Source organism: Acanthochromis polyacanthus, chromosome 15, assembly GCF_021347895.1.
Source record: "Acanthochromis polyacanthus isolate Apoly-LR-REF ecotype Palm Island chromosome 15, KAUST_Apoly_ChrSc, whole genome shotgun sequence".
NCBI classification, from domain to species: domain Eukaryota; kingdom Metazoa; phylum Chordata; class Actinopteri; family Pomacentridae; genus Acanthochromis; species Acanthochromis polyacanthus.
Genome location: NC_067127.1, coordinates 17992498 through 18136676, shown reverse-complemented (window position 1 = coordinate 18136676; position 144179 = coordinate 17992498). Strand labels below are relative to the sequence as shown.

At 41.6% G+C, this 144179-nt stretch overlaps 2 protein-coding genes across 5 annotated transcripts in view; both read left to right on the top strand.

The window, feature by feature from the left end:
• LOC127537566 (gastrula zinc finger protein XlCGF26.1-like) overlaps nucleotides 1–17235 on the top strand; it is a 19440-nt gene extending 2205 nt beyond the window's left edge. The window contains exons 1-4 of one of the 4 annotated variants that reach the window (XM_051960163.1): nucleotides 1–31; nucleotides 446–547; nucleotides 10798–12501; nucleotides 12778–17235. The exon at nucleotides 1–31 is cut by the window's left edge and continues 154 nt beyond it. In XM_051960163.1, coding sequence (XP_051816123.1) covers nucleotides 530–547; nucleotides 10798–12501; nucleotides 12778–13026 — 1971 coding nt within the window. In that variant the 5' untranslated portion in view covers nucleotides 1–31; nucleotides 446–529 and the 3' untranslated portion in view covers nucleotides 13027–17235. Of the gene's footprint in view, nucleotides 115–445; nucleotides 548–10797; nucleotides 12502–12777 lie in introns of all 4 variants that reach the window. The other 3 variants (XM_051960164.1, XM_051960165.1, XM_051960161.1) reach the window with 3 other exon arrangements.
• A 12681-nt stretch (nucleotides 17236–29916) lies between these two features.
• wdr11 (WD repeat domain 11) lies at nucleotides 29917–100565 on the top strand. Its single transcript, XM_022204433.2, has 29 exons — nucleotides 29917–30128; nucleotides 31750–31861; nucleotides 33351–33504; nucleotides 33748–33921; nucleotides 34558–34759; nucleotides 42668–42833; nucleotides 45058–45160; nucleotides 45880–46078; nucleotides 47095–47195; nucleotides 50018–50194; nucleotides 61223–61307; nucleotides 67602–67708; nucleotides 70381–70456; nucleotides 73582–73690; nucleotides 74968–75089; nucleotides 76584–76731; nucleotides 79947–80053; nucleotides 80654–80768; nucleotides 83442–83613; nucleotides 83719–83827; nucleotides 86089–86151; nucleotides 86508–86573; nucleotides 87614–87803; nucleotides 92045–92140; nucleotides 93440–93605; nucleotides 93981–94078; nucleotides 94599–94744; nucleotides 95356–95435; nucleotides 98419–100565. Exons 1-29 carry the CDS (start codon nucleotides 30043–30045, stop codon nucleotides 98619–98621), a joined length of 3732 nt encoding a protein of 1243 aa, XP_022060125.2. The 5' UTR covers nucleotides 29917–30042; the 3' UTR covers nucleotides 98622–100565.
• The last annotated feature ends 43614 nt before the right edge of the window (nucleotides 100566–144179 follow it).

Below are 144179 nucleotides of genomic sequence, written 5' to 3'. Positions count from 1 at the left end.
TCCTTTTTCAAGTGGGGAAACTGCACAAACTGTGATAAATATCATTAATGCGAATCACCTGTCATTGAAAGTGGGAGGACACTTGACACTATGGGAGAGTGCAAAGAACAGAGAGTGAGAGCTGCCTTTAAACAGAACACTGAGCAGTAAAATACATTCACTAACTTACAGCATGAACAGTTTTCTACCAGCATTCCTGTCTTGAATCAACTGCAGTAGCATCTTTATGTTCTCTTTATTCTCTTTTTCCATGTCTGTTTTCTGTCTATGTTCCTTATTTTTAACAGTTTAAGTTCATTTGTATCAGTTTTAGTTGAAACTGAAAAGAGCTAAAAGTGAACTATTGAGTTGAAATGTGTCCTCTGTGTTGGCTGATGAACATATGGGACACTCTGACACTTGTGTATAGAGTGGTATCCTAATGAAGATGTGTTTGATGTGACAGGTGATTGGCAGGAGGAGGAGAGTCTGACGGAGGAGCAGAGGAATGTTGGCAGCCATTTAGTCTGAGCTCAACAACGGAGGAAACATGGATTCTTCACAAAAAGTGAGAAACATACCACTAACATTATTATCATGAATTTGTTCTTTCAAATGTGTAAAGTTGCTCCAGTTGGTTAGATGGGCCGACCAAAGCCAGGTGACGTTGGCTGGAGAGATGTAGCTCTGCAGAAGCAGCTGTACTGAGGATATAATGGTGGACTGCTTGGAAGCTGCTTGTTTTTTGTTTGAGGCTGAACTAGCTGCTGATCATACTTTCTGAAAATGTCTTACATGGTGATGAAGATAAGTAACCGAAGAAAAGTCTTGTTTTTCAAGCAAGTTGTTGAGGAAGGTAAAGAGCAGCATTTTCTTTGGTAGAGAATAATACTTTTGAGCATTGTGAGTTTACCAGCCTTTTCCTTCTCATGAAATTCAGACAGTTGAACCCAGAAGTTTACTTGCACTGTATAAACGACACATAACCCTTTTTTTAATTTACACGATCTGACATTAAATCTGGCAATGCTTCTCCTGTTTTATGTCGGTTAAGATGACCAAAATTATCTTTAAATGCCAGAATAATGAAAGAGATTTTTTTAATAGAATTTTTATTACTTTCTTCACAATCTTGGACTTGACTATGGACTTTAGCCATACTATGTTCCAAGGGTCACATCATAACAATACTTGTATACATTCCACCCAAGGTAACTGACTTGGTTCCATGTGATGTTTTGCATGATACTGTTGCTAGGATACAGACTCAACATCCTGAGGCGCTTGTAATAATATTAGGAGATTTCAATCATGTCAGCCTCTCCTCTCATCTGACTGGATTTACACAGTTTAACTGCCCTACCAGAGAGAATAAAACCCGAGACCTGCTGTATGCCAATGTCAAAGAAGGTTACAGAGCTACTGCCTTACCACCACTGGGCAGGTCAGATCATAACTTGGTTTATCTGCAGACCTGTTACAAACCTTGTGTGCTGAGACAGTCTGCAACTAAAGTCCAAATCAGAAGATGGACTCCTCAAACTAGTGAAGCTCTAAGGGACTGCTTTGAATCAACAGACTGGAATGTGCTTCTGGAAACAGATGAGGACAGTATGAACATTGACAGACAGGTTGATTGTTTTACTGAATACATCAGCTTCTCTATAGACGCAGTCATACCTGCAAAGGCTGCCTGCTCTATGGATAACATCCTGTATTGTATCGGTACCAAAAATCAAATGTCCGGCTGAACTAAATGACTACAGACCTATTGCTCTGACCTCACACATCATGAAAACTCTGGCGCAGCTGGTTTTACGTCTACTGAGGCTTGAGGTCAAAGACAAACTCGATTCCTTGCAGTTTGCATACAAAAAACACATTGGAGTGGATGATGCCATCCTCTTCATGCTTCACCGTGCCCTGTCTCATCTGGAGGAACCTGGAGTTTATGTGAGAATCATGTTCTTTGGTTTTTCAACTCCATCCAACCCACCATCCTCAAAGACAAGCTCACAGAGATGGGAGTGGATCCTTCCTGTCTTTCATGGATCACAGATTACCTGACAGGAAGGCCAGTTTGTCAGGCTGGGGAACTGTGTTTCTGGGATGTTAATGAGTAGTACTGGGGCTCCACAAGGAACAGTCCTGGCTCCATTCCTGTTCACACTGTATACATCTGACTTCAAATACAGCACTGAGTCCTGCCACATTCAGAAATACTCTGATGACACTGCTATCGTGGCATGTATCAGAAATGGACATGAAGCTGAATACAGAGATCTGATAAGTGCCTTCAGTGACTGGAGTCACAAAAACTGCCTGCTATTCAACGCCTCAAAGACAAAGGAAATGATCATAAATTTCCGCAGATCCAAAACCCCTCTTCATCCATTGAACACTTGTGGTGTTGACATGGAGGTGGTGACATCATATAAATATTTAGGTGTCCACCTTGACAATAAATTAGACTGGTCTAAAAATGCAGACTTCATCTACAAAAAGGGCCAGAGCCGACTTTTTTGCCTGAGAAGATTTCGATCAATAGACATCTGCAGTAAGATGCTGCAGATGTTTTATCAGTCTGTGGTAGCAAGTGTCCTGTTTTATGCTGCAGTCTGCTGGGGAGGCAGTATAAAGAACAAGGATGCAAGGCATCTGAACAAACTGATTAAAAAAGCTGCTCTGTAGTTGGAATCGGATTGAACACATTGGAGGATGAGGTGGAGAGACGGACACTTAGAAAGATGGAGGCCATTCTAACAAACATGGATCATCCACTTCACATTTGCCTCAGTGAACAACAAAACATTGGTGGACGGCTCCTATCCCTGTGCTGCAGGACAAAAAGATTCAGGAAATGTTTCTTGCCATCAGCAATCGGACTGTTTAATTCAAAAGCAAAAGATAAGACCAAACAATTGAATTTCCCTTCGGGGATTAATATAGCAGTCCCTCCAGGAATTTGCGATGTTGTGATCACGCGAAATCAACCAATCTCTGCGAATTTTGCGTGGCCTTGCAATTTTGTCCAATCACCGCAACTTTCCCGCAATTTTGGCCCGCCTCCCGTGAGTTCCACCAATCATAGCAGTCCCCAGCGCAAACCTAATGCACGTACGTCACCGAATTCACTTCCTTGTTTATGGTTTGAAAATGCAGACATGTGCAGTACTAATGTCTCTCATTTACCAACAAAAATTACTGCTGAAGACATTGATAAACAACTAATTCACTGATGTTTTTCACCAAAGTGAAGCTAAACGGTTTTACAACCGTGCAATATTGTGGTGGAATACAAAAAAGAAAAAAAATCATCGATTAATACACTTTAAAAAAACACGAAACATATTAGAACGGCTGAAATGAGCGGAAAACAGACCACATTAATCACCATGATGGAAACCGTTGCATCCAGATCCATTAGAGCACTGAAAGAATGAGGTAAATTAGTTTAATTATTCCACCAAAGAACTCGGCAGTGTTATGTGACAATCGGCGTGTGTGAATCCTTCCTCTGTTACCAACATCACTCAAAAACAGACTCAGGGATTTGAATGAAATTTTCAGGGTCGGTCAGAAATGACACAAGGACCAAATGATTAGACTTCAGCAGTGATGCGGCTTAAAGTTTGGATCCACGTATTTGTTAAGGATTCATAGCGGCACTGCGTCTGATAGCGGCACGGTAACCATGGCAACAGGTGAACGCTACCTCAGCGGCCCGCTGACGATCACATGATTGTGATCCTACAACAAATCTACCACTGTGGATGTATCGGAAATGACACAAGGAACAACTGATTAAATTGTGGGGGTGTTTCTGAGTCCCATCAATTCCAGTTGCCAGCTACATATTTAGGTCACGCGATTCGGTATGTATACATGCAGAACACACACCTGTCTTGGTGCAGGACTGCGCTCTCTGTGCTGTTCTTTTTAGTTGACGTGACCAGCCGTGAGCGTGTGCTTGTGAACACATGTGTGCCAGGATGTGAAATTAACTTTTTAAGCCACAGACAGATATGTCCAAATATGATTCATTCAATAGTAAATTAGCATTTTGTGCCGCAAATCTACCAACCACATCATGTTAAACCAGTATCTGGCTGCTGCTAATTTCCCACTGTGGTGTGCCAGCTTTTGTGGAAATGGGTTGGAACGTTTTTTAATTAATTTCGGAATAAATATTGTCAATTACAGCGTTGAAACATGTTCTACAATCTGGAAAAAATGCAGCTTTTTAGTAGTTGTCACTGTCTCCCGCAATTTCATCACAACAAATAAGCTTAAAACATTGCAACTTTTATCGCAATTTTTTTTAGAAAAGCTGCCGCGAATTCAGGCATTTTCGGCCGCAACAATCATGAAAAACGCCCGCGAAATCTTGGAGGGACTGAATAACGTAATTCTATTCTATAATCAGAAGTTTGCATACACTAAGATTGCTATGCCTTCAAGATAATGATGTCCTGACTTTGAAAGCTTTTGATAGATTAAGATGTATTTTCAGGCACACCTCAAACCCACTGCTTCCTTGTGTGATGACATTAGAAAACCTAAAGAAATCAGCCAAGACATCAGGAAGACATTTGTGGGCCTCCGCAGGTGTGGTTCATCCTTGAGTGTAGGCATGTAACGATATGAAAATTTGATATCACGATAATTGTGATCAAAATTATCACGGTTATCGATATTATCACGGTATTGTGAAATATGTTCAAAATGTTTAAAAAGTACTCATAGGCACACTTAAATCAATGAACAACGTTTTTATTTTAGCAAAAAAACAATCAAAATAAGAACTTCAACCTTAAATAGCATATTAATAAGCTACAAAAATTAAAGAGGGGACCTTAAAAGAGCCAGGAGGTAGTCCGTTTGCTTGAAAGCAACATTTGGAATAAAGTACAACAAAAGAAGTAAGGTGCCACTGCCTCATAAACATTAACATTTAACATAAACATTTGTTGTGCAAAGTGTATGAATCTTCACATTCAGTGCTCGGAAAGTCTTACAAATATTATACAATAACACTAGTAGTAAAAAAACAGTAAAGTGGATGCAAGAACAATATAACCACATGTAAACAAATGTGTAGTGCAGATGGTGGTTAAAATAACATAAAATATGTAAACAAATCAAATGAGCCACACTGATTGTCTGTAGTCCTCACCATAAGGTGTTGCTTGCTGCTGACTTTGATCACTAGTTGAGATTGAAACGTAAAAATGTCAGCATATTTACTTTGTCTGGCTTGAGAAGTGATCTTTGAGGGGAGACGATGTGCCCGCTGGCACTGAATACCCTCTCGGATGGCACGCTGGTTGCTGGGATGCACAAAAGCTTCCTGGAAACCCTGGCAAGATGAGGCAGCTCTGATGCATGCCCCCTCCACCACACAAGTGGATCCTCCTCTGCTGAAATGGATGGCAGAGACAAGTAGTGCTTTATTTCTTCCTTCACTCTCTCTGCAGTGGTCATAAACTGACCCTCCTCCCTTCTCTGGTTCCTTGCTGAGGAAATCTTTCTCAACAATCCAGCCAGGCCTTTCTCCTCTGATGCTGGAGGGGTTAGTGTTGTGGAGGTGCTGCTGATGCTTTGTGGTTCTTCCCTGATCTCTACAGGTGCTAGTTTCAAGGCTTCCTCGTGTACACAGCTCTCAACAGTTGCAGCCTCAGGCTCATCTAAAAAGGTGCTTTTGAAGCGGGGGTCAATGAAACACGCCATGTCCATCACTGTCTTTGCCTTCTCTGTGTATCTGTTGTTAAGATCTTCTCTCATCACTCGTTTCATTTCTTTGGTCAAAACTGAATCCCCACCTTTTTCGACCAGAACATCACGGGTGATGTGGTCCAGAAGAGGTTTCAAGGCTGACAGCGTCACATGTGTCTCTGAGGCAAGTGCGTCAGTCAGTTTGCTCAGGGGCTCAAGCAGCTGGCAGAGTTGCTCCATGACACTAATGTCTGCATCCTTGGGCATTAAATGATACGTTCCTTTTTCAGCAGCCAATGTGGCACAGACTGGCTGCTGTTCGCTGACGAAACGCTCAACCATCTTGTGTGTAGATCCCCATCTTGTCACCACATCATGGATGAGAGCCTTCTGTGGAACGTTGAGAGTGTTTTGCTTTTCTTTCAGTGCTCTCTTTCTCTTCCAGCTCCGTGAAAAGGCTTGGACGAGATGACGGCAGGCTCTGACTGCTGTGTCCACCCTCTGGATTTTCAGAGCCTTTGAGATGGCCAGGTTTAAGTTGTGCCCAAAGCACCCAAGCCACAGATCTGTGAACTCTTCAAAAGCCTTCACCATGTTGGTTGCATTGTCTGTTGTAATGCAGCAGAGGTCTTGCTTCTTGATCCCCCACTCCTCCAGCATGTTCTCGAAAAACTCTGTGATGTTTTGAGACGTGTGATCCTCTGGAAAGAACTGGGTTTCCAGGCAGTGTGATGACAGCTTCCAGTCTGGGCTGAGGTAGTGTATGGTGAAGCTTATGTAGGGTTGCCCTGCCCCACTTTCACTGGTCCAGATGTCTGTGGTTGCAGCGTAGTATGTTCCCTGAGTTACACTTTTTGCAACCTCAGCTTTGAGATCGTTATACATCTTTGGGATTTCAGTCTTGGAAAAATGATTCCGTGAAGGAACTTTATAGTGAGGCACAGCAACCTTCATCACGTTCAAAAATCCAGGCCTCTCAACAGTTTGAAATGGCATCATGTCTTTCGCAATAAAATACGAGATAGCTGCTGTGAGGTCTTTGGCATGTTTTGAAGTCGGTGCATAAGCAGCCTTCCTTTCAAACGCCTGAGTTATTGTTTGTGCCACTGTGACCGAAGAAGTACAAGCTGTTGGAGGATTTGTCCTGGTTCTGTCCATTACTCGCCCTCTCTGTAAATAAGAGGAAAACAAAATTATAATGGTTATTATTAAATAATTATTATTATTCATCATCACACACACACACGCCCCCCTCTCCCACACCCACCCACACACCATGTAACGCTGTCTTCTGAACATTAACCGGCCGTTGATTCTATGTCGGACTTTCTGTCGGCAACAACGGTGCATTTAGCTTTAGCCACGGAGCTAGTATTGTGCCGGAGCAGAAACGAGACGATTCTATGTCGGACTTTGTCGGCAACAACGGTGCATTTAGCTTTAGCCACGGAGCTAGTATTGTGCCGGAGTAGAAACGAGACGATCACGCTCCGTTTTCACGGTTCCCTAAGCCCCACATGCATTCATTTAAGTTATCTTACCTTTAACTCGCTGCACAGTTGCGGGTGGTGGTCCCGTAGATGAGCCATCATGTTGGACGTGTTTCCACCCTTTGCCGATGCTTTTTTGTGGCATTTTCGGCAGACTGGGCTGTTTTCTTCCACCAGTCTCCCTTGCGTGTCTTTATAAAAACCGAAGTACGCCCAGACTTCAGACTTGGTCCGTTTCGACGGTGGAAAAATCTCTCCACTGCCGGTATTGCTGCCCTCCGCCATATTTATGAGTTGTTTACTGTTCAGTGCGCATGCGCACGGGGCGCATGTGTCCGATTGGCTGCATGCTGCTGCACTTCTCACAACAGTAGTACGCCTATTCCTGAGATTTTCCGGATTGTGGCAATCAAACACGGTTTAACGGTAATTAAAATTTGAAACGGAATTACTAACCGTCAGACATTTTACCGCGGTTTATCATTTTAACCGGTAATCGTTACATCCCTACTTGAGTGCAATTTCCAGATTGCTGTGGTTTGAGGTTTATCTGTCCAAATAACTACATGCCCAGATCAACACCATGGGAATGTCAAGCCATCTTACTGCTCAAGATGGAGATTGGTTAAGGTTAGAATTGTTTTGGAGGGAAATGTGCTCATCAACCCCAGAACAAAAGCAAACGACCTTGTGAAGATGCTGGCTGAGGATGGCCTGAGTACACCATCCCAACTGTGAAGCATGGGGGTGGCAGCACCATGTTGTGGGAGTGTTTTTGCTGCAGGAGGGACTGGTGCACTTCACAAAATAGATGGCATCAAGAGAATCGAACATTATGTGGAATTATTGAAGCAACATCAGCCAGCAAATGAAAGCTTGGGCTCAAGTGGGTCTTCCAAATGACAAGGACAGCGCTGGTGCAAATCTGACACTGTCCTGGAGAAACTGTGCACTACTGACTTAGAACTGCTTTCTGCTTCACTGTGCCCTTCATATCTGCCTCAGAAATTTCCCCAAATATTTGTGAAACTTGTCTATATCCGTCCAAAGGCCAGTGAAATAAATACCTGTGGGCAAAAAGGTGCTTCTGCTCTGGGTTCCTCTGACCACAACTGCATCCTCCTTATCCCTGTCTACCACTGTACCGAAGCAAGGCAAAGTGCAGAACATCAGAGTGAGAGTTTGTCACACTCTGCAGGGATGTCTGGAGGTTACTGACTGGGATGTGTTTAAGGAGTCCTCAGCTGATATTGATGAACCAACTGATGTTGTGAGCAGCTGGGTCACAGACTGTGAAACCAGTGTTATTCCTGATAAAACTGTTAAACTATATCCAAACACTAAGCCATGGCTTTCTAAGAAGCTTAAAGACCTACTGTACATAAAGAAAACAGTCTTCAGAGAAGGAAATACACTAAATCTGTATAACTGACAGAAGGAAATAAAGTAGGAGATCAGGACCCACAAAAGACAATACAAAGACAAACTTGAGTCTCAGCTCCAAATGAACAACCTCAGTTCAGTCTGGGACGGCATGAATCTGATCACTGGAACTAATTAATGTGTCAATGAGAGAGTTCAGCTCAGCGGTTATAATTCTGATTTAGAGCTGGCTCAAAGTCTAAACAGTTTTTATGTCAGGTTTGACTCCCATGATTTTAGGGCTAAACATGCTGAGACTAAAAACTGTCTCATGTCAGCGTCTCCACAGAATCCCTTTCTTTTATCCGGGTTGGAAATAAATCTATGTTAAAAATGTAATCTGGTGTCTCAAACAGTGCAGACCAAAGAAAAGTCCTCTACCTGATTACATCGGTGGCCGTTTATTGAAAACTTTTACGACGTCTGACTAAATGACCAAGATTGCTGCCGATGTCCCTGTCTCTTATGTTTTGTTTCATTTTTCTTTAAATGGCTTTTATTTTGCTTTTAATTGTTTTACTGTGGTTTTTTTACGTTTGTAAAACATTTCCTTTAATCGTTGCTGTTCCTTTAACTGTTTTCAGGGATGACAATTGTCTGTGGATCCGCGGATTTCCGCCGATTTAATGTCAAATTTGAACATTTCTGTGAATCCTCTAAATCTGTTGAGAAAATTTTAGGGGGGTTAGGTACTTTATTGTCGCTGATGTTAACGTTGTTAACATCTCGCGGGAGTGAGGCGTGAGTTTCGTTAAACGAAACTTGCGCCTCACTACGAAACTCACGCCTCACTCCTGTGAGATTTTCCCTGAAGCTATCGTTCGATTGTAAACGGCCCAGCAGTTGGACAGCTTCAAGCTTGGACCAATCAAATTGCTCGTAGCATTCTTTGTCACAAATTCATGGTGGCGTGTTCGACTCGGATGTTTGGAGATTTGGTATCGTGCTCAGCGGAATGATGAGATTTTATCGAAGGATCAGGAGTTATCAGTCACAGAAATTGACAAAAGTGTCAAAAATAAGTTCCGATGGGAATGGCTGGAGAGAAAAGTCACTGTGAAGGTGAAAATTGGCTCAAAGATCGACGAGGTAACGGAAACACTTGGACAATTTCTGAAGAAACCAGACGTGGCCAGAAAAGCTTTTTGTGTGTATTGTAACGATTTGATTAACTACGGATCGCGTGGATGCGTAGCACTGTCAGACAGTTACACCAGCAGCATGAACAGCTACTTCAAGTGCCAAGGCAAAAGATACATTGAAAGAGAAGGAAATGGCTGCCAGAAAAGCCCACCAGCAGGAGTTGAAAAGGAAGGCTGTCCAGAGACTTAGACAGCTTGCTGCAAAGAGAAGAAAATTGACAAAATAGGAGTGTTGCAGTGAACTGACTTGTATATATTGTACATAGTAGAATAGAACTCTCATAGATTTGTGAAATATTTTGGACTGAAGATAGTGAGAAAAGATTGAAGAACATGTAAGTTAACTTTTCATTAAATTTGCTGACTGAAACAAGTCTAGTGTTATGTTTTTGACCATTTTTATCAGTCTAAATGACTTCTATAAATCTCTCAGCTTCAGCCCCCCCGCCCCGCCCCCTCCACCCCGCCCCGTCAATTTTCAGCTGAAATACGAATTTCCTGTTGACATCCCTGTGTTTTACTGTTTTGTTGCTTTTGTTGTTTGATGGTGAACGGTTGTGTAACTGCTGCACAACAAATTTCCCAGGTCGTTCGGGCCAAATCCAGAATTCAGTGGCAGAATTACAGATCTTTTCTGGACTGGTATCAACATCTGATCCCCGAGGAGAAATTTCAAATTGTACATTTCTCCAGTAATGTAACTTAACGGAAAGTCTGGGGATCAAGAGATCCTGGTGGTACAATCCCATCAGTCACGAGCTCTGCTTTGTTTTTCACGCTGATCGACAGATTTTACTACCCAATATTCTTAAACTACCGTGTAGAAAGCTGAAAACTATCGGCCTGTGAAAATAGTTTTGTTGACATTGTGAGTGTGCTGTTGACACATTTCTAGGTTTCTAATGACAAAGCTGCTAGCATGTCTGCAGATTCTTGATTTTGTTTCAGCCTCATGTCCAACTACATGGAATTGAGACTTTTAGGTTCAATTTTTTTCATGATTGCTCTTCCATCACTGCCTCTGTTTTTATCTTTGTCTTTTGCTACAGAAATGTAAACACAGCAATGGAGTGAGATGTGGGACCTCTGAGGAGGATAAGGATGGTTCAGCAACAACGGCAAAAAGAGATGAATCACTGAGTTGTGAGCAATGTGACAAGACTTTTATTACAGCAACAAAGCTAAGAATTCACAAACATATTCACACTGTGGACAAACCATTCAGCTGTGATCAGTGTGGAAAGGCTTTTACTCAGAAGAGTGACTTAAAAAGACATCAACTCATTCACAGTGGAGTTAAACCATTCAGCTGTGATCAGTGTGGAAAGGCTTTTACTCGGAAGAGTCAGTTAAAAAGCCATCAACTCGTGCACACTGGAGTTAAACCATTCAGCTGTGATCAGTGTGGAAAGGCTTTTACTCACAAGAGTCAGTTAAAAAGCCATCAACTCATTCACAGTGGAGTTAAACCATTCAACTGTGATCAGTGTGGAAAGGCTTTTACTCGGAAGAGTCAGTTAAAAAGACATCAACTCATTCACAGTGGAGTGAAATTGTTCAGTTGTAATCAGTGTGGTAAGGCTTTTACTCGGAAGACTCATTTAAAAAGCCATCAACTCATTCACAGTGGAGTTAAACCATTCACCTGTGATCAGTGTGGAAAGGCTTTTACTAAGAAGAGTGACTTAAAAAGACATCAACTCATTCACAGTGGAGTTAAACCATTCACCTGTGATCAGTGTGGAAAGGCTTTTACTCACAATAGTCACTTAAAAAGCCATCAACTCATTCACAGTGCAGTGAAACCATTCAGCTGTGCTCAGTGTGGAAAGGCTTTTACTCAGAAGAGTCAGTTAAAAAGCCATCAACTCATTCACAGTGGAGTGAAATTGTTTGGCTGTGATCAGTGTGGAAAGGCTTTTACTCTCAAGAGTACATTAAGAAGTCATCAACTCATGCACAGTGGAGTTATACCATTCAGCTGTGATCAGTGTGGAAAGGCTTTTACTCACAAGAGTCAGTTAAAAAGCCATCAACTAATGCACAGTGGAGTTAAACCATTCAGCTGTGATCAGTGTGGAAAGGCTTTTACTCACAAGAGTCAGTTAAAAAGCCATCAACTCATTCACAGTGGAGTTAAACCATTCAGCTGTGCTCAGTGTGGAAAGGCTTTTACTCAGAAGAGTATGTTAAAAAGACATCAACTCATTCACAGTGGAGTGAAATTGTTCAGCTGTAATCAGTGTGGTAAGGCTTTTACTCGGAAGACTCATTTAAAAAGCCATCAACTCATTTACAGTGGAGTGAAACCATTCAACTGTGATCAGTGTGTGAAAACCTTTACTCAGCATGAACAGTTGTTGATCCATCAATGCCCCCATTCTGGTAGAAAGCGGTACCACTGTGACTCCTGTGAAAAAACTTTCAAGCACCAAAAGAGCTTAAAATGTCACCAACGCATCCACACTGGACATGATGTGTACCGATGTGATCACTGTGGTGAACCATTTGTATTGTACTCACAGTTAAAAGCTCATGAAGTGACCCACACTGGGGTTAAACCATACCTTTGTGATCAGTGTGGGAAACGCTACAGCTACATTGCAAACCTCAAAGTTCACCAACGTGTCCACACTGGGGAGAGACCATACAGATGTGATGAGTGTAAGAAGACTTTTACAACTTTGTATTCCCTGAAACAACACCAGCAGATCCGCACCAGAAAGAAAGCATTCAATCAGTGTCACAGTGAGGTATGTAAAGACTGGTCTCAGTCACAGTGTACACACAATTGTGTATTGGATAATTTTGGATATTGCTGCAAAATTGTTTCAAAACAGTTTTGAACAACTGTGGTCGGTTGAATTCTGTTAACACATTATCAGCTATCGTTCAGTCTAACCTGTATTGGTTTTGTCACAGAAATCTGGTCCAGGTTAATCTGGGGATGTAGGTTAGATTAGGAATTCTGATGTAATCAGACAACTGAATGTTAAATTCCAACAGTGACGTTCTCTTTGTTTTCCAAGCAGAATGGAACAGATGGACAAAACTCTCAGACTTGTCAGCACTCTGCCAATGGTGAACAGTGCTGCTTTGACCAGTCTGGACCAACGTCCAACCAACAAGGAACCCTACAACGACACCAGCGTATGCACACTGGACACAGACTGAACCCCTGCCAAGAAGATTTGTCCATGCAGGGTTCAGTAAAAGTTCATGAAGTCCTCCACAAACTTAAAGTCCTTGAGATCCGGCTTCACAGAATTCAGGTCTAATTTCTTGTTTAGTGTCTTCGTTGCTTCGTTGCAAAATCCATTAAGAGGAAAGCTGTCGTTAACAGATGTGACTGGTAAATTAATCAAACCGTTCAAAGTGGTTACTCAGTTAAATGAATTATCAGTGGCAGAGGGATAGACGTCTGGATGGAGGCAGTGAGCAGCAGGGCGAATTTCCTCAATTACCACCTTAATGGTTCCTCAGATCCCTCTGGGCTGCAGGAACCCGTTAGATGCAGAGCTGGTTCAGTGATTCTCTGATGATTAAGCAAAATTAATTGAGGAGATTACTGGCCTTAGGGTTCCTGTCTGTCAGTCTGTAAATATAAAAACATGAAGTGTTCTATGAAAAGTCCAATCTTTGAAAGCTGACATGTAGTTCAGAATCATTTCTTTGTAAATTAGCTGCATCCAGTCATTACCATGACATTGGCAGTGATTCTCTGATGATTAATCATAATTAATTCAGGAGATTACTGGCCTGAGGATTTCTATCTATCTATCTATCTATCTATCTATCTATCTATCTATCTATCTATCTATCTATCTATCTATCTATCTATCTATCTATCTATCTATCTATCTATCTATCTATCTATCCTTTCTCAGCTACAGCATCTGCACCTCTGCTTCTGTGTGAAGTAGTCATTACAGGAGAGAAAGTGGAGAAAATCTGACAGATTTTGTCAAGTGGTCCAGAAAAATCTGACTACCCCTACAACTTCTCTCCTGTAATGATAGTAATAAGTAATACATAGTTGATACTTCACACAGCAGTAGCAGAGGTGCAGATGTTGTAGCTGAGAAAGTTTGGAGGTTGCCACTTCTTGCATTCCAAGAATAGTAGGGGAGTCAGATTTTGTCAAGTGGCCCAGAAAAATCTGACTCCAGATTTTATTTCATATCATACAATCTGCACTTTTAACTCAACCTGCATATTTCTGTTAAAGTCCTAGTTTTGAAATGGTCTCTCTGTTCTTAATCTGCCATACTGTGATCATTTAGCCCCTTATTTTATTATTCTGTTCTTACAGACTGTAATTTACGAGTTTTTTTTTTAAACTTGTTGTGATTTGGTGTTTTAGCTGTTGTAGCAAATAATTTCCCAGGTGTGGGATAAATAAAGAATTTCAATTCTATTATATTGTTAACTGTCCCTATAAAAATAACAACAATAAGAAATTACTACGATACTAAAACTAGAACTATACTTATATTAAAGACTTTATACATAAATACCAGACATATTTTGATGCCATATCTTGCATTCTTAGGGGAGTCTGATTTTAAGTAAGGAGATATAAAGTTTTCTCAGTGAACAATTATTTTAATGACACGTGTAGAACACTGATGGAATGTGAACAATATTTGGCGACTACACCCTGTCCTGTCCTGATGTCCTCATAGGAGTGAAGCTGAGAGTAGCGTAGGATCTCCCCAATGCCATTTAGGGTGCGCACATACGGATGAGAAGAGGAGGAGAAACATGTCACCTAATCATATTTAACAGGAAAACATGTCTGCAGGTCAGCACTTAGTCACATTTAACCCAAAAACAACAGCAAAAGCAGTAAACGTACAACAGAAAAACCTGTCAAGTGGCCACAGAGTGAAAAGTAAGTCACACGCGTTCACGCGAAGGGGGAGTCAGATTTTTCCGGGGAGTGTGAAAATTGCACAACACCTGGGTTAGTCTGTATCCTTTTTTCTGATTGGCTGAGACGAGACACGTGACAGTGTGCATCTATTAATGATCGGAAGCATTCAGGTCGTTCTGGTTATACTCGGTAGCGCTCTTCAGTAAAGGAGACGCAGTTTGTTATTTTCTTTGATTATCGCTCGGCAAATTACAAAAAAGTTGCAAGTTAACCCTTTTTTCACATTTATTAGGCAAAATTAGCTTCGCCACCGTGGCTAAACATGCTAAAAATGGCTTTGCCATCCTGAGGAAGGCTTTGCCTATGGCGAAGTGGAGAATGGCTAGCGCAAGCACAGAGACACCCTGAAAATTTGACACAATCTTAAATATTATGAAATATTTGTTGAAAAGTCTTTTTCGTGTGTTTCTAAGGGTGTGGCTGCATCAGAAAGACACAAATACAAATGATATTTTTTTGGTTTGTTGTTTACAAGAAATATTTTATGGAACCAGTCAATTTTCAGTTTTAATGTCTTTTATTAGGATGTGTTTAGTTTTATGATTGTACTAAAATAAATGACTCTTGAAGACCTCAAAGTGATTCTTAATGCAGTATTTCACAAATGTATGGGATGTCCAATCCACTGCTGTATTTAACAGCAATCTGATCTGCTGACGTTAGCAAGACAAACAAGTGAAGGTTTCAGGCTTTTATCTAGAATTGTTCTTGAGATATTCATCTTCAAACAGCCTCAAATTTCAATGTGAGAAAATCAAAATGAGTGAAACTGGGTCTGCAGTCCACTGAAAAACCTCTAAGAAAGTGTCTGACATACTGAACTAATATTTCATAGATAGCATTGTAAATCTCCACAGTTTATGATTTAAAAAAAAAAGTTTTTTTGGGAGATGGTCAATGATTTGAAACTGAGTTTGTCCCCTAGAGGACAAATGGCACAATCACAGAATGAGGGTATGTTTTGAAAAAATATCATTCAAAATTTGTCCAGAGAAGTGACTATAATTTGAATTTTAATACACTTAACCAAGTGCTATAGGTGGGGAAAAAAACATGTTTATGCAGCATGATGTTGCTTTGTGATGTTGCAACTGACATGCTGATTTCAAAATGGAAGCATTTTAATTTCTAATGCTCTCATAGAAGATGACTGGTCAAGTAAAATTGACTCCTGTGACTCTGATGTCATGCAGAGTCTTTATGCTATGAAGTGGAAAGGGTGAAAGAAGACAGACTGGACATTTCTGAGTGAAACTGAACATGGCATGTACTGATTCATAAAAACAAGTGTATTATCTTTAATCAAGCCTTACATAGTATTTACTAGCTGAAGTACTTCGGTTTTGAACACAAGAATTACTTGTCAAGACGACGTTGACTGGAGCTCTGCTACAGAAAGGCAGTTCATTTTCTGCTGGGGTTCATAACATACAAGATTTCTCAAATCTACAGAGATATTTTTGATTTGAAATTAGGGTTACCTTAAATTAATAATATATATTTTTTGATACTTTCTCTAAAAAACTCTAAAAAAGCTTCAGGTGTAGCTGCTGGAAAAGAGCCTGCAAGTCACATGGTGGGACATGTGAACATAGTTCAATAAGAAAATCAAGCCTGTTACAGTGTTGCTCTAGTCCCCTCTGTTAAATGGCATCAAAACAATGGTCAACGTGAACAAATCATGAGTGTTGACATTGCACTCACAACAGTACCTCTCAACTGTTCTAATTTTGATCTATTTAGGAGAACAATGTAATGAGTGCACCGAGAGATCCAATACAGGGAGCTTTCCTTTTTCAAAGATCATTAGAAGGACAGAACCAGGGACGGACTGGCCATTGGGCAATGTGAGCAAATGCCACTGTGGCTGCCTGGTCATGCGGCTGCCACCAGGCAGCATCACAAACAAATAAATAAATGAAAATATAAAGCGGGGCGGAGCAGCCGCATCAATAGACGGCCGCAAATGATTAGGCTAAATAAATAAATAAAGCGGACCGGCTGCGTCAATAGGCGGCCACAAATCAATAAATGAATAAATAAAAATAATAAAAAAATTAAGTGGAGCTGAAGGCGCCCACAAAAAAGAGGGAAAAAAGCAAACAAAAAAACAGCCTGTTAACTGTAACAAATAATAGGCCTACTCAACTAAACAATGATAATGACGTTTTTTATTTGTATGGTTGTTTGAATATGTTAGAATATTAACATGACTTATCTTCTATAATTTCTGTTTTTTGGACAATACAAATATAAAGTGTTTTATTTTTGAAGTAGAAAAAAAATGAAAACATGTTAAAAAGAAGGGGTATTCAGACCATCTGTATTTTTTATTTTTCTGAAGATTTATTCTTGATTTTTATTCTTTGATATCTTAAAATCGAGAGGTTAATATTTCTAGAATTGCAACAGGTTGGGAGCTGAAGCCTTGTGGTGACACTATATATTGCTCCATGATAAAAAATGATTAGCTCATTCTTACAGCTATTTAAAAAAATACTGAAAACATTGTATTCGATTAAAATGTAATTAAAAAAAATGTTAAATGTCATCAGGGTTTTCAGAATCGCTCTTTGTCTGGTCCCTCACCTAGAGCCAATTTACCAGTGGCTATTGCCCCGGAGAACATAGCTCCCAGGATCACAGGGACACTCAAACCCCTCCACCGCGATAAGGTGGCGATTCTTTAGAGGGGAACACAGAACACACGGGACGCAGGACATGACGCAGGACAGGACACAAGACAGGACACAAGACATGACACAAGACATGACACAAGACAGGAGAGGAAAGGAAAGGAAAGGAGGAATAGAAAGAATAAAAAGAATAAAAAGAAAGAGTAGTAGGGAAAGGAAAGGTTGTTCAAAGCCAACACCACAGCTTCATCAAAAGATGGATATTGTACATTCATGGCTGCCTCCAGCAGCTTTTCTGCAGAGCCAAACATATTTTGAAGGTCCTTGAACATGGCCTTCGACATTTTGTCCATCTTCTGGGTCATTTGAATTATTTGTTTCGGTGGTGGTGTTGACACTAAAAAAATTTACACAAATTAAAGGGTGATTTTGGAGAATGCCGACGCCAGTGTGCTCATTGCATCAGGAACCTTAGGACTTGATAGCTGGACATTTGTGGTCAGCTGGTGGCCAGTCTGGGGGCCACTACGACTACCTTGGTTGCTGCTGACTCTGTTGTCTCTTGGCTGGAGCAAATTTCCACTGGAACTTCAATGGCTCTGTGGGCGTCTCTGGTGTACATTGTTGAACTTGCCCCTGCGGTTCTGCTGTGGTCTGAACCGTTGCTGGTTGTCCCTTTTTACTTGGCCTTTGCAGTGACAGAATTTGCCACTGTGCTGTCTCTGTGCAAAGCCTGCACGAGAAGCGTTTCTGTAAAAGGGTCTGCGATGATAATCAGCTTGGTACGCTGGTCTGTTGTACCAAGTGGGCCTTGGATTGGTCAGCCTTTGGTAGCTGGGATACCTCTGCCAAGCCCATGCACGACCAGTGTTCCACTGCCTGCGTGCAACTCGATTCCTAGTGTTGCGGCTGGCATGGGTTGTTGTCTTGCAACGCTCACCCCTTGAGGCCCACATCGTTGCACAGCTGCAGGAGGGCGCTGCCTTCTTTGAAACTGGGCGCGCTGTTCATGTCTGTGATTTGCCTTCCTATCAGAGGAATTTCTGTTGGGTGCCGAGTCAGAGTTTCTACCATGGCTGAGATGTGACAGTTGGTCAGCCATTCTTCTGTTAAACGGAACGGCGCGGTATGGTTTTTTACTTTTAGTCGAACCATTGTCGATGGCTCTTCTGTTGGTTCCGCTCATGTCTTGGTCTCCGGAGGTGCAGCTACCTGGGTTGCTGCTCCGAGTTGTTCCAATGGCAGGTTTTGCCTTGGAAACATCGTCTTCCTCATCCGGTGAGCCTGTGATTTTTCGGAGGCTGGCAAGCAGTTCATGTCTGCGATATTTACGCAGTGCCTGCAAATCCATGGAGGCGATGGCTCTTCTCTTGCTTCCTCTCATGTCTGGGTGTCTGGAGGTGCAGCTACCTGGGTTGCTGCTCCGAGTTGTTCCAATGGCAGGTTTTGCCTTGGAAACATTGTCTTTCTCGTCCAGTGAGCCTGTGATTTTTCGGCGGCTGGCAAGCAGTTCATGTCTGCGATATTTACGCAGTGCCTGCAAATCCATGGAGGCGATGGCTCTTCTCTTGCTTCCTCTCATGTCTGGGTGTCTGGAGGTGCAGCTACCTGGGTTGCTGCTCCGAGTTGTTCCAATGGCAGGTTTTGCCTTGGAAACATTGTCTTTCTCGTCCAGTGAGCCTGTGATTTTTCGGCGGCTGGCAAGCAATTCATATCTGCGATGTTTACGCAGTGCCTGCAAATCCATGGAGGCGATGGCTCTTCTCTTGCTTCCTCTCATGTCTGGGTGTCTGGAGGTGCAGCTACCTGGGTTGCTGCTCCGAGTTGTTCCAATGGCAGGTTTTGCCTTGGAAACATTGTCTTTCTCGTCCAGTGAGCCTGTGATTTTTCGGCGGCTGGCAAGCAATTCATATCTGCGATGTTTACGCAGTGCCAACAAATCCATGGATGCAATAGCTCTCCTGTGTGACCCATGTGCCGTAGGTTTAACACCCTCATCAATCACTGACTCTGAGATTCTGCGGTAGCGAGCCAACAGCTGGTATCTCTGTTGCGTGCGCAGGACCCACAAATCAGAAGAATTCCTCTTTGGTTCCTTGGCTGTGGTGGCATCTCTTGGTGCCTTGGAAATAGAAAGATTTCCAAGGCACAGGTTGTTGTAGCGGTGCATTTTGTGTAGTGCACACAAACTCCGGTTCTTCTCTGCTAAAGTCCGGTGAGTGTTAAAAATCGCAGCTAATCACGAGAAATCGTGGGTTGAACTGACTCTGTTACTGAGTTATTGAGTTACACTTGTGGACTTTCTGTCACTTGTGGACTTTCTGTCAGTTGTGATGACATCACAGAGATCAAAGACATTCAAAAAATGCACATTCAATGTGCATTTTTTGATGATGATGAACACACACACACACACACACACACACACAGAGTTGATCTGACAGCAGAGGAAAACATAACCACATTCTCAATGTATTTTAAATGTTAATTATAAAATTGTTTCATTACTTGATGACTTTAACCTGTCTTTAGTGTGTTAATGTGTTTTTTGTGTGTTTTAAAGTGCTTATGGTGTGTGCTAATGTGTTTATAGTGTGTGTTAATGTGTTTTAATGTGTTTATTATTATATTTCATCATTTGTTTGAAGGAGAACGGATGAACAGCGGCCATCTTTGCTTTCTTCTTGTGCTTCTCTTGTTGCATCGGCTGTTGTTCTAGAAGAAGCTCTGCAGCTCCTCAGTTTACAGGAGAATCAGCTATATTTTTGCACAATTTTATTTTTATTTCATATGGAGAATGCTCACATTTATGTGTTAAAAACAACAGTGGCTTCAACGTCTAACTAATAGAAATCCTAAGATTAAATGAACATTTAGTTGTTAGGATCAGAACTTTTCAATTCAATTCAGTTTTATTTACATCTCATAGCTTCACAAAGACAGAAAGGACAAAAAGTGAGAAAATATCACAAGTGGAGCGATAAAAGTACGGAAAAAGAAAGTAAAAGAAATAAAAGCCTGCGACGGACCGGAAAACGCCGAAATACGCCTCTCCCGCGCCCGCTCCGGATGGAGGTCGCGCGAGGGCCCGAGCGCCGCCCGGCCCGAGCCCCTCCCACGATTTCCGTGTGCGGGAATTGTCTAGTTTCTGTTTTTTGGACAATACAAATATAAAGTGTTTTATTTTTGAAGTAGAAAAAAAATGAAAACATGTTAAAAAGAAGGGGTATTCAGACCATCTGTATTTTTTATTTTTCTGAAGATTTATTCTTGATTTTTATTCTTTGATATCTTAAAATCGAGAGGTTAATATTTCTAGAATTGCAACAGGTTGGGAGCTGAAGCCTTGTGGTGACACTATATATTGCTCCATGATAAAAAATGATTAGCTCATTCTTACAGCTATTTAAAAAAATACTGAAAACATTGTATTCGATTAAAATGTAATTAAAAAAAATGTTAAATGTCATCAGGGTTTTCAGAATCGCTCTTTGTCTGGTCCCTCACCTAGAGCCAATTTACCAGTGGCTATTGCCCCGGAGAACATAGCTCCCAGGATCACAGGGACACTCAAACCCCTCCACCGCGATAAGGTGGCGATTCTTTAGAGGGGAACACAGAACACACAGGACGCAGGACATGACGCAGGACAGGACACAAGACAGGACACAAGAGAGAACACAAGACAGGACACAAGACATGACACAAGACAGGAGAGGAAAGGAAAGGAAAGGAGGAATAAAAAGAATAAAAAGAAAGAGTAGTAGGGAAAGGAAAGGTTGTTCAAAGCCAACACCACAGCTTCATCAAAAGATGGATATTGTACATTCATGGCTGCCTCCAGCAGCTTTTCTGCAGAGCCAAACATATTTTGAAGGTCCTTGAACATGGCCTTCGACATTTTGTCCATCTTCTGGGTCATTTGAATTATTTGTTTCGGTGGTGGTGTTGACACTAAAAAAATTTACACAAATTAAAGGGTGATTTTGGAGAATGCCGACGCCAGTGTGCTCATTGCATCAGGAACCTTAGGACTTGATAGCTGGACATTTGTGGTCAGCTGGTGGCCAGTCTGGGGGCCACTACGACTACCTTGGTTGCTGCTGACTCTGTTGTCTCTTGGCTGGAGCAAATTTCCACTGGAACTTCAATGGTTCTGTGGGCGTCTCTGGTGTACATTGTTGAACTTGCCCCTGCGGTTCTGCTGTGGTCTGAACCGTTGCTGGTTGTCCCTTTTTACTTGGCCTTTGCAGTGACAGAATTTGCCACTGTGCTGTCTCTGTGCAAAGCCTGCACGAGAAGCGTTTCTGTAAAAGGGTCTGCGATGATAATCAGCTTGGTACGCTGGTCTGTTGTACCAAGTGGGCCTTGGATTGGTCAGCCTTTGGTAGCTGGGATACCTCTGCCAAGCCCATGCACGACCAGTGTTCCACTGCCTGCGTGCAACTCGATTCCTAGTGTTGCGGCTGGCATGGGGTTGTTGTCTTGCAACGCTCACCCCTTGAGGCCCACATCGTTGCACAGCTGCAGGAGGGCGCTGCCTTCTTTGAAACTGGGCGCGCTGTTCATGTCTGTGATTTGCCTTCCTATCAGAGGAATTTCTGTTGGGTGCCGAGTCAGAGTTTCTACCATGGCTGAGATGTGACAGTTGGTCAGCCATTCTTCTGTTAAACGGAACGGCGCGGTATGGTTTTTTACTTTTAGTCGAACCATTGTCGATGGCTCTTCTGTTGGTTCCGCTCATGTCTTGGTCTCCGGAGGTGCAGCTACCTGGGTTGCTGCTCCGAGTTGTTCCAATGGCAGGTTTTGCCTTGGAAACATCGTCTTCCTCATCCGGTGAGCCTGTGATTTTCGGAGGCTGGCAAGCAGTTCATGTCTGCGATATTTACGCAGTGCCTGCAAATCCATGGAGGCGATGGCTCTTCTCTTGCTTCCTCTCATGTCTGGGTGTCTGGAGGTGCAGCTACCTGGGTTGCTGCTCCGAGTTGTTCCAATGGCAGGTTTTGCCTTGGAAACATCGTCTTCCTCATCCGGTGAGCCTGTGATTTTTCGGAGGCTGGCAAGCAGTTCATGTCTGCGATATTTACGCAGTGCCTGCAAATCCATGGAGGCGATGGCTCTTCTCTTGCTTCCTCTCATGTCTGGGTGTCTGGAGGTGCAGCTACCTGGGTTGCTGCTCCGAGTTGTTCCAATGGCAGGTTTTGCCTTGGAAACATTGTCTTTCTCGTCCAGTGAGCCTGTGATTTTTCGGCGGCTGGCAAGCAGTTCATGTCTGCGATATTTACGCAGTGCCTGCAAATCCATGGAGGCGATGGCTCTTCTCTTGCTTCCTCTCATGTCTGGGTGTCTGGAGGTGCAGCTACCTGGGTTGCTGCTCCGAGTTGTTCCAATGGCAGGTTTTGCCTTGGAAACATTGTCTTTCTCGTCCAGTGAGCCTGTGATTTTTCGGCGGCTGGCAAGCAATTCATATCTGCGATGTTTACGCAGTGCCTGCAAATCCATGGAGGCGATGGCTCTTCTGTTGGTTCCGCTCATGTCTGGTCTCCGGAGGTGCAGCTACCTGGGTTGCTGCTCCGAGTTGTTCCAATGGCAGGTTTTGCCTTGGAAACATCGTCTTCCTCATCCGGTGAGCCTGTGATTTTTCGGAGGCTGGCAAGCAGTTCATGTCTGCGATATTTACGCGGTGCCTGCAAATCCATGGAGGCGATGGCTCTTCTCTTGCTTCCTCTCATGTCTGGGTGTCTGGAGGTGCAGCTACCTGGGTTGCTGCTCCGAGTTGTTCCAATGGCAGGTTTTGCCTTGGAAACATTGTCTTTCTCGTCCAGTGAGCCTGTGATTTTTCGGCGGCTGGCAAGCAGTTCATGTCTGCGATATTTACGCAGTGCCTGCAAATCCATGGAGGCGATGGCTCTTCTCTTGCTTCCTCTCATGTCTGGGTGTCTGGAGGTCCAGCTACCTGGGTTGCTGCTCCGAGTTGTTCCAATGGCAGGTTTTGCCTTGGAAACATTGTCTTTCTCGTCCAGTGAGCCTGTGATTTTTCGGAGGCTGGCAAGCAGTTCATGTCTGCGATGTTTACGCAGTGCCTGCAAATCCATGGAGGCGATGGCTCTTCTCTTGCTTCCTCTCATGTCTGGGTGTCTGGAGGTGCAGCTACCTCGGGTTTCTGCTCCGAGTTGTTCCAATGGCAGGTTTTGCCTTGGAAACATTGTCTTTCTCGTCCAGTGAGCCTGTGATTTTTCGGCGGCTGGCAAGCAATTCATATCTGCGATGTTTACGCAGTGCCAACAAATCCATGGATGCAATAGCTCTCCTGTGTGACCCATGTGCCGTAGGTTTAACACCCTCATCAATCACTGACTCTGAGATTCTGCGGTAGCGAGCCAACAGCTGGTATCTCTGTTGCGTGCGCAGGACCCACAAATCAGAAGAATTCCTCTTTGGTTCCTTGGCTGTGGTGGCATCTCTTGGTGCCTTGGAAATAGAAAGATTTCCAAGGCACAGGTTGTTGTAGCGGTGCATTTTGTGTAGTGCACACAAAGTCCGGTTCTTCTCTGCTAAAGTCCGGTGAGTGTTAAAAATCGCAGCTAATCACGAGAAATCGTGGGTTGAACTGACTCTGTTACTGAGTTATTGAGTTACACTTGTGGACTTTCTGTCACTTGTGGACTTTCTGTCAGTTGTGATGACATCACAGAGATCAAAGACATTCAAAAAATGCACAATCAATGTGCATTTTTGAATGTGCACATTGAATGTGTATCAATGCACATTCAATGTGCATTTTTTGATAATGATGAACACACACACACACACACACAGAGTTGATCTGACAGCAGAGGAAAACATAACCACATTCTCAATGTATTTTAAATGTTAATTATAAAATTGTTTCATTACTTGATGACTTTAACCTGTCTTTAGTGTGTTAATGTGTTTTTTGTGTGTTTTAATGTGCTTATGGTGTGTGCTAATGTGTTTATAGTGTGTGTTAATGTGTTTTAATGTGTTTATTATTATATTTCATCATTTGTTTGAAGGAGAACGGATGAACAGCGGCCATCTTTGCTTTCTTCTTGTGCTTCTCTTGTTGCATCGGCTGTTGTTCTAGAAGAAGCTCTGCAGCTCCTCAGTTTACAGGAGAATCAGCTATATTTTTGCACAATTTTATTTTTATTTCATATGGAGAATGCTCACATTTATGTGTTAAAAACAACAGTGGCTTCAACGTCTAACTAATAGAAATCCTAAGATTAAATGAACATTTAGTTGTTAGGATCAGAACTTTTCAATTCAATTCAGTTTTATTTACATCTCATAGCTTCACAAAGACAGAAAGGACAAAAAGTGAGAAAATATCACAAGTGGAGCGATAAAAGTACGGAAAAAGAAAGTAAAAGTAAAAGAAAGTAAAAGAAAAGAGAAAGTAAAATAAAAAGAAAGTAAAACCCAAGGGAGCTTTGAATCCTTTGGCACGAGGATTGCGTCCATTCATTATGTCAAACAGCCTGTCAATCATCTATAAAGAAATATCGGCATCTAAATCACTATCATTACAGAGTTTCATTAGGTATCAGATAGTTGAAATCAACACTCATCTATTCAAAATATACAGAGAACAGAGTACTTATTTCTAAACTGTATGTACAATGAGTTAATATGCAAGTATTAGTATTTGCTTGACTTCCTTATTTCCATAGGTCTGCTTTGTACTACAGTAAATTTCAGAGCTTTACCACTCAAACATCTGTGAAGGTATGTGTAAGGTTATGTACAACCTTTTGTGTTTATGATGAACATGCAATATCATTGTCATGATTCCTCCCTCTCCTACTCGGCAATCAGCCTAATCACCAGCGGCTGTGACAGAGCGCGGCTGCTCTCCATCAGTAATCAGGGCAGCATAAAAGCCTGACTCACTTCACCACTCACCGCTGGATTATTGCACTCTGTACGCTGCACACTGGACTCTACAAACCGCATGTCGCCACATACACTTCGCTGTTTGGACTCTGTTTCATGCTTCTCACCATATGCTCGCCACTACCTGGACTCCACTTCACTCAGTTAAATTACCTTGCCGGCTCCGCTTTCTCCCCTCCGTCTGCGCCTGGACAATCTGCTCCTCAGCCATCGTTGCGCCCCTCATCTCCGGCTCCCTCTGCTCCGTTCCCCCTGTTTTCCGGATTCTCCAGTCAGTTCCCTTCCTTGGTTAGTTTAGATTTGTGTTTAGTTTTTACCTCGGCCTTCGGGTCCGCCCTTACTTCAATTCAGTTAGTTCTCCATTCTGTTATTTCCCCTTGCTTCCCAGATTAAGAGTTTTCTGTTATACATACATATATATATATATATATATATTGCTTTATTAAATCATCATTAATTCACCCGTCTGTCTGATTGCCTGCTGCATGGCTTCACAACCGCCTAGATCATAACAATCATGGTTTATGACAACATTTGGATGTTGAATTTAGAATCAGTCAGAATTGTCAACAAATTGTTCCTGATGCTCAAATCAAATTTTATTTTTTTGTTTTTTTAAAACATGTACTTGGTTCTATAATCATTAATAGTATTACCTCAATGAATTCTGCCGTTGCCTCACAGTCTTTAAACTGAGAGTACCCAAGATCCCTCATTGTGCGGAGAGCCACTGACACAGAGCGACTCAGTGTCTGCGCAGCCAGGGACACCCTCATCTTGTGTTTCTCAAAGTAGACATGTTTGTCTGTAATTTTATTGGCAGCGTGCAGTCCATCCTTTTTTTGCGCATCATTGAGATGATTAACCCTCAAGCGACCAAGCTATTTTAGCGACTAAAATGACCGACTGGCGTCATTTATGACCCCACTATATTTGGCACAGGAATATGTCTACTTTATTGCCTCTTTTTGTGCTTTCTTACCTATTCCACGCCACTGCATTTTAAGATGGATATTCTAAAATAACCTTCTTTTATTATTCATGGATTTTAATCATTTTTGACTCAGAGCTAAAGTAAAACCATATGAACAATATGATGCATTGTAAGAACGCAATAACATTTATTTAGACACGCTTTGTCTGCCGCCACTTCTTTTAAAACTTTATTCCTTTTGTTTCCTCAATAGTAAATCAAAAGTACATAAAAACAAAATCTACACAAACATCTTGTCTGTATGTGTGCAATGTAACATGCAGAGAGGTATTTAGATTAGGGGCGGCTACGGCTCAGGTGGCAGAGCCCTTCGTCCAATGCAAGACACTTTACCCACCTTACCTCCAGTGCTGCCACTTACACTGGTGTATGAATGTGTATGCTGTGTAATGTTGGTGGTGGTCAGAGGGGTTGTAGGAATGGATTGGCAGCCAGCCAGTCTGGCCCAGGGCAGCTGTGGCTAAAAATGTAGGTCTACCAGCTATAGTGCACTGCAAAACACTGAAATATAGCCATTAGAGGTAAAAATAAATAAATAAAACTAAGGCCTACAATAGTGAAAAACCTATACACGAAACCATAGATTAATTTAAGTGACAGTTTCACGAATCCTTGTGAGACCGGGTTGTATATGAATATTTTAGGTAGATGAAAAGCGGACCGACGTGGCGGATGTGGTAAAAAAATCATTTCGAAGCCTTGTCTGGATTAAAAAAAGAAAAGTGGAAGATCAAATAAATAATAAAAACTGAGGTTTCACATCAGTATTTCACTTGTGCTGTTTTATTTGTATGGTTGTTTGAATATGTTAGAATATTAACATGACTTATCTTCTATAATTTCTGTTTTTGGACAATACAAATATAAAGTGTTTTATTTTTGAAGTAGAAAAAAAATGAAAACATGTTAAAAAGAAGGTGTATTCAGACCATCTGTATTTTTTATTTTTCTGAAGATTTATTCTTGATTTTTATTCTTTGATATCTTAAAATCGAGAGGTTAATATTTCTAGAATTGCAACAGGTTGGGAGCTGAAGCCTTGTGGTGACACTATATATTGCTCCATGATAAAAAATTATTAGCTCATTCTTACAGCTATTTAAAAAAATACTGAAAACATTGTATTCGATTAAAATGTAATTTAAAAAAAATGTTAAATGTCATCAGGGTTTTCAGAATCGCTCTTTGTCTGGTCCCTCACCTAGAGCCAATTTACCAGTGGCTATTGCCCCGGAGAACATAGCTCCCAGGATCACAGGGACACTCAAACCCCTCCACCGCGATAAGGTGGCGATTCTTTAGAGGGGAACACAGAACACACAGGACGCAGGACATGACGCAGGACAGGACACAAGACAGGACACAAGAGAGAACACAAGACAGGACACAAGACATGACACAAGACAGGACACAAGACATGACACAAGACAGGAGAGGAAAGGAAAGGAAAGGAGGAATAGAAAGAATAAAAAGAATAAAAAGAAAGAGTAGTAGGGAAAGGAAAGGTTGTTCAAAGCCAACACCACAGCTTCATCAAAAGATGGATATTGTACATTCATGGCTGCCTCCAGCAGCTTTTCTGCAGAGCCAAACATATTTTGAAGGCCCTTGAACATGGCCTTCGACATTTTGTCCATCTTCTGGGTCATTTGAATTATTTGTTTCGGTGGTGGTGTTGACACTAAAAAAATTTACACAAATTAAAGGGTGATTTTGGAGAATGCCGACGCCAGTGTGCTCATTGCATCAGGAACCTTAGGACTTGATAGCTGGACATTTGTGGTCAGCTGGTGGCCAGTCTGGGGGCCACTACGACTACCTTGGTTGCTGCTGACTCTGTTGTCTCTTGGCTGGAGCAAATTTCCACTGGAACTTCAATGGTTCTGTGGGCGTCTCTGGTGTACATTGTTGAACTTGCCCCTGCGGTTCTGCTGTGGTCTGAACCGTTGCTGGTTGTCCCTTTTGACTTGGCCTTTGCAGTGACAGAATTTGCCACTGTGCTGTCTCTGTGCAAAGCCTGCACGAGAAGCGTTTCTGTAAAAGGGTCTGTGATGATAATCAGCTTGGTACGCTGGTCTGTTGTACCAAGTGGGCCTTGGATTGGTCAGCCTTTGGTAGCTGGGATACCTCTGCCAAGCCCATGCACGACCAGTGTTCCACTGCCTGCGTGCAACTCGATTCCGAGTGTTGCGGCTGGCATGGGGTTGTTGTCTTGCAACGCTCACCCCTTGAGGCCCACATCGTTGCACAGCTGCAGGAGGGCGCTGCCTTCTTTGAAACTGGGCGCGCTGTTCATGTCTGTGATTTGCCTTCCTATCAGAGGAATTTCTGTTGGGTGCCGAGTCAGAGTTTCTACCATGGCTGAGATGTGACAGTTGGTCAGCCATTCTTCTGTTGAACGGAACGGCGCGGTATGGTTTTTTACTTTTAGTCGAACCATTGTCGATGGCTCTTCTGTTGGTTCCGCTCATGTCTTGGTCTCCGGAGGTGCAGCTACCTGGGTTGCTGCTCCGAGTTGTTCCAATGGCAGGTTTTGCCTTGGAAACATTGTCTTCCTCATCCGGTGAGCCTGTGATTTTTCGGAGGCTGGCAAGCAGTTCATGTCTGCGATATTTACGCAGTGCCTGCAAATCCATGGAGGCGATGGCTCTTCTCTTGCTTCCTCTCATGTCTGGGTGTCTGGAGGTGCAGCTACCTGGGTTGCTGCTCCGAGTTGTTCCAATGGCAGGTTTTGCCTTGGAAACATCGTCTTTCTCGTCCAGTGAGCCTGTGATTTTTCGGCGGCTGGCAAGCAATTCATATCTGCGATGTTTACGCAGTGCCAACAAATCCATGGATGCAATAGCTCTCCTGTGTGACCCATGTGCCGTAGGTTTAACACCCTCATCAATCACTGACTCTGAGATTCTGCGGTAGCGAGCCAACAGCTGGTATCTCTGTTGCGTGCGCAGGACCCACAAATCAGAAGAATTCCTCTTTGGTTCCTTGGCTGTGGTGGCATCTCTTGGTGCCTTGGAAATAGAAAGATTTCCAAGGCACAGGTTGTTGTAGCGGTGCATTTTGTGTAGTGCACACAAAGTCCGGTTCTTCTCTGCTAAAGTCCGGTGAGTGTTAAAAATCGCAGCTAATCACGAGAAATCGTGGGTTGAACTGACTCTGTTACTGAGTTATTGAGTTACACTTGTGGACTTTCTGTCACTTGTGGACTTTCTGTCAGTTGTGATGACATCACAGAGATCAAAGACATTCAAAAAATGCACAATCAATGTGCATTTTTTGAATGTGCACATTCAATGTGCATGTGCATCAATGCACATTCAATGTGCATGTTCTGATGATGATGAACACACACACACACACACACACACACACACACACACACACACACACACACACACACACACACACACACACACACACACACACACACACACACTGTATATCTTCTTTAAGTCAAAACCGAGCACCAAATGATTACAGTCAGTGAAGCAAACACCCACAAAAATAAAACAGATAAATATATGACAAAAGATCTAAAAATTTAGTTTTCATTCTGGCTGTAATTTTAGAATACAATATTTATTATATTCGCAATATACATATATATGTACTTGTTTTGTCTTTTACATTTTGAGATTCCAGTTGGGGAACCGGTTCGCGCTGGGATTTGTTCCTACACGGCGCTGCACTTAGAAACACCACTTCACTTCCTGTTAATATCACAACAGAGCCGATACCCAGAAGCTAATTCGTTTTAGCAGCTTTTGGTCCATAAATGTTGATGTAGCATAAATACTGTCCTACAATAATGATTCCTTACACTGTCAACATCAAACTCGCGGCTCGGACGCTGACTGGCACTCTCAATTTGCAGAATAAAACCGCTGTCGATTGGTGAGTACTGCTCCGCTGCTGCTAGCATTGGTTGGTAGCAGGTTAATTCAGTCAAGATGCGCGACTGACAGATGATATAAACGAGCTTTCGATTGTCTGTCATATGTGTTTCATTCTATTATTTAGTGTTTTTACCGTTTAGAAGTACGCCAGTACTAACTTCTGCAGATAATGTAGGTTTTCTGAACAAAGTCTGATAAATGCAGGGCATCCTGTGTCATGTGATGGGACGTTTTCCTGGGCCTGATGAATTCCTTCAGCCTTCATATTAATCCAGCTGTGACTGTGGTGTTATTTAATTTCTGCATGGTATGCGATCAAACTCGCTTTGAGTGGACAGAAATGCTGTCATCTGAGACGAAGACTGCACAGTAATGACATTTTATTTCACATACATCAAGCTGATATCGATTCATTTGCTGGATATTATAATATTCTACACAAAAACCTCTCATTTATATTTGATGAAATCGAACTTGTAGTGTGAATCTTCTTGATATCATTTAAATCAAGTTTGTTTATAATTTTTGTAGAAAATAGTATGCTTCTCACTTGCAACTTTTCTTTATTTGAATTCTTCCTCTATTTTATTCTACAGTTACACACTTTTTCAGCTGAGTTGTTGCATCTGAACTCATTGATTTGAAGTTGGGGGGCTTAGAAACTCTGTAGCTTTTATTGAAGTTTGACGTGGAATAGAGTCATGATTTTTTTTGTGCAGCCTCGATGCGCTTCAGCCACACATGCATGCAAATATTGTGAACACACTAAAGATAAGTAAGATACAGAATCTGAGTGGAACACGGGGAATTGTAATTCAGACTGTTTTGATTTTTTCCTGCAATAGGAGAGGGTTGAATGATTTAGGGAAAATATCTAATTGCAAATTTTCTGACAGATCGTGCAAGTTGATTTCCAGTGTAATTTCTAAAATCAAGTTCAGTTCAAGATTCATTGTGTAACAGATTTAAAACGTGATGCAGCATCACCACATGAGATACTATCAAAAGCGTGACTGACACACTGGAGGATGGCAGGAAACACGAACACCTTATGCCTCAGACACACTGAACAGCATTAATTGCAGTCATGATTACATAATTTGCTAATTGCCTTGTTCCAAATTGCTATTTTAATTTAAAATTGCTCAGCCCTACGCACACGTTTCTTTTTGTGAGTTGTATCAGACTCTTACATCAGGAATCATTGAAAGTTTGTAGTCACATAAAACAGCTTTAGCTTCTATTGGAGTTTTAAAGTCTGATGCAGAATTGAGTTTTGATTTTTCTGCTGTCTGGATGTCGCCCAGGAAAATATAGATTCAGATGCTGTGCGCACACTGAAAAATGATAATCTAAATATAGATGTGGAATGTGGGGAATTATAATGCAGACACAGTTTTCAAGTAATGCTGTATTTATTGGAGAGAGCTTACAAGCCAGTTGAAACTGTAGCATTTAAATTCATATTTTGAATTGTATGGAATCTTTTGCAAACTATTTCCTTCACTCTGTCCTGGCTGGCAATGACTTTCAGTTTCCTCACACTTGCCTTCTCATTCATTTTTCTCTTTAACTGTTACTCTCCTCCTCTCTTTCTGTCTGGCGTTCCTGCCCTGCAGGGGGTGGCAGGGCCTCATAGCTCAGGGATGTCACTCCAGTATTCTCATAATCGATCCAAAGACAGCCCAGACCATCCAAGTGCTGGAAAGACACAAAGCAAATGTGGTCAAGGTGAGTTTCAGATGTAAACACTGTTTGTCTGTTCGATTATTTATTTCCTTAGTATGACTGTAACTAGTGACCGTTTTCATTTTCAATTTTCCATTGCAATTTCCCAGAGCTCAAAAGTGAAGTGCAGCAGTGTAAGACTGAAAGATATTTTTTTTTGACCACAACACAAACAGAAAAAGAGAAGCAGGCAATCTTCCACGATGAAAGGCTGTTTTTTCTGTTTGAAAATTGAATAGAACAAGTGTTCAAGTACAAAAACGGGTGTTGTTTCAATCAGTTCAGTGAGAGTTGAAGTTCTGCCTCACAGAATGCAAAATTGCAGTACAAGATATCTCATGACAGATATGAGAATACAAGGCTTAGATATTTGTTAGTAAGTTAAGCTGTTTTATGAGAAAAAAATGAAAAACTAGCATGGTCACATCAATAACTCATAGCACCGTAAAGAATATTTTAAGTTGCAGATTTACAATTGACACAATTGTAAATTGACTGATATAAAAAGAATACACTGGATGAAGACATTCTTATTTGAAACACTTGTTAACTCATTTACCCCCTATTTTTCTCATTCATAAAATATGTTTACTGAATACCTGATTCTTGGAAGCATAAACATAAAAATGCATTTTGCATGCATGTATTTAAAACATGGTTTGTAGGCTTTAAATGTCTGCAGTTCAAATATACTTACCTGCTTTTGCCCTTTTCAGGTGAAATCCATATTCCTGTTCACGAAGTAATATTCACGTCTTCCAGTAATAATGTTAGCATTGTGTGACCTTGAGCGAAGTTGTTTTTGCCTCTCTCTGGCAGACAGATTCAGCTCTGTTTCACTGTGTAAACCAACACAAGCCACGTTGATAAATGTTACTTCTGCCCTGACGGAGAGTCCTATTGTGTGCGTGTCGGTCTGTGTTTGTGTATTTGTGTGTGTGTGTGTGTGTGTTTGGTTTGTAGAAGGGCAAATAATGGGCAATAAATTCTACAGTGATTATCAGTGCCTCAGCTCAATCCGAGGCTTTCATTCCTCACTCCCAAGCACGCTTTAATCTTGTAAAGCACCGTAACCACAGCAGCGGGCCATTCCTCACCACCCAGCCTGACACAGGAAAGCTTGCTGAATAAAAAAAATCAAATAAAACAGAAGTAGCTGCAGTAAAGAGCATGCCTATTCAGGAGCAAACACATCAGTGTAATCAATTATTCAAACACCAGCTTGTATATAGTGTCATTTGTCTTTTTAGGTATAGAACGCACAGTGGCTGCATTTCAAGGATGTGTGTTTCATAGAGTGTGTATTTGATTTATTTTTTTTGTACAGTTTTCTCTGTCTCCTTTAAACCACCTTATTATCTTCCGTGTCAGAAAAGTGTTGTTACTACCAGCTTCTGTTGTTGACTTTCTGACAAACTTTCTGTTGAGAGACACAAAAGTCTTGTCACGTTTCCAGTCTGCAAGTCACTCAGTTAGTGTTTTGTGTTGGTAGGTGAAATGGTCCAGGGAAAATTACTACCACAATTTAAGCTCGCCCTACTGTCTGCGGCTGGCCTCGGGAGATGCCTCGGGGAAGATCATAGTGTGGGATGTGGTCAGCGGCACGGCCCACTGTGAGATCCAGGAGCACTCCAAGCCCATCCAGGGTAAGAAATCTTCGAGAAGCCAATCATGTGGACTTGGACTGATTCGTTGTCAGCTAAGTACAGGAATGGGACTTCACCCTGGAAGCCCTGCCACGAAGAAACATTGAGCTGTTGCTGTGCTGGTGGCCATTTGTTTTCATTAAGATGCTGTTACTGCCACTCTTGCTGCTGCACATTGTGCCTCCACTCTCTTCATTCCCACTTTCTCTTCTTTGTCTTGCTGTCTCTCTCTCTATCTGTCAGACTTGGAGTGGTTGTGGAATCAAGATGCATCTCGTGACCTCCTCTTGGCCGTCCACCCTCCCAACTACATCGTTCTGTGGAATGGAGACACAGGCACCAAGCTGTGGAAGAAGAGCTATGCTGAGAACATCCTCTCTTTTTCCTTTGACCCCTTTGACCCCTCCAACATGGCGCGTAAGTGAACAAAATATGGCCTAAGAATGGGATTCAGCTTTAGTTTAGCCCCTAGCCATGTTTTATAGAATAAACTTCCTCAATTTTGTAAAAACGTTTTAATGATTGCTTAAGGTAGTTTTTGGCTTTTCTGAAAAAGAGTCCATGTGAATGAGATGGAAGAGATGGAAACACCTGTTCTAAGTTCTGATGGAGTGAACATTTAACTCGCATGACAGACGGCACTATGCATGCTAGTTTATTCACTCCGAAACAGTCAATGAAAATAAACCTAATTGGCATTTTCTGTTTTCCAATTTACTTTTGTGTGACATTTAACAGCTACTGTTTTTACTTTTCCTTTCACATATACAGATCATGTCTCCATACTGTAGCTCCTAAATTTACTGTTCATCAGCCTTGTTCTACTTGTATTGGAGACTCGGTGACACCTCTAGAGAGAAGCTTGGTATTCTATTATAGAGCCATTGAACTGTTAGTAACTTTCTCTTTTCCGTACTTCACTTTTTCAGAAAAAAACTGAAGGTTAACCAGAACAGATATATTCTCAAGTGACACATGCAGAGTTGCAAGCAGTTTGTCAAACCGTGACAAAGCATCTGCGTCCTCAAATACATTGTTTTTGTTTCTCGGCAGTGCTGACCAGTGAAGGAATAGTCTTTATCACAGACTTCTCCCACTCCAAACCACCAGGCAGTGCTGGCAAAAAGGTCTACATTGCCAGCCCTCATGCAAGCCCAGCACACACTAAACCTGCACCTGCTGCTGCTCCAGCCCCGACCGGTGCCAAGAAGGCCCTTAACAAGGTCAAAGTGCTCATCACCAATGAAAAACCCACGTAAGAGCCACTTCATTCAATTTTCCTTCCACAGTGGTGTTTTTGAATGTTTTGGTTGTTTTTGCATGGCGCAAATTGAAATTACACACACAGGGTCTGCTCATTGTGATGATAAGATCTTTCCTCTGCCAAATGTCCTGTTTTGTGTGTTTTCTCCTTTTGCGTCACTGTCGGTAAACCTGACCAATCAAGCTCTGATCTTGGCAGAATTGTGTCTTTTTATAATCCTTTTACTGACAAACAGAATTCTTCTCTTAGTAAATAGATCTTTCTTTGTCTTTTGCATTAATGAATGTGTTTATTTCATTTCAACACTGACATCTGACAAGTGGCCACCAATTTGTGTGCCCCCACATCACTCTTAGAAATCTCCCACAGCCTGGTCTGCATTTCAGATGGGGTCCCTTTCAGTTGCAGTACAGCAGCTTATCCAAGTACGCTGCTGAAGGTCAAATCCCAGACGTTTTACTTTATGTCATTTTTTTTAGGTTCAGATTTTGTGTATGTGCCTGTAGTGACTGTGTAATTGTCAGCATGCATTAATTATACTTTGTCCTCTGTTGCTGGATGACATATTCAGGCCTTACCTGTCAACCTTCTCGATTTTCCAGGATTCTCCGCTATTTTACCCTTCTCTCCTGCTGCCCTGCCACGTAAATAGTCTCCCATAACGCTCCTGTATTTTTAACTTCTAAAATAAATGCGATGTTTACTTCAGTCCCCTCTGGTGAAGCAGGTGGCAGCATGCTGGGCAGCAATATACACTCAGTGCTCTAGTTGTGTGAAGCTCAAAAATTATGCAAAGGCCCCAGATTCTCCTTATGTCAAAGCAGGATTCATTGTTTACAACTTTGAAAAGAGGATAAAGTGGAGCTGCCCTGCTGGTCACAGAAACAGGAAATAACACTATGACGATGGATTGTGGTAACAGGAGTCAAGTAAACTTCTGTTCACTCCATTCTAAATTTCATTTCAGCAGATAATAAGATTGAGTAGATGTGCTATCTTGTAGAGCATCTCTCTGGTGTGTCTGTTTTGCTAACTGAGCTCTGCAGTGCATCTTTTGGGTCTTTCTGTGCCTTTGCTTGCAGCCAGTTCCAGGGCTATGTTCTGTGACTGTGTCTCTGACAAAAGACTTTTTTTTGCTTGATAAACTACAAATTGCAAAATATTGCCATGCTGCACAAGAACATGCTTTCAATTGTGCATCTATGCAATTAAATTCATGTTCCCAATTGCAACTGCTGTGAAGACCAGTGTAGACAGTGCATGGGTGTGATGGCACTCCTCATAGTTACAAAACAAGAAAATCATTGCTCATCTCTCATCAAGGTTTAGTTACATAATGCAAGAAGGAACATAATGATCTGACAACAAAATTCTAGTTGCTCTTAGACTGAACAAGCTGTCTGAAAGGAGAGAGGATTGTGAGCACTGGCAAGTCTCATGTGACTGTGTGGAAATGGCAAATGCTTTTCATAGCTGACAGGTCAGGTAGGAGGGCCACTTAGCAGAACTTTGCTTAGGGCCTAAGGGACTTCAGTCACTGGAACGAGTTACCATGATCCTTGTCCTGATATTTTTATGACTGCCCAGTCATGATTTTAGAATTCACTGTGCTTACCTTTGTCGAAACCCATGAGGTGTGTGGACTGTGGTGGAGGGAGAGGGTGGTTCCTTAGATAAGAAGAAAAATGCTCATACGGTGCAGTACTCCACCAAGGATGCTCAATCGTTGTATCATTTTCGACGGCTGCAATCAAAACTGATCAAAGCATGTATCCAGGGGCTGTAAGGGACATTTTTTAGCTGCAAGATGGTAGAAATGGCTTTGTTTGATGTTTACACTTCATATTTGTGACAGAAATGACAACACTATAGAATATGTCCGGTTGATATGGATGTACCCACAAACAAAATGACGATGCGCTGAGCACAGGCGCGTGTTATGCATGTTTACGCTATGTACGGATACCGTATTGCCTGACCTAAATAAGTAGCAGGCTGCGGGAATTGATCGGAGTTGGAGACACCTCCACAATTTAATCAATTGTTCCTTATATAATTTCTGATGGATAAGTCCGTTGTAGTAGAATCGCGATCATGTGATCGTCAGCAGGCAGCTGATAGTCAGAGTTACAGTGATGGTGTGCTGCTATCTCACAATGATACAGAAATCTTTAACAAATCCATGGATCCAGACTTTAAGCCGCATCACTGCTAAAATCTAATCACTTGGTCCTTGTGTCATTTCTGACCTTACTTGAAAATTTCATCCAAATCCATTAATCTGTTTTTGAGTGATGTTGCTAACAGACTGACTGACTGACTTCGATTGTCACGTAACTCCTCCTTTTCTTGGTGGAGTGAAAATGTGTAATTCAGAGGAAAGGATACACTCTTAGAACACAATAATACTACTTATCACACCTGTAGCAAGCTATGATTACAAATGGAGTTCAGCTCTTGTTTTCATTTTGATTTGAATGAGAGACCTTCTGTGTTTGTTCTGCTCAGTGTAGCGTCTGGTGTACAGCTGGCTTTTTCCATCAAAGTTTGTTACTGTCATATCACTTAAAAGGGGGAAGGGAGGCATATTTGTTTTTATGTTTCCTGACATCTCCAGACTGTGAAACTCCTCTAAATTATGCCAACCGGGGGAGTTTTGCAGAGTTTCCTCGACTTTACTTCAAACTACAGACTGTACTTGTTTTCGGAAGTCCGCCTCCACAATGCTAAGTGTCTGTCCTAACCATCAGCAGCAGCCCCACAAGCAGCTTCGGAACGAATAGAAAGCGGTGCATTTTAGTACAATATTCCCCTTTAAAGCATTGGGGGCTATGCAGCCCATCTTGATTCTGTTGTCTTTGGTCAGAGACTATCAATTTTAAAAATAAATACACCTTTCTGTTACATGGTTGGCCTCATTTTGTGACATAACTTTTTTCCCCCAGTGGTTACTTTTAGCTTAGATCTGAGGCTAATCAAGTTAGGGGTCTAGAACATGAAAGAACAACATTCTGAGCACTTGACAGATTTGCTGCATCGATTTTTAACACTGAAGCAGTAGTGACTAATTTGTAAAATTGTTTAAGACATTAATTCACAAAAAGTTTCAGAAGATCAGGAAGCAAAGACTTGTTTGGTGTGCTGGCAGTTTCCTGCCTGAGTGGTTGTGACTGTCAAACCAGCTTATTTATAGCAGCAGCATCCCAGTCTCCCTGTCCACCCACCCAACCAGCTCTAATAACAAACACTCCATTAATCTTACTTGTCTTTATTCTCACTCTTGCCTTTCTCATCCTGTCTGTTTCAGTCTTTGTGTCTTCTATTGCTATGTGACACTTTCCTCACCTTTAACACCACGTGTAATTGCTCCTGAAAATGCTGTGCTCCTTCAGTGTGCTGCTTTTGGGTGTTTATCATGTTCATTGTTACAGTATGTCTCCTCCCTGGCACCGCCGGCCATTAGTTGATAGATGGGGGATTTAAATAAGAATCTATTCTCCCAGACTGTTATCAGAAACTCGCTGAATACAGTACTATATCATGCTCATTCGTGTCTCATCAGGTAGACATTAATCTAGTGGTTAGCCAGCATAGATTCAGCCTCTTTATCACAGTGACAGAAAATGACTTTCCCTTCACACTCAACCATGCTTGTTCACACACAAGCACGCGCACATGCACGCACGCACGCACGCACACACACGCACGCACGCACACACACACACACACACACACACACACACACACACGCAAGCAAGCAAACATATCAACAGCCTTTCTTAAAAAACTGTCAGAATTATTTATGAATTTAATATCACAAAAATCTGGAAGATCAATAAATAATTTACTAAGACATTGCAAGAAGTTGCAGTTGGTAAAATCTGAGTCCTGGTGGATTTCATGACACTTGTGGTTACCATGGTAACACTAAGTTTAATATGATAGGTCCCAGAATTCTGGTAGCAGTGAACACTTTCTGAACTATTAATTTAGTGAAATCAAATAAACTAATGCTGTTTTTTATTTTTATTTTTTTATTTTTCAGAATCTTTATACATTTTTCACTAAATATATAAACAATAACATGACAACTCACATGACCCCACCCTCCCTGCACACCCAAAAAGTAAACTAATGGAAAAATAGAATTTCAAAAACATCATACACAAATAAATAAAACACTGTTTTCATAAAGGAGTCAGTCAGAACGTTTCCATCATGCCATTTTCTAATTCTCACATTAGAAATGTCTAATTTCTTCACGCAGACGTTGGTTACCCTGATGATGAGTCGAACAGCCTCTTTCAAGTAGCTCTTCATCTGACTGCTCACTCCTGGTGCTCCTCAGTCAAATGATGAAAAATCCATAACATTGTCTGTTTTGTTTTGTTCTCACATCCAAGAAAATATTACTAAGAACAGCTAAAAATGCATTGCTCTGTCTGAATATGTGCAGATCCTAAATTTGGGATTCGATTTCAAGAGTAGTGCAAGTATAACTTTAAAAAGAAATCAAAAAAGTATCTAAATGTTGAATAAAGAAAATAAAACAGTCCTATTCCTTAAAAAACAGGTGTGACATTAAGAGGAGAGAACTTGTCTTCACGTCTCAAAATGTTTCAAGATGTTTCATAAATATGTTCATGAAACATAAATTCTGCCATCTGAAGTTCAAGAGTGACATGACCACCTAAAGCGGCCAAACTTGACCACATTTTACGTTGTAGAAATGTGTTTCTGACTTGGTGTTTTGTAGAAGTATTACACACGTGGACAAAATTGTTGGTACCCCTCAGTTAAAGAAGGAAAAACCCACAATTCTCACTGAAATCACTTGAAACTCACAAAAGTAACAATAAATAAAAATTTATTGAAAATTAAATAATCAAAAACAGCCATTACTTTTGAATTGTTGATTAACATAATTATTTAAAAAAACAAACTAATGAAACAGGCCTGGACAAAAATGATGGTACCTCTATAAAAGATTGAAAACTATTTGACCAGAGTGACATGATTAACTCAGGTGTGTCATTTAATTGACATCACAGGTGTTTCCAAACTGAGAAGAATTGTCCCAGGACATCTGAAAAAAAATATAGACAAACATCTTAAAGGTAAAGGCTATAAGACCATCTCTAAACAGCTTGAAGTTCCTGTGACAACAGTGGCTCATATTATTCAGAAGTTCAAGACCCACGGGACAGTAGCCAACCTCCCTGGACGTGGCCGCAAGAGGAAAATTGATGACAAATTGAAGAGACGGATCGTTGGAATTGTATCCAAAGAGCCCAGAGCAACCTCCAAAGAAATTAAAGGTGAACTCCAAGGCCAAGGTACATCAGTGTCAGATCGCACCATTCGTCGTTGTTTGAGCCAAAGTGGACTTCATGGGAGACGACCAAGGAGGACACCACTGCTGAAAAAACTCATAAAAAAGCCAGACTGGAATTTGCAAAAATGCATGTTGACAAGCCACAAAGCTTCTGGGAGAATGTCCTTTGGACAGATGAGACCAAACTGGAGCTTTTTGGTAAGGCACATCAACTCTATGTTCATAGACTCAAAAACCAAGCATACGAAGAAAAGAACACTGTCCCTACGGTGAAACATGGAGGAGGCTCAGTAATGTTTTGGGGCTGCTTTGCTGCATCTGGCACAGGGTGTCTTGAAAGTGTGCAAGGTACGATGAAATCTGAAGACTATCAAGGCATTCTGGAGAGAAATGTGCTGCCTAGTGTCAGAAAGCTTGGTCTCAGTCGCAGGTCATGGGTCTTCCAACAGGACAACGATCCAAAACACACAGCCAAAAACACCCAAGAATGGCTGAGAGAAAAGCGTTGGACTATTCTAAAGTGGCCTTCTATGAGCCCAGATCTGAATCCCATTGAACATATGTGGAAGGAGCTGAAACATGCCATTTGGAGAAGACACCCATCAAACCTGAGACAACTGGAGCTGTTTGCTCATGAGGAGTGGGCCAAAATACCTGTTGACAGCTGCAGAACGCTCATTGACAAATACAGAAATCGTTTAATTGCAGTGATTGCCTCAAAAGGTTGTGCAACAAAATATTAAGTTATGGGTACCATCATTTTTGTCCAGCCCTATTTCATTAGTTTGTTTTTTAAAATAATTATGTTAATCAACAATTCAAAAGTGATGGCTGATTTTGATTATTTAATTTTCAATAAATTTTTATTTATTGTTACTTTTGTGAGTTTCAAGTGATTTCAGTGAGAATTGTGGGTTTTTCCTTCTTTAACTGAGGGATACCAACAATTTTGTCCACGTGTGTAAGTTTTGTTTCGTCCCCACTGACTTCTCCAGGTGCTGCTGGAGCTGCTGCTGGGACTGGCAGTGCAATTGTACATATATTTGGTTCACGCTTACAAACCCAGGCTGAATTTATGCATACACCGCTTTCTGCCAGTATCAAATTGTGTGAATTTATTCTGTATTGTCTAGATATCAGGGGCCCAAGCTGCATAATGTATGAACACTGCATCCTACCTGAATGTCCTTTGGGTTGTTTACCGTTTATTTCACATAATTACACAATAGACGCTGGAGAGCTCTTCAAAACTTCAGTTCTCTGATGTATCCTCCTGAACTATCATTCACACTGTGCAGAACTTCCTCTGTTCTGTATGCAGTTGTATGCATGTGGCAGTGTATGACTGTGTGATCCACTGTCTGCTGTAGCATTCATGTCTTATTCACTGCAAAAAGAGAAAGATGTGAGGAGTGTGTCATGTTTTGCTAATTGGACAGCTGGATATTTTGAGGTTACAGGAGTTGTCTTTTCTTTTTCTGTTTTTTTTTTTCTATTGAGATGTGTTGCTTTCTTTTTTCAAGATACGAAAATCGTGTTTCATTGTTTCTTTTCTGATGCTTTGTCTTTTGGTGGCTCATATTTTTTAGCCCCTACCTGTTCCTCGCCAGACTTCGGTCGACTGGTTCCAGTGTGATTTAGCTCTGTAACTCCTAGAGGTTCCCCCACTGATTCTGTTTTATCTGTAATGCTTTACCCAGATAATAATGATCACTACTGTGTTACAAAGTTCGTTTCCCAGAGTGTGACCCAGAAGAATGAAGCTATAGGAATGAGTTATGTCCATAGACCAGTTCATAGATTCTGTGAAAATCAGCCTTCTCCTTCTCCTTGATGAATAACTAAGTAGTCGTGACTGCTTTGTTGTTCTATGAGAGATCAAACCTGCCTGCTGCAATGGAAAGTAGTGTTTGTCACCAATTTAAACATGCCAGAACAAAGTGGCAGCAAATAACAGAATAGTGGTGCTTTTTAAATCTCCCAAAATACGTAATCTAAAGAAAATTCCCTCTAATGCTTGCAGTACCTGCTTAATTCATCAGCCTTCCATCATTAAACAGAATTCACTTTTATCTTTTCCTTCATTTGCCTGTGATGCACAAAGACCACAACAGCAATAACTAATTCATTCAGCCTTCTGTATGGGAAGCCATGAATAAATATCAAGTTGATCTTAGAAATGAGACAGTTTTTATTAACTTGTTTTAGAACTTTAAATTGCCGCATCACTTTGGTGTACATAGTATTTGCATATTTCATATGCATGTGTTGTTGTTACAGCGCTGTCTCATTTTATCTTTGGTTATTTGTCTGCAGAATAGGGCTGACTGGCAGTGCATCCTGTTGTGAAGACCTTCATTTCTCATCATTACAAATTACGTTTTGCCTCTTTAAACATGTTGTGTGTGTGTGCAGTTAGTTTTATCACTGCAAGTATGAAAAACTAATTCAGTCGCCAACTTTCTTAAATTTTAGTTTCTTGCTTATCATTTTCCTACTATATGCAGGATTTCCCCAGCTAAGAAGTTAATGGGACAGTGAAATTACCTCTGTTTTATTACCAGCGCGGAGGCGGTGACGTTGAATGACTGTCTGCAGCTGTCCTACCTGCCATCCAAGAGGAACCACATGCTGCTGCTTTATCCCAGAGAGATTTTAATCCTGGACTTGGAGCTCAGCCAGACAGTGGGTGTGGTGGCCATCGAGCGCTCCGGTGTTCCCTTCATTCAGGTAAAGCTCTGTACACATCTGCAGCAAATTCAGTGTAATGAGGGGCAATGGTAGAATATATGTTTGTAGGACTTGCATACCTAAAAACAGTTAACCTAATTTTTGGTTGGAATAAGGTTTTAATGAGCCAATTCTATACATTTTTCATGATCAAAATTCTGTCACGTCAGCCCTTACTCTGGTGGGTTAGAATGTACCGGTGAGATAATTTGCAAAATGCCTGACATCTTTGTTTGTCTCAGGGAGGTAATGAAATAATGACTGTGCTGTTTTGCTCTCACATGCTTCCAGCATCACCATCTGTATCTCCTCTCAGATATACCCAGTGCACAGTTTCTACTCTTATTGCATTACTTTGAAGGGCCTTAGCAAAATCTGTCTTCTTTTTATGGATGATTCCTCCGACAAGCCAATTCCCCCTGCCGTGAATGATAAAGTTCTCTACTTTTCTTCCTCCCTCTCACCGCTCACCTCGTCAAGGTGTGACGGCTGCACAGCAGGGCCGTGTAGTCCTTAGCTACAGCACAGAAATCCCACCAAGAATTACATGTCGCCTGATTTCTGATCCTTCTCTATAGTCACAGTCAGAGACAAGGTTGACCTTTAGGTGCCAATTCCCTTCTTTTTGAGTCTGGATTTCTAATTGGAAATTGATGAATGCTGTGGGGGTTTTACACAGAGGATTTGTCACAGCTGCAAAGCCAGTAATGGAACAGAAACTCTGTTAATGTCACTCTACGCTCTGCTTTCACTCCCTAACTCTCTGTATCTCTCTGGGAGGGAGTGATCATTGTGGTGGCTTGCTATTACACCGAGTTGGTTTTCACTGTTGTGGTTTTTTTGTTTTTGAGCCATTATATGCCTTTTGAAAAGCTGTCCTTAATTTCATGCTTGAATGTGCACATAAAGACAGGTTTACTGTTCCTCATTTTAACGCTGCTCTCAGTTGACATGTTCTGTATGTGTGAAATTGTGTTCTGTTCTATATATCGTCGTACTTTCATAAATCATACTTTCTTTAGGTTTTCAGTCATGTTTTGATTACATATATCCACAGTTTAACAGCATATAGGTGGAGAACAGGTCTTTGTCGTCGAGGAGTAGGTACTAAAGTGACAGAAGCAGAGGTGTATTACTCAGCCGCCCAGGCTCTGTCCGGCCGCCGCCTCCCTTCTCTGAGTGTTATAAAGTGCTTGTCACACAGGCAATTTGCATGACTGATGACACAGCTCTGCAAAGGCCCATGCTGGTGTGTAGAGGCTCCACTGTCAGGTTTAAACAATGTGCAATTGCCAGTTTATCAGGTACATGAAGCCTCCAGTAACTATAATGTACATCTAATACAAATACAAAACATCACTGTAAAGCTGAAATGCCCACTTTCATAAAGGTTTTGATCTGCCCCGATGGCTAAAGACTGCAGATTGCATGGTTACTATGTGATATATTTTTACCATAGTGTAAGGTGTTTGTAATATATTGCGCACTGAAACAAGTTGGGTTAGATCATTTAAATTGTATGTTAAATAGAATGATGTCAGCTCGGGATCCAAGCACAAGAACTATTGAGGATATTCGTCTTCCTTTTTAAATCATACGCAATATTGGTTGCTAAGCTGTGAAACTGCTGTTGGCAGACTTTACAGTTGACTTTTTGGCCATCCATTTTAACACATTGCAGCCACATCAATGACTTCTTTCACGTGATGTCAGATAAGTTAGAGCCGAGTCCAAGTAAACATTCAGTAAATGTTAAAAAAGTAAGACCTAACAGTCTCCATTAGATTGGGTGAGTTTAAAATGTAGGGGTGTTCACAAGTTGCCTGTTCCCCCTGCTGGCAAAAAACAGTGGATTAATCTTGGAAGAATATCAGCTGTCTTTCTCCTACTGAAAGTTACATATTTGGTTGGATGAGAGTATGTCTATCAATCAATCGACTAGTTACTATGGTTACGTTGGCCCTTGTTAAACATAATAAACTGAGGTTAATGCTTTAACCTGATTTAGATTAGCTTTGCCTACATCTGTGTTTGTACCTTAAGAAAAACTACACATGCACTTGTTTAGGATTCTGTTGGAGATTTTCATTCTGTGAAACAAATAGATTGACATAGTTAGTGTTTAGAACAAACACAAGACAACCTGTTTAACCCTAAATCTCAATAAAACTCTTACCGCGCTTAATTATGAGCCCACTTTGTCTCTGTTGTCGTCTGTTTTTAGGTGATTCCCTGCGCTCAGCGGGATGCCCTCTACTGTCTCCATGAGAATGGTTGTATCACTCTCCGAGTGTGTCGCTCCACTGCCGCTCCAGAAGAAGCAGCAGGTATGAAACCTCTTCACGGGGGTGTACCTGCTCATATACAGCACATGCTGGTAGTACTGTACTCACTCACAAACCCCTATCACTCCTGTGCCATCCCCTAGTCATCATCTATTCAACCAAAACTGCTCTGCACTCAGAGCCTGTGGCCTTTTTCTATGCTCCAGTGGGCATTTAGCCTCTTACAGTCTCATTTATCTTTGACTTAGTGTTATAGGCCAATGGGAGGCCATTGTCTGGCTGAAAATCTCTCCCTCCCTCGCTTTACTGGCGTGCTATCTCTTCCACACACCCACCTCCCTCTATTCATTTTTCTTTTTTCCTGACGTTTCTTTTTGTGTCCTCCACCTTCTCATTTACTTGCCGAATTCCTGTCTTCTTTTCTTATCTCCTTAAATCCTTACTGCTGTCTCTCTTCTTTGCTCCTCTTCCTTTCTTACACAAAAACTGTCTTCTGGGTTCTCAATCGCTCAATTTCTCCTACTGTTATCTACTTCCCTTCCTCTTTCTCTCTGTATTCCCTTTATAATTAACATCCACTCAATGCCGTCTTTTACATTTTCTCTTTTCTTCTTTCTTCAGTCCCCTTCCATTGACATGTTCACCAATTTGTTCTGACTCCCCTTCTCATGTCCACTCTCCTGTTCTGTCACTGTGCATTTCTGTCACTTTTGTCTCCTGCTTCTAATTTTTCTTTCTCCATTCCTCCATCTGTCCCTCAGACCCAGAACAGAGTGTTCAGGAGCTTGTGTATGACCTGCGTTCTCAGTGTGACGCAATCCGAGTCACCAAGACAGTCCGACCGTATCGCATGGTTATATGTCCCGTCAACGAAAACAACGCTGCTCTCATGGTCAGCGATGGCAGAGTCATGCTGTGGGAGCTCAAAGCCTACACCGGGAGGGCTGCTGCCAATCCTAAGTACACACACACACACACACACACACACACACACACACACACACACACACACACACACACACACACACACACACACACACACACATAAATCCAAATACTTCTGCAAAGTTATATTACACTTCTGCAGGTGGTGTCTGATATGGCAGGGAAATGTAATGGTTAAAAGTTTGACTACATGGGCAGGTAACTTAAACTTACTTTAAACTGTATAATCCTCTGACCTAAATTTGGTCTTCTTCGTGATTGGCGCAGGTGGGAGGTACAGGGAGTTTGGCTATCATTGATGAGCCCTGCTGTCCTTTGATGGAGCACTCCCATGCTGTTGTCAAGAAGACAGTTTTGTATTTCTCTCTTAAGTCGACTTCCTGTGTGAGACAGTGATTTCTGTGTGTGAACACACCAGTTACATCCAGGCAAGCCGGAGAAATCTAAACCATGAAACAAAAGAGAAATGGCACATTTATGCTTTTTGCTTTTTGAATTTTCTCATCATGGTCTTGTTTGAATTTGTTTCTTTGAAGCTTCAGGCTGGTGGGCGTTCTATTCCAAGGACTAATCAACTGTGGAAGTTTTCTGTCACACTGCTCCAAATTGATTGTCTGATTTTTGCTAAAAAAGGGTTTTTCCGTTTGGATTGATTTACTGACATGGATTACAATTCGCTCAGTGAAACAGCTAAGCTCAGATCGGTTGAGACACTTCACTCTGCTGCACTTGTTCGATTACAGGTCTAGTCCTGATTGTATCGAGCCAATCACAGGTTGCAGTAGCCAGGAAAATCTTTATTCCTAAGAATCATCTCTGTTTTTTATTGAACAGCATCAAATCAATACAAGATACCCATACATGCACTATTGTTTAAAATACTGCTGTGGGTCAGGAGTTTATTAAAAAGCAGGTCACATTTTCAAGCAATATTCACTTTTCACTCCTCATTCACTTGGTTTCAAATCAGATATGTCTCATGCTTGCAATAAGATTTTTGAGTGAAATTTCTCTCTCTCTTTCTGTGTCAGTTCGGGCCTGTCGCCTCTGTACTCTCCCGTGTCGTTTTGTGGAGCTCCGCTGGGCCCAAACCAGAAAAGGATTCAGGATCTCTCTCTCAACAGCATGATTGGTACGATCACCAGCACAGTGACACAGCTTGGTGTTTCATACACATTACCACAGTGACACAGCTTGGTGTTTCATACGCGTCACGGCGCTGACACAGCTTGACGTTTCAAAGGCAAAATGTCACATGTATCACTCCTTGTTGCAGCACAAGCTTTCTCAGTCTCTCCATAGAAGGATGACTTACATCTTTTATTGTACTTCTGTGAGTTGTGTGGGCCTCAGGGCACCCCGTCAGTTTGTGCTTTAAAGTGTGACTGCTGGCTCTCCTCTGCGCGCTACACAGGCTGCCGTTATTCCCCAGCCTCAGCAGCTCTGCGCAAAGAACCCCTTGGATGCTTGGCCCTTCCTCTCGTTCACGTTTTCTTACTTTTCCATCTTATGTTTTGGCTTATGATGTGCCACCCCCCCACCCCCCTCCTCCACCCACTCTCTGTCTCTCTCTCTTCTCTGTTGATTTAGAAGAGAACTACCTATCAAAAGATGAGCGTGGTATAAATAGTAATGAGGGGATTTTTTTCTTACGTCTTTTTATTATTGTAATTTTTTTTTTTATATCCTGCAACAGGCAGACTTGCAGTGGACCTTGGGGAGGTGAAGCCATAGTGGTTAAGCTGGTATATAAGAGGAGGATTTTGCTTTTTCTCCCCTCACATGCACACACACACACACACATAATGATTGGAGCCAGCAACTGCCTGGAGCAGTAGCTATGTCTGACAGGTGCCGACTAAAGCTCTGGTTAGGAGGGAATGTGACTAAAATGCTGCTCAAAAGGGTAGCTTGTTGTTCAACTCGAATGCAGATTTACTGATGCAAGAAGGACATAGGACTGCAACTGGCAAACTAGTCAGTGCGATTGGCAAGAGTTGCCACCGAGAAAACCATATATGCCTTCACTGCATGTTGTCATTGCTCCACACAGCTGTCTGTTTCATGTATGAATTGGTTTATTTGGAATTAGATCATTTCATTTTGTTAGAGCTGCAGCGACACTCCTTTCGATACATCTTAAATTTTCTATGTAAACGAGGACATTTTGAGGCATCAAATGAGAACAGGGTTTTTTCAACCAACACCAGTTACAGCTTCAAGGTTTGTTGCATCTTCTGAGAACGTCCTGTAGCTCTGCAGCAAATGCACACAAGGAGATGATTTCCATTTAAAATGTATACTAGGGTGTTTCAAAGTATTAAAGGAATTGGGCTGAAAATGCTGTTAAATTTCATGAATGACTGGTATTTGGAATTCACTGAAATCAAAAAGGTAGATTTAACTGGATGAAGAATACAGATACTGTGTAAAACAAGGTTATGCGACTTAATTGCCTCAATCAACGACTAAATACTTGATATCATTAAAAAAGCCCAGCTTGCTAACTAAGGCCACAGCTTAATGAACAAAGTTGGTTCTTTTCTGCTGCCTGCCTCCAGCTAAAATCAGATTTTACGAGCTTTTCCACTTCAGCCAAAGAACAACTTTGGATTAGATCGGTGAGGCTAAATTGAGTGCTAATGAGCTTTAGAACAAGTAGTAGGTGTCTAGAATTCTAAGAAAAAGGGGGAAGTAGAGATAACTGTTAACTTCTCTTAATGCTAAAATAAAAAAGATTAGGTTTGTTTTAGTATTTTTTAACTTTTGCCTTTCTGAAAGTACTGAGGACACGGTGCCACGGGACTAACTTAAGGGTGAGCTACACCTGCACAAAATTAGGGCAGCATCTCAGTCTCATGCTGTTTGTTTCTTGATGTATCTTTCTTTGTTGCACACGTCTGTACAGGCGCTTGCATCAGTGCAGTCATCTAAGTCTTGTTCACATCTTCTTCCCCAATTATTTACAGAGTGAAACTGTCCTTCCACGGCTATTCACAGTAGTAAAGAGCACTGTTCAAAAAATTACATCCATCCATCCATTCTCTATACACCGCTTTATCCTCACTAGGGGCGCGGGAGGTGCTGGAGTCTATCCCAGCTGACTCGGGCGAATGCAGGGGACACCCTGGACAGGTCGCCAGTCTGTCACAGGGCTACATATACAGACAAACAGTCACACTCACATTCACACCTACGGGCAATTTGGAGTCATCAATTAACCTCAGCATGTTTTTGGACTGTGGGAGGAAGCCGGAGTGCGCAGAGAAAACCCACGCATGCACAGGGAGAACATGCAAACTCCACGCAGAAAGATCCCAGGCCCACCCCGGGATTTGAACCAGGGATCTTCCTGCTGCAAGGCGAAAGTACTAACCACTATATCACTGTGCAGCCCTCAAAAAATTACAATGAACCGTTAATGTAAAATCATAATGCTGGCGATAATATTTTTATTCCATCTTATTCAGCTGCCAGGCATATTATCTCAGTTAAATCAGCTCGACTGATTTTAATGTATGCTTATTTCCTCGTGAGGACCTCATTTGCTAGGAATGCATCTCGATACTAATAGATCTGTAGTTATGATTCGTAACCAGCTTCACTTTGTTTTTGTTGGTCTGCTGGATAAACGGAACAGACTGGATAGTTTAGGAAAGAGAGAGGAACTTAGCTGGATCATTTCAGGTGGGGGTTACAAGATATGCTGCAGCGCTGTACAGTTAAAAAGAATAATGTCTTTTATGAACATTGAAGCACATCAACACATTGTAATAGAACCCCAAAATACAAATAAACCGGTAAATGCACATAATATGGGCTCTTTAAAAAATGGGAAGAAAGAGCAGCACTGTAAGTCATGTTTACAATTCTTTCAATAATAAAATATCAATATAAAGGTAAGTTTTGGTAACGTCCACCTTAATCCTTTCTGTGCTGTGCTTTTCCCTCCAGGTCAGACCTTGATAGCTGGTGAGACTCCTCCTCCATCATCCAATCAGCAGGAGGTGCAGTTGAAGTTCCTGCTGACTGGCCTGCTGTCTGGTCTGCCGCTGCCACCATTTGCCCTCCGCATGTGTCCACCGCTTACCACCAAAAACATCAACCATTACCAGCCCCTCCTGGCTGTAGGTAGGTGGTAGTGCACTGCTGACACACCTGTGAATGCAGATTTTACCACAGAACTCCCAAGGCAGGATCATGATCTGTTTTTTGGATCATAATTTTGCTACTGTTTCATGTTAAAACCAAAGATGTGAGTGCTGCAGATCCTGGAATAAAACAATGATAAATGACCGCTTCGTCACTCCACAAAGTTAATTTAGCATTAGTAAATGCTTAATGGATGATATGTGCAGGTAACTGACATTATGGGGACAAAACGTGTAAAATGTTGAAGGGATTGTACATACAGACTGTATTGTCAAATTAGATGAAAGGTCGAGCCAGCCCCTCATCTTGTGTACTTCAGGGACTTTAAAAAGTCATAAATGTGTCCACACTGGAACAAAGATCCACCTCTGTGACCAGTGTGGGAAGAGTTTCATGTTATTCTGTGACCTGGAAAGCTCATCGGCATATCTACAGTGGAAAAAAACCTTGTTTCTTTGACCAGTGTGGGAAGAGCTTCTGTTCCCCCGTGTAAAGACTGCACTAACAGTCGGTTTAAAGTGCGTGTTTGAACCGTATGAAACAAGAGGCTGTTATAAATGTGCATGTTTTGTATAAAATGTCATAGCAGGTCAGTAATGTTCATATGCGTTCAAAATGAGTAGTAAAATATTTTTAATCCGTTTTTCAGCTGCAAACAGACACACAAAGACTTGCATGTATACACTCTCCCACAAAACTCAATAGAATGAGACACAATCTAATTCTACATGTTAATGAACACGGTAAAGCTTACTAATTGAGTATTTTAAAAAGACAGTATAGCTGGATAAGTATAGATCAGCAATGATTAGCAGTTGTAATATTCACCATGTTCTTAATCTTAATTTAGCACATAGGCATGCTAATCTAAGCTAATTAGCACAAAACACAAAGTTCATCAGAAGTTGGTGAAAAAAAATGAAAAATGACCTGACAGTGGCACAAGATGAAAAAATACATGGCCATCATTGGTATACATGTAGTCCATTTACCAGTTCTGGAGATACATTAGTCTGGACTTAAGTAGGCGACCAGGCAACCTGTCATCCCCAGGTATATATGCTAGTTAGCTCAAAAATCCGGTGACTTCCAGCTGACAGAGTACTTTTTTATTCCTTTGCTTGAGAACAAACAATTTCCAAATACTGTGCATATTGTCTTTGATCGCTTCTGAATGTGTGGGACTACAGACAAATACAGTACATTTATATAGATACACAGCTTTAAAAATTTGAAAGAGTATGTATATGCAGTATATGGAAATGTTTTAGGCTGTTGACAGTTGCTGCAGACCAAAGATTGCTATTATTCAGCCAGTATAATTTTCTCACTTAACTAAACAGTGATTTAAGGGAAATCATTCGTAAAACTATCTAAATAAATCATGTCATTTTGTTATTATTTATTGTCTCCAACTGGATAGTTAGACTATGAACCTGATGTTGCTCCTGTGCTGTGGCTTTTCATTGATCTGTTCACTTTCTGTTGGTGACGAGGTTTTGTTCACATTACTCAGGTATTGCTACATGTAAAGTCAGCTTCAGGGTGGTTTCTCTCAGCCTAATAGCAGGTTTCATCATTATGTGTTTCACACGTTTTAACACTGCTCATCAGTTTGATAACAGTTGCCATGATTATATCATCTTTTACTTTTAGCACATTGTACCCCAAAATATTTGACTACAGTATTAGCTGTGTAATAGCTCAGAATGTGTAATTTAGAATTTCATTGTTGATATTGAAAAATGAAAACATTCAAAAGTGCCATAATTTGTATTTGTAGCGTTTTTTTCCGAGCACATAGTTATTATTTTTTTTTGCAGTTATTCTAAATAAAGATGAGCGTATGTCATCGAATGTGGCCACCTCTAGAAGAAGCACTGCACCCAGCAACCTTTTTCAGAGTGCTCCCCTTTTTTGTACGTCTCCTCCAAATGTGTCTAGTTGAAAATCTCTGAACTTTTCTGAATGGCGCTGATGCTGGCACAACTTTTCAGGCAGCCAATCATATGCGCAGGACTTGTCATCCTGTTAACAAAGAAGAGAAGCTTGCTCTGGCTGCTCCTTTTATCACAAGTTGTATATGTAATGACAGCCAATGTCATAATGGGTGATGCAGGTCTTGTACAATGGCAGTTTCCATAAGTAAAGATTTTGACCTCTGCTCCTAAGTATAGCACCTAAAAACAAATGTCTATGAAGTCAAGTGCAACATATTAAGTTCAAGAATTATACAAAGTCATACTGCCTTTATCTCGGTTTGTCAACACTGAGGACACAGCCTTGTTGAAATAAACTTTAGCAGATGTATGTGTGTATGCAGACATTAGTGGACATAGTTTAATTCACATGGTGTAACGAACAGACATCTCTGAACCAAATGTCTTGTATTGACAGATTCAGGACGTTTTCACCCTTTTAAGACAAAGGATTGTGGTGTAATCAAATACTTTAGAAACTTTCCAGATTTTCCCCTGTTTTGATTGTAGGGAAAAACACTACTTTGACTCTTTGTTTGTTACCTGTGGGCTTAGACTATAACTTTGAAGAAACCAGACATTTTTTTGTGTTGAATGATGAATGTTACTTGATTTTACACTGTTATAGCAGGTATTGAAGGCAGACATGAAATCAAGCACATTTTTACTTCAAAGAGCAACACAGTTATCATATATTTTGATTAGATCTTCTGATGGCAAGATGGCAGCTATGACGCTGCCACCACCCTGAGGAAATACACCTGGCACTGGAAGGCACAGAACTGGGATCCTCTCCAGGTTCAGAAGACAGCCTTACCAGCATTAATAATATCCAGTGTGCGATCCTCCAAAAATACAGTGGATAAACTTTTGTTTTTAAGACAAATCACAAAAGACTATGGATGTCGTTCAGCCTTCTACAATCAGTTTCTGATCAGGCGGCAGCCCATTAACTTCACTATCTTCAGAACCAACAGCTTAGCCAAACTTTCCCACAAATCAAAAGATGGTGCTCTGTGTCTCATGATTATCAGCATTGGTACAACAGCTTCATGATCCTTCATTGCTACCTCTCTCCTGGCCTGAACTCATCAGTTTGAAATGCAGACCTCCAGAGACAATGTGCTTCAACTGTAGTAGCTGGTGTTTGTGTTCCATCACTGACTAACAGAAATACATTCATTCAGTGTGCTGACACGGTGACTTCATACATTAAGTTCTACAAGGAAATATGTATCCAATACCAAAACCTTGACATTCTGTGACGCTAAAAAATAACCTGGCTTACAAAAGAATTACTCCTCTTATGCTCTGAGAAAAGAGCTGGGCTTACAAAATACATGGAGACAGGGATCAATACAGAGCAGCCAAATCTAAGTTATGTGCTGCAATAACCAAAGCTAAATTCAGCTATGCAACAACTCCACATCAATCTGGAGAACTCTTAAGAACATGACAGATAAAACAAAATACCTCTGTTCTGACCCCCAGATAATAATTGGAGCGCCCCACATACATAAAATTGGTTCATCCATGGTTTGAAAACCATATTCCACTAGCCAGTCCCCCTGCTCCCAATTAAATGGCACTCTCCTGCATCCAGGAGGATGAATTGTGAGCTGTGTTCAAGAAGTTCCACAACATTAAAGCAGCAGAGCTAGACTGGAGAGATCTGACCCTGCTTTGCTGAGTCCATGTCCTGCTCAATTGCCCCCAGTATTTTCCACCATATTTAACACATCTCTGATCCAATGTACAATCCCACAGTGCTTCAAACTCTCTACCATCATTTTGATTCTCCGAAGATTACCTGCCTCAGTGACTTCAGACCACCAGCCAAACATCTGTGGCCATAAAAACATTTGAACGTATCATTCTGTCAGACCTGAAATCCAAGCTACTAAAACTTTTCACAGTACTCTTAGACATGAACTCTGACCCAGCCATAAGCCACTGGATTCAGAGCTTCCTTTGAAACAGGCCACAGAGGGTGAAGATAATTTAGCTACCCTCACACCCTATATCCAGATGACACAACCATTGTAGGCCACATTTCAAGCAGCAATAAAGCCCAGTACCTCATTGATGGGGCCAAAACTGTCTTTTGGTGAGTGACCAATGACTTCCTGTCTACAATCAAAGCCCAAGAACTCATTGCTGACTTCTGAAGTAAACTCAGTACCAAATTGTTTATATACATAAACAGAGACTGCATCACCAACAGAGACTCTTTTACATTCTTGGGAATATGCATAATTTGATGTGGGAAAACTGGCACTGAACACATTATTTGTGAAGCTCAGTAATAAGTTTGCTTCTTTGGCAGCTATCATTACATTCGTTAAAATATGATATCGAAGCACAAACTGTCAAGCACAGTAAAAACAGTGCAGGAAATTGTCAACAAGGCATTCAAAGCATCTAATCTCATCTAAAATGTTCTGTCAAAGGGACCTGCACATGACTAGAGCGCTTCAGAATCTCACTGTCAGCAATTCCAGATATCACTTACCTAATAATTTGAAGTCTGTCTTTAAATGTTGTCTTGTGATTTGCAAAGTGTTCTTATTCTTGCTGTCAGCTTTGTTGAACCCTCTTGAGATGAGAAATTTTCGTCTCTGAGTTAAACAGAACACTATGACTTCTCAAATGAAATGCGCTCGCCAGTATGTCCGAATATACAAATCTTTGCTGTGGGTTTGAGTCAGAAAGTGAGTAAGTAACAGTCCATCAAATCTGACTGTGCTGTCTCAGCAAATCATGCAGAAGGCATAGAGTTAATCTGAAGTATCAACCTCTGTTATTACTCCCACAAGGCAGCTTCTAGGCGAGGGAGAGGGAGAGAGAGCAAAAGTTTGGATTTATTAGTTTTTGATCAGCATAGCAATTTTCTTCAAAAGTTTTTTTTCGACTCACCGCAGTAATGATGCATAAAATTATGAAAATCTCAATGTGAATGGCAAATTAAGAGCAGAATTGTCTGTTGCTGTGTGATGTCTGTGTCTGCGCACACACTCGTAATACTTGCACACCAAATTCCATTTAAGGCCTGGGTGTACCACTCTCCCCAAAGCAGCAAACCTTCAGTTTAGTTGTCAAGCTGAAAAATAGGCTACACTCAGTCCCCTGACATAGCACACATAAATTAAATCATACCTCAAAGATACATTGCCTCCTTCAAACCCACAGACAAGCCACTAAATAATAACACCTTCGAACTACACATCTAACAAACCGTTTTTGCTAGGTCCCTTTGCTTCTCTGAAATATGCATCGCATCCATAATGCTGGTACACAGAGATCTCATAAGTTCACTGCACATTATTACTTAATGAAAGAAATAGCTGTAGAGGACCTAAAGGGACAACCACTGCTGGTCTTCATCTGTTATTAGCATTTGTGTCTCAGGTGTGTAGTTCGGTTTTTGTTTGTTTGGGTTTTTGTTTCTCTGAGAGCTCATGTTTCATTTGCTCAGGCTGCGTGCATCTGGGCCCTTTCCTTTTCAACAAGATCAGTGTTATCTCTGCTGAGATGGTCCCAACCATTTTTCATGTATTGGTCAAGTTTGATACGAGTGCCATTGCTTTCACAATTCAGCATGATGTCACATGTTCCATTGCTCTGATCGCATGTAGGTCTTTTCAGAGACATTTTGATGTGTGCCTCCTAATAACGCCCCTTGGAAATCAAACAGGAACAGAGACCCTTCAGAGTAATTCACATTTGTCACATTTTTCTTGGTAGACCAAACTAGCGTCTCTACCCAAACACAACACCACCAGTGTGTCACAGGGAGAGCCATTTCAAAAACATTTCTCGGCCAGACTCTTTTCTTTTTCTCCTCAATCAATATATGACTGGAGCGGGTGCCGGAGGAACCCATCATGCTGCAGATGGTGTGGGGTTGACTTGGCACAGCTGGTTCCCAGTGGCGCTCTGAATCTAAAACTAGAACAGGGCGATTAAGTTTTCTATGCGCATCATTTGGCAAGTCCCCATAGTCATCTTGCACAGTAAAGTAGTTAAACAGTCTCTAGCTGCATTATCGAAATGTGCTTTTCGTTCCACTTCCTATGTGTTGGCTAGTGAATGGTAAGTTTGAAGGACTGGAGAATTGCATTGGGAATTGAAATAGAAGGAAAAGGTGGAGACAATGTCCAGGTAACTCAAAAATTCAAGTGGGTTTGATTTAAATGGAATCTTGAGAGTAGTATAAGTAACTTTTTACCAACTTGTTTTTTTTAGGTTATGTTCGTACTTGAGTAATGCATAGATGGTTCTCATAAAATCTAATTTGAGATATCATTACAAATTGTATTTGGAGTGTTGAATTCTGGCACGTGGCCTCACTGTCATTCTGCATGAATAATTGTCACTTCTTCAGCAGTGATACCGAGGTTGGTACTGCGACAGGTGTTCAGGCAGGTGTTGGCATATGTCACCTCTCCTGTTCACCAAGAGACCAGAGAATACACCTGATCAGTAAATCCAGAGTGATCCATGGATGAGTGCTTGGCAGATACAGCCCAGTGTCTTGGCCTCTGTTCCACTCTGCATTAGGTTTCTCCCTAATGTGTGTCTTAGTTGAAATGGAGACTGATTGAGCCTCAGCGATGCAGCACCAGTCACAGGAACAGCTAAAGGATACAGAATTTTTACACCTTCTACTTGCAAATAACGCAAGAGACGAGCCTTCTGCTGATGGTGTGAAAGCACTGGGGGTTGAAATTGCCACCTACAGTTTCATTACAGTTAGACAAAAAGAAGGGATTCCCGTGTCTGTTTTCTTTGTTTCCATCTCTCACTTTCCTCTCTGACAGTCTTTCTTGCTTCAGTCCTCTAAGGGAAGGTTACATAAGTTGTTTAGCCATCCAGCTACCCCGAATAACCACTGTCTGGTTTCCTGTTTAAAATGCTGTAATCTGTAGGAGAGCTGACAGCTCCATTACAGATAGGTAGAAGGCCCACAGCCTTCCTTTTCAGCGACATGTACACAAACATTGGCAGACCAACATCCATTCCTAATCATCTGATGGTGGCATGCTTAATTTATTTATCTGTGCTTGCCCGACAGCAATTCTTTACTGCATTGTTTGGGTTAGAAAAGGAAGCAGCGTTGAGAGCCGAGTAAAGTATCAACACAGCCAAACAGGAATTTGCCAGTTCAAAAATGTGGGAAATAAACACCTACATGCTCATAGAAGGCAGCTACTGAGGCATGCTCCTCAAAAAGCAAAACAATTATCAGATTGACAGATTTTCATTCTAAGCTCCAGCAGTCTTTCAGAAGGAAGAGTAGTTAGGTTTGCATTCCACAAAATAGTCTTTTAAAAGCCTCCAGTTTACAGTACACATTATCTTCTGCCATCTCACATTTATTTGTTGAATTGAGTTCAACCGAGGATAGTCCAGATCTGTCTTTAAGTGTATTTTGTGTTGAAACATATTAGGTTTTGGTATTGGTATCAAATTTAATTGTAATGCACCACATGATGCAGCAAAGAGAATCCTATCATCTGGAGTAGGATTTCTGGGACTTTCATTAAACCAGTCATTTAATTAAGGAAATGAGATTAGAAATGTGTTGAAATACAATATTTGGACATTTACGCATGCTTTGTTCATCTGTCTCAGCACTTAAGCACTTCAATTTGAAATACAATAATGGATACTAAGATAAAATGCCAAGTCTGAGCTTTAATTAGAGTAGGTTTATGGCAATATTGACAGAGCTGTGTACGAGATGTAACGCTTTTTACACACAGTTCCCAAAGTTTAGGGATTTAAAAGTAACTGAATAAATAAACGTGCTATTTCATGTATCATATTAATTACTTGGTGACTGCTCGAAGTCTTCAACACACCGATATTTTTCCTGATGATGTTTCCCAGGAGTTCACTGCCTTTTTAATTGCTTGTGGGGTCTGTCTGCCTTAGGTCTGGTCTGCAGCAAGTGGAATGCAGCTGAGTCACATTAACGTCAAGTGGCTCGGCCAGTAAAAGCGTTTCCACTTCTTTACCTTGAAAAACTGTTTAATTGCTTTGGCAGTATGTTTAGGCTCATTGTCCTGCAGAATGATGAAAGACCGCCCTGATGCATTTGACTAAAACTTAGCGGACGGATAGTTTCTTTATAATTCTACATTGAATCTGTTGCTTCTGACAGCATTTAAATTATCGAAAGCTGCCAGGCTGCATTGGTCCGTGCATGGTCCAGCCAAAACAAATGTGCTGTATGTTTGACAGATGAGTTAGTGTGCTATGGCTCGTAAGGTGTTCCTTTTTTCTTCACGCTTTCCCTTTTCCATCATTTTTGTAGAGGTTAACTTTTGTTTCATCATTGCATAGAGCTTTGGCCATTTTATGTGGTTTTGCAAACTGCACACTGAAGTTTGCATAATTGTGTCATCGAGTGCATCTGCTTTTTCATAATATTACCGTTAGTTTTGCCCAACCAGCTGAATTTGATATTTCTCTCCAGTAGATTTGTGTTTTGGCTTCATTGTCATTTTGTTAACCTGTATCATCACCTTTTAATTTCATATTGACGGACAACTCAACTTCAATCAATATGGCAACTTTTAACTCTCAGTCACCTCTGTGTCATGTGTGGGTTGCCTTGTGCATGAGTCTAAAATGACTCGATGTCCAAAAACAAAAAAGAAATGTATCCATCATTTTAGTTTAAATTGACTGTGCTGAAGAACTGAGCCTGATCAGTCTGTTGCAGAGTTTTTACTGGTTTATTCATATCAAGCAAGTACAGATAGTGCCCTAATGGCTGTGCAGCACCTTCAGTAAGTTCTTGAAATTTACCTTTTACTTTACACTGATCAACCACAATGTCAGAGTGTCCTGTGGTATCAGTCCTGTTGGATGTGGACTGGCGCCTTCATGGATCATTGTTTGATAAGACATTTATTTGGATTGCGATCTAGGTTGTTTGGTTTTCAGTCAATACTTTATGGTCTTGGTCGTGTTCCTTGAGCACTTTTGGCGGTGTGGCAGGGTGCACTGTCAGGCTAGGGAAGGCTGCAGCCATTTAGGAGTGATGTTGTCGTGGGGCTTTATGCTTGGTGTGTAGCAAAACTCTGGACTGTACTGGCCAAAGAAATAATACAGTGTGCAATTCCAGGTTGAACAGCAACTTTACAGTTGTGCAAATATGCTTTAGTACCAGATTAACAAACAACATACAAGGTGTGAATTTGTGGCCCTTAGTAATAGGGTTTTGTTACCGTTGGACACAGCTTGACTAGTCTTTATTAAAATAAGCAAAAGTTGGCTGTGGAAAAGACACTTAAGGTCTGCTGCAGCCTGAATATCCCTTCCTGGAGGGACTGGATGTGTAAGCCCAGTTTCATAACACTCTGGATAATTACAGAGTTATGTGTGCTGCTGCACCTGTCAGTGCTCATTGCAAAATATAAAGAAAACTCCCAAACCTTGTTAAACATTTTCCAAACCTCATAAAAATGGACTTTTGATTTGCTTTCACACCTGCTGCAATATTGTGCTCCCGAATTGAGTAATTATTTTAATTGCTGTGTCTTTCAGCTTCCTTGCTTAGGTTATAACCTTAATTGTTTCGTGCTTTTTCCAACTGCTGCTTTTCCCCACTAACGTAGAACTTGCCAGTGGCATTTTCTAAAACCATGAAAAAGCTCTTGTAATCATTTAAATGAAAATTTCCATATAATAAACAGGATGTCACCGTTTTGTGGTTCAAAGCTGAATGTGCAAATAAGGGATTTTATTGCATACTTGTCAAAACATTTGAATTCGATTTCAGTCCAAATAATACCGTTTCACATTCAATGGTCGGCTAATTAAGCAAAAAGCTATAATATCCTAGCCTAGCCGCGCTAGACAACCCACAGCAACAAATTTAATTCTCTGCCAGGGTGGGTCTAGTTTCCCTCCATAAGGCTCGAGGCTGGATTCTCCTAAAACTGGCCGGACCAATCACCATGAAGTGTAGAGTCAGAAGGTGGGCGTAACTAAGTGACGACAGAGGCGCGACGATTCTGACAGAAACAACCGGCGCACAATAAACTGTTATCTTTCGACTCGGCTTTGGCCACAGCCCTTAAAGTTTTGAAGCTAAAATTCAACTTGAAAGATAAACAAAGGACGGCGGCACTGAAGTGTTTCATTGAGAAGAAAGACGTATTTGGACTTATGCCGACGGGATATGGCAAATCCTTAATATACCAGTTGGCTCTGCTGGTTGGGAAGCTAATGAGACTTAGCCACAATCCGCCGGCGCTCTCGGAACTACGTCAGCCTATTCATTGCGCTGATTGGTTGTATACCTACCCAATTGTTTCAGAGTGATTTGAAAGACAACCTTTTAGCCCGCCTCCCTCCCTGTCGAGCGGTCCTAGACCCTTGTGCCTTCAGAACATGGGTCTAGCGCGGCTAGGCTAATAATATCCAGGAGTAGAGGACATAAAACCTTTTTAAAATGTCCAGAAGATGCAAAATCATTCAAAATCAGTGTTTCTCCAGTCAGGTGTCTTTGTATGAATATTTTTGACTCTAAATTTCAACCAGGTCATTGCTTAAAAAACAAACAAACAAAAAACTTCATTTTAAGGAAAACTTTTCATAGTTTGGAACTTTTGCTTCACAAGTAAACATTTGTTACAGTATAAATAACAGCGGAAAAAAACATCACCTTGTCAAATATGTTTCTCAAAGTGTCAAGTGTCAGCTGGAGTATTTAATCAGATGGAGTTTGGGGATGGATGGAGGTGTTGTATCATTTCCAGCAGCAAATGAAACTGCAATGTTCTCAGGCTGTGAGTTGAATGACGCAGGGTTTGATGTGCCTCCTCTATCCGCACCTACTGCCGTGACAAGGAGCACACAAGGGTGTCACACTGACACATCAGTTCTCTGATCTTGCTGGAGGCTAGATGCTGCTAAGATAAGTAACTGTATGGCATGTGACCTCTTGTCTGTCTGTTTACGTCTGTCTCACATTGCTTATGCACTGCTCTCTGTCTGTGTCTCTTCCTTTCAGGCACCAGCAATGGGTCTGTATTGGTCTATAACCTGACCAGCGGTCTTCTCCACAAGGAGCTCAGTGTTCACTCTTGTGAAGTCAGGTAAGATTTTTGTTTCCAGGTAATTAATTGTGTACAACAAGACATGTTTTTTCAGATTGGCAGTTCTGTCCCCTTGAGTGAACAAGTGTATGCGCTTTCTAGATGGAATATCTGTAAAATGACACATTGCATAACCCCCAGCGGCTAGTCATTCAGCTTGAGTTGGATTGATTTTCTGTTAATTGTTTTTCAGGCTCATTAGAGTTTGCGGAGGCAATTGGCAATCATGTAATTAGTGTACCATGTCAGCACTTGTGTGTTAAAGAGAAATAATTCCCTATTTGCATTATGGGGGTGTTTTTTGGAGATCTTTTCCGATCAGAGAGATTCAGTTGTTAATGGTAATTTTCCCTCAAAGAAATGAGACAATAACAAGAGCAAAATTAACAGAATCCAAATAGATGTGGAGGTAGTAGTTAAACATTTTACAAGTATGCATATTGTTGAAGGCACCATACAAACTATGGATACAAACTTGATGCAATATTCTAAAACGATAGTTGGTAATGTTATCAGTCAATGAACATGGATACTATTCCATATCCTAATGTTGCTATTTTTGATTATGGACATATGACAATAACTACAAAAGGGGCGCAGTTAAATGTGCCACTTGGCTATAGAAACGTAGTAAGGATGTACTAATAAACTTCAGCTCATTATTAATATTTGAACTCAGACCACAAGCTGTTAAGTGTGACAGAAGTCTTTGTCATGGTGGCCCATTACTAGCTGAACCCTCACAAAACTCTCTGCTTGTTAACACAGAACTGCTAGTAGCCAAATTGACCTCCTCCTTGTGTCGCTACAATACTAAACAAAAGCAATTTGCAGTCTTTCATCTCATTAAACAATAAGAGGCTCCACCTGGTGACTCATCCAGGTAGTACAGCTCATGTACAGTACATTTGCTGACATGCATGACCTTCATCTTCTTCCGTATCGGTTGTTATATTTTCAACTGATAAATTAATTAATAGCAATTATCAATTACTCAATAACATCCCTGGTTAAAGCAAATTAACTTTACAAAAATACATCAAATAAGCTTTTCTGACAGAAGTCCAAACCTCCAGATGATTCTAGCCTTCCTATTTTATGCCAATAAAATCACAATGACTGCAAATAAAGCTGCCAAGTTATGATGTGGTTACTTGTGATATGCAGAAAGTGACACAAAAATACTGAGTGATCTATCCAGAGTGTATTTGGAAAATGTGCACACTCTCAATAAGCCGATAAAAGTACTGCAGAACTGTCTTTGCAGTGTTTATCCCGACAAGTAAGTGGATATTAAATTTGTCTCCTGCAGTGTGAGTGATGAATGAAGGAGCTGAGATGTACTTGAAAAATGGGACGAGCTTTTCTACCATGCAAATTAGTCCAGCACAGAAGCTGATAAATGGCATTACATTTGATTTTACTCTGTGTGTTTGTGTATGTATTTGCGTTGGACAGAAAAAGATGAAGGATTAGATCAGTAGTGTTAGACATCTACCTGAAGTTGCTGAGGGAACACTTGGAAACCGTAAGTGTCGTGTTACCAGTAATAAGTATGCTGAACGGGTGTGGTGTACGCTGGCTCACTGGAATACCTAAGCAGAACAAAGCCATTATTAATGTTATTAGAAGCACCTGTGTTTTTGCAGCTGAAATCAGAATGTCAGCTGGGAGAAAGGTCGATTAATTGATTAGCTGTATTTTAGCACGGGAATCGAGCAAAAATGTTCAGGCTCCTTGTGTAATGTTCCCTTAACCTCTGAACACTGCACCATTCCCTCAGGTCTGAGTAGCTAATTAATTAGGCTGTCAATCACCCGTCAGAGCGGACGTTCAAAGAAGAGCAGTATTCTATGCTAGGAAGCTTCTTCCTTCTGCTCATAACCAGGCATTTTTATTAGGAAAGTATGCATTTTAAACGTGATTAACAAGAAACTGTTGAATCACTGTGATGTCATTTCTAGAAATCAATGACCAGACTACCAACACAATTAAGTTAAGTTAGGCAGTTTGAGCTCATGTATTTCTGCTTAATGCAAACTGAACAGATCCTTTTCAATAGTCATCGTTCTGTGATGCATGACTACTTCAATGTCAGTGTGACTTAGCTATGCTATTAATTTTTAAGTATTTGTTTCAGTTGTTGTCCTTTGTGTCAGCTGGCAGCAGTGACTGTCATCATGAGTAGAATATCTTTGTTCTCCAGGATCACAAGAAGAAATTTTAGTGATGTTAACACAGGAGTGACTTTGAAATCCAGACTCAACAAAACAGTACATTTTCTACAGTCCTACATAGCCGTATGCATTCTCAGAGAAGACACTGAAATGCTAGTTAGTTTTTCTGGGTTTTGCCTCCTTCAATTTTGGTGTTCAGGTATTTGTGATTAGTTGTTGCCTGGGGACCAGACAGCCTTTATATTGTGTATTACAAATACACATAAAGTCAGTCTGGAACTGCTCCATTGAACCAAATCTAGCCCAGAGGCGGGACTACCGATCACAGCTTGAATTGGAGAGAGCCAATCAGCGTAACACATGTGTGACGCAATCACTTAGCGACCTAACAATTGCCTTTCCGCCATGATGTTTTGTAGTTTTAACAGCTTCCTTCGCCGTACAGGGGTCCTGAGGAAAATCTAAGCTCTCCCTTTCAACAGTGGAGGGCAGCATTACGCATTCTATCGTACAGCCTGCCGGAATTAAAAATACATCCTTTTTAAAAAGAAAAGCTTTAAGAGCTGCTTCTTGTTGAGGTTTTAAGGACAAATTCAGCCCGTGCAAAACAGAGGAAAGCGCACGAGAGAAACCTCGCTCTGTTGCGGTCGCATCGTTAACTCCCGCCTCTGGTGCTCTGATTGGTTCGGTCTGATCTGCTCGGAGCTTGAAAACCTGTCAAAATGTGTCAATGGAGGAGGGCTAGACCGTATTCCCGTATATCCCTTATAACGAGAATACAGTCTAGCTAAGCTAGGCTAGATTAGTTGCATGTCAGTCAGAAATATAGTTGGTCTAACTCAACATGACATATCACGCTACATTTTTATACAACACCACCATTCATTCATGTAAAATTAACATTAAGTAAGTGTTAAGGGTATTTATCCTAATTAGAACAAAATAGGTCCACTTAAGTCAGGGGTGTCCAAACTTTTTTCACTGAGGGCCACATACATAAAAATATGGGAGGAGCTGGACCACTTACTAGAAATTAGGTATATAGCCTTAATTTTAGTGTATTAAAGTTAGAAAAATCAATTAAAAGTGGTCAAATATGTTATATTGTAGAAGCAGAACTGAACGCTTCAGGCGCTCCTTTGTGCCCTTAAACAGCAGCGACAGTACATCACTGCACTGACCCCCCCTGGAATTACTGTACATAACTCCTGTTGATTACTGATTACTGTATTTAACTCTTGTTACCCTTCACACTGTCACTTTAATATCACTGTCACTTTACTTCACTGCACTGCATAGCTCAGTTGTCCTGGATGACACTTTTTTGACATTGTGAATACCTCATACTGTTTGCTGCTATTGGTCAACTTATTGTTTCCCCTTTTTTGTTTTGTTTATTATATGTCACCCTTGGTTTGTCCTAAAACTATGTGTAATTCTTGAACCCAATGCATGCTACTTTTTATTTAAAATTCAGTATTGATTTATTTTAAGATCGGCCACCTGGTCTCTCATTTTGACCATGAAAACTAACGGGGAAAAAATCCTGAGCTGTAGAAAATCAGTCTATCAAATTTTATTTTTTCCGGTGATGAATTGGGGTCTATGGAGCAAAATCTTTTTGGAGCCAACCCTAGCGGACAGCGTGATATTGAAAGTTTTTGACACTTCCGGGTGGGCTTCATTTTTGAAGCCAGATGCTACGTCCATCTTTATATACAGTCTATGGTCGCACAACTGTATTTCTGGACATGCTGACGTTGTTGAAGTCCTGCACATTATTTCGGCAACTTTAACGAGGCAGTGTTTAATGAGGTCTCTATCTGAAAAAGGCTTGCCATGTCTTGCGATGAGTTGGGTGACCTCGTAGCTGGCTATTGTAGCCTTTTCCTGGACTTTTTGAGCACGAAAAAAATACTGATGCTGACCTTGCAGGATAGCTACTATTTGCTTTACTTTCTGCTCTCGCTCAGCACCAGTGTAGGATGCATAGGCCTGATGTTTGGTTTCATAATGACGTCGTACATTATACTCTTTCATAACTGCCACAGTTTCAGTGCAGATCAAACAGACACACTTCCCCTTGAATTCTTTGAAGAAATATTCACTCTCCCACCGTGTCTGAAATTTTCTGCACTCACTTTCTACTTTTTGCTTCTTTGGTTCTGCCATGTTTAGTAACGGGGTAAATTTCTTCTGTGATTGTCCTTTTTGGTGAAGCAACTGCCTTGATCAACAGTAGCTCCCCCTGGTGTTAAAACTAAGAAGTGCAATACACTCAGGCAAAAGTTGAAGTGCCGGCCATATTCTATTCTATTTATAAAATTTCTTGCAGGCCAATTCGCGGGCCGTAGTTCGGACACCCCTGACCTAAGTGAAATTATGATGTCCATGTTTTTGAGACTGTCAAGGTGGAAATGCTCAGCCATTTGAATCACTGCTTATTTTGCTCATTATACGTCTTATAATCAGCATATAGAAAACACAATATGGACATATTAACCAGATAATAAGCCTTTGTTTTCACTAAAAGGGGTCTTGAACTTACCAATATCCTTCAAAACACAAACGTAACTCACCAAAATAGTTGCAAATGTTCCCCAGAACTGTCAACATATTGGTTAGCACAGTTTACGACAGAACTGATTTTAAATTACACAGTTGAAGAAAGGAACAGTCCAGTAACGTTCCTATGTACAATTCTCCAACAGAGGTCCTCAGATGCCTCAATGAAAACTTTTTTCGGAATAACTATAAATTAGAGTCGCGTGTCATGGTGACGTCTTTTCATAGCATCATGGAAGTAATCAGAAACTCATCAGAAAAGTGAACCCAATCCACATCAACATGACAACACAAACACTTTAGGGCACTGTCATGATATCTATAGGGTGCAGTCAGGATGCCACATCACTGTCTGAATGTCCCAAAATGCAACAGTAAAACATCAACAAAGAGCAGGCTGTGCTTCGTTAGGTCGTATTCTCTAATGAGCAGCAAAACTATTTCACCAGGATTAATTAAGCACAAGATTGAATCAATTAATGCTGTTAAGAGATTGATTGGAAGCAAACACCATCCATTCAAGCAGAGCCAAGCTTTCTTTAATGAGAGAAGTTGGTGTCCACAAATGTAGAACTTCAACCAACTTTAATGAGCTATGAAACACAAGCAGAAGTTCCTTAAAATGCCTGTGCCTATGCATGGACTTAAGTGAGGGATTAGGGAATGTTTTTTTCTGCTTGGTTACTGGTGTTTGTGAATTTGCTTTACAGCCGTGAAATTCAGCGTTCATCTCTATATCTGCTTGTCATCTCTCTCTCTCTCAGCTCCTCTTTTAGTACATGCCAGCAGTTACACACTTTAGTTGCTGGATGTTGCACACTTCTTTGGTGTATTTGACCCCCTCATGTATTTAAATGTCCATATCATCACAAACTCCACCAGTCACATTAAAGTAGTGCTGCCAGATTTGGGTTTTCTCTTGAAAACAGCTCCACCAAATGTTTTCTCTTCCCATATAAACGCATGCAGACCGTTGCTGTTTTTTCAAGTGCTGCTGTGATGTACAAAATTATGTTTAAACTTGTGTGTTTTCAGAGGTGGGGAGAGCAGAGGTGCTTTATGGAAATGAGCCCAGCAGCCCTTGCCCCAGAACAGCCATGCCAAAGGAAGCCAGGCTACTTAGCATCTCATTTACATTTAGTGGGGAAATCGACTAATTAATCATGTGGCTATTTACCATCTCATTATCGTGGAGTTTGTGCTCCCTCAGCTGGGCCAGCTTCTCAAAAATATTCATATCTCACACATTCTGGCTTGATATTCTGTGAATTTTTAACATGTTCCTGATGGATTTTATGGAAGTTGTAAGTGTACCATTTACCTTACTGCTTGCTAGGATGAAGTGAAGGAATATTTGGCAGCTATGCTGCATGCATTAGATAGCAATATTATTTATTTAAGTTAAAACCGTGTGTGTGTGTGTGTGTGTGTGTGTGTGTGTGTGTGTGTGTGTGTGTGTGTGTGTGTGTGTGTGTGTGTGTGTGTGTGTGTGTGTGTGTGTGTGTGTGTGTGTGTGTGTGTGTGTGTGTGTGTGTGTGGTTTTATTCCACAGGGGGATTGAATGGGTGAGCCTTACCAGTTTTCTGTCTTTTGCCACTTCTGCTCCCAACAACATGGGCCTGGTGCGAAATGAACTGCAGCATGTCGACCTTCCTACTGGTGAGAGACTCACACAGGCACACATATTATCACCTGTACCTGAGGGTAGCAGCCAGAACTTTTATATTGCTCTTTGTTCTTGAGGCTTCTGTTTTGGGGTCCTGCAGTCTTCACAGCAAAGAAAATAGACACTTCAGTCTCCTTCACCCTCCGACTTTACCCTTTTATCTGTCTTTCTTTGTCTATATAGTTCTCTAAGAGCCTCTTCTTATGTTAGAGTACCACCGAGGGCTGTCTAACCCTGAAAGTGAGATCTATGAGTTTTGTACGTTTCCATAGAATTACTGCACCAGCAGAGACCATTCTGTGTTTCCACCTTCAGGGGGTGGAAATCTATATAGTGCTGCATTTTCTGTGTCAGAGAGAGCTGGTCAGGAAAATAACGGTTAAAGGTTTCAGTAGGGAAGAAAAAAGTACTCTGTTCATATTGTTCATATTAGCATTCCCACAATGAAATGTTCACTATGAACAGTTAATGAGGATTTTTAATATCTTTACTAATCTATTTTAGTCACACATATCTAATGTCCTCGGCAAAAATTTGCACGGGTGTAATAAAAAGATACAGTCACTTTAACGATATGGTCACAAAGCCTTTATCCCCCTTTTAGGACAATGGCAATAGTAAGTCACTTTAAAACTCTCTCTGAATCACCAGCATCATCAAAGTTAACGGTCCACAGCATTAGATTTGGTTACAATGCCACACACGAACCAACACACAGACACTTTATGTTTATTTCTTTGGAGTTCAAGGAACTGAGATCCCAAAACTGTTCTGGACTGCAAATGTTGCTGCTGATTGCTCACTGACCTCATTCACGTCTCTGATGCATCTATATGTATGTCTGCAGTTTGGAACACTGCATTTTGGGAAATATGTTTTGTTTAGTTGTCTTACCATAGAAAAGATCAATCTCAGTTTAGATATAGATATGGTAGCTCTTGGGTGTGTTCAGCCTAGCTGAGCTGCATGATGACAAGGGAAGCAGAGGGGAACAGCTCAGGAAACCCTGTCAAAACAAACAAAAAATAAATACATTTCTCAACAGCTCCCAAAAATGTAGATGTTATATACAGGGTACAACATAAATTAGATATAGAAATACAAAAAAGGAGACAATGTGATTTAATAAGCATCTAATGAGGAGGCTTTTTACAGAGGAAATCATTTGTCAGGTAGCTTCTAACCACTTATTGAACTGTACATTTCTTTCAGTAGCATATTTCATAAATAAGATGCTCAATGGCAGATTTTTGAAAGAGCAGTTATATTATCTAGATTTTAAATTGCTGCTTTACCTGGGCAGTCTCAATCAGATTCACTTCACACACACATTTACAATTTGTTTTTACTTTTTTAACAAAATAAGAATGTTTTTGCAAAAGAAGTCATCAAATGGAACAGCACACAGTATTTTCTTTTCTTGGCTTAAAAATGTTGAACTTCAGCTGTAAGGCCTTGTGGCCTTTACCGCAGTAGTATTTCCTGATAACATTTGAGACTCTAGGCTTCTAGGCTGGAAAATCATCTTCCTTTGCTTGCCTTACTCAATGCAACTGTTCTGGGTGGATTTGTTCTTTCCCCATGAAAGTATTTTTTTCGCACTGCAATAACTGGAGGAGGTTTGTGCTTAGAAGTGTTGGTGAACTGAGTTTGCATGGCCTCACGTACAGTATAAATATTCATTCTGCTTATTGATGATGATTACACATTATTTATACATGCGTGATCGTGACAAGTGTCAGCAGCTCAGCATTTGAAGGTGTCTCTCCAATAATCATCCACCGTTAGTGAAGAGCATGAGGTTCTGACATATTAGCGGGAAAAAGAAATTGTACCCTTTAGTGTTTATAATTGCTGTACAGTATTTGCAGCACCATGGACCATGGTTAGGACCTTGATTTGATTCCAGGCTGTAGGCTGATGATCTGCAGAGCAAGATAACATAATTTTGTTATGTTGTTAATATTGTTTTTTATTGTTTGTTTTTAACTTGTTAAGTACTTTGTGTTACTTTTGTATGAAAAGTGCTATAGAAATAAAACTTTGATTGATTGATTGATAATTGATGCTCTGTAATCAAGACATGTGACCCCTCCTACTGTGTGTTTGAGTGAGGAAACAGAAGAGGAAATGGTGAACAGCGTGTCATTAACCTCTAGCACACCACAGGTCTCCAAAGTTTTCCCTGCACCACATGTTTAGTGATTTTGTTCCACAACTGCTCTCACAACACAACTGTGTAGGTCAGCCTCACTTCTCCAAACCACCACAGGCAGCGCTATCAGTTGTACATTTTAAACAAGCCACCTTCCTTTGTGTCCTTCACAAACACAGATCAGCACTTCTTTAGGCAAAAATACGATACACCTGAAGGGCATGCTTGTTTTGTTTAAAGAGGACCTTGATGCTCTGCATAACGTTGGCTGTCGTGGGGTGTGAACTTGTAAATGAAAATCAGGGATTAGAGCAAGTAGTGAGAATAATGTCGGCAGTTTTTACTGCTCACTCCGACAAAAACCAAGAAGCATTAACAATGAAATGAAATGAGAGGAATCAGTCTGGTGTCTATCAGGTCTAAGGAAAGATACCGTCAACTCTCTTCCATCATCACCTTCTCTCCCTCACACTCTCACTTTCTCTCTCTCTCTCTCTCTCTGTTTTCTAGGCCGATGCTTTGCATTCAGAGGTGAGCGAGGAAATGATGAGCCACCCATTGAGATGATTAAAGTGTCTCATCTCAAGTAAGTTGCCAGCCCTCCCCAGTATCAACAAAACTAAATAGCACCACCACCATGTAATTTTGTCCATGAAATAACATTTGTGGTGCTACGAAATGTGACCTAACTTGAACACTTTATTTTCTTTGTGTGGAAAATGCAATATTTAGATTGCATTTTCCACAATCTCAACTAATCAGTCAGAAAACATCAGGAAGGAAAAAAATGTCAGTGGCCTTCACCTGTAAACTCATTCCTGTTTTGGGGGTTGTCTCATTGTTACCCCTCTAGTGCATCTGTTGTTAATTTTATGAACACCAAAGCAGCTGAAAATGACTAAAAAGCCCCTCAGTTACTTACTTGACCAGATCAGTAGCCCACACGTTTCACTGATTTGATGCAGCACTAATATTAAAAAGTGTTCCTTTAATTTGTTTGAGCAGTGTATATAGCTTATACACCTTGCGTACCTGGAGCCTCCTCAGCAGTGGGTCTCTCAGTCACCTTCCATAAACATCTGATTTTCTTAAAGTGTTTTCATACTCAGATGAAAAGTTATGGAAATTACTGAAAAGAGCTTATAAGGTTAGGTTTGCCATTAATTTTTTCAATGATTGTCCCCAAAAACCTAAATATTTTTCATGCTGTGCAGCGTTTTAGACCTTCTATGTTTTGTTCAAGTGTTTATCATTGCTTTTAACGGGACTTTGGTTTTCAGGTAAACAAAAGAGCATGCATTCACAGTCATGACACATTTTTTGAGAAATGAAATATAAACAAGGTCATCAGATGGTAGCTGTCTTTTGTGTACTCAGTGTGGTTCTCAATGTGTTTGACAGTGAGTTCTGCTTTCTTCTCAAGGGCACCTTGTGTATTCAATACGAATAAGATTAGGTAGATAATGCATTATACCGGAAGGTGACATCTTGGGCTGTTCTGCCTACATTAGGTGAATATGAACTCTTGTGGTTGACCTGTATCGCTAATGGCAACAACTGCTCCCTTTTCAAGTGAAAGAAGTAGGTTGTTCTGTGGGCAGTGAATACAAGAAATAATGTGCAAGCCATGGCCATGAGACTATTATACATATGATGGTATAAAAGCTGCTTCATAAGCAAAGATAAGTGATACTGCTGTGTACTGCTTCTGTAGAATATGGAGTGACCACTTTACCACACTTCACTCTGTCTAGAAAAAGTATTTACCCTTCCTGGAATGTCCCCTTTTATTGCTTTTTCAGACAAAAGTAAGTAAAGCAACAGAAAACCAAAACACAGATGAACAGATAAACAAACCCAGAATAAGAAAATGTATAATGCTCACAGAGGAATCACACGGTAGAAACTGAAGGTGAAATATGAAATCTTTGTAACAGTAAACACTGACACAGAAGATTACAATTTCAGTGCCATATTTAGCGAATTTCATAGCTGAAGATCCTTAAATCTAATAAAACACTGATATCATGAAGTACGAAAATAAGGTCAATAGGGAAAAAATGTGATTGTGTGAAGACAAAATTTAAAATTGAATAAGTAATGTACGTAGAAGATCTTGTCAGCAATTCATGTTTTTAAACTTACCTGCAAAGAATATCTTTTAACTGTCACCTGTTGAAATGTGAGCTAATTCTCAAACCCCTCTTTTGAATTACAAGTAATTTCATAAGATGCGATGGATATGTAGTACTTCTTCAATAACCTACTGCAACGTGATAAAAGGGAAAAGAAGACTATCATCAAGAGTTAAATGAGAAGAAAAGATGGCTCAAAGAATAAACTTTCCTCATTATTCCAGACATCTTCATTTACCATTTGAATACTTGTTCAGTATGGTTTTTCAAAGCCATGTCAATGGTTGTAATCTACATGCTTTGAGATTCTTTTACAAACACTTTTTTGAAAATCAAGACATTCTGGATATTGGATAATTTCCAAAATTGCAAAGATCACCTGATTTGTAAAGTGCTTTAATTTGGCAGTTTTAAATCAATATAAGAAAAGACCAATTTGAATCAATATACTGAAAATATAAATTAGCTTCATTAGTCTCAACTAATCAGTACTTTGCATCTTAGCCCTACTTATTACCAAACCTAGTGTAAAGTGTGGACAGCTATAAACCCTTACATATTACAAAAACATGGAATTCATAAGTGATTAGAAGCATTGTTGCTCATTTTTGTTACTTTTTTAGTTTTGTGTTGGCTAGTGTTAGCTTTTGTTGAAAACTTTAGGTAAATATTAAAGTGTATTTAGACAAACTGTCATTACTCTGTCGCATATGAGGACTCCCCTCCATTTAAGCTACCAGTAAAATAGCTTAGCATAGTGGTTTAAGGTGATCTATTACTACATAACTGTCACTTTGTGCCACAGTGGTTGTTCAACAGACACTGCATACTGCTGCTTTAATCGATAGGTTGTCTAATAAGATCAAGAAATAATGTAGGATATTTCACTCAGGTGCCACACACTACCCACCGTATCATAATCGTGAAGCAGGTGAAAAAAATATCCAATTACTGGGCAGTGCATCACATATCTTTTTATCTGTCTTATCTTTTTTGCTCCAACCAGGCGGCCACAGATCACTATCTTATAATTACCCAGGCCCAAGGGTTGTAGTTCTAAAGAGAAACGGTAACATGCTTTTACACACTGGTGCTCACCGAGGAGCAATGCTGCAGTTTGTTTGCTCTGTTGAGTACTGTGTCACTCCTGTACAGCAGCAGCTGAAGGTTAGATTTTAGCCATTCAGCTGTTGCTTGGTACTTGGTACAGGCACTAGTTACTTGTTTTTGCTTGGTTTGCTGTGTGTAGACCAGCAAACTTAAGGTCGCAAGTGTGAATGTCCGATCGATCGTGCTTGTCCATGCTGCTCATTTATTTCTCACTGTAAACAGCGGTGTACCTAAGGGGAACTACAGTATGGAGAGCTACATGCAAAACAGGGATTGTATCAAAAATCAATCCTTGCTACATTTATATTCTGTTGGAGAGAAATCATTCACTGAACTAACAACTTTCTGTCACACATATATTGCTAAATAGGTGGCAGGCCCTTTTGTGCATTCAGCACCACAATAAATCTTATACTGGTGTAGTGTTTTGAGAGTCAGTATGCATGTTTGTGTTTTCCTTCCTCAGACAGTATCTGGTGGTCGTGTTCAGAGACAAACCATTGGAGCTGTGGGACATCAGGACTGGGACACTTCTCAGAGAGATGGCTAAGAACTTCCCCACTGTTACTGCACTGGTACTAACAAATTTACTCACTAAGTGTGTTCCACTAGCAAGCTGTCATTTCAATGTGCTAGGTTAACACACACACACACACACACACACACACACACACACACACACAAACACATGAACAATGCAACAAATTCTGCAAAACTAAAATGTAACAGGAACGACGTGACTAGTAACAGGTGTTTAGGTATGCTTGTGTAATTGTCCTATACGGCAAAAATCCATTTTTATATTGTTTTGTGTTTTTTATAAGTGGGGTGTTAAGTTAAAGATATTATGATATAAAAAGGTTTATTTCAGCTACACTGTGGGGCTAAATTAGCTAACTTTACTGTTAACTAAGAGCTCTGTGGAAATTATAAAGCTGAGGGTCATTCAGAGATGATAGAAACTTTAACACCGATTTTAAACCAATAAATAAGGACTGGGTGGGTTGATGTTGCCTTACAAGTTTCAGTGCAGCCAATACTCTACAGGTGTTTACATCTGTTAGCGTCGATCATTCTGTCTGTGTGCTCACATATAGTGCATTTTAATACAGCCAACTTCCAAATAAATTCTTCTCATTTCCATATTTTTCTGTTTTTGTAGGCAGACAATGGAATGAACCAATATTCTGAGCTGAGAACTGAAACAGACACTGTCAGGGCATTCATTAATTTCCTGAAGCGGGCCACCATATGGAAGCTTTACATTTATAGCTGGATCGCTAATTATCTTCAGTTTACATTCTAGCTTTAACAAAACACACTGTCAGTGGTGTAGAAAAAGCCATTGTTGACTCTTCTCTTTAATGATAGTCTCTTACACTATTCGACCCCGAGCCCTCCTTGTGTTTGTATGGGCCATTTGAAAGATTAGTCTGGAAAATTTCCCCAAGCTCAGCAAAGAACAGTGGCTTCATTAGGCCAGAGAAATGCTCATAAAAGAAGAGTTATGCTGGACAAACTTTATAGTTGGGCAGTAAAATCCTCCACAGTGTGAATAAAAACGCCAGTAACCTTAATAATGCATGCTGGCCTCCACCAGGCCCATATTGCTGTCTCATTTCCATATTGATTACAACCTCGAGTCAACCACACTACATCTACACTGTTCCAGCACATAGACCAAATGGCTTGGAGGGGGGAAAAGTGTTGCGTGTTATAGTTTCATTCATATGAGCATCTTCCGGACATTTCCTTCTGTCTCTCTGTGGCTGCTTTTTGCACTGAAATTGTTTTCTGTTCGCAAATGTGTTTGTCAGTATAACTGTAATCCTCTGTGTGTGTGTGTAAACAGGAGTGGTCCCCATCTCACAACCTGAAGAGCCTAAAAAAGAAGCAGATGGCAGCGAGGGAGGCCATGGCTCGGCAGACGGTGTCAGATGCAGAGCAGAGCAGCGTTGAATCCTCAGTCATCAGGTGAATGTTACAAAGCTTTGGGGTCTGCAGTCTTTTGTTGGGACAGAAAGTTTCACACTAACTCCTGCAATTGAAGTTTTCACCCTGAAATGTATACATGCTCTTTTTAGTCACACATTCGAAATAAAGAGAAGATAGTGATATTCTGTCATTTTTTTAATACTTTATTTATTTTATTTATTTTTAAGGTGCAATATACCATTCCTTACAAAGTTTGTTGTTGTTTGAACTCAACAGCAGAACTAACACACAGCCGTGTCTTCAACGCTCCTTCAGAAGCCAGATCCCTGAAATTTATGGATGTGCATTGCCGTGGCAACGATGCCACCAACTCTGTTCGCTGACAAAAAGAGAAAGCTTTCAGACTTATAGGCGTGGGAATAACTGACACAAAATACCCATTATAATTATAAAATGTCACCGAATAAACAACATCAGAGCAACCAGAGACAGTATTCAAAACAGTACACTGTAAAAACTTGCAAGACGTAGCGGTTCAGATCGTTGTCTTTGGCCAGAAGAGCCATAGCCCAGAGAGACCATCCTTTTCCTGGTGCAGCTGTAGCCACTGTCCCTGTGATCTGCTGCTGTAGCAGGACAAAGGATGAGAGTCTCGATCTGTGTCTATGAGCAAAGAAACAGAGCTTAGCGGTGCCAAAACCAGCTTCTAGCTCCATGTTCCCCTCCAAGACAGGGAGGAGAGGAGCAGTTGTGGCTGCATAAAACCATCCAATGCCAAAAGTAAGGGAAGCAAAATTTTCTCTATCCAGAAATCAGAGTTGTTAACAAAGATTTCCATACACTTGTAAAGGCCAGTGGCAGTTTTGAGTTGCCAATGCCAACTTTGACTTCATGCCAATGTCATGACTTCATGTTGGGATTCATAGGGCTTACCTGTGCATGTAGTCTGCCTGCATAAACGTCCACTGTTGCTGGCTGGGTAGAATGGTGTTGTGTGGCTTTGTGCAAGCTAGCCAGGAGATATTCGCTGAATTTAAAGGAATTTGTAAGAGATTAGAAAAGATTACTCGCCCTGAAGTCAGTGCAAATCCAAAACAAATCATTTCTCCTTTATTTTTTTTTATTTGCATGATTAATAAATAAATAAATAATAATGTACTTGCTTGCAAAAGTCAACATAAAAATGTACTTTTATGTTAAGTAACTCAATGAAAAATAAACACACATCACTCACTCATGAAGTAGTTTTTACACGGTCTGGCAAAATCTTCCTGCGCAACGTACGACCTATTTTGTCTTCTGCATCACACAGTCTTTCCTTGTACCCCCTAGCAACTGTCAAAATACACCCCAGGAGTACAACTACCCCTGGATGGCAAACACAGAACTAGATGATAGTGGTGATGCCTTGCCACAGACAGCAGAAGAATACCGCGACATCCAGTCAAAATATTTCACATGAGGAAGAGGGGGGGGGGGAAACAACTGACGAGCTTATCTGAGAGAACTGATTGTTTGATTTCCCCCCTACAGTCTCCTGCAGGATGCTGAGAGCAAGTCAGAGACCAGCCAGGCCATCTCAGCCCGGGAGCATTTTGTATTCACTGACACCGACGGCCAAGTCTACCACATCACCGTGGAGGGCAACACAGTCAAAGATGGTGCACGCATTCCCCCTGATGTGAGTCCAGAGACCATGTGTCTTTTTTTTTAATGTCTCTTTTTCATATCACCCTATACTACTTCAAGGTCATTTAAACGTATCCTTGCACAAAGCCATTACTACCTGCTTAGTGTTGCTCCTTTCCCATTCAGCTTTTGTGGTAATCCATTCTGTACACAAAGATCTAAATTGTTTTTTCTCCCTGTTTCTCTCTGCAAACATCAGTGTGTCTCCTATCACTGCTTCTACCTCTTACTTTCTCCTCTGCTGTCTCTGTAAATGTTTGACTCTATTTGTTATCTGCTCTTGTCAAATCTGTTGATCAATACTTTCTCTCGGTCGTGTAACCTGCACTGACTCTTATATTGTACTTCACCTTAATATACCACGTTTGTCACTGTCTGGTCACTATTTTAAGCTAAACAACGCAATCTTTTTATGTTCTAAACAGGCAAAATCTTTCTCGGAGGATTGTGTAATTTTTTTACCACTGCATTGTGTGGACGTTTTACCTTATTTTAGAGTTTTTAAAAAATGATGCTTTTTGGTTGTTAGCCAGACTCTGCACAGCTTCCTCCTCCATATAATAAAAACCATCCCTTCTCCTTTATATTCTGCGTCCTTCAGGGTTTTTTTGCACGACTTGTGTGAGGGATGATATAGATGTTGGCTCCACAACCAAATGTGGTTCATCTAATGTGCTACATTAAGTAGTAAATTGAACGTAATCAAACTAAAGGTTTTACTGATAAATTATACAGCTTTATGTTTATGCCACAGTTTTTTCTAGAGGACAAACAGGCAGCTGAAGGTGTGTATCGTCACACTAAAAATAGTGTCTGCACGTGTTCACCTCGCTGAGGCAGAGCGTAATTCAAGCTCAAGGGAAGAAAATCTGTTGCTGCAATTTACCTGTAAAGCATATAAACAGCAACCGAGTTCTTAATTGGCTACGGCAGCAGCATGAATAGTCTATTAAACAGACCGCTATTACTGAAAACAGGATTTCTTTTTTTTTGGAAGATGCCACATAACAGTAGGATGTTTTGATTAATTTTTAGGTCAACATAACACTTTTTTTTTTCAATAAAAGTGTTTAACTTCCTAAGCAGCATCCATTTCTGTTCTATTGTGTGAGATGTTTTTTGGAAGAAATCGACTTCAGGAACTTTCTTGAAATAATTATCTCATTGAAACGTGTAATTGTTTTGAGCTGAGTCATGCTGTTGTGTAGGTAGCACCTTCTGCTGTTTGTTGAAAATGTCCCACCTTCTGTCAGCAAAAAACACCAAATTTTATCCTGACATTTATCTATTTTTTTTACTTTCTTCATTTCAGCTAAATTCATAATGATCCATGCAGTGTATCTAAGGGAAAATGTGTATAGTAGTATATTCATTTCTCGTGTGCTGCAAAGGATGTTTTGCTCTCTCACTACCTGCATCTCCTCACACCACACACACAGATACTCTCAGTTTACCAGGGGATTTTAAGGCCTTATCTTTGTGACGGCTGCAGATTTATTTCTCAAAGATTTGCATACCCCAAAGGTTTTACAGTCCTTTCAAGATGATAGAAGATCTTCATATCTCTGTCAGGAAACTGATGGAAACTCTCCTAAAAAGTTTTGTCCTATCACACGCTGAAGGTGAGCTGACACTTAATGTCTTCACATCAGCACTCTGTCTTGTGGCGTAGCCTAGCCGTACTTAAACTCACATGCGGCTTTTGTTTACCACTCAGCTGACACAGATATTTCAATTTATTGTCTTGTTTTCATTCACACTCAAACATTAAATGCCAGACTGTGGAATGTTTTATAGCAAAGGGAAAAGGGTGGCTTTTATGCTGTTGGAATTGCACTTTTTTAACTACCTGGTGGTTGGCTGCATTAGCGACGTGACTTGTGAGCCAAATGATATGATTTTTCTTGAGGTCTATCTCCAGTTAAATGGAGGATAATCATAGACGTCAGCCTGCTGGCCTGAAGGATCATTGACTTCAGAAACAGTCGGAGGATACAGCTACAGCTACTCACTAGTGAGGCTAGTGGACAGTAATTTTATTGCTTTGTGTCTAGGAACCGTTTAAAACAATCCAAACATTCATGAAGCATAAAGGTCTCATATTATAGCACGGCTAGGCTAGTTGTTTCCGGTTGTTTCTGTCAGAATCGTCGCCCCTCTGTCGTCACTTAGTTACGCCCGCCTTCTGACTCTACACTTCATGGTGATTCGTCGGCCAGTTTTACGAGCATCCAACCTCGAGGCTTACCGAGGGTACCTAGACCCACCCTTGCAGAGAATTAAATTTGTTGTCATGGGTTGTCTAGCGCAGCTAGGCTACCCCTTAATACCAGTTTAATGTAAATTTTACCCATCCCCCATTTTTTTTATTTTTAAGTTTCATCTCAAAATATTTGCACAAATTGTGAAGTGTACCATGCCAATAGTACCCCTGATTTTTGCCTTGTTCCATATATTTCCATTTTTTCAGAGACACACTTTCTGATCTGTGGATACAGAAAAGAACACTCTGGGGATGTGCAATTACACTATTGTCAAAAACCCCTGAAAATATGGCCCTTTATGGCAAAGAGCCCACACGGACATGATGCTAAACCTCCTTACTGTACAGAATGTCATTATAGATTGTACAGTCATTGTTGTGTTATTTAACATGTTGGAAAAGATTGGGAGAAAAAAAAGATAAAACTTGTGGAATGTGCAGTACAAAGTAGAACTGGTCTTCATTGTGACTCTGCTTTTTCCTGCTGGATGCTTTGTTTGGCTGGCAATGTGTTTTCTCTTGACCCTCTGTCCTCCTGCTTCAAACATGCTCTCAAAACTGTTTTTAAGTGAACTTATTAGAAATTTTGAAATACTTGACGTAAAGCTGAAGTAGGCAGAAATCTGAAAAGATAAAAACATTGGAAAAGTATATCCCTTCTCCCACTAGATGAGCAACGTACAAAAATAGCCAAGTAGAAAGTCTCCTCTCATTGGCAGGATTTTCTACAGCCTGAAAGCAGAGCGAAGAGAAGGTGAAGATGTCTAATTTACTGTCAGACTGTTTGAATTTCAATATGCTGAAAAGTTATGCCAAAATGATGCCAAAAAATACACCTTACCCTACTCCAGCTTTAATTAGGAATCTATGCGCATGTCTTCTTCCTTTTTTTTGTGCAAGACTCTTCATACCTCAGTGAACATCTTTCCTGTTCTACATTGCAGGGCAGTATGGGTAGTATTGCCTGCATTGCCTGGAAAGGTGACACGTTGGTGCTTGGAGATGTGGACGGCAATCTCAACTTCTGGGACCTCAAAGCTCGTTTGTCAAGGTATCAGCTAAACGTGTGAATGTTGCAGGCAAAACATGAATACAATTTAAGTAAACTGAAGGAAACCGTAGAATGTCATACAAAACATTTTAGAATTCTCTGCTTTTCTTCATCTTACGTATCAGTGAATGTAAAATATTGAGCTTTCGGGTTGCTGGTTGAACAAATTGGAGCGTTTTAACTGACACGGATTCCAACATACTGTGACTTTTTTTTTCTTCATTGTGCTTTACTGATGAAATTATTTTTCAATTATCTGTAAAATCTAAAAGAGTAATTAAAGTTTGAGTAAAGTGTCATGCTACATTATTACGCTACATTATTATTATTTAATCCCCAAAGAATCTGCTTGGACTGTTCAGTTTTAGATATTTTCTGTCATTATTTTTCTAATCGAACCAGATGGTTTGTCTATGCTCGTTTGGACAGGACAATCTGATGTGTTACTGTGTAAAAAATATGCTGTATATGTGGATAAAACTGACCTCACCTCAATGTCAGAAGAACAGTGTGTGAGAAAAATCCAGAAAGTCAGCAAGTCCGTCTATTTTTTATGAAGTGCAATCACTACAAATTGACTAATTGTGTCAATGTTTTCAGGGGAATACCGACACATCGTGGCTGGGTGAAGAAGATTCGCTTCGCGCCTGGAAAAGGCAACCAAAAGCTGCTGGTCATGTACACAGATGGAGCAGAGGTCTGGGACACCAAAGAGGTGAGGCTACAGACACAAACCCTTGGCAGTTGTCGTGTCATCGTGACCTCGAAGCGCTGCAGTTAAATCATTGATTGGCTTGTTTGTAACACATTATAAATTCCCAGCATACATCACAGTGCTGCGCTGCATAACTTTAATAAAAGGACAGAAGCTGCAGGAGAGCGTGCAGGTTCACAGCAGTGCTTTTACGGATTTACTGTGGCAGACTTAATGGGTTTCCGTAGCACTGTACTCACTGAGGCACTACAGTAATGTGCTCGGGTATATTTAACTAATGTCCTCTCTCATACTAACGCTGTAGTAATGGCATATCCACTGTAATTGTCCTGTTGTATTAAAGAATCATTATAGTGTGCCTTGTAAGGATCCGTACACAAGCCTTAAAAGCTTTTCCCCGACATATATAAGCTCAGCCATAGCAGGATGGATGATGCAGGAGCCTCAAGGCGGCAAACATCCTCTCCCCCTCTTTAACTTTGTTTACCAAAGTCATCATCATCCAGAAAGTTCTCTGTACACACTCTTTGTTTCAGCTCAACTAAGAATCCTCGGGCTAGTTTGCGCTCCAGTTCATCGTTTGATCTAATGTCACAGACTACACAATTTTTAGTTCTTCTGTATCCATGCCACAGTGTTTGTGCTTCCCCAGGAGCAAGGAATTTTAAAAACTGAATATCCGATTAATGTGGACACAGATGGATGATTTAGTGTATTAAGAAGCACAAGGTGGTCCCAGTGGATCACTTTTGTCTGGATAGAGAAATGTCTTGATGGATTTTCTTTAGATTTCCCACAGAGGTTCACATGGATTGGAGGATTAACTGAATGGTCAAGTGGTCAGTGGACACTGTGACTTTTTGACAATAACTCAACAATTCAGTAAATTTCTAATTATGACAAAATTTCACAGAAATGCTTAATAGGACAAAATGATGAAGTGATGACATTTATACCCAATAGCTCAAAGGTCAACTACACGGTTACATCATAATGTTCTGCAGAAGCACTTCTCTGGCCATTATTCAACACCATCATTCAGACACAAAAGAGGAGATTGTGATCATATTTCACATTTGACCAGAGGCTGACTTGATGGTGCTAATTTTGAGTTCTAATCTTTAGGTGTAGTGATTGTATACTGTTGGTCTTCTTTCCTTCTATGAAGAATCCATGGTTTTAATTTGTAGCTTCTGTGACGCATCAATTACAAAACATACATACATTGTCGACAAAGTTCTCGTTTTTAATCAGTGTGTCCGTTCTGTACCCAAATACCCACGACAATGGCCAAGATGTCAATCGTGATTAAGCTGATGATTAGCTAATGTATTCCATTTATTATTAGATTTTAAAGACAAAACATTGCACTTTCACAGAGTGTTGCTTTTACTTCCATGTTGTGCAAAACTCATGTTAATGTCCAAATCTTAGCATCAAGATGAAACTTAAATTATTCACAATTCAGTGCATCTCCTTGAGTCAAAATATGAATATATCCCCGACACACCTCACTTGCTGAACTTAAGCTTGTCAGTAGACACTACAATTCCCCAAGGTTCGCTAAACACCTACCATGCAGGCTACAGTAGACACTGTGTGGAGAATGCCTTTAGTCTCCACTCGCTTTCTGCAGTGCAGCAACTCAAACAGATGTGGAACCAAAAATTACTTTGAAAAGAGTGAAATAAGGCTTGTTGCTGTCAGATTTACCCAAGCTGAAACAATAAGATTTTATCTACATTTTTTGTTTTAACTGACCATAGTAAACATCAATATCATGACCGTCATGTTCATTTTATTGTGGGAAGTCAAAATTGTGATTCTGAGTGATATTCTAATAATTATGTAAACATACAACTGACATTATGTTTCCTTTTTGGCATCAAATGTTCTTTTTCAGTGTTTCTTTCTTGTTGCTCACTCATTTTGCTGTGCACATGGGAAGGCTGCATGTCAAGAAACTCTGTGTCGTGTGAAGAATCTTGCTTGCACACATTGCAATGCCAATGCTAAAATGATGTATCGTACAGTCCTATTCACTGCATGCATTATGTGAGTCTAGATAAACATGAATCTAAATTGCAACTTGACAGGTTGGCGGAGGCATGCAACCATGAGGCAGTAATTCTAGTTGAGAGGTGGCAAGATGAGGCGTAGTTTTCAGTCAACAATTGTAAAAGTCAGACAACAGATAGATCAAGCTGCTGAGGGAAACAAGGAAGAGCTATAGAGCAGCAAAGAGATGGAGAGAGAGCGACAGAGGGAGGAGCAAAAAGGCTCGGGGAGGAAAAGAAGGCAGGAGAGATTTCCGAAATGCTTCAGCGCTTTGCTGACATCTGGGTTTCACTGACACCCCAAGAGCCAAATAAAAAGCCCCCCTAAAAAAGAAAGAGATTTCAGGGAGTATTTGCTGAAATCACTGTATCTCCTGTGACTCTTTCACTCTGTATACTGTTATACTCAACATAAATTAGTTTTCATTAGCACACTGTGTTGGCCATCCTTTGTTTTTGGTGCAAAACCATCCCATGTTGTGTCTGTCTCCATCAGGATTTTGCAAAATAACTGTGAATTTGTCACCATTTTGCTATACTTGTTGCAGACAGTATAATGTAAAGATTTAGGTAGCAGTTTGAAATTAACGACCTTGGCTCTCTTGCTGTCTTGCAGGTCCAAATGGTCAGCAGCATGCGGATTGGTCGCAATGTTAACTACCGTATCTTAGACATTGACTGGTGCACATCAGACAAGGTTGTGCTAGCATCAGATGATGGCTGTATCCGAGTGTTGGAGATGGCCATGAAGTCAGCCAGCTACCGCATGGATGAACAAGACCTCACCGGTTAGTTTGACATTACGTAATGATGTGCTGTCATGTCACCTGCTATGGTAATACAAGCCATGGTCTAATACTGTCTTCTTTCTCATCTGTGGGTAAAATAAACAGATCCAGTGTGGTGCCCCTACCTGCTGTTGCCCCGAGCTGCTCTCACTCTCAAGGCTTTCCTTCTGTTACAGCCATGGTCAGGAACCTTTACTATGGACATCACTCAAGTGTAAGACTCGCCTTTGAACAAGTCACCATAAATATATCTCCTCTGGCAGCGCTATCTCCAGCTTGATCAGCTGGTTGATATTTTCTCATCTGCCCAAACTCTCATTGGCTGGCTAATTGCCAGTGTTGCTTTCATCGCCACACTTCCCAAGATGATTTTGGCAGTGGGAGTGACAGAAAAGCTTTCAATATTCCCCACATTTGGACATCTTTGAACTTCCAACCTAATGGAGACTACTAGGTGTGACTTATTTAATGCTTACTGAGCATTTACTCTCAGTTGGCTCCAAACTAAGTGACACCAAGTCAAAGAAGTTGGAGGTGTGGCCATACAAGTGCAAATTTTGCAAACAGCAGTCTGCATATCACAGTTCAACAACTTAACATGACATATCATCTAAAAATGTAGGCTGACTTTTCTGTGCTTTATTCCTCAATAATTCCTGTGCTGTGATCACAAGTCCATGTGGTTTCATTTTCTGAAATCATATTAACGTGGCCAGGTGTGATCTGGATGGCTCAGTATTTGCTGTTGTCATTTCAGCATAAATAACAATATTAAACGATTTAATATTCTACAAAAAGTAAGTTTTTATGTGTTTTTGAAAGAAAATTATTTAGGCTAGTGAGGCTACCAGATAGAGTGCACTCAGTGCATTTTGGCCAATTAAGGTAATCTGGTGATAATGTAAAGGTGTTTCCCTCTCTCTCTCACTCTTTCTCTTTCTCAGACTGTTTATTTGGTTGAAAAGTAGGTACAATTTTAGTCGACCAAGATTTTCTTTGATTGACTGTAGCACTCCCCATTGTCACGTCCTGTTGGCTGGGCTAACATGACATGTCCGTTACAATCACACCGTTCCCCTCAGGTGAATTTGAAATGTCAAATTCACCTGGTATTTAGATTTTGAAAAAAAGCGGCCAAAAGCCCCTGGGAGAAATTGCCAAATGCTTGGGAAACATGCTACTCTGCACTATGGGGACTATAGTTAGGACTCAAAGTAATGGCTGTGTTTACAATATGTATGTGCATTAAGGAATTTAAGTTGGTTCAATGAGTACAGCTTATCAGTGCATGTTGAGAACAGATTATTTAAGCGCTTGGAATTCCCTGAACCTGTACCAGGCTGTAAGATCAGTCCGTGAGTTGATCAGTGGATTTGAACACACCCAGTGCTTTATTGTATATCTTGGAACAAAAGCTATACAATAAATGCCACATGCTGGCACCTAACCCTAAAGCAAGGTGTTCGGAGTATGTAAGCTGAGAAGCATATTGATAGTGGCCAGTGGTGTTTAATTATTGATGTCCACACAGCAGGCGTCAGTGATTGAGCAGAGCTGCTTTAGGTTAAACTGCATTTAAAGTTGTGTAATGGACATCGCTGAACCAGGGGATGAAGACAGATGGGCAGCTACAGTCTGACCATCTTCTCACCTCATACAGTATATCACATAAAACCTAATGAATCAGTATAATGACTTTTTTTAGCTGTCTTTTCTAAAAGAAAATCCCCCTTAATCATTAGAATGTGGATATATTTTTAGTCTGATTATGGCTGAGCAGAAATATATATCAGCTGAAGTGGGATATTGGTTATAGAACTTGGCAATGCCATCAATTTTTAATCCAGTTTCACTTTACATGTGAGGCTAACCTTACTTCAGTGGTAAGTGACTGACTAGGATTTGCAGGAAGTTCTAAGGTAGTTTTGCTTAATAGTATACTGTATGCCAGAATAAATCAGAACAATAATGAATGAATTTCTAACCATCAACATACTGTATATGACTAGTTTTAATTTGTTGTTATACCGTCACACCATCTGCCAAACACACAAGCATTCCGTTTATTACCTCATAAAAAAATAAACAATTTGCTAGTATGAGCCACTCACTTCTGTAAGCAAGTCAGCATGGGATCCAGCAGAGGCTGTCCTCAGAGAACGTTTTTGTTGTTTCTCTTTGCCGACAGCTACATCTGTGTTCAACTATAGCCTGATGTAGTTACAAACCCATTTAACTGAGACCTGAGTGTTTCTTTCATTAATCACACACAGCTGCCTTATCAAAAGCCAGGCAGCTATATTAGCAGCGTGCGCAGGGAAGTACCTGACCTCAGCATAAATGTTAGAATAGACTTTGCCTGACACATCGCCTTCCCTGAGCAGGTTCTCAGATTCCCATTTAACATGAGGTCAAGTTTGATTGTAGAAGGGTGTAAAAGGAGCTGTTTGACTCACTTTGATCCCTGTGTTTCAGAGACTACAATGAGAAAGTCGAGATAAAAGGACTGATCCAGGAGCAGCTCAACTCATTGTCGAAGTGAGTTTCGACTCTACAGCTTTCCAGAGTTCTTCTAGTGGCAGTCACAAACAGCAACTCAAAGCAGAATATGTAATCTAACTGCCATCGTGCAACCACCAACAATCAGTTGTCAGCGCATATGTATGTGCATATGTCTCATTATATCTGAGCCAAGTGTCGTTTTTTTGTTTATGTACTCCAGGCTTAGAGGCCCAGGGTCCTCTGTGTTTAGACAGCAGGCCCAAAGAGCAAGTAGTATGAGGGCTGACAGATAAGAAGAATCTCCTGTAACAGCCACACTGGGCCTGCTGTGTTTGAGAAGTGTAATTGGCTCTGGCTGTGTTCTGATTGTCTGCCTCTGATTGGCTCCCCAGTGACATGAAGAGTGTGCTACAGGACCCAGAGCTCAGTCTGCTGCAGCGCTGCCTCCTGGTCTCACGGTGAGTTACAACACTGCATGGAGTTACAGCTGTTTGTTGTTGTACAGATTGCCCTGTGTGCATGAGGGTTTACTGCTAACCCAGGACGATTATTTTGTCAGACAAGCACATATGTCAAAGACTTCTGAAAGCTCAACTGAGTTCTAACCAAAGAATAGTTTATGTGGACAGTAAAATAGAAGGGAAAAAATAATATGACATACAACATAGAGCATAGTAAATGTGTAATATATAATACAATCAAATTCAATAAATAAAGAGCAAAACAAGATTATTAACTTCAGTAAAACATAATTGTACGGCACAGAAGTGATTTGTGGAATATCGGTAGCGAAAATGTAGCTTTTTTGTTAATTACAGTATGTATTGTGATTTAAACAAGATAGTATAATATTATGAGGCAAGTAAAATGACTTTCTTTGTAAAATATTGAGATTATCTGCAAAAATATTGGTTCATGTTGGCTGTAACTGTACTGTGTGATTCTGTAGCGCCACTAAAAAAGCATGACATGAGAACTTGTGTCAGCAACTCTGATCTCATCTCTGCTTCAGTTCTCATTTCCCTCGAGCATCTGACAAATCTAGAACAGCCAGTCTGAGCAGAAATGCAATATCATCCCTCCTGTTTGCATCCTGTTATTAAAGCCATGATTTACCTGGGAAGTCCAATAGACCCTTTTTTTGTACCTTGAATATCTCGGCCGTACACAGAGAGCTATCTCTACATCTGGTTGTCCAAGTTTCCTGCCACTGTTCATGTCACCTGGTAACCTAGCAACAGCTGTGTGCCAGTGTAGATATGTTGAAGGGGGCTGAGGAAAGTAAATGATGGAAGAGAACACAGAAGGAGGAGGGGAGCTCGCTGAAAGAGCGAGGCGTGGGTTGGAAGATATAGGAACTGTGGTCATTAGTAAGCCAGGCTACTAAGAAAACAGAGTGGCGTGTTGATTCAGACTGCATGATACTGACTTAACTACTCCACAGAGCAAATAGGACCCACTCTGAACCCAGCTGATGCATTGTTGTGGTAAATCACAGGCTGTTCGGGGATGAGTCAGATCTCAACTTCTGGACAGTGGCGTCCCACTACCTCCAGTCGTTTGCACAGGCTCGCCAGCTGAGCGTGTCCACCGCAGAGGGTCAGGCACAAAATGACGGAACCCAGCCATCGCCTCAGAACCACCTGGACATCTGCCATGACGTCCTGTGTGAGAGCTCTTACTTTCAGGTCAGTAGAACAAGAAAGGTGTTTGGAGTGTGTTCTATCTTCTGTAAGTATGGAAAGCTCATTGTACACGCACATGTATAGTCCCTGCAGCAGGCATCCAGAAACAATTTGCATCTTCAAATCAGCCCAAAAAAGCAGACACCAGCGGCCTGTCTCTTGTTCTCTACAGCGTCGACATCGCCACGGCCACACAGGACATGCCATTACTGATGGCATTGCGTAGCTCCTGTGTTGTCTCACTAAGCTCTGATTTTCAGTGAGACACCTCGCACGTTTACACCTCTGAGGTCAAATCCATCTTTCACTTCATTCCCGTCTACATTTAATTCCCCCAACATTTCCTGATTGATTCGATCCCACCCTCGGATACTCTCATTTATAAAAAACAATCCCTCTCTTGTTTGTGCCATGTTATTGCTCCGATCGATGCGTTTTGCTGATGACGGAGCCGAACCAGCATCCAAGGCTCGTACAAACAATACTCACAATCTTCTCCGTTCAACTTTAATCATCAAGCTAGTTTGTTCCGAAGTTTTGAGAAAAAGTTTCTTGAGAGGAGGTCCATTGATTGGTCCTCCTGTCCTGCGTTTGCCTACATCACTCTGCTGCCTGACATGACCACCCCACAGCCCACTGAACAAACACGTCCACCTTTGTGTTGCCATTGGTTTTTCGCTTAAAGGTTTGGTTTTTTCCTCATTTTGTAGTGGTGATAATGTGCTAGGCATTGCCTTTGTGTCCAGTCTACATTTCCAGGCTCCGGAAAATACTTGGATAGTTTGAAGAAAGTGTGGGAGGTAATTAAAAAGTTGACCCACTGTGTAGGTGAACACAGGCATACTGAGTTTTTTGTAGGTCTGGTGTTTTCCCCCAAATCCTGCTTCAATAAACCCAAAGAAGCAGTGTAAAGATAAAAAAAAAGAAACATTTTTGATCAAAAATGCTTAGTCACTTAAGAAGAATGTCGAAGACCTTTTAGCTAGCATTAAGATTTCAAGTAGGAAAATGCAAATTGACTGTCTAATTTCAGTAAGTCCAGGTCCAATTAAAAAGTCTCAAATAAGCTTATGATTTTTTTTGAAGTTTTTATCTTTTTAAATGATGCACTGTTCGGTTTTTGTGAAAGTTCCACTGCCTGTTAATGAGGAGCAATGCAGAGATCACAAAGTTAGGACTTTCAAAGAAATACACAGACAGTCTGCAGCAACATTTGGCTCCTGTTGTCATGAAACAGCTTCACTGGCAGCAGCCTCACTGTAATTACTAATATCCAAGACTCCAATACAGAGCACACAGCTCTGAAGTTACTAAACTCATTTGGTATCTCTGCAAGGATTTATGCCCACGGCTGTGACTCGCAAAAGAATTCATCATAATAAAGCGCAAAAAAAGCCTCTGTGGTAGATATAGATACAAAAATGTGCCTCATTTTCTACTATGCTCTTATCTTTCCCCTCATTGTATCATTTCTCCACCCTAGTCTTATTATAAAACTGATGAAGTCTAATTCTTTGAAACATCTATTCCTGTTTTTATGTTTTATGCCGATCCTTTGCTCACTGAAAAAAACAATCTGATCTCCCATCAGGGAACAAGTAATGAAATAATGAAGAAACAGCCAACAATAATGAAAGGCGGTATAGGAGGCACTGGCACCAGAGAAACTTGTGAATATTTTAAAGACTTTATAATTACACTCTCCATCTCTGGACTCTGTATTCCTATAATTGTCTTCCCATCTCTCTCTTTGCTCATCGTTACTCTTTTAATGCCTGTAGTGTATAATCTTTGTACCGACTCATTTCATCTCTGTATCTCTCCCTCACATATACAAATTTTCAGTTCACATCAGTCAGTTCATCATAAGTTATCTCAGGGCACTTTACATACTGGGGAGGAAAAACTTCATTTTAACAGGAAAAACCTCAGACAGAACCAGAGCTAGGGTGGGCGGCCATCTGTTTCCAGTTGGAATGAAGAGAAAGTGAGGATAGAAAAGAAGACAAGTGAGAAAACAAAAACAGTGAACACTGAGCTGGATGGTGAGGCCAGTAAACACCGATCAGAAACATGCAGCTCAGGAACCAGACATACCTGCAGAGAGGTAGGGTAGAAAGAGAGGAGAAAGCACAGTAGTGGAGAGAGGAGACACAAAGGTAATGATGTGCAAGAGTGGCATATAAATGCATGTAGAGTGAACCAGAGGACAGTAGAGAAAGAGGTCCTTAGTGCAGCATGAGAGCCTTCACAGAAACCAAGACCTATAGTAGCATAACTAAGGGATGTTTCAGAGCCACCTGAGCCAGCCCTAATGATAATGTTTATCAAAAAGGAACATTTTACGCCTAATCTTTAAATTAGAGAGAATGTCTTCTTCCCAAACCTAAACTGGGAACTGCTTCTGCATGTATGGAGCGTGACAGCTAAAAGCTCTAATTTTAGAGACTTTAGGAAACACACGTAAGCCTGCAGTCTGAAAGCAAAGTGTGGGATAATATGGTACTCTGAAGTTGTTGAAATTAAATGGAGCTTGGTCATTAAGAGGTTTGTATGTGAGGAGAAAGATTTTATTCAGAATTTTACAGGGAGCCAAAGAAGAAACGCTGATATGGGAGAAAAATTATCTTATTTGCTAGTTCCTCTTCCTTCTCTCGATGCAGCATTTTGAACAAACTCAAGGTTTTTCTTGGATGTATTGAGACATCCTGATAATAGGGGATTGTAATAGTCCAGCCGAGAAGTTACAAGTGCATGGACAAATTGTTCAGCATCCCTTAACAGGATGTCTCTAATTTTGACAATAATGCACAAGTAAAAGAAGGCCATCCTACTGACCTCCCTTATGTGTGAATTAAAGGACATATCCTGGTTAACAATGACTTCAAGGCTACTCACAATATTGCTGGAGGCGAAGGCAATGCCATATAGAGTAACTGTATGGTTAGACAGTGTGTTCAGGGCCATATACAATAACTTAAAGGGGAACTTTGTTTTTTTCAACCTGGGGTCTGTTTTCATATGTCATTTCATACATGTCAGTGATGGAGAAATGAATTTTCGGCATAGCTCCAGTATTTAGTCAGGCAGGCAGCTTAGCAGCTCAGCTAGCGAAAAGTATGGGGCAACTGGCCCCTCCGCGTCAAAGTCCGCCCTAACGTGCTTTTTTTTTTTGTAGCAGGGTGCCTTCTGTATAGCAGTGTAAATTTATGCTATGTTCCCTATATCTATTGCCTAAATGTGGCATGTATAATGTTGAATCACAGTTGACATGAACAAATTGGAATCTATCAGACAAATGTGATTTAAACAGGTATAGTACAGTACCTTCAATCCCAGCGAGATGTTCAAGTCTGTAATAAAATGTGATCAACACAGCACTCACATATAACAGGACAAGAATAGAGGTAAGTGTCTGAGGCAATGAGAGAACTGTTGGTGACTTCTATCAGTAGTGTTTCTGTGCTATGATGTCTCCGAATCTCTACTGAAACTCATCAAACAAAGCATTTCTCTGCAGATGGTCACATAATTGGTTTGCTGCAGCCTTTTCAAGGATGTTAGAAATAAAGGGCAGGTTGGCTATAGGTCTGTAGCTGGCTAAAACACCTGGATCATCTGTAGACCTTTTAAAATACAGGTTTAATTACAGCAATCTTTAAAGGCAGAGGTATGTGGTCTGTTAATAAAAATGGATTAATCAGATCTAATATGGAAGAGTTAAGTGTAGAACATCCTTGAGCAGTCTGGTTGGGGTAGAGTTTAAAAGATATGCTGAATGCTTTGAGAAAGCAAATTTGAAAGATGCCTCAAAGGGATAAATAGGAAAGAGAGGAGAGTCTAAATATAAATCCAGTCATACAGGCGTTTCTCAAGCTGCTGCTGCAATGTTACATCTGTGACAGCTGTGGGAAGGATCTGATGATGTTTTTTTTTTTTTTTTAAAAACATAATTTTATTGAAGTTCAGGCACTCATCACTACAGAATGCTAAACAAACACAAGGCTCAACAAAGCTGTGATTCTTTTTTGCATGGCTACAGTGCTAAAAACAAACATTTGCTTGTTGTTTTCCTTAATGATGAATGCTGTAGGGTTCTGCTGGTATAGTGTGCTTTTTTATGTGTTTGTAGATATATTTCAAGCTAGATAAATAGAGAATTCACTTTTGATCTTTGGAAGCAGCATGTCAAATAAAACAAAAACAGTACTCTAACTTGTTGTTTCATCTGTGCTGCTCAACAGAAGTTCCAGTTGGATCGGGTTCACCTGCAGGAAGTAAAGCGCTCCAGTTATGAACACACCAAGAAGTGTGCTGACCAACTCCTCCTGCTGGGCCAGGTTAGTACTTCACCACCTCGTTGTCTTGCTTTATGCACATTTTAGAGCATCGTATTAGATAAGGTTAATGGATATGACATAACTTAAAAATAACTTCCCCCATTTGTATGCGTACTTGAGGTGGTTTTTGACTTTATTGGGGAAAAAATTTTAAGCTTACACTGGTAGATGAAAACATCTTTTTGGAAACAGTTGTGATGTAGCCAACATTTAACTCAGATGAATTACTGATTGTTTATGTTTCTTTTGTTGTCTTCACGTCCATACAACATGAAACGTGACCAATACCAGCTGACAGAAAATTCATATTTACAAAATTCACAATTGCAATCATTTCTGAAAACTTTTGTCCATGTTCAAAGATAGCTGAAGTTTTGTTTCTTCTTCTTCTTCTCCTGCGTCAGGTTTTTTTCGATGGTCTGGTTTTGCTTGCAGCTGGTTCTGCTCTGTTTAGTACAGTTTTGTGTCATATAGCCTAAACTGCCACTTTCTGACAACAGTGTGTGGCCTAGTGTAATCGTTCCCAAGCAGTTGATAGAAACAAGCCTAATTATCGTCTTTTTCTTTGTAACATTTTAAATTTGCGTGACAGTTGTATGGAAACAGGGCTAGTATGTCTGCAGGGAGGCCACAGATACAAGATACTTACACATTATGTGGGGAGTGACTTTTGATTTTTGCTGAAATGTTTCAGTTGTCAAGTAAATTAAGAGGCTTAAGATTTAGCTGCACGTGTCTTGTGGTTGGCGTAAATTACTGACTTTTGTAGCTTTTAACAGTTGCATCATTTTGACGGTTTAAATAGCACATTTTGCTATCTGCCTCATTCTATTTCTCTTTCTCTCAGCCTTCAGACTCTAAACGATGCCTCCCTCGTACACACAAACGCACACCTTCACTCCCCTCAGCTGTGCATACATGCATATCGTCACAGTAAATAGATCATGTCAGTGCTGAGGACAATGTGTGCTTCTTCTGTTCTCCCGGCATCTCATCCTGTGGGGACTGGCTTCAGCTCTATCTCCTCTCAGTGTCAGCACTCTGGCTCTAATCACAGGCTGCAATCAGCAGGCAGTGTGCTGGTGGTGCAGACAGACAGAGGTCGGCCTGTGCTGCCCCCAGCATGAGCTCGAGCCTTCATCTACACCAGATGAAAAGCATGATAATAGCATAATTTCCCTTTGCAATTTTGTCTTGTTCAGCTTACACACAGCACATACCTGGCAGAGCTGTTAATGCATTGTTTTTCCCTCTGCTACCTCAATCATTACATTCTCATCCCTTTGTTGTTGCTCTCAGACGGACAGGGCAGTGCAGTTATTACTGGAGACGAGCGCAGACAACTCCAGCTACTACTGTGATTCACTCAAGGCCTGCCTGGTGACCACCATCACCTCATCAGGCCCCTCACAGTCTACAATCAAACTTGTGGCCACTAACATGATCGCTAATGGCAAGCTTGCAGGTAGTTCTACTGAATGTCAGAAACCACTTAGCGACCTTATGTTTTAATGAGAACAAGCAGCGTATACTGTGTTACAATATCGCCACATAATTTATTGTATTAATTATCCTTTAAACATAATGCAGTGCAGTATAACCAGACTGGAGTTTCATGGATTTTGCTTGTGTTTCATTTTAGCATCAATATTTTTGATTAAAATTGACTGATGTCTACTGGAATCAAACCAAATATTTCGCATCCTATCAGTGTGGCCGCTCACAGCAGTTTATTAAGAAATCACTGCTGTCATCTGGACAGCTAGCCACCTAGGGTAATGATAGGCCATAATTTCTCCATCTCAGACATTTATAACCTGTCCACTTGTGCGTTTTTCAGAGGGAGTACAGCTGCTATGTTTGATTGACAAGGCAGCGGATGCTTGCCGCTACTTGCAGACCTACGGGGAGTGGAATCGAGCAGCATGGCTGGCAAAGGTAACTCGGCATGAAGGCATCCATCAGAAAGAAACACTAGATGCTGTGTAATGTTTGGGTAGCTTGTGAATAGGGGGACGGTGAGTGTCAAGGTTCTAGAAGATTGTTAAAATGAAAGAGCGTAGATGAATTACACTTGTGACATTCATGCAGTGATTTTTCTGTATTGATTTTGTGATTCTTCCTCTTTCCCAAAATGAAATGCACGTTGAGGGATCGTCGTATTGACTATTGACACAGTTTAGGAATTTCAGCGACCATGCCAGATGGTGCGTGACATGTTTACGTAATGGGAATTCCATAGCACGTTACAGGCATTGCAGAAGCACTGGGAGTGATGCATCGCTGCACAAAACGACAAATTCAACAAATTCAAATAGCGTCCAAATTTAAATCGGGGCCAGTGTTTGATTTCTGTACTCAAAGTCGCAGAACTTTTTGATCGCACCTCGCATAGGTTGATGCAAGTTTCTCATAAAGAAAGCAGCGTCAGGGTCTTGTTTGTTTTCTGTGCCTCTAGGTGCGTCTGAACCCAGCAGAGAGCTCAGATGTGCTGAAGCGTTGGGCAGAACACCTGTGCTCCCCACAGGTCAACCAGAAATCCAAAGCCATCCTGGTGCTGCTTTCCTTGGGCTGCTTTTACAAAGTAGGAGAGATGCTCCACAGGTAAGAACCAGCTGATAGTTGTTGCTGTTGTAACTACTGTGTATATTGCTAATGAATTATGAAAACTACAAACCTGTTCACTTACTTAGCTTTGTATTAGGAATGTTGCGATATATCTTTATTGAGGTTTATATCCAACATATGAACAATATACAGTAAAATTATGGTGGCAGACTGTCGCTCTGCCTGTCTGATCTCATGTCACAAATTATTCTCTAAACTGAAATTCCCTTTTCAAGTTTCATTACATTAGATTTATTTATCCAGTGACTGACTTGAACACTCGAGTCTCCCTGTTTCTTCCTCTCGTTTTCCTCCTAAGTACGTAGAAGGACACATCACAGTGTATGGTGTTGGCTGACCCTGTATCTTTTACCTCAGCATCAATCTGATGTTGGTCCACCGGTCCTCCTCTTTGACAGTTCATGCTCTGAGATGCCTCCGGCAGCAAAAAAGCTCTCACAGGGAATTAGAGAGGCATCAGGACGACAGGGCTGATGTATGCTTTAGGATCATAGACATTGAGGGCAGGGATGGTGCTGGTTACTGACAACGGCTCTCACCTCCTCCTGCCTCTGTCTTTTCTTTTCCTCTTTCTATCTCCCGGGCAGTATGAGGCACTTTGATCGGGCCGCGCTCTTCATCGAAGCCTGTCTGAAGTATGGGGTGATGGAGGCCAACGACTCTTCCAATATCCTTCTTGAGGACCCATTATTGTGCTCTCTGAGGGCCATTTATGACTAGAGTTACATCCGCTGCTCACTCTGTCCATCTCAGTGACAGACTCGCACCTTATAGCGGGGAGCTTTTTCACGGTGAAGGTCAATTTAGATGCTTCACAGAGCACGTCAAGCTACATTTCACATGTTCCCAGTAGCCAATATCACACTGTGGTCACAGAGCTATATCTCACCTTACATAGATGTATAGAACAGAAAGTAGTTACTGGGTAAAATGTCTGTCAGCCTTTCTGTGTTGTCTGCCCCCATTTCATTTTAGTTTTTGCCTCAGCTGTTTATATATTTACCACCTTTTTAAATGAGGGCATTCTGAAGTGTCCCACTGTGTGATTCATCTGAGATTATCCATATCCCCCAACAAGAAGAGAATTTAATGTACATCAGTCCCCCTAAATAGTTCTCTTTCTCAGGCAATTACTTGTAGAAAACGTGCTTTATTCTATCCAGTCATTTTTATCATGCAGTACATTTTGTGTAACTCCATATGTGGCCATAAACAACAAGAACAGCAGAAGAAAAGAAACTCTTAGGTCACCTTAGAATTTTATTTCATCTAGGAATGTGTAATTATTGTGTATACACTGAAACATTCCCTGTGGCTTGTTTAATGGTCAGCCACAAAGTGAGTTATGATTTATGGAGACCAGATCAGAGCAGGCTCTCTCGGAGGGGAGGATTGCTTTAATATCAAGCAATATTTCAGAAAAAAATACCCCGTTCTGAGCCATTGTGAGAATTTATGAACTAATCCTTCCTTTTTATTTGGTCTTTGTTCCACAATTGCATAAATATAGGTGTGTCACAAAAACATTGATAAATCAACATAAAGAGCCCTATTTTACTGGAATTTATCCCAAGCACAAACAGTTATTAGTGTGCGCCACCAATTAAAGTTTGAGTAAAGCAGTAAAATATAAAGCATGTCACAATGCAGACAACGGTTATTAACCTCCCTGACAAATTATAATAATTAAAAGCAATCATCAGTTATATAAATTAGGTTTTAAAATGTTGAAAAAATAAGCAGTAGTCTCTGCTCTGAAATGCTGGCCGCTATTACAACTAGGTGAACTGTACTCACCACGCTAAGTTTGTTTTAACCAAGTCAGACGGGTTAGATGTGAAATCATAAACACGCAGTGTGGACGTAGAATCTTCATGACCTTAAAGCTACCTGCTAAAATACACTAAAACAGGGCAACTAGCTCTCATTGGTGGCCATGTACTGCACTAGATGTTAGCAGGATAGTTGGATGTAGGCTGGAGGAGGAGACAGTTGGGTTTCCCCTCTTCAACAGTAGTGGATTATGTGAGTCTCTGGTGAAGGTTTATTAAACTAGCCAATGTAAAATGGTCATAGTAGTGGCTGGTGTTGGTGGGGAGTCTCAGCGCTCCATTAGTGGGACTGTTCATGAAGCTGATCCACCTCTGCTTTATTCTTAGGAAATTTAAATAAGCTGACGGAACTCTTCTACAAATACTGGCTTCCAGGAAAGATGCCTTTGCATAACTAGCTAGCAAACTGTGGCCTGTATTAAGTGCAGAAACTTGCAATCAAGCAAGAGAACCACTGACACTAATGTGCTTTTGATTTTATAATATTATTGTGTTGGAGACAGGGGTCATACAAAGTAAGCTTCCAGTGCATCATGAAGCCACAGTAGCCTGTCCAAAAAAATTCTCAACACAAATATGATGAACAGTTTAACAATCTAACACCACATTTTTGTACAACATAGTTTGCAGTTCATAAAGTGTAATGTACATCTGCACACCAGACACAGATCTTGGAGGAAGCTGAATACACTCAGACGTCTCTGCTAAAGCCAGTGAAATCAGTACAACAACCCTGCAACATCTTCATGCCGTTTATAATTAGAGGTAAAGTGTAAATGTTACGGTCACAGTGAAGACTGTACTTTGTGTTTTCTGTCGTACATTGCTTTCTGCAGAGAAATGTTCTCGTTTTTAACCCACCCTCATTGATGTAAAAGTTAGTTGCCTCACATTTGCATGAAAAGCTCTGAGTGGAGGACACATAAGGTACAAAAAGGTAACCCTAAAAACAATCTGAGCTGTGCCGCTCTGTTCTCCTCAATGCTAGTAGGAGCTTTGAATGCCAGGAAAATGAAAGAAAATACACAAGCGTGAGAAACTCCATTGTGACTGAATATAAAGTACCACTGCCATATCACCAGCAGGAAAGAAGTGCTAAGAATATCTGAGATCAAAGCGTTTGCATTCGCTGTGTTTAGCCACTTGTTTAAGTTTTTCCTTTAACTAGTCCCCTGTGTGTGGGGAGTTTACTTGTTTCCGATTAGGTTCATTGACTCAACACTTCCTGATGCCAGTATCAGTGTTTAGGTAGTACAAAATTGCCATCTCAACAATGCTGGACGATATGGTTTCTATCTCTATATAAACATATATATAGGAGTGAATATGGATAATGTTAATTATTTGTTTATTAACGCTCCAGAATGTGTTTTAGAACTTACTGTAAAGACACCACTTGCCTACTCTTCATTGCTTCAGCACTGGTTAACACTTTTTAAAATGATTACATATTGAAGGATGTAATCATATCATGTGAAGCAAATTTTAGTCACATTGAAGTGTACCCTGCTACATGTGCTGCAGACATTGCTGAGAACATTATATAAAAATATCTTCTGGCTAAACTATGTGATGACACCATATTTAAATTACCCCAAATAATTTTTTTAAGCCTAGTGTTCCGTTTAGAAAAAAAGACATACATGCTGATTCTCTTATTTGTGTGGTAGGCCGGTACAATAAGCCATTCAGCCTATCAGTCAGGCTCCACTGAAGTTAAATTAACGAATAGTTTTGGGTGGGGACAGATTGCTGTGTTTGCTGTGCTTTTATGTCCCCATTAAAATGTTATGAGTTCTCCTTGACTCACTGTTGCACATAAACTTATCGAGGCTGCGTTTTTGGACTATGCGCGGCTGCTGCGCTCGCTGGGCCTGCGGGAGGGCGCCGCTCTGTGGGCATCGCGGGCCGGCAGCGCTGGGGAGCAGCTGATGGAGGAGCTGTTCCAAGGAGAGGGAGTCACCCCCGAGGCCATTCCTGCCGAAGAGGAGGTGGAAACGGATGAGAAGAGCACCGAGTGACCTCGAAGATGGCAGGTTTTGAAGAGAATGGACGACCCGCTCTCTGGTGTAAATCAAAGGTCAGCCATTCAGCTTCAGTAACTTGACCATTATGAATGAACTGTTGGAATCCAGGAGAATCATGAGGATCATCTCCACAACCAGAGAAGAGAGGAGATTACTCCGTGTGAAGTTGTCAGTGTGTCATTGGAGATTGCCTGTGTTTGTGACTATGAGATTGACATTTCTTAATGTTTGGTAGGACCGGTGTGTGTTTGTGCTCATTTGTATGCATGTAACAGCCCCCAAAAAACACACTTTATTTCCTCATTCCCCCAACAAGTGAAGAAATACACATTGCTGTTACCACCTCAATATCAGTCTTTTTTTTTCCCTTGGGTTGGTTAATGAATTTAAATCATTAGATTTTTTTCCGCACTGTTTTTGTTCAGCCTTATTTCATGTGCCTGCATTCATAATTTCACTGGTGTCGTAGCGCTACAGATTTAATTCGCCTTTTTGTTGCTGAGATGAAATGCGGCAGAATGTTTCATTATGAAAATGCACTGTCATTACAGCAGACCTCTGTGACTACTCCATGACTGAATTCCAAAATTTGTTTTTTTGCACTTATGATTTAACCAAAAGGACTGCAAAAATTGGAATGAGAACCTGTGTGACCATCCGTGTAACTGAGACATAACACTGATTTCGGCTTGGCTTTTCATCCTCAGCAGGTGGTGTTTCATAAGCGATTGACCAAAGCCTGCTACTAGTCAAGCCTCTGTAATTGTTGGATGGCAGTAAAATTATATAGCCAGGCCGCCCTGCACTTATTAGACACTTAATAGTCTATTATCTCACTACACACAGAGGGGAGAAGAGTCTGACCGCTGCCACCTGAGTGATACCATTTAATTAGCTTATGTAGGGAGTCGGGTTCAGTCAAATAGATAGCGGTTGTTCATAAATCCATTCCATTCATCTAAATGGAATTTTTAATTTTCTATTTTTATGAAGACTTGAGAGGATTCCTTGCTGTCTGTATACTTTGATGTTTGTATAAAAAAAAGTTATTCTCTAGTGTGTGTGTGTATTACAAGAATTACATTTTGAAGAGCTGTCAAAATGTGTTGTAACTCATTTTAATCAGACCTCCGACGGATCATTCACACACAAACATTCTGTGCTGCTGCCACTGTTGCTCATCACAATCAAAACCTGACACTGAAATGATTTGCTGCCACCTCTCCTTCGCTCTGCTTTCCCCTCCTTTTTCTGCATCTCATCATCAGAATCCTCTGTATGACAATGAACAAACTTCAGTGATTGTGCGTTTAATTGCCTTGTAGCGTGTGTAGTTGTCCTGAAATGGCACAGTAACTCCATCTATGGGACTTTTTAGTGTGCTGTTGTGTTTCATGCACACATCAGTGCTGTTTCTCTTTCGTGTTAACCACTGGTAGTGTCACTATGGCAACCCAGGCCTATTTTAGGGGACTACATGTTGTTCCTGTGGATCCGTTTCACATATTCCCACCGTCATACTGTAGGATCTCATAGAGACCCAGCATGGAGTCGCACAACCCAGCAGAAGATCAGCTGTAGTTCACCTGATGCTGTGTATCCTCATTTACTCTTGTCAGTATTGTGGAAGCAACATGTCCTAAACTGCCTCTTCATCATTAGGCACTAGATTGATTAACATTTGCTGCTTTTCTTTATACTTACGTGAATTTTACAAAATAATGCTGTGCAGAAATCCTGGCATGCATATGAGAGACATGTCTTTAGCAGTATGTTTTGTAAGAGGATTTAAAAAGTCATTGTAATGGTGTTAAAGTTTAGCTTTTTTCCATTGTTCTTTGTTTACACAGTGATCATAATGCTTTAAGCTATATAAATATTACAAGAGAAGGAAGATTTATGTATATATAGATGGCAATAAAATCAATATTACCTTCATGTTTCCTGCGTCTTGCTTCCTGTCTGGAAATGTGAACACAAGAGGGCGCTCTTATCCCTCACTAGGAGGCAAAGTCACTTAGGCTCTTTGCTGTGTAATCGTGAGCACTTTGTGAAAGATCTGTTATATTGAGTGTTCATTTTCATTATCCTCTTTTAATTTCAATCCAGGTAGATTGAATTTGAATGTTCCTTCATTTATCAAACTGTCCCAAAAAGTGAATTAGGTCCTGCATGAACCACTTCCGCAATTAATTACTTCTTTTGTGCCCAGAAGGAGGGCCAACAGCTGGCTTCAGCTCGCTGCCCAGGTCTGACCGTTTTCCCTCTTTTCTTCGCCTCCGAGTTATTCATTGACGTGTATTCTGTTTCTTCTCTCCCTCCTGCACAATACAAGGAGAAGAAAAACAGTCTGAAACAGAAGGCCACACAAATGACTCGGTTGTGTTCCTTTAATGGCTTAATGAATAACTGCCGGGAGAGCCGATCCAGCCGTTACAGCCAGATCATCAGTATGCTGGGCCTCACTGCAGGTTTTCTATTCTGTCCTGCTGCCTATACACAGGCTACCACCCAGCTAGCCAAAATGGCTCTGATAAACTCACTTCCCTTTTTCACCTTACATGTGCTTTATTCCTCTTTTTAAGGCCTTTTCTTGCACCGAAAACAAACTGGCGGACACGGTGCCAGCTCGTGTTCCTGCTGCACAACACCTCCACTAATTTCCTGGAAGACTTGCCTCCATCTGCTGCTTGGCTTTCACCTCTTTGTGCCCCCTCCTGAAACGAGATTCAAAGCAGTGTCAGAAGCACAAGATTAAGCATGTTGGGATGCAGAGCTGTTAGGAGCATTTACGCTCACTCAACAGATGAAAATCTCAGTTTCATGCACACACAGTGAGAATTAACCCCAAATCAGTCATACACGGTAGCCTCGCTGATCCGCATTCTCAATCATCTGTACAAGTGGCCACTGAATTAGTCCTCTATGTGTGGCAAGCAGAGGCAGAGCCGCCCCTGCACAGTCTGTGTGCTGTAGACAGTGAAGTACAGCAGGTCATTCAGTTCCCATGAGCGTGTTCTCCTCTGCTGCTGACAGATAGCTTTATCCGGGATGGGCAGGTTCAAGCCTGCACACACAACTTACTGAAAGCCCGCTGTCTCTTCCTCTTCATTTTTTTTGAGATGTTTTGCAATTTGGCTTTCCCCCTCCTCGGTGAGGGTTACCACTGAGTTCATCTCTCATTTTCTCTGTAATTATCCCACCTTCCATTGTTTTCTCAACACCCTCCCCAGACGTTTTGGAGAATTCGTTAGGCAGCTCACACTCCAGGTAGTGGAATGATTTGGAGCTGAGCGGCAGCTGCATTTAATGAGGATAATTATTTGTCTGAGGTTTGTTGATTTCTGTTTTAACTTATGTCCTTTTAACCTGTGTTGACAGTACGGTGGAAAACCATTAAATTGACAAGTTTTCCTTTGTGTTGACTTGCATTCTAAATCCTACTGTAATTGTTGCCCACTTTCCTCACCTTTCTCTAAACACTTTCTTCATCCCAGGAAACCTGAGCTGCACATGCAAAGGTCATATCCGTTTCTCTCATTCTCACCCCATTTTCACCCCTCCTCGCCCACATCTGGGGGTATCGCCTGGCTTGGAAGGAACCCACAGGCCTGATCTCATCTGATATCTGCTGCCAGAAGCTCTTCGGATTGGTTAGCCGTGACTTCTCTCCCTCCTTTCAACCTCTGCTGTTGGTTGAGCTCCCTACTCGCCCTGATGTTTGCAGACTCTGGTTGGCTGCTGCACAGACCTGGGGCCCACGCCCGGGGCTCCAGGTGATGTTTATGTTGAAAGTATTTAGTCCCCCAGCTTTATCTGATTCCATTTAGATGAATGTCACAGTGTTCAGCAGACCATGGCCTCACCTCACCACAACACCACACTGCTCCCATTTAAGAGAGGCATGAGTGAGAGAGAGTAAAGTGGGGCTGAGGGGCTGGGCAGGGGCAGTATAGGGGAACAACAGGATCTCTGGAACATTACCATGCGATGACAAACTCTTATCGGGGCCCGGTAATGACTTGCGGACAGGGTAATCTTTTAAAAACGCTCCTGCTATCTCTTAAACAGTTCTTTTGTGGCTTCCACGTGTGCATGTTGCGGTGAGGACTTTTATTTACAAAAAAAGAAAAAACGGAATCAATGAGTGCATTGTGTCAGGAGCGTGGAGCCGCCTCTTCCAATTACTGCAGTGTGGTCTGCAGCTCCTGCACACACTTGTGATTCTGCACAGCTAATCCTCAGAGAATGATAAGGATTTTGTGCGAGTGCACGAGAGAGACAAATGATTTTGAGTCGCTCAGACAGTGGGATGTGCAGGCGTCATTTGATTGACACGCCTATTGCACTGGCACAAATTTCCAGACCAGTAATAGGTGGTTCACCTGGTGATATTAATGCGACATATAATAGGAAATCCGCACTGCTATGTCAACAAGGCAAACAGACACAGTTGAAAGATCTCTTCCCCAACTATTGTTGACAAAGCTTAAACCACATCCAGACGTAGTCCCTCTGCGGCTGCATCTGTGTGTGTTTTCATGTGTAAATAACAAATAGACACACAGAGAGATCCTGTTAAGGGCTGTGAAGTGAATTACTAGCAACTTAACAATAAGGTGGAGAGAGATGAAGAAAGAAGAGGCTTAAAGCAGCCATTAACTAAACAGTAGGGAGGAGAAAAAGTAAAGCCAGGCCGATTATATGGGTCAATCCGTGTCAGATCAGACAGAATTCAGGAAATACGTTGCCGCACCAAATTCATTCATTTGTTATTTAAGACTCAAAACTGAGTTCTGTAAAATATTTTGAGAATTTTATTTGTTTTTAGCCCTGGGAATTTTTTGGATTTTCACAACAACATTTTAATCATCGAATTGAAAACATCAAATGCCATTTTAAGGGTTCGATATCTCTAGAAACATATCTCCTACAGCCATGCAATTTGGTGGGGACTCATACAAAAATGTTTCAAGCAGATTCAAATAACTGAATGTTTCCAGCAGAGACCAAATTTGATTTTATTTGGCCTTCAAAAATGGGGGAAAAAATGCAGAAATTTTCAAACAAGGGTGGTATTTCCTACTGAAAATACAGCCTTTGGTTGACATATCACCAGCTTTGGAGGTCTTTACCATCAGATGTCTGGAAAGTGTGGTAAACCCAGGTTTTTTTTTTTCTTTCTAGGGGTCTATAGATTGTTGTCATTATATGTACCAAGTTGCAAGTTCCTTCCTTGTTGTCTTCATGTTAAAAGTTAACAATATATTACGCTAATTTTGCCCTACAGTATTTTCCTGTATACATACTTGATCACTGAAGGAAGAAGCTCATGGTGCTTCAACACACATCACAATAAATCTCATGTTTATTTTATCTCGTCACAGCATGTGCTATAACATCAAGACAAATGAAATATCAGTGCTGTACTTAAAGCAACGAAAGTAAACAATGCAAAAGATTCATCATTCCTCAGTGGATTTACATTTCATTTATTTGCACAAAGGAACTCCAACAAGGAAAAATGTAGTTGGGATGGATAACAGTAAGGCTATTGGCACCAACAGGTATCATTAGATGGAGGCCACTTGAACAAAAATGGTTATCCAGGTAAAAGGTTTATGTGGGTGAAAAACTAAAACAAATTCCCAAGTCTGATAACATATTACATTTCTCATAATCAGCCAAAAATATTTGACAGTTTTTAGATTCCAAATAAGTAAACTCGACACAATGGCAGAAACAGTGGAGCAACACAACTACTGGAAATGATAGACTGATCCATAGGCAGTCACACTGGACTCAGGGATACCTATAAACCCAAGCTACGCCTTTGGTTGACCCCAAAATGTATGTGAATGTATTTTTTTCTGTGTTCCTATGAAAGGCCATGAGGTAACAGAGATGCCACAGATGCCCCTGCTACAGTGAGGGCCTCCCCGGGCTAATTGTCCACTGTCCTCTGGGAGATTAGAGCAGGGGAAGGCAGGGATGATTATGAAGGAAATGGCCTCTTATAAGCCGCTGTACACTAGGCCAGCCGGGCCCAGGGCTGCAGAGATGGGGGTATTCCCTTTCATCGGCGGACAGTGGGAGCCAGGAGAGGATGTAAAGGATACCTGTACTGCAGCTGCCCCATTTCCTGTGTTGTTGGTTGTGCATCTGTGCATGTATGTGTGTTTATCTGCAGCTGTACATGTGTCTGTGTTTCCATGAGTACGTGCTCAGTACATGAATGTACGGCGCGATCCCAGTTTAACTGGCCTGGCCTCTTTCCTGTGAGTGCACTGGGACTATATTGCTGCGTTTGGGTCTCTGGCGGAGCTGCATGTTTTTGTTTCTAGTCAAGCGGAGTATGCGTTTTCCTCTCTGTGTAGTCTGACCAGACACACTGGGCCTGTGTGTGAGAGAGTAGGACTATGGGGGAGGCTGAAGCGGTGCGTTGTTTTGCTGAGGCCCGTGCAGGCCTTCACTCCTGGGGATAACCACGTGCTGCGCTGCCGAAAGACAACCCGTTTCAGGCTCAGTCTGTCTCTGCTGTTAAGATGAGATAATAACAAATAACAGAATAGTCATATGAAGATACTGTACTTCAAAAAGTTCTCAGCCTCACCCAGAAACAAAGGGTGTAACTGTATCCTATAAAGCCTGACATCACTGTCCACAAAGGAAAAAGTTTGAAGCAATCAAAGAAAAAAAGAGGGGAAAGCTTGGAGCTGCTGTGCTGTTGCCACCAGTCAGCACAGGTGGTGCCGTCTGATTTCTAGGAGTCAGATGGTGCCATGATGGGTGATTGAGGTTCATGGGGCAGCAGTTCAAAGCCACATTTGACTGTCTGTTTCTACCACCTGTGCGGTGTCCTGGAGCAACAGCACAACCATTTCAACATTTGAGTTTCTGTGGACAATGATAAAAGGTTTTATAGCATACAGTTAAGCCCCAAAACAGGAGCTACACTCCTTGTTAGGTCCTGTTAGGCTGAGAAGTTTTCAATGTACCTTTGTATCTACAATATGGTTTGCAAAGCCATGAGGAGAATAAGAGGAATAAGAGAAAGATGACTGAGTGTGGTGTAGACGTACACAGTTCATCCACAATATTAAAACCACTGACAGGTGAAGTGAATAGCATTGATCATCTTGTTGCAGTGGGAAAACTCTGAGTGTGGGCATTAATGTGGATGTCACTTTGACATGTATCACCCACCTAAAAATATTTTTGCCGACCAAGTACAACTCCCCATGACAGCGCCCTCCAATGTCAGGACAGAGTTCCCGACAACACCACAGAACTGCTCAGGGACAACTCAACACCACAAAGAGCTAAATGCAATGACCAAGCCTAAGCTCCTCACATCCATAAAGACCTCAACCCACAGAATCTAAAGTATCAGCCACCAACATCCTTTTGCTACAGGAGTGCCCTTCTGTCAGATCATGTTCAGAGCTACATTGGTGACACGAGGCAGAAATGCACATTATTAAGCAGCTGGTTTGAATGTTGTGGCAGAATTTTTGGCTAAACGTCATAGTGAAGCACTTTGAGCATTAGCATATACGGCACTGCATTTCAGTACAGCATTGATATGTTTACTATGTGTCCACTAGGGGGCAGCAGAGGTTTGCATGTAAAGCGTGTAGTGGTGAGGCTTTGTCCTGCACCTTAACTCTGAAGTCGAGGAATTGAGACTCTCCAGACCAGTTTCCAGATGTGCTGTATGTAGATGAGATATTAGAAAAGCTTGCACTGTAGGTGTAAGTAGTTACAGTGATGAAATGTATTTGCTCTGACTGTTGTGTATTTTGCCAGCAGTGCAGAGGCAACCGTTTCTTCAGCAGCCTCGTCCCATAAAATAAAAATGCAGCATGTGTTTCAGTAAACTGCTGTTTAATCTACCTCATTAATTCAGTCAACTTAGTTCAGCATGAGATGTTGTTTTACCGGGACACTAAATAGACCACAGAAGCTTGGTCTGGATGCCATTGAAGAGAGTCACATTCCACGGCGTCTGCTGCGTGTTTCTTGTTGGCTGCGGTGTGTGTTAGTGGGTCATGGAGTGAGAGAGCGCCAAGCAGAAAAGGTTGCAGGTCCATTTCATAACAGCTCCCCGTGTTTGTGCGTGACGGCGCCATGTTCCCCCTCCTATCACCGAAACAATCTGACAACAGCACTACTGTGTGTTTTCTGATGCTGATCTGGGAATATAAGTTGTTCCGTATAGTTGCTGTCACGAAGCTCTGGGTGTAGGGAAGCTGCTCTCAGGTACAACAAGTTCACTGTGGTGAGGAATATCTGGAGGACACCATTCACTGATACTCCTGTTTGAGGGGACTTTGAGGAATATTTGATGCAGCACAGCTGGGAGAAATGCTGGAAATATGTTACATCAGACTAGACAAAAATGTAAAAGACAGGGAGAAGAAAGGGAGGCAGGAGGGAAGGACTGAAAGGTTAAAGTGATGAGGAGACAGAGTGGGAAGAGAGGCAGGATGACAGAAGAAGTGGCAGGAAGGGTGGATGAGGGAGGGCCACGGTGCTGACAGTGTTTTACAGGAGTTATGTAGATGTAATCCCTTCTGATGGGCAGGTCAAGCTGCCTGCTGAACGCCGAGGCACCGGCCAGCCGTGAGTGCGCACATACAGACACGCATTACACACACAAGTAAGTAGCATGTTGTGTGCTGCTCTGTGTGTCCATTAAGCTCCTTGTTGCAATCTGGCAGGGATCATGAAAAGGGAGGGGAACAAAGGCTAGATTTTCTGTTTCTTTAAGCTATGAGGGCCGGCCCGCAGAGGAAAGAGAGATGGATCTTCTCCAAATGCCACCGTGGGTGCACTAATGCCTGCTTTGTTCGCCATGGTAATTCTATTATGGTAATGTGGGATGAATTCAAGCTTTCTTCCCCCTTCTTACTCCATCCCAGTTCCAAGTCGCCTGTCCTCGCAGCCCCACCAGAAAGCTTCCGGCACAGGAAAACAACAGTTAAATGGCCCAGAGTCCCCTGAGATATCAGATGCAAAATCCTAGTGTAGAGAGGTGGATATCTCATTTTTATCCTCTGTGGCTGATATTTATGTGTCCCAAGCATTTTCAATTCATCATGACAGTCTTGTAAGTTTCCACTCTTTGCGTTGTCAATAGGTCTTTGTTTGCTAATCAGAGGCAAACGAGATAATGGTACAATAATCATGTTCTGCCTCAGTGATGTAAACAATAGGGGGAAAATAGCATGAGAGATTTGTACAGATTTGGAAATCATCCATGTCGCTACTTTGGCCGCTGCAGCGTCCTCTGGGACTTGGTCTGTCGTGAAGTGCCACGCCGGGAGGAGAGTGTGAGTGGCTGTCGGACCAGACCTTTAGGGCATGGTGACTTGGTGCATATCCAGTAATGTTCCCTCCACTGGGACTGGCCTTTCACTCCTCTGGGCAACACTTCATTGCTTTACCCAGCAGCCCCCAGAGAGCCCCTAATCCCTGCAGCCTGGGAACAACTCCAACTTGCAGTCCCTTAAAACGTCTTGGTTTGTGCATTATTAGATGCTATGAGTTACACTTAGGAACATATGGGAGGAAAACATGGCAACTGGCAAACATGGCAGTGATAAATCTGAAATAATGAAACAGGGCTCTAAGTGGAACCAGGAGGGCTCCGCTGACCCACAATCAGGGAAACCTGATCGGCCTGCAGAGCTGCTGGAGGCAGGACGACTAGTAAAGCCCAGCTGTAGCTGTGAGGACCTAACCTTAGTAGAATGTGGAGCTTATTGGAGCCCTGGGAGATCTGCGACGGGTCACATTCCTGGCCGTTTAGAGCAAAGTGGTCAGAGTGTATTTTGGACAAGGTGTTAGTGAAAGTAAAATTCTTCCAGCTATCTCTTTATTTTTATCCTTTGGACTTTCATGAAGAGTTATTGTCCCATCCTGTGTGCAAGTGATGGCAAATAGAGGTAGAGCTAACCAACGGCAGGCTGTTTAGCTTTGAACTCCAGATAAGTTATTACTCCAGACGGGATGAATAAATTACTTTACCAAGACAAATGTCTTGCTGTCCTCGTGCTCTGGATCCTCATTCTCCTGTCTGTTCATTCATTAATACACAGGAAACATACACAAAGAGTGTTTGGGGTTGTTTTTTGCATGTGTGCACAGATGATGTGCGATAACTCAGGACTGTCCCGCTGTAATTTCCTGTATGTGCCACAGCTTTGAGTGTATTCTGAGCCTGGTTTGTATGAGGGGCCTCACTACTGTGCAGCCATGAATGACAGCCTGTGCACAGGAGTGATGGAGCCCTGTGCCCAGACTGAGGCAGAGTTGCTTTTTCACTCTAAAAGCGATATAAATTCCCAGCCGGTAATATAACATGTTTGGGTTGGTTGGTGTGTGCGTGTAGATGTATGCGAGCAGGAAAGACGGCATGTGCGAGGTGTGTGTCAGAGGGAAATGGTGGAGCAGGGCAGAGAATGAATAGCTCTGTCACAGAGAGGCCAGCTAATAAAGCAGGCAGTTGAGGGAGGGGGGCAAAAAGAATGCGTCTCGTCTTTCGCCGTGGGTTGTCATCGAGGGTGAATTAGTTTTATGCCGAGGCGAATGCAACCAATAAAGCTCCGTGCACTGGTCAGAGCCTTCCCACCGCAACCCCTCCTCCTGCCTGCCAGTGGAAATTGCATCGGCCATGGTTTAGGAGACGCATGCGGCTCGAGTTTCACCCCTTTTGAAGTTTTCATCGTCAATAAATTGCTAGATCAAGCAGATTAGTTAAGTGTATTTTGGCTTCTTTTCACAGCTGGGTGACCTTTGTGTGTGTGTTTATGTGTGTGTGTCTGTGAACAAGAAGAGGTGGTCGTTCTTGGACTTCACTTTCACTTCTCCAGACTGTAACACCAGCCTCTGTCTGTTGAGCAATCTGACAAAGAAAAGCACTTAGTACTGTCATACTTTCTCCAGGGTTGCTGGCTATTTGTCTTCTTTTATGCTCCGGGGAAAGTCTTGCACCAGAATCGGAGTGAAAAAGCATTTTTATCTCGAAATGCAATAATCCCAACATTCGTCACAGCTATAGTCTGAGAGATGTAGCTGTCATCAGTTGTATGAATGCGCTTTAAACATACTGGTAAAATCAAATAATGCCATATTGAACAAGCACCATACATCACTATGAAGGAACCTCTCACATGGTCTTCATTTGACTGATATCAGTGCCCAACCCTGTCTCAGCTTAACACTTTGACAGAGAAACGGCCCGTTTTGCATCAGACTGACTGCTCACTTTATTCTAACCAGAGCAACAGCTCAATCCCTCTGGCCCAGCTCTTTTTCCCAGGCCTTTTCCCTGGAGGAGGGGAAGAAAAAGGAGGTGTTTGGGCTGATAACCCCTCTTCATCACACTGACACTGGGAACAGAGCAGCATTAAAGCCGGGCCTCTGGATAGAGCCGCGGCCTGGCGGTCAGGCCCCCTTAGGAGCTGGAGGAATAAAAGAGATGGAGAGCAGGGGCAGCAACAGGCTGCAGGGGGTGGTGGGAGGTGAGGGTTGATGAAGAGTCAGAGTGAATGATGGTGGAGTCATCTGTTTGGTCGTATGTTTGACAGACGCTTTCCCTCTTTCTCTCACAATCATTCACCCTGCCTGTCATGTGATATCAGCTCTGCTGTGGCGCCAACTTGTTATCAAGTCCGTGGAGTCCAATAGGTTTGTGTACATGAGGGTTATCATAAATGTGCATTACTACATACCTACTGTATGACTCCACGGTGCTGCACAGATAAGGCTGGCTATACGCCAACACTTTTAGAATTTATGTGATCAGCCTTTCATTCACTGTTGCTGAAGATACAGCCGTATATAGTGCAAACTCGGGGATGGCTGTCTGCACGTATGCAGGAACGTTGCGCAGCTACTTATATGTTGTATGTGGGGCACCGACAGGGAAGGGGAGGGCTCCTGCTGAGACAAATAAACATCAGTGCAAATTTGTAAACGGGAAGAGAAACACCATCTGTCACCGTCCTGCATCACGCCACCCCATTAGAGGAGAAAGAGAGGACAAGAAAGGAGGAAAAATGGATGGAACTGTGATCTCAAATGGAATCCAGGCAGCCACATGATAGATAACAAATTTCACAATGGGGAACGAGGGAATACCATGATCTGAAGCAGCCGTGAGAGCGCTGGCTGACCATTACAGAGGCAGACTTTGCTGCAAACTCTGCAGCTGCAGGAGCAATAACTGAGAATTATCTTATGCAACAGTGTGTTGGAGGCTTTTACTCTTTAAACTGACAAGCCGAAGCACAGTGCTGCGCCCCACGGTATCAGCTCTACCTGACAATTAATTTTACTGTATGCTTCTGGTAGCTACACTCTCAGAGCCATAGTAACGCAATGTATTGGTAAAATAGTTATAGCAACCCCAAAGCGAGATAAAAGTGACAGGTTGCTTAGAGCTTCTCGCTGCTCTCAGCGCCGTTCATGCCAAGAGAGGTGAGCTCAGTCACTGTGGTGCAACATAATTGTGGGAATGTAGAGTTTACACAAGGGATTGAGCAAGGGTTCTGAACAAGGAGAGGCCTTTGTTGAAATGGGCTGTTCTGATTTCACACTTTGGTGCCAATAAAATCACTTTTTGCAGATGTCTTTCTAGTTGCATGCTTCTAAGCCTTTACTTGACAAGACGGGGGAAAGGATTTTTCATAAATACATATAAACATACCGTGCATATGTTTGCCTGCATACGACACATGTTGGAGATTCATTTCTCATTACAGTTGAAGATGACTCCTCTCAATGCATTTTGTTAACTTCTAACATTTCTTGTGCTGAGAACAACTGGAGATTTGCAGTGTTTTGATCCAGAAAAAATAAAGTTTCTCAGCTCTCGCGAATGCATGTCTAGTCTGAGAGCATGTAAATTCTGACAAATGAACAAAGACACGAGTGTTTTAAGCATTTCAGGATCTATACACCACACAGCTGGTTGGGGTGGTTTGCAGATGTAGCACGCACTGCTTGGCCTCCTCTGTTGTTCATGTGGCGCACGACTGCAAATGTCACGAGAGGAGTGGGGATGGATTATGCTCCTTTTCAAACGAAACAAGTCGACCCTTTTCCCCTTTTCTCAATCGATGTGTGTGTCTTGTTGCGAATGCACGGGCTATTAATCAGACCTAACATAAATAAATAAGTTGTGACGGGGGGGGAAATGCAGCGGTCTCTGTGAGTGCTGGCAGCGGGTTCTGAGGGCCACATAAACAGGAGATAAGACGGGGAACCAGACAAACACGGCAGCTCCAGACGTGACCACTTCTTCTGGGTACAGACCAACCAACATCTCCTGTCTGCACACGGCTCCCGCTTCTGCTGCTGTAATGCATGGTGCCATTTAAAATCCCAACTGTGTCAAGGCAGTGCTGACACACAAAGATTGATGTATTTTCGCACTCGGAGGCTACACCACCGCCACCCCCCAACCTCCCTAAAAAATGTTTTGTTAGAGGTAAACTAGTCAGCATGTGTGTTTTTGAAACCCACACCAGTGAGAAAAGACGGAGCGATGTGTTCCAAGGATTGGATAAATATTTAATATTCCGAAGCCAGACCACACTAAAAGCATGGTGAAAGATCACAATGAAACAGAAAATGCATGGAAAGACTAAATAAAGAAAATATATACATAAATTCATTTTAATAGGGTCATGATTTTTTTTCCCTCCAATTTGTTTCCTTTGTCTGGATTCGTCAGTTGTCAGCTTCAAAGCCTTGGCATCGCAGCCAACCACTTGGAGAACAAAAGACTCTTTGCATGTTGTCATTTCAGAGCTGAGTTTGCTGCCCAGCTCTGGTGTTTGCAGAGATACTGTATTATTATTATTTCATTTGAAGGCCTTCACAGTGTATATTTTCTTTCTGGATTCGATTTTGTGGATTTTGAGCCACTCTTTGGACCCCTGCTTCTGTTTGCTTTCTCCTGGCTCGCTTCAGTTCCTCACGTCATGGATCAGTGATGCTCTTGCATGGGACACACACCCACCTTTCCGCTTTCAAACTCCTCTCTTGATTCTCAAGAGTGTGTTTGTTATCGTTCGCCAGCCTTCCAAACAGGAGGACATGATCCTCTTTGAAAACCTGCGTGTAATTAGTCTGTAAACGAAGATGTGACTTTCTCTGTGTGGAACTTTTCACGGTCGCTCATTCCGTTGCATCTCATCCTTTCTTGCTCTAAAGTCTGGGTTCAGTGTGAACGTTATGGAGATACAGTATCTGAAATTCGAGCAATGTTTCCCACCGCTACCTATATCATTTCCAAATGTGTTGCAACAAACGTGTGTGCATGTATTGCATGGATGTGTTCGTATGTGGAGGTCTTTACTTCTCCCTCATGTCTGTGTATCTGCTGCGGTCTGTCTGTCATAGCTTGGGAATCGGGGGTCAGCACATGCTTTTAATCAGGCAATCTGTGGCTTTGCCAGACAGCCGTACACTGTTCCTCTCCCGCTGCCTCACTCCGTCCCTCCTTTTCCCTCTATGAACAACATTTATCTCACTGGTGCAGTCTAAATGGCTCACTGGCTCCACACTGTGGAAGAGCTGCGGTTTATACAAGACACAGACCCTACTGCAGCTTCATATAATTTATTTCATCAGTTAATTTTCAGGTTAATGTAGCAACAACAGTGTAACAATGCATTGTTGAAGAGCAACAAGAATTTTGATTTGTGCATATTGGTAGTTTCCTCTTGATCTCCCCTCTAAATTTCTCAGATGGTTGTTTTCAGAAAGCATGTTTAAAATCTAAAAGAAGCAAAAACTGTCCAATATCTCACAGAAAAGAAAAGAAAATTGGAAATATTACCAAAAATCCATATTGATTTTGTGTTCCTCGCTTTGTTTTTTCTTTATTCCTGCACAACTGAATGTCTTATGAGCTCTCTGAGGGGGTGCAGTGGTCGATACTGTCATTACACAGCAAGAAGGTTCTGGCATTGTAAGCTAAATGGGTTGGTTAAATGATGATTTTATATTAGCAGTAGGTGTAAATGTGTGTTTGTATGGTTGTCTGTCTCTGCTAGAGTTGCCCAGTGTGTATCCCTCTAACCCCCGCACCCCGCTACGAGTGGATCAGATTGCCTTTTTATCTTGTAGAAACAGAACAGACTGTGAACCTCTAGAATGCACTAAGCTACTACAAAAAGTCATAAAGTAACTACTCCTAGACCAGCTACAGCAAAATAAATGTGTCTTACTATCAATCTAATAATGTCCAGTATGATAAATTGCCAGTAGCCATGATGTGGTGTCTCCTAAAAATGCTGTTGCTATACATCTGAACTGCGTTTTCTGGGATGTCTTAAGGGAAATGCACTTTTTTCTGGATTATATTTGTTTATGACGTACCACAAATGTGTTTCGTATCAACATATCTTTGCCACTTATTGTATTGCTTTCCAGCTGTTGCCCTTTTTCCGCCAACCAACCATATATTCCATGGTGTGAGACTCGTCACCCTGGTAACCCTGAAAGTGAACGAGAAGCTTCAAACATGTTGTAAAATGGTGTATTTAGACCCAAGCCATGATATTTTCCTAAACTTAACCAAACTGTGTGAAACTCAAGTCCGAAAGTAATGATCCCACAAAGGACACGACCCTCAACTTCTTGGTTAAAGTCCTGTGTCGGACTGATGCCACCAGCCACTCCTCCAGCCTCTGAATGCAGACTTTTTGGCTCTTTGAAAGTGGAAACATTTCCTGCTACGTCATCCTGTGACCTTACTGAGAGAGAATATGTTTCACTCTAAACGTACATAACTGAGAATGTCGTTTAGTTTTACAGGCACGTCATTTTGGGGAGACATGGCTGGGACATGAGTAGTTTGAAGCGTTAAGAATAGATGATAGCTGAAGATATTTATGTGCCTTTAAGCCATTTTAATTTGAATAAGATGAGGTTCATTGTTGTTTTTAATAATTTATCTTTAGTACAATGGGGGAAAATAAATAGCATTATGACCACTGACAGGTGAATGAATAACACTGATTATCTCTGCATCAGGGCACCTGTTAGTGGGCTGGATATATTAGGCAGCAAGTGAACATTTTGTCCTCTAAGTTGATGTGTTAGAAGCAGGACAAATGGGCAAGCGTAAGGATTTGAGCGAGTTTGATGAGGGCCAAATTGTGACGGCTTGACAACTGGATCAGAGCATCTCCAAAACTGCAGCTCTTGTGGGGTGTTCCCGGTCTGCAGTGGTCCAAGGAAGTAACAGAGTCATAGGCAGCTAGGCTCATTGATGCATGTAGGGAGGGAAGGCTGGCCCATGCAGTCCGACTCAACAGACCAGCTACTGTTGCTCAAATTGCTGAAGAAGTTTATGCTGGTTCTGCTAGAAAGGTGTCAGAATGCATCACAGTTTGTTGTGTATGAGGCTGCATCGCTGCAGACCAGTCAGAGTGCCCATGCTGACCACTATGCACCAACAATGACTGTGAGCATCAGAACTAGACTACAGAGCAATGAAAGAAGGTGGCCTGGTCTGATGGATCACATTGTCTTTTACATCACGTGGATGGCCAGGTGTGTGTGCGACGCTTACCTGGGGAACACATGGCACCAGGATATACTATGGGAAGAGGCAGTTTGATGCTTTGGGCAATGTTCACCTTGGGTCCTGTCATCCATGTGGATGCTACTTTGACACATACCACCTACCTAAGCACTGTTGCAGACCATATTCATTTTTTTACAGAAGCGGTATTTTCTGATCTCTGTGGGCTCTTTCAGCAGGATAATGCGCTGTGCCACAAAGCAAAAATGGTTCAGGAATGGTTTGAGGAGCACAACAACCAGTTTGAGGTGTTGACTTTCCTCCAAATTCCACAGATCTCAATCTAATCCAGCATCTGTGGGATGTGCTGGACAACAAATCCGATCCATGGAGGCCCCACCTTGCAACTTCCAGATCTGCTGCTATCATCTTGGTGCCAGATACCACAGCACACCTTCAGGGGTCTAGTGGAGTCCATGCCTTGATGAGTCAGAGCTGTTTTGGCAGCAAAAGTGGGATCAAACCGATATTAGGATTGCTAAAGTATGTCATCTTGCAAAAGTATGACGAACCGTGTGAGCTACTAGAGCAGAAAAAATTAATGGAAAGTCACTTCTAGTGCAAGTTTGTGAAACTTGTAAATTATATTCATGGACTTCTATGCAAAAAAGCAAATCATTTGTCGAAAAAATCTTTTATACTGTGTGACACCACCAGTTTCTTTCATCAGTTGGATCTCTCTAAAATTGTCACCCCATTTCCCTGATTAATTTCCCTTTGTTTAATTTCACTTCCTCACCTTTTATTTTTCCCATCTACTGCTGCTGTGTCACTCAGGTGAGAATAAGTGACAGCCGGAGTGACAGGCTCATTAGGGCTTCATTACATGGTTGCTTGGACAGGAGGAGGAGAGAGACCCAGGAGATGAGCTGTAAACCAGAGAGGCTGGCCGGGCAGCCCCAGCAGACCTGCAGCTTCTCCACACAGCTTCACCCATGGCCCCTGGAAGGGAAAGCACACCTGAGCCACACCTGAGTTTCTTCCACAAAGAAGGGCACCGGGTGCACATTTACACAGAAAACGCAGGGCCAGATTCTTCACATTCAGGCCAGGAGCTAACCCTGAGGCACTGCTTCATATGCTCTGCACACAATACGCACTCACTGTCTGCCGAGGGGATTAGAACAAGTTTAGACTTTTCAGCAGGTCTAGAAGAAAACAGAGCAAACAGTGAAATTACTTTTGCAAGTCTGAATAATGAGAATTAAGACGAGACACAAGTCATGACATGAGCTCTTCACATTAGGCTGCTGTACCACGCCTCTGAACCCTGTCAATCGCTAAGACTTGAAAAGCCGGAGCCGATTGTTCGGCAGTCAGGTTTGAGTTTAACGCCTGGCAACAAACGTCACTCAGAGGTTTTGTTTTCTTGAGGAGAATCGAGCTGCAGCGATTAAGGCATTCAGGAGCCATTAAGTAGTTAAAGTAAGTGGTTGAATGGAAACCAGGCTGCTTGTCGTTTCTGAAAGATTTGAGGGCAAGATTGGGTAACAACTCTAAGTGGAGTAAAGACCTTGGTCAAATAATGCCTGCACATAATTCATAATGTTTCAAGTATTAGATTTGTGGATTTTAATTCAGCAGCGTAATTTAAGTAGGCTACAATAAGCTATCATTAAAATATTTTCCACTGGTCTAATGTTTGGTTTACAAGTACAGTTTAAAGGTCTGTAACCAAATAAAGCAGAGCGAGGTACAAAATGGTATAGACCTCCAGTGCAATGCCTTATTAGTTCCTTGAAGCATCATAAATACTTCAGGAACAGCACAAAATAGTGATAGTGAGGGTGTTTTGTGTCAAAATACAGGGAATTTTCCACTTGCAGGTTTCAGCACCTGTCCCGAGCTCCCTGCACTTCCTTAATGGTGATAAATGAGCCAGGTTGAGTCTGTTGGGGTCTTGTTGAAACAGGCTGCACCCAGAACTCTGTGCCAGTGAAATATATCTTAATGAAGGAAATGTGGCTTCACTGGGACTCACAGCTGCCACAGGTATGCAAGAGTGCACTGTTAAATGTAGGATGTGGGAGTGGAGGAGCGTGGAATAGGAAAGCGTGATCAGGACTTTAGATTTGTGTGGTAATGTTAAATAGCAAGTGTGTGTCTCTGTTCTTTTTCTGTTTGATATCCATCTGCACTGACACAGCTGAAAAATAAACTGGAAATATATATATATATATTTTAAAAAAAACATTTGAAATAAAAGTGTTTTCTCTAAATCATGATTATGAACAAGTGAAAGTTTGCAAGTATAATGAGAAAAATGTAGTAAAATAAAAGTACTCAGTGCAGAAAATGTCCTATGTGACTGTTATGCTATTATATAATTCTGTTATTTTCACTCAAGCTTAACTGTAAAAGCAAGATTTTGCTGTTGTAGTTGGTTGAAGTGGAGCTCATTCTGAACTAACGCTGTACTGTAGCTAATGATTATTTTCATTAAGAATTCATTTTCTGATTATACTCTCCATTAACTGCGGGACTGTTTTTTTTTTAAAATGCTATCAGAATTACTAAGAGCAAAATGCTTGTCTGGTCCAACCAACAGTCCAAACCTGATAAAATCAAATGAAAATAAAATAAGCAATACAGGAAATTATTTTAAACAATCAAAAGAAAAAGCAACAAATCTTTATACTTCAGACTGGAATCATGAAATATTCTTACATGAAAAATTACTTCAAGGATTTAATTTCTCTGATGACAGACATGCAAACTGACTAAGCTTAAAGTCACATTATGTAATACTGCAGTTTTTAAATTGGTATTAAACTGATCAATTATTCTGTATATACGATTTTGAACTGTTTTTGATCGTTATGAACAAAATACTCAAGATTCATAAGAGCACTAATCCATCGATCTAACTGATCACATGTTGTGACAATCTAAAACTGGCCTCTTGTGTAGTTTTATGCGTCGGACAATTGTGGTTTGCACTTGCCTTCCCAGGATCTTTCTGCATGGAGTCTGCATGTTCTCCCTGTATGTGTGTGGGTTTTCTCTGAGTACTCCGGCTTCCTCCTACAGCCTAAAAACATGCGTTTTATATTTTTACTCAGCAATATTGTAAATGAGGACCCATATCAATCTATCATGGGTTTAAATAAAGATTGAATGTAACCTTTAGGTTTTTGTGTCGGAATCACATTCTCTCCTGCTGTGGCAGATGGCTGTTACTGCACCAAATGAAGGAATTACTTCAGCTAGATGTTATATAAACGGATCAGTAATCTACTCAGTAAGCAACCATCCCACTGCAGTAGTGTTTTACACATTACTCCTGATTTCTATTCATTTTTTCATTGATGTCGCGCAACTGACTCTAAAGGCCTGCTGTTAAAATATGCAGTGATGCATGATGCATAGAGACAGTTCTTCAGGTTTCCAAATTAGCACTTTTACTGCTGGCAGACTCTTGACAGGTTGTACAGTTGTGAAATGATAACGACAGCACAGTGAAAAATGTGACGAGATACTCTGATCTCATTTCTGCGTTTGTACATCTTCAATTCCTTTCCTCACCTCCTTCCCTCCCAGCTGAGATGTGAGCAAAGAAGTCAGGGCATTAGGAATTTAACAAAATGAGACATCATGTATATATTTAGTCAGATACCACACAATTAATTCAATTCATGTGTCATAATGAGACACGAATGAACAGACGTAGTTATTTTTACATACCCAATTAACGACTAAAAGTTCTGCTCCCAACATTGTTGGTCGTCTATTCGTTTGTTGTCTCTTTCATACATCACTGGTGTCAAAACGTTTTCTGCAAGGCATGGACTCTCACCTACAGCCTCCTCTCTCCTGGAGACACATTTCAGGAATTGAGATATCCTTCATGGTGGCACAGTGAGATCGATTTTCAGTTCACAGACAGGAAAACAGCAGAGAGAGGAGATGAGATGGTGCAAAACAGAGAATTGAGAGGATCCCTGTGTCAACATTGTTTTGGTCATTTTAAAACGTATTTACGAGTCTATCTGGTGTCAGTCACTTGTTAGTTGATCAATGGGCACAAAGAGCAGCTTCACAACAACTCATGCTGAGAAAGAATTTGGAAAGAAAGCAATCACTGAATGGAAATCAAATGGAAATTTTATATAATAGAGGAAAACCGATTGCATTACTACAAGCTTTGGCCACAAGTCTCTTTTAAAAAAAATGGTGGTTTTCATTCCCTGTGTGATTTTTTCTTTAAAGGTTTATTTTGCATTTATGGTTCAAATATCAGGTTTACAGATATTTTTTCTTTATTTTTTTGTGGGGGTTTTTTACATCTACATTTCACTGAGCTCGGTTTGACTGTTCAGGGCTCTTAAGTTCTTCCCTTACTCCTTCTGTCATTCATTCCGACCCAATCATAGAGACATTTCAGAAAAAATGAAGCTGGGGTTTTTAAATTTATACCCAAACAGAAAAACCAATCCCTCCGAAAAATTAAGTGTGACTTGGCTCAGTCTGCAAACCAGAAATAACGGATGAAATATGAACATACAACCCTCCACTCAGAATCTCATCCATTATTCTTGCTCTAACCACTGCTTCTCATCTCATTTTGCCAGTGAATACGTAACCACCCTGTGTTGGTTTTTTTTCTTTCATCCTCCTTCCTCTGGCTGTCTCCCATCCTCATACTCAGATGTGACCTTTGACCCCCGGCGGCTCCACGGCAGACATTCTGGTGTCTGATGCTCACCGCTCCACGGATCGGTTAAGTCACGGTCATTTCCGACAGTCGCTGTGGCCGGGCTGAGCAGAGGAGCTGGATGGTGATGGAGGGTGGATGCGACCATTGTCTTGGCTGAATAGAAACCATTATTGACTTCACTTTTTCCCAACCTCCACTGCTTAGGAGACTAGCAGACGCCTCATGTCTTCCTGCTCTCTCCTCCTCATTACTCTCCTGGTTTTTATTTTTCTTTTTGCATGGGCTGGCTTCGGTCAGCGCTGCCAGATGTCTAGTGGGCAGAAAAAAAGAGGAATGGCATCTGACTGCTCAAATGCACCAGTTGTTTTAATATCATGTTTTCGATTATATTCTTTTGTATATCAGCTTAGTGGTTCATAAATTTCTCACAGTGGCCACTCTTCCAGTGGAACGGTCTGTCGTATTTTCGGTCACTGCTTCCCACGAAGACGGTAAATTAAAGACAGACAGTAAAATAGAAACATATCAGGCAAATCAGGCTGACATTCAAACCCCCGTGGCAGCCGCATCACTGGATATCATAGTTCTGTTTGGTGAAATGATAATTATGATAATTGTTCTGTGAACTGCAGCAGTGTGGGGTTGTAATAGTTGCTCTTCCCGCAACAGGAACTACTGGGATCTCTGCACCGGCTTGCCAAAACCACAGAGCTTACACAGCCCTGAGGATGACAAGACAGGGAGAACGGAGGGAAGGGGTGAATAAAACAAAGAGGGAGGCGCACTATAGGGTCCCATAAAGACTTTCATATGTAACTTGCCCTGCATGTCTTGGCAGCCTCTCAAGGCAATCCAAGAATAATTTCCATGAGTCCTGGGGTAGATCTATGACTCCTCAGATCATAGCATTCTGTTAGTCTTATGTCAATTCAGACTTTTCTTCCCGGTTAAATGTTTCAGTGAGGGGTTCAGCATCAGGCCTGTAATCGACTGAGATTTACGACCCTGTCAATCAAAACTTCAATCCAAAGCTCTCAGTGTTTTAGCATTTTAGTAAAAATTCTCAAACAATGTGACATCCGAAAATACCCTGAAATACAGCCTGAAAACAAGACAGATCAGGAAATATGGGATAATTAGAAGTAAAATATAAGCTGTTTAGACTTTGTTAAAAAAATTGCCTCAGCTTTACTTGAAAATGGCCGTACCCTGACACCTTTAACAGACAATATATATTTGTCTTATCACTGTTGCATTACCCTACCTATTTTTAATGCACAATGGTTCAGTTTTAGGGCTGCACAGTGCAGTAGTGGTTAGCACTTTCACCTTGCAGCAAGAAGATCCCCGGTTTGAATCCCGGGCTGGGCCTGGGATCTTTCTGCATGGAGTTTGCATGTTCTCCCTGTGCATGCGTGGGTTTTCTCCAGGTACTCCGGCTTCCTCCCACAGTCCAAAAATATGCTGAGGTTAATTGGTTACTCTAAATTGCCCGTAGGTGTGAATGTGAGTGTGATTGTTTGTCTGTATATGTAGCCCTGCGACAGACTGGCAACCTGTCCAGGATGTCCCCTGCCTTCACCCGAGTCAGCTGGGATAGGCTCCAGCACCCCCAGCGACCCTAATGAGGATAAAACGGTGTATAGAGAATGGATGGATGGTTCAGTTTTAGTTGTATTGGTCCTGTAAGCTAGTTGTTCCCAAAGTTGGGATCACAAGACAAATCAAATCAACTTTTTAAATGATTTGAAAGAGCATTTGTTGCAGCTGTGACACTTTCAGGCATTGATGCAAGGCTGTGGGTGTCCTGAGGGGGTGTGCTTGCACTAATGTTCATGTGGGTTGTAAATGCCAGAGTACCATCCAGATAAATGCCAACGGAACATTGCACTGAAATGAGACGATCAGTATTATTCGCTTCACCTGTCAGTGTTTGGTTTTCATGTGGTGACTGATCAATGTGTGTAACAGTCTACACATGGAGATTACTTTGATGTATTCTACTATTAAACACCTTTAAATTACTATTATTAAAATAATATTATGGTTGTTAGGCTGTTGTGTTCTTTTGGGATCTCATTATCCCTGTATCTGGATTGACTTATTAGTGAATATGTGCAGCTGCAGGCAGCTTTTCTATGTTTCTACCACCTCCAGGGATGATGAGGGTTGTGACTCTCTGGTGTTATTATTTTGGAGGTTGCGGCTGAAAGGTGGGGAGGTTCCTGCTGCAAGCTGTGCTTAACTAAAACTTTTGTTTTGCTTTATTTATTAGCAATTTTATAGTTTATCACAACATTAACTGTTTCATGTCAAACTTATTAATTAGAAGGGTCAGCCCATGCTGTTGGGTAAAAGTAGATAAACAGTGTTAGCATCAATTATGACAAGCCACAAAAAGATTTATATTATTTAAATGGAATATCACTAACTGTTTGAGATTAATTTCATTATTCTCAAACATCTAATTCCAGGGCAAATTACAATGATTAAAAATAGTGGTTGATTTTGAGCATTCAGCATGTTGGAGAAACACACTCACTTCTTTCCAAAATTAGATGAGAAAATCAATATCACTCTCATATCTCTGTCTTCAGTCTAGGATTACGTCATTGAACCATATTTTGCAAGTTTGAACAGAGCCAGGATGTCCATTTACCTCATGTCTTTATGCTAAATTAATCTTATTTGCCTCCAGGAGAGGCTCTTTTAGCGACATAACGGATGTTTTAGGATCATGCCAAAGAAGTTTTTGTTTGACTGTTGCATGTAAAAATAATATTACACAAATGTTCTGAAAACATGGCAGCAGCAGGCATATTCTCATTGAAGTTAGAGTTCTTTCTCCTTTCCCTCTAAATCCCCTCTCTCTATATCCCGTGTCCTCACTGACTGGCTAGCCTTGTTTTTCCAGAGCTTTCCGTTAGCAGTCTGAGCTGTCAAGGAATGATCCTGCACAGCTCTGCCAGGCAGAGGTGAGGTGCAGGGTGACAGATGGACACGTGAAATGAATCTTCTTTCTCTTCATCAGCACCTCTGGGACATGTGCAGTGCAGCAACTCCATCTTGTTTTTTAAGTTTCTCAGTGCAGATCTTAGTGTCCTATTGTCTTGCATATTCTAGAACAGAAGGGAAGAGATGGCTGGAGGATGCAAGTGAAGGCAGTGTGATGCTCTATCGTTCTGCTGGGAAAACTTGGGTCTTGCATTCATGTGGATGTTACTTTGACAGGTATGATGTGGTTGTACACCTCTTCATGCAGTTGCTGATGGTAGTGCCCTCGTTCAAAAAGACAATGCTCCCTGCATCCCCGCAAACGTTGCTGAATGGTATGGGATTGTTTTGAGGAATACACAAGAATTCAAGGTGTTGGCTTTGACTGATTCCATACATCTCAGCTGGTTCGAGTATCTACGAGATGAATTGGATAAAGAAATCCGATCCGTGGAGGCTCCACCTTGAAACTTCCAGGACTTAAAATATCTGTTGCTAACATCTTGGTACGTGACTGTTCTTGATACCACAGGACACCTTTAGAGGTCTTGCAGAGTCAATGCCTCAAGGGGGAAGAGCTGTTCTGGCAACTACTTCAAAATAGTAGTATCAGACATGTGGTTTTATGGTTGTGGTTGTTCTAGGTACATTGTTTTTACTGGTAAGTCTTTGTGTCTGGTTTCACCAACGAGCGGAATGGATGTTTCAGCAGACTAAAGCAAATATCAAAGATTGCACTCCCTCGTTGCTGCTATTTGACATAAACATAATCATTAACCTGATTCCATGAACGATGCCGCTTGGTTATTTTCAGATTCTGGTCTGATTTCCACATTCTCACCTGCCCACACGGTCCACACACTGCGACCACTCATGATGCTGACGTCACACTCTGGTCTGGTCTCAGCTATTTGCTGATTTAAGGTTTCAGATGAGATATGTGCATGAACAATATGCGCATGTTGCCGGGTTTGTGTCAACATTTCCACTGCTCCCGTAGTGTTAATGGCTGGGCTGTGAATCATCACCACGGCGATGGTCAAACACAGCCAGGCTGGTGATGCACACTGGTGAGTCCATCCAAGAGAAATAGCAAATGTGTGTGCATGCATTCTGAGGTGTGTTCAAAGTCCTCTCTCTCCTCTCCCTTCCTTCTGGTTCCTGAGAAGTGGGCAGCAGTGTGAATGGAGGGTCAGTGCCAGATTCTGCTGCTTTCTTCATGCACTCCAGAGGGTTTTGGTGGGGCAAGATTTGGCAGCTCGCAGGCCTTGTAGAGCCCAGCAAGCTGTCTTCTCTCAATCTCACTGGCACAACCTCATTTAGCAGGACTGATCCTCACCAGAGCACCTCCAGAGCTTAATTTAATAATTGTGTCACTGGTTCTGTTAGTAGAGCGCAGATTTCACAGACGATACAGTGATGTCAAGACAGGGTGGCCTGCTGGACATTTGTCAAAGTTCAGTCCAGTCCAAAATCCGCTTTTGCCTCAGAGCAAAGTGAAGTGAAACCAACCATCTGTGGAAAAGTGCAAACCACTCAGCAGGAACTTTATTTTTGTGAAAACAGTTTTGCTTAATTGCTGTGACAAGGTTTTCACTGTTGTAACAGCCACCGCTCCACCTTCATTTTCTGCAAACACATCCATATGTGGGAATTGACGTCCCATGATGTTTGCTTGAATCCTAATTCCCTCAGTGTCCCAGCTGGCTCGGCCCGGTCCAGGAACTGCAGCAGCCGTGCAGCGGGCCTCGCTGCTGGAGGGCAGGAACTCAGCGAACAGGAGGGAGAGCTCCTAATTGGCCTGAATGGCTGCAATCAGAGCCAATAAGCGATAAGCGCCGGATTGCTCTCCAGATCGGGCGGCGATAGCAGCATTGTGCTGCGTGACCCGGCCACGATTGCGCTTGTTGACCAAACAGAGAACAGGTGTGCAAGCTCTCTCATGCTCAGGTGGCCTTCCCAGCAACCCCAACCAAGCTCCACCATGACGGGCCTCACACACCCTGAGCAAACACACTGAACGCCTGGATTGCTGTGCATTATATGCTTTTATACTTCAAGGAAAAAAAATCCATCTCTGTCTGACAGCCTTGTTCTCATGTTATAGCAGGATAATCTACAGTACAGAGGAATGTATTCATAAACATTGGAAGAGAGGCACTTTTAATCTGCTCCCTAATCGAACTATATTGGCTTTAGTGATGGTGACTGCTTAGACTGATGTTGGCGGGTTGAGGGGAGTACAGTGCAATCTATTAGTGCTTCATTTGTTTGTGAACCGTGAAGTGGCGGCTAGTGTACAGCATTTTCGTCTTTCCTGTGACTGCCTGAATACTAATTATAAATCCATTCTAACCACACAGCCTCTGAAGCCAGTATTTCTATTTCACAAACAATATATACTTTAAATGTTTGGCCCAGATGGCCACTCTTTGTTTTGATTAGGAGCCATAAGTGTATAAATATGCCTATAATCTTCTTGGCAAGCATATCCCTACATTAATGACTTCTAGACAGTAAAAGGACCAATGGAGAAATGTTAACAAATTCCCATTTAGTACTGTAAACAAAGGGCAAGGAATAGGAAAAGACTAAGCCGTAATATCAAAACAAACAATTTTTCTATAGTTTGTCTTTTAGGTTCTGTTTGCTTAACCGCAAAGCATCTTTTCCATGACTCACTGTATTTGTTATTAGTCATTATACTGCTGTGTGTATTAATGATTATCAATAGATATTGCTCGTAAAATGTGTCCTGTCTGTAAAGCATTAAGTTTGTTGTGTGTACATGGCAGTTCATTCAGGCACTGCCCTCCATGTCGGCACTGTTTACGTCTGAATTTGACTGAGTGAGTGTAACTTTTTCAATGAGAGAGGAAGGGGGTCTTTTAGAGGGGGATCACATCCTGTGCCAGAGCCCTGCACTCTGTTTCCAAAGCCAGGCGAAGTGATGGGTGTGCTGGGATAATGAGGGGGGTCAGTATCAGGGGGTGAAAGCATTCGGGGATAAGCCATAGCTAATGACAAGGAAGTCCGAGGTGGCTTTGATCTACACGGGTCCTTTGGCACATCGAGGGAAGGCTGTGTGCTATACCAAGGAGACCCCTAATCTTCTTAGGGATATGCTTAACATTCCTCTACTTTTGGGGACCAAAAAGTGCGCTCCCTGCATCTCGCATGTCCCTCTTTATGGGTGCAATTCAACAGCCTGCGGGCCTGCGTCCTATTTTCCTGTTGGTTTTTAAGGGAAACCAGAGAGAAGATGAGGTAAAGACAGAGCTGCGGGTTGGTGAGTTGGCTGCTTAGTTAAGGCCTCTTTTGGTCACAGTGCGGAATGGTTTCCTCTAAGCTTGAACATGTTTTTGGTGGGTTTGGGGGGAAGATTTCTGCATCAATCACAGCCATCACATAGCTGAAGCTAATCCAGCAGAGGAAATTTTGATTTCATCTTGGATGTGGAAGTTCCTTTTCGGAGTGGCATTATCATCACTTTAATATGATTGATTTTTCTTCATTTCTGCTGGGAGTCTTTTCTAGAAAATAAGTCTTTTTCTTTTCTGCTGTGGTTGGAAGGTATTTTTAGATGCAATATTTCCAATTAGACTGAATTGGCGTAAGAGTGACATTAAGCACTATTCTTTGAGGCGTTTTGAGAAAGGACAGAGCTGGAAATTACAGTGACCATGCCAGTGTGCTGCCTGCCTGCGTGCCAGTCAAAGAGAAAGGCCCAAAAAGCAGCATGAGGATGGAAAATATGGAGCAGTACTTTTCTCCCCTGGCTGGACTGGCACTGTGACTCACCAAACAACTAAAAGGAGTTCAGCTCAGTTCACAGCAAGACAAGTTTTCTATCAACACTTTTGCCTTGTTGTTTTCGTGGCTTTCTTACAGTAACACCTTTGTTCTCACTATTGAGATAGGTTTTGTGCAGTACATCCGTGTGCAATGAGACAGATCAGAGAGCTCCTCAGCGAATGTTTGGGCTGAGTGGAAAGTGATGGACCCAGAGAGACCCTTCTGTCCTGCTCGCTGTTAGGCCAACAGAGCATTAGCCAGCCGAGGCCTGCGTGTCTGCAGGGGCTTAGGCCTGCCTTCATTCTCCACTCTGCAGCCAAAGCCGACACCCCTCCAGGGCATGAGGAGAGAGGAATGCACTCCAACCCTCCACCCTCCTCTCCTCTTTCCCTCCAGAGAAGCAGGGATGGAGGCCCCTTTATGGAAAGCAACCAAGACCCCAGGCTGCAGATCCCTCTGTTTTCATCCCTCTCTTTACCTCCTCACCCTTCACTCTTTTTCTCCCCTTTGTGAAAGGGCTGTTTGCAGTAGTAGAATACACAGTGCGGTGTAGCCGCAGCCTTCCAGAGGTCCGTGGCAAACGAGGCCGGGGCCCCTGATAAGGGCTGTGCTCGGCTGCTGTGAGGGCATGAGAGCACAAACATTACGCCACTGAGTAAACGGACCCTGGGGCCCACTGCTGAGAGCCTTTGTTATTGCGGCTCACATGCAGCCGGGTCAGAGCAGATAGAGAATGCAGCTCATATGGCTGGCTTATCACAAAATCCAATCCTGGAGCTTGTGGTACAGCCTATTCTTGGAAGTGGGAGCATGTTAGCTCTCTTGTTGTTTTTCCTTCTTTTTTTTGGCTCTTTCGGGGATTTGATTCAAAGCTATTTATAAGTGCAGTTATGAAAGGGCATTTTAGGATAGTCTCTGCTCCAGATTGTTATCTGCGCTGTTTGTTCTGCTGTGATAAACCAGATCAATCATTTATGTTGTATATTTGCCTGTGATATTAATGTTTATTTAAGAAGGAAATGGCTCCCCTTAAATCTCTGTTAATCTCATTCCAACTAATGTTATCTTGTACTATTGTGGGAAAAACATATCTCTGCTTCTGTTCAGATCCGATAATCTTTAGATGTCCTTCACTTGTTGCATTCTTTTCTTTTACAAAAGTACAAGAAGTGGTAGGAAACCTTCCCCTCACTCAGCTGAAATGATATTTTCTAATGACATTTACAAAGTCACTGGAGATTCCAGCACCATCTAGTGACAGAATAAAATCTGCTTTTATTTTCCATGTTTACTGCTTCTTCTCTCTCTGTCTCTGACTCCAGTGTCTTCCTTCCGGGTTCCTGGAGGTGCAGGATGGAGGAGAAGAGAGGAGGCAGGGTGAGTTATAGCGGGAAACAGAAACTTAAGCACTTGTCCAAACACTGTCAGCAGTGTTCCTGGGCTTTGGAGAGAGATCTCCTCGTGTTGCTGTGTGTTCTGTCTGAGGTGACACACTGGAGGCTCTGGTTCCTGTCCTGGACCTGGCCTCTGGCTCTGGGCCATCCCTGCTGACGTCTCACAGGCGGTAACGCTTTCTAATGTGAGCTTCAAAATTAAGTGGCTCGTCTGGGGAAAAAAAAAATCAGTTGCTCTATTTTCAATTTCTTCTTATTTGGAATGCAAAACTTGGTTCTTACTTGAGTTTGTTTCCTTCTGACTGGACAAGCATATGATTGCCCAAATAACACATCTTGCAGACTGCTCAGCAATTTATGTAGCATGTTATTTTTCTTCCAAATGATGACTTTGTTGGAATTTGCCTTTAAGGACACAGGTCCAGCGACCCGAGTCACAGGCTCCGTATGCACATGCCAGAAATGCAACACCAGTTTCTTCCCAGCTGCACTATTTACTGGAAGTTCAGGTCGCTCTAAGCTTCTCTCTGTTCTCTTTCATGACCCTGAGCTGAGTGTCTCGACCCAGACCGTACAGACAGGACGGTCTCACCTTGGCAGAACCAGAGCACTTAATGAAAACCGATGACAGATCAGTCATTAAAGCCACACACAGCAGCCATTTAGTCTCTTAATCTGTCAAACACAGGTGACCTTGGTATCAATGTGTGTGTGTGTGTGTTCACACATGGTTGTGCCCTTTCAGCTGTGTTTGAATAGTAGGACTATTGATAGAAAAATACGAAGATATGCATGCTTAGATTAAAGTTCATCGACTTTTATGTTGCTTCAATGTGTGGGATCTTTAATTAAACTGTAATGCTGTGATATGTAGCCCTTTGGAAAACTGGAAAAACATGAAACTTGTCATCCAGTTGTTCAGAAAGCAGCTACAGCTTAGAGAAGCAGTTATAACAAATATGTTTATGGCAATGGATGAACTGACCACATGAAACGTGATCTGAACTTCTTGTAGTATCACACTCATAAAGAAATATTCAGTCACCAACGCCTGTAAATTGTTACATTTACTGAAGTAACAGCTAGTCAAGGCTGATGCCAGGTGATGGGGATTGATGAATTAGGTAACACCAACAAAATAAAACCCAGTTGGAAAGCAGAGTTTTAAGATTAAATAGGGTCAGCAGCTATTCCAAAAGTCTCCACTTTATGGGTCCTATGATGCCAAAGTCGTATGGAGCTGGGTGGAACTGTAACAAAGGTGATGCATTTTTAAAAAGAAATGTGTTCGTGTGTACGTAGCCTTCATCAGGCAACCAAACAAAAGTTTAAATTAATTCTAATGAGGTTCCTTATCCATACAATGTGTAAATAGCCAGTTGTTGGTTTAAAATTCTAATTACAAATCATAAATTGATGTGTGGATGTTGTTTACAGCTTGTTTCCACTACCCTCAATTAACTTATTGTGTGTGAAGCAGTAATTATGGTAAAGCAGTCTGCACTGATCTATTAATTAGTACATGTAAGTGATTCAAACAGTTGCTTCACCTAGTGTGAAAACTTTTCCTTCAAGAGATTAACCATCTAAAGACAGCAGGACACATCTGTTGATCAATCTGGGCTTTCTGATTTGAAAAGTGTTACTTCAAAGCATAACATCTTAACACATGACTGTCCATGGTGTTTCCCTTTAGTGAGTCACATGCAAACTGCAGCAGTTCTACAAAGCAGCCCTGATCAATGCTGCTCACATCAGACTAGCCTGTTATGAGTCAGTGTTATGTTGTTCGTGTGGGAGATGTCGGATTACAGTGGATCATCATTTCTGTGTGTCAACACCTCCATTCCTACTATGAAATACATGACGGTGCACATGCTGCTGTGTCTCATTCTATGGTTTGACGTGATCGTTTATGACATGACATGCACTAAAATGAAAGCTGAATCAGCTTGGGATGTGGAAATGACTCCATCGGTGTTTGTTATATATTTATTTCTATCATCATTGCACAAGTTAAATAACAACCCGCAGTATCTGCCTCTGTGTTGCTCTGCACCGTCCAGATGACAATATAATTTCTTGGAGAAGTCTATTTCCATTTGTTAAGCTGTTGTCGTTGTGCGTCACTGTGATTGGCACAGCTGTTTCAATGAGAGCAGGAATGTGAGTGGCCAAGAGTGAATTTATTAACCACCACACCCTCCAGTTTATGTTCAACTTTATCCAACCCTGTTGCACATTGTTGGGATGACCATAAGTGGCCGGATTAAAGCAGGAGGCCTGAGGCAGAAATTGGATGAGGTGTAGATCAACTAAGTATTTATACACCAACAATGAACATGCAGAACAAAATACAATCACTAGACGAAAACACTGTCGTCCACAGGTGGTTTGAAGTCCAACCAGCAGCCACTCAACAGGAAGCCTTTTTAGACACCCATCGACAGATTACAGCTCAAGTTCATCACAGAGGAGCCTGATCAAGAAAACCCAACAAATACCAATGAACAAATCTCATACATACAACTATTTATGTTAACGTTCTTCATTATGTATCAGTGACTTAACTGAAAGTCATTTCACGCCTCCTTTAACTGGTGTTAAACCCTGGTTACCGTTTTGGCTCGGACGTTTTAGAAAGGAGACAGCAGCAGATTAAGAAATTCATCCAGCAGTCGCTCCACATCACACAAGGCTGAATCTTAACATCACTCTTTCAATTAATCACTTAACAGAGATTATACAACTTAAAATTTTACATCCAACTGGCATCAACATATTTTCCAAACCAACATGTGCTTCTTTCACTGGATGAGGCAGTTATAAGGAAAACACATAAGAACAGAGAAACGGCAAACACTGCGATACATTCAGTTCCTGTGTTTGTGCGGTTGCTTCCTCCGCTTGCAATGTTCATAAATTAGCATATTCTTTGTGGTGTGTCATCCTTATTTATGACTAATGAGGAAGAGGACTTTCATTACACACATGCATGAACCCAAAGAGCAGGTGCACTTGGGGATACAACAAGGTTTAAGTACTAAAGACCCACCACTTTGCACATGTAGTTGCACTTGACTGGTTTAAAACTGAGCCCTTCTTCTCTTTTTTAAATCTTTTTTTCTCATCTGGAAAGCCACTCTTACTGCTTCTGTGCTGCAGCGCTACCACTACTGTTGGGTTTGTTGAAGCCATTTTTGTAAATGTTCAACAGAACAACCAGCAGAAAAGATAGCCTGCTGTAGGTGATGCAAAGTGAAGGACTCCTTACATTTTTTTTAAAAAAAAGTCCTGTTTCTCATTGAGCAAAAGATTGATTACTTTCAACACTTCAAGAGAGTTCAAGGATGGAATTTTCCTTTGAAATGCATGTCTCTATGCATGTCTGTGAACATACAGTGTATGGAGGTTGAAGCCTACATGTTAAGACAAGAACATGTGAGCAAGATGAAAGGTAAATCTCAAGACAACCTTTGAATCCAGTTAACCATTCAGGAGACTTGAGCAGCCAAGCCTTAAGTTGGAACTGTTTTATTTGTCATAAATAACACTTTAACAAGACACACTGGGAAAGAATCCAGTGTACATTCACTTGTATTCTTTGGAAATAATTGTCTCAGCACAGTTTGCAGTGTCAACACGATACAGATTGAGTCAACTAGATACACTTCTTGTTGTTTCCTGATTGGAGCGGAGCTGGAGAGCAGCCAGAGCTCTTTATACTGTGCACCAACATTTGTAAAACAATGTCTCAGTGATCTCTTGTTTTCACCACTGACTTCTATAGGCCTATTAGCATGATTAATGGATATCTGAGAAGCTAATGGAAAGGCAGTCGGATCCAAGCATAACATTGGATTTCTACAGCTTTTTAATTTCTCATCACTCATTAAGAGAAAGTCATTCAAGTTCCTTGATGAGATATTAGCTTGAGTGTAATTGCAGAGGCTGTCCTTCAGGGAGAGGCAGGAAGTTAAGGATTTTTGTAATGACTCTTTCTGAGCTCTCATTTAAGAACGGCCTCTACTTCCATCCAAAGAAGGCATTTGTTTTCACTTCTCTGTGTAAGGAATTTAAGAAATCTCTCCATAACACTTGATCCTGGATGTATCTGTGTTTTTTATTTCTGAGAAAAGATAGGTTGGGCATGCACCGTGCCCTCTCTTGTCTCATACCAGAGACGGTATTACTGACCGTATCTCCTCCCCCTTGTTGCTCTTCTTAATGGGGAATTTCATTTACCAGGGAAGTGATCCGTTTTGTCTGAGCATAAATTGCAGATAATTGTTCTATTTGGACGCTGGACAGTGGGGTCGCTAGACGAACAGTCAGGCTGGGTGAAAGTGGATGCCTGGGAGTTCACGGATGGCTGAAGCTAAATGCACGGATACACGTGTGTGTGTGTGTGTGTGTGTGTGTGTGTGTGTGTGTGTGTGTGTGTGTGTGTGTGTGTGTCTGCGTGTGTGTCTGCGTGTTTTCTCTTGGTGTGTGTCGGAGAGAGAGCGCTCCTCCCATTGTTTGTTCTTCTATTCACAGTGGGTTTAAAACAGGACGGTGCTGGCTGAGGAGTATACTTTTAACTTTATGTAATTGTCCTCTACAATAACAGCCCCCATGTTTGCTCTGGCAGCACTCAGCGTACTGACTGTGTGAGAGGGACTGGGGTCCAGCACTGTGAGGCCCATGTTTTATTTTCTTACGGTATCTCACTTCACCCCAGCCTGCCAAGATTTATGAGGAAAACGGGAATGCATGGAGATATCTGTGAGGTGTGGCAATATCCAGGCACTTTCCCACTCTGACATCCAACTCTGTCTCTCACAAACCATCCAGAGTTACAAAAAAAGCTGTCCTTGCCCTCTTCCACGTCTCGCTCTGTGACACAAACGGTTGGTACTTATGCCAAGAGGCACAGGTTGAGCCAGTGTAGTGTTGTTTCATGTGAGGTGAGGCACCAGCACAAGCTCAGTCAGGTGCAGTTGTTGGATATGAGCTAAGTGGTGCCCCAAGCCTGCACACAGCAGCTTAAGCTTTTGACTGACAGCTCTTGAAAGCACAGGCCCTGGAGCTGGTCCAGGTGTGAGAGGGAGGCCGCACACACAATCTGATTAGGTGCTTCTTCTTTAGGCAGTGCAGCCAGGATTGTTGGAATGACTTACTACTTATGACATAGTTGTCTGCAGAGAGACAGGTTGATTTATCAGCTTGCAGATAGATCCCTGTGCTCAGGCACTGCGTTTGACTGATGAGACAATCTAATAAGGAAGCACATAGTCAGGTGATTTGCTATATTTGTGTTAAGGTAACAAATCCTTAAAAAAGATCCCAAATCATCCATAGCTTTGTAGCCCATTGTCCAAAAAACTATTAAAAACATGTAGCAAACCAGTTATTTGTTCTAGGCAACATTCCACAAACACATATAGCCTACTTCTTAGCTGTATATCTATGTTCCAAGGGTCCTCCACTGCTGTTCAAAAAAAGTACTTTACCCCTTAAATTGTAGTTGGCATCTGAATAACTTGTATGTATGCCAATGTTCTCACAGATTACAGCGTTGAAAGTGAACATGCATAGATGATAATGTAATTTTGTCCTGAGTCATTGCTTTCCAAACTATGTAAGACGATCTGCAAAACTTCCAGCCATTCCTTGCATGTGCCTTAAGGCGCCTTTTAATCTGATTTTCCATTTAGAATTTTGAAACTGCATTCACTTGAGGGTCTGTGTGATAACATTTCAGTCATAAAAGTTGTGTTTACCAAAACTGTATTGTGTTGTTAATTCTCATTTTGGATATTTTGAAGTTACCAGTCAATTATTAAAGACTATTCCAGTGAACAGCTGTTTTCTTGTTGATGTCTATGGTGGGTTTTTTTTTTCTTTCTGCAACATACGTGTAATAACTGCAACCAACTGATGACAGTCTCAAAAACACAGATTAAAGACTTTCTGGGGTTTCATATGTACAAACTTAAGGAATCAAGTCCTGTCCAGCCTGCAAGGGTGGTGCTTCTGTACCATTGCCTTAATCTTCTCATCAGTGTCGCAGGTTAAACATCCATCCATTCTCTATACACAGCTGAACAGGAGAACCTGTCTGTGGGTCTACTCAGCCAATAACCAACGGCAGTTCGGCCAATGCAAGACAAGTTCTTTTATTCCCCCAGCCCGTCCCCCCAACGTAAATAAAACAAGTTTCTCTTCCTTGCCGGCGCTAACCAAGAGTAACCGGACCTCGTTCCGGTGAACAGTCTCAGCATGCAGCCCGCTCTCCACAGGATCTCGTACCGTAAGCTGCCCTCTCCACCCGGACCTCGTCCTGTCCACTGTCCTCCGCTCGTGCGATCCCCCGTCCTCTCTGTCCGTGTTCTTTTGTCCCTGTCTCCAGCCTGCTACTGCGAGAGAATCAGTGAGTCTAATTGGTGCCAGCCGGCGTTAATTAGCCTGACGCTGTTTCCACGCACATCTCCTCCACACCTCTCCCCTCTGCAGCGAGCTCTCCCACGCCATTCGCCACAACAGCTTTATCCTCACTAGGGTCCGCGGGGGGTGCTGGAGCCTATCCCAGCTGACTCGGGCGAAGACAGAGGACACCCTGGACAGGTCGCCAGTCTATCTCAGGGCTACATATACAGACAAACAATCACACTCACATTCACACCTACGGGGCAATTAGAGTAACCAATTAACCTCAGCATATTTTTTGAACTGTGGGAGGAAGCCGGAGTGCCCGGAGGAAACCCACGGATTGCACAGGGAGAACATGCGAACTCCATGCAGAAGATCCCAAGCCGGGATTTGAACCGGGATCTTCTTGCTGCAAGGCGAAAGTGCTAACCACTACTGCACTGTGCAGTCCCAGGTTAAACATGTACAGCTGAATGACTCTAATATTGCATCCTGCCAGTGTGTAGTATAGAGTAGTTTTACAGTGTTTGTACAGAGTTAAAGGGGAAGCTGGGCTGCTTCAGCTGCTGGGAATGAGGAAAGGCTGAGGGGACTTAATAGATCTGCACATTCTAAAGGCAATGAAACATTTTCATTGAAAAACATTCCATTACATTTAGTTGCATTTCTGTTTGTGAAAGTAGTCCAATAATGTAACATTTCAAGAAAAGCTGATGCTCTATTCCATGTTCCCCAGTTCAAATCGTATGTTGACACACTTTTACCCACCTATTGTGTTTGGCTCAATTTTGACCTGTTTTAAGTTGGAACATTTTTTAACACTCTTTAACGGAAAAAATCATTGTGTTCAGGATTTTCATTAAGTGCTATATAGAGCTGGAGAGCTTAGGACCCAGGGAGACTGTATGTAACACTTGGGAGCATATGGCCCAGTGATAAAGTGAAATTTCCCTTTAAGTGTTGATCTTTAGTCAGACTTGATTGTCTCCCAAATGAGATCCAGGACCATCCTTCTTCCACAATATGCCAGAATCAGTTACAGGCCTTGCACTCTTCCCTAAGGCAGGTCACTTCCGTGCTGGCAACAGGAAATCAGTGGAGGCACATGGGCATGCATCACACATCTGCTCAGCCATCACAGCTGAGTGTGTTTTGACCCATGAGAAACTCTGAGAAACATCCCCCAAGAGGCAAACTGCATACCCTGTCTCCTCCGCTCATGTCAGTATCTGTGGATCTGAGCTAAAGCTACAGGGACGTTGTGACGTAACACTGATTCATAGCCAACTTCGTTTTCTTTGGTGCTAACTTATCAAGTCAGATATCAGAATAAAGTGATTCCTTCTCTCACCTTTGTGTTTCATAACATGTCAGCCCTTTATCAACCAAGCCTCTTAGTTCTGCACGCTCCACCACATCTCACTGCGAACAATCGGAATCACCACCACAGGGCAAAACATGAGGCAACATCTTGGTAGGAGGTCAAAGGTCAAGGTCTTTCATTAAGAGTTCAATGAAGCAGTTTAGCTCTTCGCCCTGGAGAGCGAGTCATACACAGCGTGTCTAAGGGGTATTCATCCAGAAAATAACCGATTAAACCAAAAACCGCAAGCGTGTTTTGCCCTGTGGGACTCCATTAAAGGCAGGAATTTACACCTGCTGCTATTTTGACTCCTGAACACCATACGTTAAAATCTTTTTTAAAATTAAAAACAAAGCGACATGTGGAAAGATTTTGACTGGCACGTGACAGTTTGAATGACAGGACAGCTAAAGTTCGTGTTCTGAATTTTTCCAGAGCAATTGTCCCACTCACTAACATGATCCGGTGTTTCCGAGGTTTCCAGATGGAAGAAGTCCTGTCCTTACATGCATGTATGTAATTACTGTAAATATTTATGTCCGCCTCTCTTGAATGGATGCCTACTGTAACGGAAGAGAGGAAAAGAGGTAAGGGGGGAGGAGGACTCCCGTAAATGGAGGAGTATTGAATTGTTGCATTCTTTGGATAATGCTCCATTAATCTCACCTCTCATGTGTGTTTCCCATCACAAAGCATTCTGTCTGGATTCTCATGAGAGAATCAGATAGTTAATCTTATGGGTTAACGGAGCTGCATATGGAAAATTGTCTGGCAGGGTAAGAAGCTTGAACTTGGCCTGTCCCAACAAGCAGAGTTTAAAAAAAAAAAACCTCCAACTTGCTCTTCTCTCTCCTGTGGTTTGTCCTGTTGTTGTTTAGTTGGCCAGTGCTGCCTGCCGGACGCTGTCCTCTTTGGTGTGTGACTCCAGTCATAATGTTTGGATTGTGAGCTTCACTTGGTGTGGCTTTGGAGGGGCTCCGCTCTGAACAACAGCGCCACTAACCAACAAAACAGCTCAAGGGAGTTTGACACTGCTGGTTCCGCAACAATTGAAGATACAGATTGTTTTCGCCCCATTGGATTCCTCACCCCCTCCCTCCCCTCCCACTACAATTTTCTCCTGAAAATGTTTGTTTAGTGCTTCAGGTTTTTATTAGCATTAAGCAGCACTGTGGGGCAGCAGATTTGGCAAGAAGCAGTGAAGTCAGCATGGAGTGCCAACCAGCTTGTCAGATGCTCTCTTCTCTGCAGGGGGTAAAAAGTGCAGTTCCTTGTGTAAACCAAAGGTGTTTCACAGTACGCCACAAATACACAAATCCTCGCCAGAGTCTGATAAACCACAACTTTTCTTCAGCCGTCTCTCTCTCTAGTGCAGAGCATACACAGTCTCGGTGTCTCTTCTGCCTGTTGGGGGTAGATGTCATAAGTTGCTCCGGTTGCCAAAGGAAATCACTGTTGTATTTACATGTGAGCACACAACTATTATTACAGGGGATGTTTTTAAACTGCAGAAAATGGGAGCAACGACTCAGACTCACACATTCCACAATTCCAGTGGTTTTTCCCCCACCTGCTCCGCTCACCCCTCCTCTGAAAAACAATGAGACATTGTCGCTAGAGAGAAGAAATCGCTATTCCACCAGGCTGCTGCTGCTGTCGCTGCATTTTCCCCCTCTCATGTCTTTCCCCTGCTCTCTCCATGTCTTTCCTCTGCGCTCACTTTTTCCTTATTTGTCGTGATTTATTTATATGAGCTCACTCTGTCACGCTGGGCAGGCTTCAGAGTGAAGGTTCCCCTGGGGGAGGCAGCGGTGGCAGGTCGAGGAAGGTGTGTGTGTGGGTATGAAAGCGACCCAGCGGCCACCAGCACAGAGGGCCCTTTTGTGCACGTCCCTGGTTTATAAACACCTCTACTCTCCTCCACGCTCTCCTCCTCCACCGTTCCCTTTCTCTGCAGCCGCTGCCAATCCCTGCCCACTGACACTTTCATGTACACACTCATACAATAAACACACATCAAACTGCAGCTCATTTTTTTATTGTAGGCAGGGATCACTCATTTTTTCCAGGGAGGGAAGCGTGTCCATGAACTCTGCGGCTCTAAGCCCAGGGCCCTGGCAGTGGCAGCTGTGATGCAGCCACAAATTCAAACCGGGTCCCCCCGTCTGGAACATCCTGCTGCTGTGTCTCTTGCTAAGATGGGAATAGCACCCAGATGTTCGGATGTATTATAATGCTTTGGTGTTCTTGAAAGTCATGGCATCGATTTTCTCCTTTCCCTGCTGATATATTCATCTCTGAGGTAACCTAAATGCACCTTCAGGGCCCCAATAAGCATTCCATCCTGTATTTCCTGCTACTACTTTCATACTGTACTTCTGTTTTTCCTTATCACCTCAGCTCAATGTAAAGATGCTTATTAGTGTGAATGATGCTGCCAAAGGGGTTTATACATGGAAATATTATGTTACTGTACTGTACTCACCACTGGTCTGTCTTTCTCTCTCAGTGAAGCTGTGTTGGTGTATAGTGGACACACTCCATATTGCAGTATTAATCAAATATTGCCTGTAAAATAAAAACTCTAAAAACAAAGAATCCCCCCAGTAAAAACTGGACTTTTTTTGCCTTAATAACAGCCCTGAAACGGTGTTTATTATTTGGTGGAAGACATGAGCAAAATACAAAATCAGACCAATGGTGTAGTGTTTCCTCCTTGAAACTGAAGCTGATTTAGTCTCAGAAACACTGATTCATATTTCTGGGTTTTTTTTAACTTAAGAATTCTAAGGAACCAAGGCTTTCTGTATCTTTAATCTTCTTTATTCGTCTTCTTTAGAATTGTTTTGGGTTTTAACCTGAATTACTTCAGTATTTCAACTTGTCATTGTGTAGCGTTGAGTAGTTTTATGGTGTTTGAGCAGAGATGTAGGTGAGGCGGGTGTGCTGGAGCTACAGAGAATGGAGAGAGGTAGATGGAAAGATCATAAATCAACACACTATGAGGAAGCAACAGTTTAGAGTTATATCTAAGCCATTTTAACAGGAACTTTAGCTAACTGTAATTAGACTTTAATCAGAAACCTGTATTTACTCTTCAGCCATTAGATTTTGATCCATTCAGTATGGATCTTTTCAGCATGTCTTTAAATGCTGTAAATAATTTATTTTTACAGCCATTTGTGCATGTTATCCTTAGTGATCTTAAAGCTCAGAGTATTGGCGCTCCAGCCAAAGCCAGTCTGCAGGTAGCCCACCAACACAAAATTTGTGTCACCATGTGACTATGATACAAAAGCAATAGTGCATGTGTGTGCACAAATATGATGTCCTATGACTGGAACATAGTCCTCCTACCGCCTCCAGTAGTAGAAAGTACTATAATAACAACAACACCGTGTCTGTGGTGTATGCAGCTGACGTGTGCGCATTCATAAGCATGCATTTTAACATGGAGGTCAATGGGGACTGACTTACTTTGGAGTCAGCCTCAAGTGGCCATTTGAGAAACTGCAGTTTTTGACTTTGAACGTTGGCATCATTTTTTAGTTCCAGAGGTTGAGCTCACTGGGTTCTGGGGAAGGTGGATTCTACAGTATACACTTTATGGGTCCAAAGACATGAGAACTAGAAGAACTTTTTCAGTGTGTTCATCTCATAAGAAGCCTTTATAAGGCAACATCTCAGTTGAATTTTCTCATATACATTCTCAATATATACATGGCTTGTCATCAGTACCATTTATGGTCCTTCTATTCACAAATACATAGTATCATTTATGCACCTTTCTGCTTCACACTTTTGTATAGCAGGAGATGAAGTCAGCTTTAAGTTGTTGGAGGTTCTCTACAGTACAATGAACATAACTTTTGTTTTCGCCAGTGTCACAAAAAAGCATAATGGTCTAAATTGCACTTTTTTCCCCCACATGCTTTATATTTCCACATAAAAACTGTTTCATTTCCTGCTCAGAAACTGCTTGTGGTAACAATAAATATAATAAGATACAGTAAACATAAGGCAACGGTTGGCAAAATCTTTTTATATTCGTTAATAACATAATAATCAACTGCTTGTTTTTTCATTTCTGTTATTTAACAAGAGTTTGAAAATTATTTTATCATTACCTTTATACATTCCTTATAAATTTTAGTTTCTGCTCACTTGTAACTCTTTTGACAACTTTTAAACGACAGCTACGTTCCCTGGCAACAGCATGGGATACTTTTCTTATGTGACATTAAAGTCTCTTCATCATTACATTAAGAACCACATTCCTTCAAAATTAACAGTTTTATGCTTTCTCCACATGCACGCATGACATTTGCCCCATCCACTATTAATGAACACGGATCCTGTTTCACTGCAGAATCAATATTTATCCATTTCCAGCAAGTCTTCTCTCAACGCGCTACATTTGTTTAGCACGCCCGTAAAGTTTAAATATTTTGTCAACAGCAGAGTGGCAAATGTTTTCCTTCTGAAACAACATTCTGCGGGATATATATAAGAGATGTTGATGAGAGAAGGAGTGAAGCAAAAAAAGATTTATGAAGCTCCCCCTAAAAGTCAATATGAGTTTCGAGTTACATCTATGGTGCAGTGAAGATTTATGTTTAATAAGCTTCAGGTGTTGGCTGGCTTGGGGTTGAGCTGGGGAGGAGGGGGTTGGATTGCTTGCAGGGAGTGATGTGGGTGACTGTTTCACACATGCACGCACACACACGCACGCACGCACGCACGCACGCACGCACGCGCACACACACACACACACACACACACACACACACACACACACACACACACACACACACACACACACACACACACATCCTGCTCTCAGCCCATTTTTGCTGTCAGAGTTTATACCGAAGCTTCAATTTGCACGGCTGCCTTGCGTCTGGAAAAACAGAGCTACCTTTGTGCCCACGTCTCAAATGGTTTCATGTGGCCATCCGCAACACCCGTATGACAACACACAGCCCGTCAGGGGTGAGCAGAGACAAATGGAAAAGCTAATATACGACTAATAAGCAAAGAAGGGGAGGAATGTGCAGGAGAGGTCAGAGGGGAGATTGACAGCAGCTATTAACAGCACTCCCTCCTTCTCCTTCCAACTTTTCTGCTGTGTTTTCTACTGAGTGACAGCCACTTCTGTGGAGGTGGGACTGTGAAACAAAGGTCACAGTGTGTGCTGAAGGTGTAACCTGTCTACCAACTTCACCTTGTCACTGTAGAGGCAGACAGTGGACAGCAGAGAGCATCTCAAGAACATCACGAGCGGTGATGTAATGGTGGCGTCATTGGAGTGTTTGGCACCTGGAGATGTATTTTGTCAAGACTCATTTTCCAAATCCAGCAATATCTGTCTGGTCTTGCCCTCCTAGCACCCCATACACACCCCTTTACTCTTCTCCTAGCCCCATATAGATCCTACCTGTCATCTACAAGTCAATTGTAAATCATCAGAGTGAGCATTCCTCCAGATAACTGAAAGCATCTTGACAGGACGTACCGAAAATGCAACTGTGGAACTTCTGTTGAGTATGCATGTGTGTGAAATGGAAACATGTGAAATTCAATAGCGGAGAATGTGCTCGCCTATGGCTACGCAGCCTCCTGCCTTCTCCTAGTTATATATTTCGTAAAGAGACACCATGAGAACAACCACCTGTAGTTGCTGAGCAACACTCTACCTCAAGCAAAACGTCTCTCGTTCTCTTTTCTCACTTGATCGCACACTCTTGTCTTTTGTCTGTCTTTGCAGGTAAACATCAGTGTAATTAAAGCCATTGTGAGGCCTGAACTAGGCCACCCACAGCTAGGTCCTTCGCCCTCATTTGAGTCATCTTTCACTTGCTGCAGTACACAAAGAAAAGCACAAAAAGAATCAGTTACAAAATATATGCCGAGATGGAATATAGATTTTCACGACTGCATGCATTTGCTGAGAGGAACAATGCCATGTGGTGATCATTTGCTGTCTTAGTATTGTTCAACAGTGGTGTTAAGGTGAAGTGGGAGCTGGTAATTGCAGGTGTTTGTACACAGGGTCACAGCACAGGTGGGGGAAAGAATAGCCTGTTGATTCGATTGGTTCATCCGGTGGTGGTGTTATTGTATGTTGTGTAAAATGGCACAAGTGGCTCTTATTCAGCAGACACACGCTGCAGGGCCAGGTCTTTCTGTTCGGCACAATGGCCCACAATTCCCTGGGCATTTCTCAGGTGGATCGCCTTTCCCATACTGCCGGTGGCTCAGCTGAGGACCGGGCCAGCAGCTTCAACCTGCTCCGGTCTCACGGAGAGGATAGCAATTACATCCATAGACCTAGATGCACAGATACGTGTCAAAGCGCATCCACCAAACACCTGGGAGTGACGTTACACAGCTTGTAAATTGGTGTTTAAGCTGCTATAACAACTGGAAAATCCCATTCTTGAGCACATGTATACACATGATAGCAATTATGTGACAGAACTGCACTTTTAGCACAGCGAGGCAGTGCATTCAGCTGTGCCAGGGGAGCAACTGTACACTGTTACCCAAGCTGCTGCTCTAGAGGTGTTTTTCTCTCAACAATCCAATCACTGGCTTTCCCTCGCGGATAGCTGTCCACGTGCTCGTTGAGCTGAACTCTCGGATTCCTGGAGAAGATTGAAACATGACGCTTTCCCAAGACAACAGGGAAACCTAATACTGCACACACCTCTCACATAAACTCATTATCAAGTTACTTTACTGGTTTCTGCAACAACTAAACACCTAAATGAGGCCATAGAAATGCAGACTTCCATGCTTAAAACACCGTTTCTTTGACTTTAGCTTGGTGTTTGGCCTTTTCACCCAGTGGCAGTGAAATGCATCTGATATAAGCTCTGTGTTTCATCACATCAACCCGGAAAGTGTTTAAGAGTAATTATTCCTGACTCTGACAGTCAGCATGCCCATTCAAACACTTAGTCTTCGCCTCACCTTTATTGGTTTAACATCAGGACCTGGCAAGACACATAGACTTGTATCTTACACACTTTACAAACATCATTTTTAGGGGATTTTATAAGTCTGGTCTGTCTAGTTTGGCCTGTATCACATCAATTGCTAAAAGCTCTGAAATGTCTTTCTCATGTAGAGACACAGATAATTATCCACAGATCTGTGTGAGCTGAACTGTCAGAGTCTCTGCCAGCTGGGATTTACTGCGCTCTCTGGCCCAGATATGGGAGAGGGATGGAACTGAAAGGAACAAAAGAAAAAATGTGGTGGGTCTAAATATGTTCAGTGAGTGATCAAATGCATTTTGACGATGATGATTCATATTACATTGTTCTATTTTACTTTTTTTTTCTTAAATTCTTTTGTGCTTTCTTCTCTGTGCTCTCATTTGGTCTTTGGGATGTCTTTAACAAGGCAAAACATCTCAACATTTCAAGATTGCAATTTTTTTTAAGTTTTCAGAATTTTTTAGGGAACAAAATAGAGCAGAGTAGTCATCTGAAAGTGTTAAAAATGGATAGTAAAAAACAAGACCAAGATAAAACAGAGAAAAAAGCATGCATATCAAAGTCTTATATGAAGTATATAGGTATCTATAAATCCCTATAAGTCAACTATATAAAAGTCAGCTTCAAAGAAATAGTTCAAAATTTTGGAAACAAGCCTATTTGCTGTCTTGCTGTGAAGATTGGAACTCATATATTCTCATAAATGCCAATGAAAATAAAGCTACAGCCAGGAGATGGGTAACTAAGCTCAGCATAATAACCAAAAATCTGAAGAAACAGTCAGCCTCTTGCTTTTTCAATCTACTGTCCCAGCAAGAATACAACTATCCCCTGTTGTATAGAAAAACTATAATGATTTGGATCATATCAGAGTTTGTCAGGTAGGGCACCTTTCCACGTGAGACCCTTCAGCTGTGGGACTTCCTGCATTTACAGACACATTCTCAAGAACGCTTGAAAAATGATTGCACCAATATCCTGCTTTTAAAATGAAGGCAGGGCTGCTAAGACAACCGAAAAAGCCCTTTTGTTTTTATGCACATATGCAAGCAATTATGAGACATTAGCAGCACCCTTTCAGTATCTGGAAGCAGTGCATTCACCTGTGTACAGATAAAACTGTACACTGCCACCCCTCTGCTGCTGCTGCTGAGGTGTTGCAATTCATTCTGAGAGGTACAGGTCTCTCAAAACAAGTTGATTTGTGCTTGAATGTAGTTTACTAGTAGCCTAGCCATGCTACACCCATGTTTCTGAAGGCACAAGGGTCTAGCGAAGCTCGACAGGGAGGGAGGCGGGCTAAAAGGTTGTCTATCAAATCCCTC

Bases quoted from the DNA above. Each gene is read 5' to 3' on its own strand.
- wdr11 (XM_022204433.2), top strand. From the start codon at position 30,043: ATGATTCCTTACACTGTCAACATCAAACTCGCGGCTCGGACGCTGACT. The intron at 73,691-74,967 runs GTACTAACAAAT...GTGTGTAAACAG, and splicing joins TCCCCACTGTTACTGCACTG to GAGTGGTCCCCATCTCACAA. The intron at 86,152-86,507 runs GTGAGTTTCGAC...TTGGCTCCCCAG, and splicing joins CAGCTCAACTCATTGTCGAA to TGACATGAAGAGTGTGCTAC.